The 144,179-nt window shown below is 40.5% G+C and overlaps 5 protein-coding genes across 21 annotated transcripts; 1 reads left to right on the top strand and 4 right to left on the bottom strand.

The window, feature by feature from the left end:
- Positions 1–13,090: 13,090 nt before the first annotated feature.
- LOC146984501 (somatostatin-1B-like) lies at positions 13,091–14,231 on the bottom strand. Its single transcript, XM_085783108.1, has 2 exons — positions 13,897–14,231; positions 13,091–13,558 (listed from the first exon to the last, which is right to left on the bottom strand). The coding sequence occupies exons 1-2, from the start codon at positions 13,999–14,001 to the stop codon at positions 13,331–13,333; spliced, it is 333 nt and encodes a 110-aa protein (XP_085639234.1). The 5' UTR covers positions 14,002–14,231; the 3' UTR covers positions 13,091–13,330.
- A 2,661-nt stretch (positions 14,232–16,892) lies between these two features.
- On the bottom strand, positions 16,893–20,230 carry srm (spermidine synthase). Its single transcript, XM_085781642.1, has 8 exons — positions 20,000–20,230; positions 19,252–19,372; positions 19,043–19,135; positions 18,769–18,922; positions 18,593–18,676; positions 18,332–18,477; positions 18,104–18,226; positions 16,893–17,979 (listed from the first exon to the last, which is right to left on the bottom strand). Exons 1-8 carry the CDS (start codon positions 20,128–20,130, stop codon positions 17,962–17,964), a joined length of 870 nt encoding a protein of 289 aa, XP_085637768.1. The 5' UTR covers positions 20,131–20,230; the 3' UTR covers positions 16,893–17,961.
- Positions 20,231–28,819: 8,589 nt separating this feature from the next.
- Positions 28,820–38,744, bottom strand: exosc10 (exosome component 10). Its single transcript, XM_085781663.1, has 25 exons — positions 38,600–38,744; positions 37,703–37,839; positions 37,115–37,238; positions 36,920–37,024; positions 36,283–36,442; positions 36,072–36,180; positions 35,921–35,996; positions 35,727–35,837; positions 35,452–35,595; positions 34,294–34,484; positions 33,973–34,129; positions 33,651–33,799; positions 33,418–33,468; positions 33,199–33,310; positions 33,043–33,090; positions 32,851–32,926; positions 32,654–32,766; positions 32,474–32,566; positions 32,315–32,383; positions 32,127–32,232; positions 31,973–32,046; positions 29,482–29,662; positions 29,296–29,360; positions 29,134–29,210; positions 28,820–29,049 (listed from the first exon to the last, which is right to left on the bottom strand). The coding sequence occupies exons 1-25, from the start codon at positions 38,720–38,722 to the stop codon at positions 29,019–29,021; spliced, it is 2,682 nt and encodes an 893-aa protein (XP_085637789.1). The 5' UTR covers positions 38,723–38,744; the 3' UTR covers positions 28,820–29,018.
- A 5,544-nt stretch (positions 38,745–44,288) lies between these two features.
- On the bottom strand, positions 44,289–76,017 carry cntn3a.2 (contactin 3a, tandem duplicate 2). Its single transcript, XM_085781641.1, has 23 exons — positions 75,589–76,017; positions 71,693–71,830; positions 70,806–70,941; positions 66,848–67,023; positions 65,124–65,219; positions 64,743–64,946; positions 63,791–63,893; positions 63,259–63,443; positions 62,268–62,404; positions 60,999–61,128; positions 60,346–60,496; positions 59,882–60,009; positions 58,419–58,588; positions 56,919–57,036; positions 52,602–52,760; positions 49,927–50,076; positions 49,678–49,748; positions 48,780–49,014; positions 48,158–48,267; positions 46,589–46,775; positions 46,172–46,284; positions 45,834–46,002; positions 44,289–44,597 (listed from the first exon to the last, which is right to left on the bottom strand). Exons 2-23 carry the CDS (start codon positions 71,745–71,747, stop codon positions 44,500–44,502), a joined length of 3,081 nt encoding a protein of 1,026 aa, XP_085637767.1. The 5' UTR covers positions 71,748–71,830; positions 75,589–76,017; the 3' UTR covers positions 44,289–44,499.
- A 15,689-nt stretch (positions 76,018–91,706) lies between these two features.
- chl1a (cell adhesion molecule L1-like a) lies at positions 91,707–141,264 on the top strand. Of its 17 annotated transcripts, none has more exons than XM_085781654.1 (31): positions 108,988–109,128; positions 111,425–111,577; positions 112,072–112,180; positions 112,345–112,532; positions 112,616–112,738; positions 114,751–114,921; positions 115,238–115,276; positions 115,451–115,565; positions 115,662–115,843; positions 115,973–116,107; positions 116,801–116,941; positions 117,800–117,911; positions 118,687–118,853; positions 119,607–119,772; positions 120,164–120,297; positions 120,395–120,502; positions 123,236–123,433; positions 123,862–123,932; positions 124,019–124,241; positions 125,146–125,261; positions 126,631–126,835; positions 127,308–127,430; positions 129,204–129,386; positions 133,815–133,853; positions 134,256–134,318; positions 134,763–134,876; positions 135,183–135,344; positions 135,721–135,852; positions 137,097–137,169; positions 137,365–137,434; positions 140,775–141,264. In XM_085781654.1, the coding sequence occupies exons 2-30, from the start codon at positions 111,496–111,498 to the stop codon at positions 137,432–137,434; spliced, it is 3,744 nt and encodes a 1,247-aa protein (XP_085637780.1). In that variant the 5' UTR covers positions 108,988–109,128; positions 111,425–111,495; the 3' UTR covers positions 140,775–141,264. The 17 variants fall into 17 exon arrangements, with proteins under 17 accessions (XP_085637785.1, XP_085637771.1, XP_085637777.1 ...); XM_085781652.1 differs by having other exon boundaries at positions 135,721–135,900; XM_085781645.1 differs by lacking the exons at positions 108,988–109,128; positions 137,365–137,434 and adding an exon at positions 91,716–92,084 and having other exon boundaries at positions 135,721–135,900.
- The last annotated feature ends 2,915 nt before the right edge of the window (positions 141,265–144,179 follow it).

Genomic DNA, 144,179 nt, shown 5'->3' with positions numbered 1-144,179 from the left:
GACCTGAATAAGTGGGGATGTGTCACTTGAGCGCAACATCGAGGAACAATGTACAGTTAATCCACTGTAATTTCCTCCTCCACTGCAGTTATGTAGAAATGATAAGAGTTTCAGCTTCCAGAGCACAGTACCTGCTGCAGAACAGAGTCTTTAAAAGCAGCAACAGGCCCAGATGTCTCCCAGTGATTATCATTCATTCATCAGTGTCAGACTGCAAGCCTCAATAAAGAAATGTAAAGTGTTGATGATGGGATGTTTATCTTAACAATTGAGAAAACAGGTTTTACGTGACGTTGCTTCTGGCTGTTCCGGGCTCTCGCTCTGTTGGGCCTCGAGGCCAGATGTTCAAGAGCTACATAAACAGAATTGATTGAATGCTGCCGATATATTAACTTCACTCTTTGTTCTGAGCAGAGCAGCAGGTTCAGTTTAATGTTTCCATTAACACTGCCATTGTTCTTGCTCATTGCGTGTGGGTACAGAGAATAAGAAGAGTACATTTTCTAAAATAGAAATACACCTGGAAATGTGTTGCAGTTGACTCATTCAAATTTTCTGCAGGTTGCCTGTCAACAAATTGCTCTCTCACAGGGTGATTAAGGAATGTATGAATTTAATGGAAAGAAATGAATGGAAAGGATTAATGTTATTTTTTGCTGTTATCTACAGTATGTGGATAGGTGATAACAGAAAAGAGAAGTTATCTTCAATTTGAGAAAGTCAGGAGGTTTTAGAAATATAAGATTTTTTTCCTTTTACAGATATTACATATAAGTCTGACTATCATGTGTGGCAATTTATCTATTAGATTTTATAAATTTTTTCCTCCTTTTTTTGCACTACAAATAGTTCAGCTCATCTACAGTACATCATCATCAGTACAACTAATTGATTGGAGACTACAACAAGACAATCTAAATTTTTTACACATAGTTTTTATATTGACCTAAGATTATATTCAAAATTTTCTATCAAAACTTTGTGTTTCAATGTCTACCTCATGTGCCCTATGAATTTTTTTTTTTTTTTTTTTTTACAAAGAAACCTTCTTGAATTGCACAGAATTCAATTAAATTCACTTCAATTCAATTCAGGAACATTATGATAACTGAATATCATAGCAAGGTCTTAGTGCACTTGCTAAAAAACGTCCCAAATGCTAATGCCACATACTGAATGTATGATTCATTATTTATGCCAGTAGCACCCTCTGATGCTAATGATCAAGAATGGCTGCTGATGAATTGATGTTGAGCCTTTTTGTGCTGGATTTTATTCCTGACGTCAAGCCCATTACTCTTTCAATTTAGCCTGGCTTGGCTCTTTTTCACAGATAACAAATATGGTCATTTCCTTGCTAATTCAAACAGGCCCTGGCTTTAGCGATTCAGTGGACTGCCATAAGGCAGTAAAGCAGTCAGTGACGTTGGCACGAGGAAGCAATGATGAGAAATGGCACACAGGTGCTGCTCTCGCCCAGGAATGCTTTCCTTCATTATAGTGCCTCGCCACCACTGTGCCTTTCCCTTCATTGTGTTTCAAACAGCTCTCTTGTACAGAACACTGAATAAAAATTCAATCCAAATAAGAATTTTTGGTAACACTTTACTTGACGCCTATCTCTGTAACGCATTATAAACATACTTATAATGAGTTATAATGCAGTTATAGCACTGTATAACTATAGTTATAAACACTCATGAATGATCATAATGCTTTATAACAATAGTCATAACACACTATAAAGCATTTTATAATGACTTATAAGGTCAGGTATGTTATAATTATATAGTTAGTAACTCGTAACTCGCTATCATTATAAACACTTGTAAATCACGCACCATAAGGCTTTATAACAATAAGCATAACACATATTATAATACTTGATCTTATAAGCCATTATGAAATGCTCTATAATGTGTTATGCTTATTGTTATAAAGCCTTATGGTAATTTATGGGTGTTTATAATGATAGTCATACACGTCTATAAGCCAATTATAACACATTATAACTATATTTATAATGCATTATCGATGTGGGCATTGTCAGCGAGTTACTAACAACAATAACGTATTATAATACCTGACCTTATAATTATAGTGTATTGATTATTGTTATAAAGCATTATGATAATTTATGAGTGTTTATAACAACAGTGAACTTAACACAGTAACATCATACGCTGATGAGTCAAACACTACAATCCCATCTGCATAACATATTGTTGCCCCTCTGCTGTGAAGGAGCTCAGAAGAGCTCTGGTGCACCAAGGTATTAACCCTACAACACCTGTGAATGTGCCCCATCTGACAGCAAGACATTCCAAGGGTTGTGAGGTGGAGCTGCCTCAGATCAGATGTGTTTTAGCACATCTACCATGACCCCCTGTCACCTGTTTGTGGTTTGTCCCTCCTCAGAATGCTGCAAGTCAGTCATCGGGCCCTTGCCAAAGATACATCCACTCATCATGAACACACCCATATCACTGAAATGAAATTATATAATAGTGCCGACAGGCCATGACTCAATAACTCCAGCAGGGATATTAATGAGGGGTTATTTCTTGTATAATTGATTGAACATTTTCAGGTCTGTTAGGCTTGAGAAAAATGACGGTCAGCCTGAACATTAAACATGGATTTCCAATATGAGTAATGGCACGACTCTGGTCGGCAGCAGAGAGGACTTCTCATGCCATTAATAAGCGAAAACCATCACTGTCATCCATAATGCTGTACTGACATTTAGGATCTTGGTGGCTGACACTGTGTGTGCGTGTGCGTGTGTCTGTCTGTGTGTGAGATTGTGTGGCTGTGCATGCCTGCATACATGCGTGTGGCAGGCAGACAATTTGACATAAAGGGATTTCATGTTGTTAGAGCAACTGCAATCAGTTGTATTGCCATCCCACAAGGGCCCAATTGTCCTGAAAATAGTCATAAGTAGCACTACAAACTGGGAGAAAATAACATTACTTGAGATCCTCATCTGGTGCTGTGGCAACAAGTCTATTACAGGTGCAAGCACTGGGCCAAACAAGGACGGCTAATCACGGGAGTGTGTCTCTTGTGATTAAAGACCTGTATTATCACACAGGACATTGCAGTGCTTAAACACAGCGATCAATATCATCTTGTGATGCTTTTTTCTTTCCACATAGTCCGATTCTTTGAGTGAAACCATCAACATGAGTGGCTCCTGTCCACGAATGTGACGCTTGGTGTAAAAGCCAAACTAATGACCTGTGATGGTAACTCCCACTGCCTGCTTTATCATGATGGATCACATTTACTCTCATGGAAGAATACCACTCAGCATTTGAAACCTAATGATAGTCTATGACTGTATATGACTTGAGTGCTTGACTTGCTTTTCTTTCTACAAGCACAATTTGTGTCGTACATCCAATCAGCTTCCTTCATCACAGGATCAATGCTGTAGAGATGCGGAATAAAACCGATATAATTTTCTAACTTTGATTTGGTTTTGCTACCACTATGACTCTAATGCCGGGATCAGACTACACAATTTTGTCCTGCACCATGTCAACAATTGTGGACTCGCAAAGAGGACATTATGGACTGTCTAATGTAACTTCACTGTGTGTAAACAATGTGTCAGAGCACTCTGTCATCCTATTGGTCAAGATTAACGTTGTAGAATCAAACTAGGCTGGGAAATGATAAACATTGCTAATATGATAGTCTACTCATCAGGGTGTTCTTCAGTTATTTTACACTACACATCTGTTCATTGTTGCTGATGTTCATAATTGGGCTCAGGGCTGGGAAAAAAACAACAAAATCATGTGAAAATTGGCCTTAATTCGCATAGTCCAATCCCAGCATATTGGTCTTGAGGTCCATAATCCACTGTAGGACTTGAAAATTATTCTTCACAACCATGAGACATGAAGGAATTTGCATATTCTCACAGGGGAAGTCAAAACAGTTCAATGGATGAGCTCACTTGACGGTGTAGAGAGTTACTCAGTTGATCAATGCAGGACAAAACAAACAATTTTATCTTTACATGGTTTGTCACCACAAATACAATCCCTGCACCTATCTGTTCTGCAGTGCCTCTGCTCCTCTGCTTACATCTGTCTGCTGAAATTTTCTAAAATTCAGTAGTTTGGTGTGAAATATTTGGATGCAACATTTTAAAGCTAAACCTTTATCAGCACCAGAGATAGGCTACAGCCTTTAGGTTCAATCCAAGGATATAATGGTTATAACCCTCTAGGCTAAAATTAGACCAGAAAGCTTTTTGCACAAGATGTGGAAGATATACATTGATATAACATTATGTCTCCTGCTGGAAAATGCATGAAGCTTCTAATGTACACTTCATACTGTATATTAATCAGATACACACTATACAGCAGGAAAGACTGGGGATGGTTGTAACAGTTACAGGATCACTTGTATCACCTGGTTCACTATCTCTTGTTCATGCTAAAAAGTCTTGAATTCTCCAGACTCCAAGGAAACACTTTCTGAAATATTTTTCTAATTTGTGTTCCAGTATTTTGTGGTTAGCAGAATCAAAGGCTGTGCTAAGATGTAGCAATACCAAGTACCAATCTATTCAGGAACATGTCATTTTGTGCCTTTATGAGGGTGGTTTCATGTCCTAGTGGTTTAAGATGCAGAGTGATTTCTTCAAGATTTTCACAATCAATGGTAATTCAGACAAAGACTATATTTGGGATTGGTATATAGATTTTGTAAGGCTGCTGCTTGAGATAATACTTGCTCTAGTATTTTCTATTCTTTGATTAAAAAGAGAAGCAACTACTGTAATTTCTGTCAAGTAATGAGTTTTTAACAGGACCCAAAATGCAGACAGATTTGGGAAACCAGTTTGTTGAAATGAAAAAAAAAAAAGATCTATTAGACTCACGGTGGTACACAAAAGAACACGCAGGCAGGAAATAAAAGGTGACAACGAGCTCCGAGAGAGGAACTAACAAAGGGCAATGGGAAAACACTGAGGTGAAAATAGGCTACATGATGAAACAAGACACAGGTGGGGCAATCAAACACAGGTGAGCCCCATAAGGTAATCATAGGAAGACAAGACATGGGAACCTCAAAATGAAACATGAACTAAACAGGGAACAAGAGAAAAACCATGACGATTTCACTTTTTAGCCAATGTAAACTCTTCCCATATTGTCTTTTGATTGGCTAATGTCCTGACAGGTGAAATAGTATGAAGGACTCTGTAAACACAGTAAACAGTAAAAACTAGTCAACCCCCGAATCCCATGACAACATATAGCATGATGTTTAAATTTTTACTTGTTTATTAATGGGTATATGACTACATACCAGCACAAGTAATGGACATTACCTGCTAATTACCAAGTGTTTGCTGATTTGCTTGTTGAACATTATACCTACTGCACATCAACACAAAACCGTGTGAATGATACTGACATTAGCATTTAGCTCAACTGTACCTACGTCCAGCATTTGAGTTTTTATTTTCAAACTTAGTCCTTATTACACTGAGAAAACAACCCTGCCCTGGGAGCTATTTGTTGTCAGAACGCACTAATGAGCCCTAAATTAAGACGTTTTATATTCAACTGATAAGGCTGCTACTTTTTCCCGCAAAAAGAATAAAGTGTGGTTTGAGTCCTCCGGGATTCATTCATGTTGACTAAATCTTTGAAAACCTGTGTTTTACTTTCACACCACAGACCTGCCCAGCTTCTCCACGTAGTGTCATCCAGTATGAACAGGGTCACTAATAGTGACCGGTGTGTTGCGTTCCTTCCTCACGCGGGTGACAGCTCATTTTCTGAGCCATGGCTTTTGCACTGAGAGAGCAGAAGGCCCTATAATGATGAGCTTTTAGCGCTGGCACTGGGAGGCTGAATAAGCCATCAGGCATCATTAGGCCCTGCTGGGGAAAACAATGTCTCCATTCCTATTGGTGCTCCCCAACCAGGAGAACTCTTTGGGAGAAATACATCAGAAACACTTTAGCCTGTGTGTTGTGTGCACTAAAATGCTTTGCTCTGGTTATACTGGGCATCATTCAGCAGTCAAGAGTGCATCCTGACGATGTCGTGCTTTATGATGCCTTTGAAAAGCATAATTTTTTTCACCTGTAACATCTGGCTGGCAGTTTATCACTCACAACCAGATTCTTACTTATGCAGTATTCTTTTTTTAAAAAAAAGGAAGCAGGAACTCATCAACGGCAGGAAGACATGAAATTGCGACACTTTCAGCTGAATAGAGGAGGGTCTGTTCTGAAAAGGCACTAATGATCTCTCAACAGAGTAATGCGAACCTGTCGCATACACAGCGAGACAGGTCCATTATTCCTACTGGGCATGTCCTTTACTGAGAACATTTTAAAAGATGGTTATTTATATATTTATTTTACTTCAAAATGCCTCAGCTAGTCAACCACACTGCATTTGTTCAGTGCACTGGATACAACCTATCTAAAATGTCACAACTAAACAAATTGAGCCCAGCTGACAGAGATGAATAAGGCTGCTGCAGGCGCTGTGTCCTGAGTCGCTGGGTTAATAAAGTGCAAGTGTACGTCTATGGACTCCATCCAACTTCCTTCTCTGTTTTTCAAACCAAACATGAACATTCACTGTACAAATACACCGAACAAGGTGCCTATATATTCTCCTTCTTCATGTTTTAGCTGGACTATAAAATTGACATGGTTGTATAGTTTACATTTTCAATTTATTCTGGTACACACTGAATTAGAGCATGCTTTGAGGACATGACACATTCTATTAAACAAACGTCAGCTGCAGTGGCCTGCATCTCTAATACATCTAATTTCAAAAGATAATTCCAACCCCTTTCATGTTTGTTCAGCATAAGTCTCTGTTGATAGTGTTTGTTTTGCACAAAGAGAGAGAGGACAACAGCCTTTATTTCAGTGGGGAATTGCCACACAACCTGCCTGTTAACACCTTTCCTCAGAAGCATCAGCCAAGCACTGGGTGTTAATTTGGCCTGTCTTGACTGATCGAGGCCAGGTTAGGGAACCGTTTGACATTAACCATTTCTACATTTTTTCAAAGGCAGGTTGAAAATGAATTCTGACATCTGTGAAGTTGAGAAGAGACAAACACAGTGGTCATGTGTCAGCGAAGTTCACACAGTACAATGATAAATACATATATTAAACATGAATAGAATATGTATTTGTAGGCAATATTTGTATAAGAAGTAAGATGTTGACTACATTTATGAAATGAATGGATTACATCCTTTTGTGATACAATAACATCAATCAACATCACACATCGATTTGGTATGCGTCATGACGGTGAAATCATCATGGATGAAATCTTTCTCGTTTATTTCGTAAAACACAGTGGTATCATGGTATGTTAATCTGTGTCTTTGAAATAACTGGTATAATAGACTTGGGGACGTGACTCTACTCGTGACACAAGCGTCTGTGTGTGGGAGTGTCTGTGGGTTCATCGCCATTGGACGCCCGTCTCAAAAGTGTCTGCCTCTTGTTGTCTGTTAATAATCACAGAGAGGGAAGAGATACAAAATCAGGACATAGAGGACAACGACTGCTTCTGCCCAGTTATTAACCTAATCCAGCCAGGGGCCGCCTGGCTCTCTCAGAGGGGTGGGGGCTTGGTGCAGCCTCCCAAACCCCAGTCATTGGCATCACCCACTGAGTATGTTGAGCCCTCACCTCCACCATTCTGTTATCTTACAGTACACTTTCTGATAATACTTACTAAACCAAAAATACTTTTCACACGATCTATCATTTTAGAAAGCAAGCTTTTCTTTTGCAAATATTGTTAATGTGGGCAACATACTAGCCATGAGTGGGATTGAAATTCCCAGCTTCCCAAAGTCAATGGCATTACCCACTGACATATCCAGCTGGATGTGTTGAGTCCTCATCTTCACCAACTATTATCTCACATTACATCTTTGTCTTGCTTTGAACCTGTGATGTGGAACAAGGTCAGCCATATAAATGAAATGTTCTACTACCGATTACAGCAAATAAGGCCGCTGGCGACAGGCAGCCTTGGGTTCGGCCATGCACATGGCTTGTGCCAGGCCCCTGTGCATGAGTGAGTGTCTCTGTGTATGTATGTGTTGGAGTTTGCTGCCTTGCCAATGAGCTCACATTTGGGCTTATTGTGACAGAAAAGTTGCTCCCAACGGAACCAGAGACAAACTGACAGACAGACAGTTAGACAGTACCGGTTCACCCAATACGCACACTACGCAAGTTGCGTAGGGCCCCGCAAAATAGCAGAGGCCCCGTTAAAAAACAAACAAACAAACAAAAAAAACTGACGACGTGACTGCCCGTCGCGCACGTGTAGCCTACCGGATTCCTAGCAAGACAGCGTTTAGCACGCCACGATGAAGCGGAGTTATCCCTCGGGGAGTTAGGGGGAAGAAACAGCTGACAATGACCTGCAGGAACAGCAGTCAGGTAACTCTCCTCTCCGGGTGGGAGGGAGGGAGGGAGGGAGGGACTAGTCCGTGTTTGACCTGCATTAACAGGGCGGTGGGCCCTGGGTGAACCCCGGTCTCCGTGTGCGTCTTGCTGGCTTCTATAACTTTAGTTGTAGTGTAGTTACATCTACATACAAAATGGAAAGCAATGGATAAATATTGACTAAGATTGAATTTTGTTTGCTTGGATAGCCTACATGCAAATATAGATACAGAATCAAACAAAACTTGTGAAATATTATGACAATGGTGCTAAAAATAATAATAATTATATAATAAATAATAGGCCTAATAAACATAATTACCTACATTTGAAGTGAAAGTAAAACAAGTGCAGCCAATTTGATGGAGCTGAATTAATAGTAGCTTTATCTAGAGATTTATTTAATGGTGAGTTTTTTCAAACATTAAAGGGACAACGAGGAGTTTCTATTCGGTTATAAAAAAGTCTCACGTTAATGTGGATGAATCTCCGCTACCCACACTTGTTAATGGGCCCATTTTCGATAAATATATCGTTTTGTCTCTATCGTTATTTTGTTATTATTAGTGGTGGCGGAGATGCTGGTCGAGCCGACCAGCGTTTCCTTAATGAGAATAACGCCGCTGAATGGCCGTTTATGGTCGGGACTACGACGGTAACTGAACGTCTTTGAACCTCTGACTTTAATTCTTGATGAATGAAAACATGCGTCCGTCTTGTGCCGGTCAAAGAATTTCACGGTGTGCGCGGAGGCTCATAAATGTAGTGTGAAAACGCTTCGCTTTTCCAAAACTCCTCGTTGTCCCTTTAACATGTTGATGATTGTTACATTTAGTTTGATTTGATTTGTTCTGAATTTATTCTTAGTTAGACCAACACTGCAATACGTTTAAAGGGGGGATGCGTGGAAACACTGGGTGTCAGGTGCGACTGTTGAAAATTTTTGGGGTTCAGTTAGGAGGGCCCCTTAGCAGAATTTTGCCTAGGGCTCCATGGAGGTCTGAACCGGCTCTGCAGTTAGAAAAAGTATATCTGTATCTATCTGCTATTATACCTATGTATTGTCAGAATGGTGAGAATCAACCTACACTTACACTATGTATATTTCACCATTTAATTAAAATAAAAAATCTGATCAGCATTAATTATATTCAGACATAGTTTCCTGGCAAATGTGTTTTCAGCTATTCTATACATTTGAAGAAGAGAGTGCTACCAGTGCTCTCTATTGTCGTATTCAAGTTCTTACAGTTCTTACACAGCGAGAGGGGATTTGATAAAAGACCACACTAGGGTATTTTGTTGTGATGATGATATTGTTAATTAGAAATCCAATACACATGTTCTCCATGATGACTCCCAACTGGACAGATTTGAAAGAGAGGAAAATCTGTATTTATGGATTTGGACTTCAGTCAATCAGAAAAGGATTTCAATCAGTTCTGGATCGTGTCACAAACATTAAACAGCTGCTCTGTTGTTTCTACATAAATGTGGGTCAGTAATGTTACAACAAAGAATTGCAAAAGGGTTTTCTCCTCTCCTTTTGTAGAGGCAAGTTCTGTACTTCCTGTGCTGGAGGAGATCAGATATGAAGGAGTGAAGCACTTTTCCTCATCAGTTAGAGAACTGCACCAGAACTTTTCATAGCTGCGGCTTACACATATAAATTCTCTTACTCTGAACTGTCATAAGCAAAATACAATTTTTATCCTCAGCCCCAGGCCTTGTCAACGTGACTTTCATGGGCACGCCCCCGATGACAGTGCTCATCCCTGGACATCATCTTTGAGAAAGAAATAAAACTAGAAAACATGGCAAACAAAAAATATCCTGGAAATTAAAATAATAGTAACAAATCAAAAACTAAAACAAAAGTAGAACCCAGCTTGAACTAATTAATACATTTAAGATAATCAGTATAAAAATCTTTAAACTTGATGAGTGCCTGACTGTGTGCATGTGTTTGGGAATGTGGGTGTTGAAACTGTGCACCTGTTTGTTAAAGAGCTTTTGCGGCTTCCTGTTACACAGCTGACAACATGCGGATATACCTATTGTCGAATTAATGGGTAAGATGTTAAAATTTTCCAGTCCTTTTGATAAAGTATATGTTTGTAGTGTTGATGTTAATAATTTGTAGGTGAGAGTATTTACATGTTTAATTTTTTTTCAGAAGTCCTTCCACACATTATTTATATCCACACTGAGGGATAAAATAATAATGAAATAGCCATAAATTAACCATATATCATGATGTACCACCGACCCAAGTTATAACAATATACAGTCCCACAAAGTTTACAGCTTTGCATTTATGTAACTATGGTTGTTTCACTTTGAAGTTGTTTTTCCTCCTATGAGGAGCACCAACAAAACCTAAGTCTTTGTTATTTTTAAACACCGGCACATATGAAGTCACATTTAAATTTGAATTACACAGTTAGGCCTGAGCACTCCCTTCCCTCCTCCTTCAGATCAAAAGGAAAGCCAATAAAATGCTTTGCTTGCAGGCATCAGCTTTGATGTTGCTCCTCTGCATGCTCATTAGAGCCCAGGAGCATAAAGTCAGGAGTGGACAGCACCTTTTACTGACATCAAATTGTTTTGCGCATCACAACACCAGAGATACTGAGTAATATTTGGTGCTGCATTAGTGGGAGTAAAAATATTTTTCATAATTTTTTTAATTCTTGAAAAAGATTGTTTTTTACTTCAGCACAGTGCAGTTAAGTTTTTCTCCCATAAATTGGAAATGCGTGATTTTGATGTGGCTCTTTTTAATCTCTCGAATGAAAGGTGGTGTGAGATGAACTGTAATCATGTAAGCCCATAGGAGCCTTTGTTTATCAAGCATCGTTCAAGGCGACGACAGTGCAGAGTTCCCAGCGGTTCTGAGAACCGTATAATTATATTGCTTTGAAATTTGTGGAACTGTAACTCACCATCAAGTGCGGTTTTCAGGGGATTTATAGTATTGTCTTTTTCAATAAAAACCAGGATGTATCATTACAGAGCTTTTCTCTCCAACTTGTCTCCAATACGTACTCAGTGACAGTAAAGTGAAGAAATGTCATCATGGCTTTTAATGCTCTACCTGTAATTGAATCAGTAATGTGAACTTATGTTAACTCTGCTTCATATCTTTTCAGCACCACGGAAACAAGTACATTTATGATTCATTACCAGCTATTCATCCTGTTCAGGCAGATGATGAGAATGTAACTCAGCTGAAGAGGGTGCATGGAAATTACTAGGTGCTTCGCCTTTGGCTATGTAGGATCTCTTTGGACTCTATGGTGGTACATTATTATTTAGTTATTCAAGAAATCACACATTCTTCACTTGATTATATAGCCCCAAACTGCTGCTGAGCAGTGGATTCAATTCTGCATTGTCCAGTTTCTCACACAACTTGACCAAATCACCAAAATGCCATTTTTTCATTTTCACATGAAAATCTTCTAAAGGTTTGTGCATGGGAAGGAATTGTCAAAAAAAATTGCAAAGCTGTAAATTTTTTGTAAGGTTTTGATGAGCTGTTGACCCACAGCTTTTATACAGCACTGCTGCTTTGCTCTGGCTCATTTGGTGATATACTGTATTTCACCTGTATGTAATTTACCACATGAAATCTATCAGTTGACTAATTGGGACTGTGGGCTCGCCTTGAAAGTCAATATTTGATTGCAGCCGGTGTAACCTTCTGTGCACTACCTCACTGAGAGGTTAAAAACCACACATATCACCGCGGCCGTTCCAGGAAGACTATGAGCCTGTGTAATTGTAGCACGACTCATTGAGAAGTGAGCCACCAGTAGTCAATGCTGGGTCTTGTTGGCTACAACTCGAGGATCGAAAACTGGGTTGATAGGGACACATGTGAGACCACATCATTATCTGAACATGGAGCCGCAGCTTCGTCTGAGCTTTCACTATCAAATAGTGAGGTCAGATTCACATCAACACACAGCAGCGCATTCTTTTTTTCTTTTTCTTTTTTTTTTGACCAGCACATATCTTTAAACCCGTCATTTAGGAAATATTCTATTTTACTGCACTTTTTTTATCTCTCAGACTTCTTATAGAACAGCTGTCAAAGGAAAGCGTCGAGTGAAGACGGGGAAGCTCCTAATTTATTTGCTTTCTTATCTTACTGACACGTTTAACAACCTGTGATAAGTCACTGAAGCATCTCCCCAAGCCTGTGACCAGGAATTAATAGGGACCACTGTCTGACTGAAAAAACATATACAAAGACAGGTACAATTATTTCATAGGGCAGATATTCACCACCGAGTTGTGTTAATAAGATATATAAATAATGTTTAATTATAAATATAAATAAATAAATATAATTTAGGCAGGATGCTCACATTATCAACTGTCTGAATTCTTAACTAGTACAACTTGGATTTTACTAGATATAGAAATATAGTTGTGTAATACTAAATAACCATGAAATAATTTTCTCAATTCTAGTGCAGTAAATGTTCTGAGCATAATAAAACTGCAACCAGAAGTTTTGCATGAAATGTTGCTTTTCATTTATATCGAAGCAAGTGGTAAATGTGACCTTTTCTTCCAAAGCAATTCACTGTTATTACCATGTCAAATATTATATCCATGCTTTATTGTTGATCCTGAAAGAAACGGTTACATACATAAATACATACATTGTATACATAAATAGATACATAAATAATTAATATTCAAACAGACACACTGTCTCAGTGAAGTCCATCAATGTTGCATGTCTGACAGGTGTGGATGATATGTACAGCTGAGGTCAACTACAGTTCATGTGGAGCTGGGAGGGAAGGAGGCAGAGCCGGGAGGTTTGGGGCTCTGTTAGCAGGAGGTGAAAGTTTTCCAGAAGAAGTTTTTACAGGGGGCTTTGCGGTCACGCTGAGGCAGTGATAGCCTGTTGTAGACGGCCCTCTCCTCCAGACGAGACTCCAGCGGCTCCTCAATCTCCACAGGTGCCGATTCCCCCGGCAGCATGTTGGTGTCCAGAGCTCCGTCCAGCAAGCCGGACACCAGCTTCAGGATCAGCTCCTTGCGCTCTTTGCTCAGCTCCTGGTGAAATATCAGAAAAGAGCAGACTGTGTTATTCAGAAGAGCAGACAATGGAAAATGTGAAAATTTTAAATCTTGTAGTTACTGGGGAGCTCAAAAAAATTTTTTTTTTAAATTTTATTACATAATTATTTCATGGTTAAAATCTTTCAAATGCAAATCAAACATTTTTGTTGATATCTATTTTTGATTTTAAGTTTAGATATTCTTTTTTTATTTTTTTATTTTATTTTTTTTAAATCTCAGCAATAAAAATAGTAATAATAAAAAATAAGTCTACGAATAATAAAAGCTGAAATTAAGATAAATTCTCCAGTGAAGAATAATAATCTCCTTACCCTGTTCACGTGGATGGTGCTTCTGTCCTCCACAGGAAGCACGGCGGCTGCTCTAACGCTGAACAGAACCCCCATGAGAGCTGCTAACACCACCAGGAGCTGCATGCTGTGACAAGAGTGCAGGTGACCGACCAGAGCTACAGTCACAGGAGCAAGAGCCTCACAGGAGTGTGTGAGTGTGTGAGTGTGTGAGTGTGTGTGTATGTGTGTGTGTGTTGGAGAGATAGGGTCTGAGCAGCTCAGACCAGCCAGAGATCCAGAGGTGGAGAAAGTGCAGTGCAGTTGGAGGCAGCTGCAAGTCACAAGATTTGGAAACCACTAATGTTTCTCCTGCTCTCCCTCCAAAGTCCCTCACTCTTTTATACGCCTCTCCCCCCCTGTCTGCCACTGACGTAGATGGTGGTGGGTGTATGACGGAAGGGTGGAGGGTGTATGTGTGAGAGCGTTTTGGGTGGGGGTGTACTTGAGTGTGGAAGAGGAGGGGGAGATGGAGGGGTCAGGAGAGAACAAATGGAACCACTGAACAGTTAACCTTTTTGACAAATTGTGTGCTGGTTGTGTTCATGTGATTCACAGAGTGAACATCTGCAGCAGAGACGTCACTGGGCTAAAACCAGGTTTTGACATCAACATGTAACTAATGTATTGCCAGACAGACTCGAACAAGACCTCTGCAGGCAGGTGGATGGGCAATTCTACAACTCATCAGATGTACTCAGACTCGTATGTACTCTAACACTTAAGATTTAATAGATCCCTGCAGCTGCAATCATAAAAAAACCTGAAAAAAAAAAACATCTAAAAGAAACACAGAGCACAAGCTGACTTATTGTTGATCCCTTACACATCCAAGTGTTTAGCACTCTCCTTCTGTCAACATCTGATTCCTGTCACAGTGCTTCTATGTGCATCTCTGACACCTGCAGATTACAATTGAACGGTCTGACACTTACCATGACTTCAGGACGTGTCTTTGGGAAATGCACATCACCAATCTAGTGGAGCAAACACAGTTGTTAAAAAAAAAAGAAAGGGAAAAGGAAGAAGGTTAACATTGGAGCAGTCATTTTGTAATTTGCTTTTGCACATTAAAAACAAAACAACAATAATTGTGAAAGTGCAGTATGTTCTAGTTTGTTATTTCATAGACTTTAAACTCTCACCACTGTTTACAGTCACCAGTCCCCACATTTTTCTCATGGGTTATGTAGACTCATATATTGCAGCTTACGTAAAGTCTCATTTATGTGTCATATTTGTAGATGTTGTGGCCTATGTATATGGATAAATAACATCAATAAATGTTGTTCCTGGTTTATATAACAAACGATTTGTGTGAGGTTCTTTTGAACTACTGCGAAGCCCAACTATTACTGGTCTGCATTATGTGAACTTCTTGCCAAAACTCATTAAGGAGAGCTGATTACAGCATAAAACATATTCCAGTCTGAGAGAAAATGGTTTCAAGAAGCTGACCACAACCTCCAGGATATATCACTGAAATAGCACAATTAACAGGGTTTACTGGGTTTGCTGTTCTGACGTCTTTAGAAAGTGCTACCAGCAGAGAACATACAGTACTTATATTTCAGTACGCCTTAGTTGATATGTTCAAATGGATTTGTTGTGCTTTCAAAACAGTTTTTAAGGTTTTCTTCATACACTGCTGAACTGAAGGAGGCCTGCAGGCCAATCCACAGATTAGCTGACTGTTGAAATGGCTATATTGGTAATTCAGTTGGTGTTTGAAGAATCCACAACAATGACCTTCCCAGCATGAGACTTCAAACAGTGAAAAACGTCAGCATGACGGCTGGAATGAAGGTGCTCCCATATGTTATTAACGTGCGTGGAAGTTTCACTACACGTCCTTCAAATACGGCCTCTGGCACTCGGAAAGAGATCACAAAGGAAAACTAACTCAAAAATTGTCTGAGGACTTTGTGCTGAGTGTTACATATCAAACCAGTGAATCTGGACAAGTGGGTAAATCTGTCTTTGTGACTGCAAGGGAAAATTTTTAATTTGACTCGCATGGTAATGTAAAAGACAAATGACACACTGTCTTTAAAGTTGCAGCATCTTTTTTAGTGTGAATCCTCAAAGCAGATGAAAGTCAAAGATTCACTTTCAGAGCTCTGCATGTAAGACAGTGGATGTTTTATTCCCCGTATTGAAGAATATGAACACTGTGACACCTGCCTAGCTGCTGTAACGCACTATGAGGCAGTATGACAATGATGTGCTGCATAGTTGCAGGCTAGTTGCATTCATTAGAAAACCCAGTGAGGACTCTGGTCTTGCAGAACAAGAACTAGAATTGATGCAACTGAAGGCAACAGTGACACTTCACATTGCAAAAACACCAATCTAATTAAGCCGAAGGGTATTAAGCGCAATTCAAAGGAAATCAAAATTAAAAAGTTGTGCCCTCTCAATATGCGTTAGGTGTATTTGGAAGAGGGCCAATTTGAATACCTTCCTTTGTACCTTGTCGGTTTGAAACTGGCTCATACATTAACAGATCAAAGGACGCCATCTTGTGCCTTGATGCTGAAACTGCACTTTAAACCTGACAAGAGCCTCAGGACAGTTCACAGCACCGTTACCTATAAGACTAGGTTCAGGGTTACGCAATTGAAATGAGGAGCAGCTGAAACAATATGCTGTGTATTTGCCTGCATGTGGTTGAAAGGTGAGGCTGCAATTTGTAAAGTTTAACTACTTCCTGTAAGATACAGTGAGAATTTAAACTATTGGGTAGAAGCCTTTGGCAAATCATGGCTTTCAGTGTTTCCACTGTCCTGCAGCCAAAGTGACAGGGACAGGAAATTCCTATGGTCCAAAGTACAATACCTTTAAAAGGTATCATACTTTCAGGCCAACACAAAGAGACCTAATATGCAGTCCTGTACCTTGTTGTCATTTTGGCAAGTAAAGGCACATATCGCTTAATACCAGATGAATGAATGAATGAACATAGACATCATATTACCATTTTAACAATTTATTACAGTTCATAATCCTTATAAAAACACAAATTCATTGCTTGGGCATGACATTATTTCTCAACAAGTATTCAATGTGGGTTTAAAAGTAATTGTTAGTAACTTGACGATTGACATTAGCTACACAAAACAAATAAACCACACTGAGACATGAGATTTCCATTGAGAGAGAAATTAACAGCATCCTGGTTGTAAGACTCAGCGTTCAGGCTTACTACAGTACAAGTTTACTACCAGTGGTCAATACCCAATACTGCAAGTTACAATTGCGTTATGAATTCACATCTTAAAAAGACATTTCTTGGATCGCAAAGCTTTAACACCATACTTTCATCTTCCAGTCTTGGCAACAATCTGATGGTAAAAGCTGAGCATTGATTACATTTACCGGATTAGTCATGATATTTTAAAAAAGGGACAATTTTCTGAATTCTTAACATGAGAGTTTTCATCTAGGACACTATATGCCTGGCACACTACAATAATAACAGAAAAAAAAAATCTTTTTCAACAACCAATTTCAGGCACTATAGGGATCATGTGTATACGACACATTAGTAATCTGAATATACAGTAATGACAGATGGCAACTGTGCATTTTCCTATGAGAACAAACTGATATCAAACATTACATGTACATACCCGCAGCAGTATGTAACATATTGCATAAATGTATAGGTGCAGTGAATCCAATAAACAATACTATGTTTCAGAGTGAGGTCAGGTTTGACGGCTTCCCTTTTCCAGCCCATCAAATTATTCTTCACAAAATGCTGATAATTACAGAGTAAAAATGAAAAACCAAATACAACGGAAAAATAAATAAACACCAAGAGAATGTAAGACTGGTAGGAAGGGGACAAACTAACACTTTCTCTGTGTAAATCAGCTTGTTTCCACCCGTTGATTATTAGTTACCACCACACATAAAATCTTTATGCGGCTATTACGGTGGTGTTGAAATATGTTGAGGGGGTGGAGAAGCAGTAGAAGAAGGTTGCTTATCTGTGGTCTGAGGGCCAGATAGAGGATGCACATGGTGATCTGCTGTTGCTGGTCATGCGTCACTCAGCACCTGTTGGTGGTCAAAAACACACAGATGTCAGACACAGCAAATACCTGAAGAGTTCTGAGTTGTACCTGTGCAATTATTGCATACTTGTCAAATACAAAAAAAAAAAGATATTTCAACAACATACCTTTCTTGCAAACTCGGGCAGGACGAATGATGCTTTGTGAATTTCAGGGTTGTAATATTTAAGGTTCATTTTTTCAATATCTTCTTTTGCCAGAGCTTTCACTGGTTCCTTGAAGTTTGTTTCCTGGTTAAAAAGGGAAGAGGAAACGTCAGTCATTTTATGCGGTTGAGTTATTGAGCAACAGATTTTGGTTTTACATGTCACATTGAGAATGACAAGCACACTTACAGGATTTTTTCCACAGAGCATGAATCCAATTTGGCCACTGGGATAGGTTGGGATGGTGCTGTAGGCATAGTCCACCACAGGGAATAGGGTCCTGCAGAAGGTCCACATCTCCTTTATCAGCTCCAAATGGAGCCACTGACACTCTCCTGTGAAATTGACAGAACATGTTTATTTAAACGTCTGAAGTTTTTTTCCAATTTGGCTCTCGGTGTAGCTGAAAGGCAGACCATATAAATGTGAAGAATAATATAATATAATTACCCTGGGAGCAGAGGATTCCTCCGTTTCGCAACGCTGCCTTCATCAGTTGGTAGTAAGACTCCTTGAACAAACTCTCAGCAGGTCCTGCAACAAAAACAGAAGTCATGATAAGGCTGTCTCCTATAACAGTTGATACTGAATGAGACTACAACATGTGTGAAGCGGACAGTACTCACCGACTGGGTCTGAGGAGTCAGTTATAATGACATCGAAAGCATCCTGGTTCTGCTTCATGAATTCAAAGCCATCTCCAACGTGGAGGGTGAGCTTGGGACTGAAAAACCCTTTGGCCATCCCTGGGAGGAACTTCTTTGACACATTGATGACATCCTGCAGAGGACAACGACATTAACACAAATATAAGCAGGTGTTACATAAGAAAAAAACTTAGCAAACAGTGCAAGTCCGTATAGGAGAGCTAAAATCCTCGTCAAAGTTGTTGCTACCCACCTCATCAATCTCACACAGGACCACCGATTCCACCAGGGGATTCTTCACCACTTCTCTCAGCACACCGCCGTCTCCACCGCCGATAATCAGCACCTACAGGAAGAGGAAATGTGCTGCTTAACTGACATGACAGGAGGAAACCCATCCAGAATGCTCCTGGATTAACAGCTTGGCCTTATGAATGTCCAAGCAATACATCCGAGTCATACCTTCTTGGGGCAGGGATGGCTGCAGAGGGGGAGGTTGGCGATCATCTCTTGATAGGCAAACTCGTCTCTCTCTGTGCACTGGATCACTCCATCCAGCACCAGGACATTTCCGTAGGTTTTACTGAAAAGACGCATCAGAGGAAGACATGATCATCACATTCAAAAGCTCACCTCACACATCCTGAAGCTATAATGACTAACCCTGAATGTTTACATAACTTGTGCAAAAGGCAGGGGAGCAGTTTTCTGGCACATGATCAGATAAGGGGCTAACTTTTGAGTCATTTACAAGAATGTGGTGTGAGGAGGCTTGAGACAACATGTGCAGAGGTGATGACAGAATGAATGAGACACACTTGTCTAATTTGAATAGCAGGTTCACCAGATGGGATAAAAAATATTAGGAATTATGTTGAGCGTGACAACTATTGAGTTATCTGTGGTAGCTATAAGAACAGGGAACAGCACTGATTACTACAATTCTCAAATTAGAAATCAATCATTTCATTCAAGTGTTTAACTGCTACTGTAAGTTGTTGTTGACCTGCACGTGACAGCTCATTTGCTAAAACGCTGGACTGTCCGTTCACTAAAACTTGAGGGAGAGTGTGGAAAGAAAACTCCCAGGTATCTATCTACCACCTGAAGAAACTACAGCACAACACCATGAGCCTCAGCCTGCTGCTCATCCCAGTAGAAGCTAACAGCTAGCGACGTTAGCCAAGTTATGAAGCTGCAAGTAACTCACCTCTTGAAGACCATAACATCTTGAAATTTGGACTTCTTGCTGTAGAGGACCTCTTCCACCTGGAGGCTCATTGCCTGCCCGGGCCACAGAGTGCCGACTTCAGTGAACCAACCATCCTTAATGAGGTCCATGACAGCTGCCGACAGCCACAAGTAGAAACTAACGTGTTGGTTGGAGTTGCAATGTGAGTACGCTGCTGCTGAGGCGAGGATGACGCTTTGCACTTGCTCTGACTGCTAAACGTGCTGCCTCGTCCATTTAACGAATGGGACGCCGCCTACGTAAGCAGCATGCCGCCACGTCAGCCAATGGCGTGGCGGCAAGAACCGGTTTCGCGTATAGTTTGTTTGACTTCTCACCAGCAGCGGCTCCGCCCGTGGCCCCGCCCTGCAGCGAGGCGCCCGGGGCGCCTCATGAGATCCACACAGAGGGAGAGGGAGAGCCCACGTGAAGACGAACAGCGTCGGCATGCCACAGCGCATGCGCGGACCTGAAAGGGTTGAGGTGGTGGGGGGTTCAGGGAGGGGTTGGTAACCATTATGTTTGTTTGTTACCAAATAGTGCAATACAAAGACAGTATTCAAATCTTTATTTTTATTTATTTTAAAGCAAGGTCTAATCTCGAAACTGGGTGGAAGGCAATTGTATTTTCTTTATCAAATGTATTAATTTTAAAGCAAGACTTTTTCATAGTAAGGCAAGGCAGACAAGGCATCTTTATTTATACATCTTTACATTTAACAGTAAGAACTGGAAACACAAAAAAAGCATAAAAACATTTTTAAAAATTAAACTAAAACCCAGAATAGTCAAAATTGTAAACATAAGCAAGAAAAGAAATAAAGAAAGTATATTAAAAACTAAACAGAGCATAAAATGAGTTTGCAGCATTAAATATTGATTTGAATTAAAACAATTAAGAGGAATTAGAGTGCAAATCCAAGATTATGATTTAAAGTTCTTTAAAAGAGCTCAGCCATAAGCACATGAAACGAGAAATATTTTTAATCTGGATTTAATTTAGTGCTTACAGTCAGGGCTGATTTCAGTTCTGCTGGTGATTGTTCCACTGTGCAGCGTAGCAGCTAAATGCTGCTTCACTGTCTGGTTTGAACTCTGTGCTCAACTATCTGACCTGAGTCAGTAGATTAGCCTGGGTTTATATTCTACTAAAATGTCATTCATTTATTCTGGACCTAAAGTATTCAGTGATTTGTAAACCAGTAGCAGAACTTTAAAATCTATTCTGTAGCTAACTGGGAGTAAGCTGCAGCTGTTTGATTCGGGGAGTCCAGTCAGAAGACCGTCACAGTAGACTTGACTGTGATACTGTCCACGGTGTCAAATGCAGTCAGTGTTCCTTATGTCATTTAACACTCTATAAGAGCTGTTTCTGTATTGTGAAGTCGAAAGGCTGACATTACGTTATAATAATAACATTATAATAATAACATTAGCTCTCTTTTTAAAGAGTGGCTTGATGGCAGCTAGGGGTTTAGGAAATGTGGCTGTTTGAAGTGAGCAATTTATTATTTTCTGCATATCTGTTTGGACAGTTTACAATAGTTTTAAAAGATGGCATTGTGTCAAGACAGTATGGTTTAAGTTGCTGAACTGTTTCTTCTACATATTTTTGGTCAACTATATTCAATTCTGACGTCACAGTTGATTTATTCCTAGCGGTTTAAGGGATTGCATCATTTTATTATTTTGTTGATTTGTGTTTAGATTAGATGTTTTCATTGAAAAAGCAAGCAAATGTATTGCATTGCATGGAAGATAGTTCTGAAACTATCTTGTTTGAGAGGTTGTAAGCTTATCAAGCATAGCAAACTACTCTGCTCATGCACCCACGGCTCCTTATTTTCAGTTGGAGATGAGACAAAAATCTTCTGAAACCTTTAAATTCAAGGCTGGTAGTTAGACTTATAGCTCACATTTTTGGACTGTGAAATAAACATAAACCACACCATCACAAGGCATTACATATCTTTTTTTCTGCAGAAGTAGTGCACTTTATGTGAAGTTTGAGGGAGTTTATAGTTGGTATTGCAAAATGTGTTTTGTAAAGGTCTATTGTTGGCCACTCTTCCCAAACTCCAAGCACTTGCCTGGTTTGCCAGAACCATAAGTAACGTCCCTATACTGGCTGCAGGTAAAGTCAAGTGATATTTATCAGGGTGAAAATGTAAAGATGATCAAATCAAAGAGTAAAAAAACATCAGAAATGATTTCTGACACCTAATGTCAGGCTATTTTCTAGTGGTTCTCAAATTTTATCACATCAAGGACCCTTAGGTAAAAACAAACTATACAAAAGACTCCACATTTAACAAGATTAGACACACACAAACCTATAAACAAAATCATAGTGAAAATTAATCTATATGCTTTTTCTTATTATTTTTTGCTAGGAACTGGAAACCATGTGATGTTTGTTCTGGACACAGGCAAGGCCTTGAGTTGTAAAACAATTAAACTAACATAGAAAAATGTTTGCTGTAGGCAAATGTATCTGTCTCTGCTATCATCACTTATTATGTCAAATCTTTTGTTCCCACTGGGATTCTGTAAGAATTATGATTAAGTTTCCCCAGCTTTTGTTCAGTTGTAGCTGTTTACAGGTTTTAATCTTTTAATCTCTAACCCTTGCTGAGTTAAACCTGAATTTACTTTAAGAATCTCACATGGTATTGCAGACTGCAGGCTTTCTCTTCAAAAACAACACCTTATACACATTTTAAACCCAAGACTACGGGAGCTGGGCTTGGCTCGCTATTCTAACAGTAAAATAATCATGTACTGCACTGGTGTTACATATCAGTAACTTTTTTTTTGCCTGGTTTGCCTCTCCTGATATGCTGCTTCTAAGTTCAGCTTTTTTCTGGTTAATAAACTCTAATGTGAAATATAATTGATGAAACTTTGTGGAAGCAATTAAAAGTGAGTTTTTAATCTTTTCAGTTGGGGGTGGGGGGTTGGAGGGAGGGATAAACACACATCCAATAAACAAATACAACAATAAAAAAGACATTAATTAAAACCAAGTCTTTTATTTTTGAGTCACATTTCAAAATCTGCCCAGATTTTTTTTTATTCAATACTTGTGATACTTGATATCACAAAAAATTGAGTAGAGGCACAAAAGATACATCAGTGTGCTCCATTATCAACATTATTGCAACAACAGTCTGAAAGCAACAGTTTATATCCACATTTTCACAGTATTTCACTGGCTGCTTGTACTCCAGCACCAATCTTGAACATCAGTGTTTCATAATTTAATAGTATGTTCAGGCGATGTTTATTCTGCAACTGTGCTCGACTTACACCTGTAGTGACCTGACTAAATTGTGCAAATATCACCACGCCTAACCACATAGGCCTATTTACACACTGAACTACTTTATTCTAATGTTTGGCATCTTGAGGATCTACAAAGGACTCAGGGGAAAGTCAGTACGTTTACATGACAAACACAGGGGCAACATGATGAGACACTTTTCTAATTATCCCATGTGGATTTTCAGTAGTAGGCTAGTTATGTTTATATTTATTTATTGATTTGTCCAAAGCGACATATAAATAAAGTGCAATCCTTCTAGAATAAATGCCTTGCTCAGTTTTTTGTTCCCCCCTAACCCACCACCCTTCATTAACATCAAGCAAATAGCTAGTATGCAAAGGAGGTGCTTGTCATTGCAAATGAGCCGTTATTCAGACTGTTTAGTTAGACTGTGAAAAGTTTGCTTTTGTTTGTCTATTTACACAAGCCTGGCCCCGGTCCTAACTGCAATTGTTATGTCCTGGGGATAAAATAAACCAAACATTAAGCAAATAGGTGGAAAGCTAAGCAACAAAAGAGAAAAACAGAAAGTCTGGAGGCTGACAGGACAGCTCTGCCAGATTCATGGTACTGTAGTCATGGCGAGGGATGACCAGTGCCTGTAGTCAACTGAGTTAAGCGACATACTCAGTCACATAATGCTACATTTTATGATGATTTAAGTGACAAAACATTATATAAGGTCAGAAACAACATACCCTATGGAATTTGGTTGGTTATCGACCATTACTGTATGATTATACTTTGTTTTAAGTGGTTCAACTTTTTATTTTTCAACAGAGTTTCAGATGTAGACTAATGAGTATTTTGTCAAGTATAAATGAAAAATGTGACTGGATCATCCTGATCTCTATAACAGTAAATCTGACTTTGGAAATTAATCAGGATTTGACAACAAATTTACTTTTACTTTATTTGTTTATTTGGATGGGACAGTGCACATCAATGTACATATAAAAACATGTAGCCTAAATGTGCCGGATTATAGCAGCAATGCTAATTTCCATCCGGAGTCCCAAAACATAAAAACAATACAGTGACAGGAGAACACAGTTATATTTGTGGTGGTGCCTTCCTGCATAGAAACTCACTTTTGATATCATCAGTGGTTTTTAACAGTTTTGATTTTAAAATGATAATGATGACTCACCATTAATTAGGTATTTGATTTAATCCATATGTTAGGACAACTACAAAAACAGCAGTACTGCTTGGAAACCCTGTTGGTACAAATCTAGCAATGGTTCTTGCAACTGAGCAGTAGCAGTTATTTTTGATTTTTTGATTAAACTGTGAAAAGTAACTTTTTTTGTTTACCTTTTTACGCAAGTCAGTAGCTACTGATATTACAGGGAATGATCCTGAGGATAAAATAAAGTTAAGGAAACTGGTCAAACTTATCAGGGCAAGCGGAGGAGTAACAGGCAAAGATCACAACCTTGCTGAGGATATTTAGCAGCGGTGTGCTGGTGCTGTCCTATATTGTGGCAGCTGAGCCTCAGCAATTTGACTGTAACGCATGCAGTGAAAAATGGAGTGATGAGCTGTTTTTGGTTGGCTGAAAACCAGACTTTATGACACCCTTCAATTTATATTTGGTTATAAAACATATAATGTGCTTCTATATGCTGCACATAAAACCACTGGCCTGTACTTGGGCTGACTGAACCAAACATTTAGTCGTTCTGGAAAACCTGTGCTATGAAGCTGTTCATCAATTAGTTTAAGTTAACACTGGGTTTAACATCACAAGAACCATGAACAAAGTTCTTAATTTGATATGAGAATAAATGCTGATACCTGCAGGTAAATTCAATTATAGCGCCAGCCAAAGTAACACTAATCAAATTGAAATGTAAAGATGAACAGAGCACTAGAGTAGAAAGAAACAGATATCATTTTTGAAACATACAGTTAGGCTTGGGATATACTGTAAATGAATCGTTATATATACAACATTTGATATAATTAGATCATAATTGAAAATGTATCATTACAACTGGGAACCATGTTTGTTCTGCAGACACTCAATGCCTAGAACTGTAAAACTATTCAACTAATGTTGGTTATAATATATCGACCCTGGCATCATCATGTATTGTTCTCTTTGGGATTCTGGGGGAATTATCATTCAGTTGGGAGCTTTAGGGCTGTTTGCAGGTTATAATGAATTATCTATTCCTTACTGAGTTGAACCTGCTACGTTGATTAGCTCACATTGCATAGCAGGCTACAGACCTCTGTCATTTTGTCATTGTAATTAACCTAAAGGCTGCCTCATTAAACTGTGAAAGTTGGGTCTTGTTTACGTTTACAGAAGGCTGGCCCTGATACTAGGACCGTTTTATCTCGAGGATAAAGAAAAAGAAATTCATGCAAATTGGACAAACCTCTGCAGTTTTATCTTAAGCCTAAAAAAAACATCTGAAACTCACTTCTGTGTCAGTTTTAGTTAAAGAAAAAACTCATGGGTCATGATTTAGTCAAACCAGAATTTAGACATTTCTCTTCTTATTGGAAAGTCACAGTTATCAATATCATCTAGGTTTATTGTAAATGCTGACACTTCATCATCTGTCAGGAATGGGCACAACAGGTTACTGCACATTCAGTAACTTTTCTGTCAAATTATATACATATAGAAAATGAGAGCTGTCAACATTTTTCACAGCTGTATGTTATTTCATCAAGAAACTGTTGGAATTAGAAAAACTGAAAGTACACCATTTAATTTATGCAATTATGTTTTACTAGAAGGCCTGTGTGCAACACTAGTGTGAATACACACATGCAGTGTCCTTGTCAGGGAGGAGCACAACAGTTTGCTACAAACTGAGTAACAATGTATAACAACGTCTTTATTTACAGTGTGATTTTGTCAATAAAGGCAGAGATGGTCTATACGCCTTCACAGCAGGACTTGTTAGAAAAGCAGCCCAGTGCCTGGCCCGTTAGCATCCACTTTGCATATGCCTCAGGGCCTGCGATGGTCTGGCAACTGATGGTCTGGTAGTGGCTGTCCACAGTCAAACAGCTACTACGCATGGCCATGGGAAAGAACACAAGCTTACACCATATATTCACCATAAGTCAGCCCACTGTCAGCAGCATTACACTGCATGTAGAATTAAATAGATAAAAATAGATATACGTAGAATAGATAGACTCATGGATTTTGGATTTTGATCTATTTTTTTCTGATTTTGATTGTGAGGGGTGGGGCATGGAACAGGGAAAAGTTGACATTTTGGTGAACACAGACAGTCTTGTGTGTGTATCCTAAAAATTCTTCCAACCTGATTTTTTTTTTCTACATTTGTCACTGATGTCAGATGGTTCATTAAAATATGAATAGTGATAAATAGTGTCATAGTGCTTTTTTTTTTTTACTTATAGTGCCCCAACTGTCAGGGGGCCTACATTGTGGTCTCAGTTAGTTAGTCTGTTGGTCTGGTGTTATACCAACACTGGACAGGAGAGGGGCCCACATGCTGGAGAGTCAGGACACAAATCACTGGTATTTAGATATGGTTCAGCAATGAGACATTTCTGGACAGAAATTCACAAAATATTGGCATGGATATTTAATACAGAAACACTTTTGCAGATTAACACCTTTATTTTAGGACATGTTTACAACTTGCTGTGGCTTGAAACTCACAGGACTGACCAACACAGTGACGCACGCTTCTGATAATTGTAGCTTAACCAAAAAAACAAATTTTAAAAAATGCACCTTTTCACCTGTTCACTGTGAATCAGTCCTAGCACCACAGCAGAGTGTGGAGGAGTGAAAATGGAAATTAAAGAAACTATTTCTGTGAACAAACCTGAGATAACACCTTCAGAATAATACTTGAAGTGTTGTGCACTTTCACCTAATAGCAGATTTAACATACGTACAGTTTGAAAAACTCACTTTCTAAATATAATTGATGTAACCCTCCAGAAATAAGGTTTCTTTTATTTTCTCTCCCAGATTCTTTCATAGAAAGTCAATAATATGTATACATTATACATTTTAGTTGTGTTGCGTTGTTGTTTAGAATCCGTTTTTTATTTTACTTAAGTAAGTTTTTGTTTATTTTATTATTCTGTGCAACATTTAAATTCATGCCCACTCATCAGTAAAACAATATAAATATGTAAAATATAATGTAATAAAGTTAAATTGAAAGAGGTTCATTTTATTTGACTATAGAGCTAAAGAGCAGGAGGCCAGATGTTTGATGGGGACAGCTGCTGTCCTCATCAAACATCCCTGCAGTGACAGACCACAATTGGTCAAACTATATTATTTTATTGTCCTGTAACTCAGAACTAGCTGCAGCAGGAGCCCTGCTCTAAGCTTCATTACCTTGTTTTCAGATGAACTCATGGGACACACAACCTGTCTTAATCTTTATTTTCATTTGGTGCAACTTAATGAAATCCCATTAATCCCAAGCATTTGATGGTCTGCACTTTGCATTTTACTCTGATCATTTATAGAATTAAAGGGGGTTGATTTATTTTTCTTTTACAGATGAGAAAAAGACTTGACTTTAAAATGGGAAGCCACATAATTTGAATCAGTCTTTATTTATACTGTATGAAAGATTAAAGAAACAAAACCACAGCTTGCATGGGTAACGTTTAATGCCAGTCATTAAGGTACGTGTGGTGGTGAATTAGTATCCTTGTATTTGTAATTGGATATGGAGGACTGGAGTAAATGCTCACACAGCAGGCACTGTGCTGATTATGTGCAGACTGGAGTCAGCAGAAGACATATGGTAAGTTGTTGGACAGTCATCATTGCACTTAGCCATCTAATCACCGCATGCAGCAGGGTGATAATTCAATTCTCTGCAAAGTTACAGCAAGTTTTACAAGACTCACTAATCCCTGATTTTATGCTGCATTTTTGTTTTAATGTGCTACAGTTTACATTTTAGTTATTTATAAGTTGTTTGCAATTTAATTAGCAAACTGTCACTTGACTCTCTTTTATTCCTCCCTATACATGAGGTGTTTTTGACCTGGATTTCATTAAATGTGACACACAAATAAAGTTACTGGTGTGAAACTGACTAAAGGTACTTATGGTAGCACCTCTAAATCGCATGTTTAACTGTGGCTGTTAGGTGAGTTGGGCTGCATCTCCCTTTCATGCAAATCCTAATGCTAATTCCTCATGGGAACGGTTTTGGGGGTGGCCCTCTGTGTACAATGATCCCTGGCACAAAATGATGTTCAGATGGTTCTCAGAGTGTGGAGCTAAAAACTTGGCTGGGTCTGCACACAGCTCTTTCTCTCTGAGACAAACTGGAGCACGGACTGAGTGGCATCAAATCCTTCTCCAGATGAGGTTGTTATAGCAGCAGGGACAGACAATTCATCACACATCACATGTGTGTGCAATGGTCACTCTTCAAACAGGGGTTAACCCTTCATATGCAGTCCCCTGTATGACTTGAAATTAAGACAAATGATTTTTCCTCTAAAATCGTCTTTAATGAAGAGGTCTGTGCTTGCACATATTTACAAACTGATGCACAGGGGAAAAAATACACTTTGAAATTCACAAAACACTGAAATACTGAATTTCATTTGTGGGAAGGCAAACGGGTAGTCGTTATTTCTGCAGGGAGAACGTTTTAAAACGAGACAGAAAGGAATATCAAAGAGAATTTATCTTTTGGGCCAGTTATGTCTGAATCCCCTGTAGAGAAAAAAGAGAGGGGGTAGTTAACATACTGAAAGGTGCAGAGGAAAAATACTCTTTGACTGTATTTTGTAAGTTTACCTTTCAGATTTTCCAGCCAGATAGGACATACTTCGTCCTCCAGCTCCAAAGTTTGATTTTTGTCCTTTGGGATTTTTCTAGGCAAAAGATTTAAAGTCGTCAGTCACTAACAAAATATATACTCATCAGTAAACAAATGAATGATAAAACCTTCACCAATACCTTTTTCCTAAAATCATGGCCTTGTCGGTTTGGGTCAAACTGTGTGTTGTCCTTAGTTTTGGTATCTGAAAATACAAAGAAGGTGAAAATGACTTGAATTCATTTAAATTCATTGTAAATGAGCAAAAAACTGTTTGTCAAATGAGATGAATGAAAAAAGAATGAAAAAAGATCACATATGCCTACCAGCAAAGACTTTGAGGTCTGACTGACTGTAGTCGAAGGGAGTGAAGCTGTCCTGGGAGGGTGGTTCTGTCTTCTGGGGCTTCTCTTCTGATTTCATCAGCTTCTTACTCGGTTTGGGAGTCGACTCTCCAACCTCACTAGCGACCCTCTCCCTTTTCTTTCCACCACCTTTCGCGGCGTCCTAATGAAATCGATCAACAACATTACATTCTGTGCTGAGAATAACATTTTAATGAAGATATTCTTCAGTGTTTAATGAACAGTGTTAGATGACTGTTCCAGTATTCAGGTCGGGCTCTCTCTTTTAGGATATTCTTTAATAATCTGGGGTTTAATTTTTCAAGCCGATTAAGCATTTATAGAGCTTGAAGGAGGTCTTCAAGGAAATTAAGGGAATTATAACAGTTTGACAATAACTAGCATCTATGCTCAATATAATTTGTTTTCTTGTGCTGCTACTTAGTCAGTATTTCTTCAGAGCTCCAGAATACACTTGGGTTTAAATCTTATTTCTTATGAGTTGAAATAAAAGATGCGTTTTCTTTTTTTAAATTTTGTTAATAAAAAAATGTGTTCCTATGAATGTTAGTGAGCACTAACATTCAATGCTGATTGTACAGTGTGATGCTTGGGTTGATCACAATAACAGGCTGGTCTAAAGCCCACATGATATTGAATCATAAATGTTTTAACAGTATGAGGTTCAATATAATACATGTCCAACACCTACAGGTTGAATTTGTTTTACTTTGCTCCACACTGACGTGTCATCAGATGTGCACAGACGTCGTACGATCAGTCTTCCAGATGAGACTGAGGTGAAAATCACCACAATGTATGATCCAAGTATGTGTAAGCTATGTGTAGGTAAAAGCCAGCAAAATTAAATTACATCCAATGAGAGTGAGGTTGAAACAGCTGAAAATATAACTACTTATCTTGTTTTTAAGTACCGGTAATACTCTCACATTTCACTATTCTGTCTTGCCATTGTCATTTACCTATGTTTTATTGTACCATTTGATTTTTTTTTTCTTATAAAGTGCTTTCAGCCACATCTCTTGTACTGTTGACCTCAGTGATTATAGCTCAGAAACCTGCAGATGAGCAGTTTGAAGTCTGATGCCAATGTCCCAGAATTTTTTATTGATTTTTTTTTTTACATTTATTTTAATAAATAAATGTAGGGTCTCATCTGACCATCTTGTTGTGACTGTTCTTAAGAGCGTCAGTTATTTAGTGTGTGAGGAACAGCTTTCTGCATGGCTTCACATTATATAACTACTGGACCATCACAGCAGGTGTAATTGACAACACCAGTGCAACCTCAGATGTTACACCTTTGTGACATTTTCTTCAATGGGAGTAGGAATTTTTCATCCTTATTTTTGAGTTTGAGAATGTCAGTGGTTTTCATTGACATGAAGAAGACCAATTAATATATCAAACAGATGATGGCGGCGGATCGCAGCACACGCCCTTCTTGTTATCAATCATAACATCAGTGCAGAATATACTTTGGAAAACCACAAAGCTTGTTCACAAACTCAACTCAGACAGGAGAACTTCAGTGCCAGCGTGCTGGCTGAAACTGACAGTAAGCCTGCGCAGCCAACATTTGCCCGCGGTTGGCAGGTTGACGAGTGTGACTTTCTAGTGCTTGTGCCAACGCTTGTGACTATGATACATGCCAACATGTTTATTTGAAGGAGCCGTTTCAGCAGGGAGCGCCCGAAAAAACCAATGCTCACTTAAGCCATCATCACACAATGGATTACTGTGGTGCATATCATGACTGTGTGCTCTGGCGATTGACGGCTCAAGGCTTACACAGTGAAAGGCTGAGGGAAAGTGGTGCCACCAGCAGGAGTAGAAACACGGATCAAATGGTGGTGACCAGTTCTCCAAAAAATAAAGTACTGGATTTTTGTGTAACTGAGCTTTTAAAACAGAGAGAGGACACACCACATGGCAACAAGAGTGTGTATGAGTGACCCAGCAGGAGGGAGCCAAGCAAATCCTCCAGAGAGATGGGGCTAACAAGAAGTGGGCTTTTGAGCAAAAAGCAGCTACTGTTGTTCCCCGGGAGGAAAGAAGAGCGTTTGATAAGTGGAGGACATTTCTCTAATGCTCCGGTCCCAAACTGCCTGCTCCTCTTCCCCAGACACATCATGGGACAGATATAAATACTAAAAAGCCACTAACATCCTAGGTGCTGCAGAGTGGCAGCAGTGGTTCACCAGCTAGTGAGTCACCATGTGTATACCATCTACGTCTTAAAGAAAATAGGGGGCATTGCAGAGGGTTAGATTGGCTATTAAAGCTCCATCTTTAATGTGCTGCGCCGGGCTCTTGTGTAAATGTAACTCGGGCTTCTCAAGGATTTGTACTTTCCCCAACAGGGACATCATCAACAGTGAAGTTGACAGAGTGCAAGGCCCATCTGAGGTGGAAAAAGGAAATGCAAAGATGAGAGAGTAAAATGACTCACCGCTGCTTGCTGGCGAACAGTAGCAACGTTCTGGAGAGACTCCTGGTAGCTCTGTTTAGTCTTGTTTCTTTCCTCTGTGGAAATCAGCATTCATATTTGGTGAGGAGCATGACTTTCTAAAAGTGCAAATTCAGATAAGGGTCAACTTCATTACCTGCCACTTTCTTTGCCTGTTCCTTTGCTTGCTCCTTGGCTTTCCTCTTTGCCTCCAACTCCTGCTGCTGCTGTTCAATACTCTGCAGTTTCCATCTTTTACTAATCTATAAATATAAGATGGCACATTGATCAACAACCAAACTAATAAATGTGGACCTGTATGAAAATATAATGCTGTTTGATTACCTCAAATATTTTTGAAGATGGGTCAAATTTGGCATTCTTGTTGATGTGCACATCAATGGGGGGTAGATACTAAAAATCCCAAAAGAAGATATTGAAATACTGTGTCTGGTTAAATAAAATACAAATAACACTGAAGATGAGTCACAGGTCTTCTCTTACCATTCTGAAAGGGTTTTCAAAGGACTCAATGATACGTCTGGCTTTCATGTGAGCAACAGAAAGGGACTCTTGGTTGTTCTTTGTTTCCAGCTCCTTTTCAAAGAAGCAGAATCCATGTTAGTCAGACACTAATGCACAGATCAACAGGCTGAATTAAATAAACTAAATGTTGATCTCTACCTCGAACAGTGTGATTTTGGGGAGCGCTGTGAGACCACTCAATTTCTGTGCATCAACATCCATTTTGTGCTCATCTTCAGCAGAGAACAGCACTCCTTGTTTGACAGGCAGTTCTGAAATTACATAATGGGTTATAAAATGTTTTAAATCAATCAGGATAATGCTCGACGTGTTGGCCTACATGTGTCCAACCTTACCATCAGGAGAAAAGTGGGGGAGATCGCTTACAGAGACCTTGGAGGTGTCATGAGGACCAAACAATGTGACCTCTGGCTGGAAAATGATATGAGATCACATTTATTTTAACACAGTGCACAATCAACAAAAACTGAACGCAAAAAAATAGAAGGAAAAAAAAAATCAATCTTTTTAATCAGTTTGTAACCAACCTTCTTTATGGGTGTGAGCCCCTTGTTCTTCTGAGTTGCAATCTCAGCCTGTGTAAAGTGCCGGCAAACAAGACGAATGAACAGATGCCTTCAGTGACAAGTAACTTAAAGACAATACACATCATATACCCACGGCTGACAGCCATCTTTACTCACCTTGAGGAGAGGCATTTCTCTTGCTTGCTGCACTAACAAATGGAGCTCATTGACCTGCTGCCTCACCAGTGGCGGTACGGGGTTACAGCAAGCAATGATGCCCTGAGGCTCTCTGAGTAAATAAAGACAAACTGTGCTGGGGGTTATGAATAAAAACACTGAAAGAACATTAGCATTAAAAATGAATGAAAAGTTAAGTGGAGAGTCTAATCATCTTACTTGGGCAGCTCTTCGGATATCTTGATCATCATATGAGTGGGCAGGGCATATCTAAACACAGAAATAAAACTACATCAGAACATGTTAAGGAAGATGTGGGAAGCCTATGAATTCTTCCAAAAGCTGGGAGGTGACATAAATTTATTTTCTGGCTGGTTGAATACTATAAATACAGGAAACCAGCTCGAGCAGGTGTCCAGAACAGCAAGTCCATCCATTTCCAAACAGCCTACCCGGTGCTTTCATCTTCCTGCCTGGCCAGCTTGTCCCTCCAGGCAAACAGCAGTCTGAAGGCAGTGAGCTGCTGGGTGTTAAAAGACCTTTTCTGCTTCCTCTGCAGCTCCAGATACGACTCCTCTGTGAATATAGGCTTCGAATATTTCTGTATGGAAGGGGCAAGGGGCACACGATGAATCATGACAAATGTCAGAAAATGTGGGATATTACAGTGTGGAAATTCAAAAATATGAAAGCAATAAAGAAACTGTGTGAGAATAGTGGCATAGGAGTTGTCAGTTTAATCTTGGTTGTGTAAGAAGTGAGATTAGTGGATACCTTTAGGGAAATATCCTTGCTCTTGTTCCAGACACACTGCAACAGGCCGGTCTGCCCGTGGTTCGTGTCAAAGAGCTGCGCCCTCACACAGTCGTAGATATAAAGGAGGTAGTGTGTGTCGGACCGGGCGTACTGCACCATCTCTTCTGGCAAGGGGCTACGAAGCCAACATACGGGACAATTTTTATTTCAACAAATAATATCGCTACTTATTTTAAGACAAATATCACACACAGCGGCGAATTTTCCTGTTAAAAAGGAACTCTCAGCCACAGATATGCAAATATGATTAAGCATCAAATAGTCTAGTCATATCTGTACCGAATCCTCCAGTCAGCCAGCTGGTAGCGTTTGTCTGAGTCCACGTTGCAGAAGTGTTTGAGCAGGTGGTCGAGGGAATGTCTGGCCAGGTTCAAAGCTCGGCTGGCCTGATGCGTGTCAAAAAGGTTGACGACGTACAAGCCGAAGTCTCTCTGGAGCCACTCGATGTCAGAGTCAGCGCCATGAAACACCTGAGCACGAAAAAAAGAGAGCACATTCTGCTGAAAGCTAAATCTAACGAGGCACTGGCTTATTAAAACATTTACTGCTCAGATGAAGAAAACGTTTCAAATAAAAAATATCAAAAACTGGGGACACCCCATGTGGCATTTTTTCATTTGGCTTATTTTCACAGCATCTTTCTGTAGTTCAATCCCACGCATAAACACTTTGTCACAGGTGCCCTACAGTGTGAGTCATGGTGGCTCCCACGCACCACAGGACACACGCCAACTTCATTAAACATGTTTGAAGACAATGAGACTCTGAGACGCCTCGAAGAAATTTAGACTCATAGTTGCCAAAATAAATCTTCACAAACTTGGGAGATTTTCTTCTCCAGGGTCTTGTCTAATGTTAAATGAAGACGCTGAGACTGCTATACAAACTCGTAGCATCTGAGCAGTCTGGGCCATCTTCAATTACAGCTGCTTAAAAAATAAATACGTTCCCTTGAGGGCATTTTAAAGCAGTTTTCATTGCTAAAATTTGAGGATATGATAACACAACTAGACGGGGCTTTATAAAGAGCCAGCGAACAGGTTTTCTTTAAACCAACTGTTCACTGCACTGTGAAACAACAATAACTGTATGTTCTGTTGGTCCAGTGGTTGCCCCTGTAGGTAACTCTGCAAGATCTATGGAGATTTTTTCATTTATTTCACATTTATTTTAGAGGTCAAGTGTGAATAGTCTTTGCATTCTGCTGTGAAGCTGTGTAGAGCAGAGACGCTACCTCATCCGATTTCACATCCACAGATGATGAAGCTGGTGAATAACTTTGCTCGCACAAGAAAAGAAATGCAGTGCAGCCACGCAGCCTTTCAGTTGTCCATTTTGCAAACAACTCTAATGAGCCATGTAACCCCATTTTTATTCTAGGTTGTTATAGTCATAAAAAATTATACAGGGACAAACAACTTATGCAGTGCTTCCTACCTTGATAATAGCTGGATCAGTGAACGCCTCGTTCAGGACGTACATCTCACCGCGGAGCTCCAAGGTGTCGATGATGAAGTCCTCCTCTCTGGTGGAAATCTGCATCAGGCAGGTGATGCCCAGAAAGCTCCTGTAGGAATGGTGCTGAGACAGAGAACAGACTGTCAACAAAATGTGTGCATATAACAAAACTGACCAGAATGCATGATACTTCCTGACATAAAATTTGAACTTATATCTTGTTTGGCACCTAATCACATATATGATCTTTGTACCTCGAGGTCCACAGCAAATTCAGACAATCTGCACAGCTTCTCATTCAGAGCCACCAGATCTTCCAGAGTATCAATGAAGGAGCAGGTGGTCTCAGCCAGTGGTTTGTACATCTAAAAATAATCCACACAAAACAATTTAGATAGAGGCCTTCTGAACCTTAAGGGGGTCAAAGTATGGCATCACTCTAACTTGCCTGTGGTTCTGGCTTTGACAGAAGGCTTTCTGGTGTTGTCAGATGGTCCAGTTCGTATTGGTATGGATGTGCAAACCTACATGGATCACAATTTTTATTTTAGATGAAGAACGAAAGATATGAAGACACAAGATGTAATCATTAGTCTTACATGTCTTCAACATGCTCCTGAGTTCTCTGCTGGTGAATGAAGTCAGCCAGGGCAGCTGGGACATCAAGGTCCTCAGGTCTTTCTTTACGGATTTGTTTGTTTGTGAAATCTATGGTTGGAAGGAAGAGAGGAAAATGTTACAGATGTTTAAGAGTTAAAATTTAAATAAATGTTAGAAGAAAAGCAGAGAGGAAAAAACATTATGTCTTACAAGAAGGAAGAGACTTCATTGCATTGGGCTTGATGAAGATCTTGGGGACAAATGGGGTGTTGCTGTTGTCAACTTTTTCCTTGAATTTCAGCTGAGGCCTCACAATGTTCTTGGCATGGAGCAGCCGGAACGTCTCAGCGCGACTGCCAGAGCCTGAACCCTGAACAACAAATGTTTAGTTTACCAGAAGGTCTGAAGCACCCAGAGATGTCACAAGACCAGAAGTTTGGGAGTTGGTCCCATCACATTGATATATACAAAATATGCTGTCGATATTATCCTGAGAGGCCTGTCTCTGAGCTGCTCATATTTTGTCTGTGATGCCTCCCCCTTTCATTGGTGGTCTATAACTTGTCCCCAATGTTCTGCCTCAAACACAAAATATCCCTTTACATCAACATGGCGTTGTTGCAGTGCCAAACAGAACATTATATTATGGTGACTTTGTCAGTGTCAAGGGAACAAAACAAAAAAATCACAACCAAAGTACAAGTTATTGTGACATTCCACTATGAATATCCAAGTGCTTCCAAAACATCATTAAAAATAAAAAATGCATGTCTCCGCTCCAACGCAGCTGAGAACACACACTGGGATCTGCAGTAGAGGAGCTACAGTACGAGGTTAATTTGCCAACCTTGCGATTCCAGCTGGAAACGACAATCTTGGGGGGCTGAAACCCTGCAGGCATGACAGGCTGTTGGCTCCTGTTCACCCCGTCGGCTTCATCAAGAAGAATCCCCTGGAAAGACAGACACAAGAGCTTGATTCCTTTGCAAAGACTTTCGCACGAAGAGACGCCCCCAGAAACCACCAGAGCCAGAGGTCGTACCGCTCTCTCAAGGATGACATCGTTGGAGTCAACGACCAGGTCAAATCTCTCCTCCAGCCCTGTCAGCTTGTTCCGGTCTCGCAATTGTGATCTGCAGCCGTGGTGCTGCATGATCTGACTCATGCTAACACAAGAAAACAGGGAAAAGAAAAGAATGGATTTATTTCACTGAAATAAATGGCTGCCAATGTGCGCCAAACGGCCCCTCCGACCACCACCATGATCATTCATACACATTCACACGAGGCAACAGTCCAAGGCTCAGTCAAGCCTCCTTCAGCTCAGTAAAACTACCTTCACACACGGCAATGAAACAGGATGTGATGCTTTTAGTGAAACAAGCAATCAGCCTCTGTAAATGCATCTAGAGAGAGTACAACTCAGAATTTCCTCAATGTTCAGACTCAGGATATTATACTACAGTATATTACATGCATGGCAAAGGCTTACAGCTATAACAAAACATGAGGGTGGAGAATAAGTGAATTCATGGGTTGCAGCAGTAGGTGGAGTAAATATTGGCTGAGAGATGAAAGTCTGACCTGAGCCTCAATTTAGAAGGAACGCTGCAGCACAACATGTACTCACCAGTGCAGGAGCTTATCTCCTTGACTTTCACAGAACTCCTGGAAGCCCGGGAAGCTCCGATAGAAATCATACTCATCTCCGGCTTGGGGCAAGCTGGCGGATGCTTTGGTGGCTGATAACACAGCACCGAGTCCATACTGCAGAGAAGGGACAGGCAGGGCAGTCAGTACCATTTGTAAATGTGTTTCTGTGATCACAAGTAGTGTGGTGGCAACACTGCATTCATAGGCAACATTATATAGGATATAGGTATGTGTTCTTATAATATTCTCAGTATAAGCAGGTATCACAGTGTGAATATCAGTATCCATGTCTCTGACAGTCACCTCTGACAAGTGCTGTTACACAACCAAAAATACAAGAAACATAAAATAAAAAAAATGTCATGTTGTGGTTTCAAAAACAAGATGTTTCTTCAAATGCAGTGCCACATGGACATGAATCCTGTACAAGCACCACATACCTGCTGTTGCCTACCTCTCATATTTGTATATTGCTCCATTTTTATAGCCATCACTTTAGCTAGCTAAGTTAATTTGCTTTGAGTTTTGTGACTGTTCTTTTTTTTTAAAAAGTGAACATTTTTAATTCAACACTAATTAAATGATAAACTTGACACTTCCGTCAAATATGCTAATGTGCTTCAAGTCCCACGTGAAATAAACATTGGCCCAAACAGGTGTGATTTCAAGCTAATTAGCCAACACACCGAGGTGAATTGGTGTTGGTGTAAAACACATGAATGTCGACAGGCTACAAATCTTTCCCATCAACACTGAACTTATAACGTGAGTCCAGCTCGTAGCCAACAAGCTCCTCCACGTTGCAGGGATGAGACTGACTTCAAGTCCGGACTCAACGAACACTTTTACGTCCAGCTGGGTTTAGTTGACTCACTTTGACGAAGGCGTCCACGTCTTTAAAACCTGGACACAGTTCGGGTTGCTCCTCTTCGTCGCTGCCTGCATTTTTGTCTTTAGAGCCGCTCTTTGAAGAGCCTTTACTCACTGAAGCAGCCATGGTTTCGGCTGGTGCTGTGTACATGTGAGCCACAGGAAGCAGCCGCTTTCCTCGACGTTTTCTCCCGACGCTGGGGCGGAGACAGCGCCGCCTAACGACCTGGAGGAGGCTACAGGCGCCTCCGCAGCAGCACTGTTCATTCTTTAATTTATTGAGGCCGTATCGAAAACATCGCTAAACTATAAAACATTATAAAATGTTATAATTTTTGTATTTGTATTTTTTTCTTTGGGGTGTCTGAGATATTCTACACTTGTGCTGTCTCCCTGTTGTGTTGACTATAACCAAGATCCAAGACTCCATAGTATATCTTGTCATTTTCCAGTACACCCATTCATTGCAGTGGCACTGCAGGCATACGAGAGACATACACAGAGTAGACTACCCCCACCACCACCAGCACCCCACCATCCCACGCATGGCCTCACCCACCCTGCACGACCTGCATGTTGCAATATAATGCTGGTACCAACAGGGGGCAGTATTGACATTTGCAATCTTGCAGCAGCAAAGATACAGTATTTGCACTGCCTTAGGGTGGGTATAAGGAGAAGCCACGTCTTAACCATATCTTTCTGTAAAAGCTATCTAAACCATCACGGAAACCCAAACCCTCTCGTTGTTTTCAACATATTAAGTCATACTGTGGGCATATCTAAAACGTGAACATCCCTATCCCTTGGTGTCTAGTGGAAAAGAAGTAAGCTGTGATCCAGTGGTCAATAACATGTTAAGAGGCATTGGCGAAGTATTGACACAGCAGCTCATTATGGATGATCTGTGGTGTGTAGGGAGAAACCTCTCTTTTCTTCACTTCCCTTTCCTATTGATCTCTTCACAGGGTCCTCTCCCTCTTATTATCTTAAAAGCATCTCTGCAACACTGGCTCAATCAATATTTCACAGTAGCTTTCCATGTCATTCTCTTGTTTTAGTGGGAAGTATCTGAAGTTCAGCAAATACATGCTCTAATAATCCGAGGAAATGAAATCTGTCGCTACTGTTTGCAAAGGCTGCAGCTCAAAGCCAACTGTTTGATGTGGTAGTATCAGACTATACATTCTTTAAGGTTCATGTGATGTTGGTGTTCAAATCATTTGAATCTCTGCAATAAGTCCTTATTATAAAGCAATTAGAATATGCAGCAAAAGCCTTTGCCAACATGTACTTGATCCACTGAATAGGACATTACCATTGCTGTTAACGCTCATTTATATGCTTTTTCAAAAATATCATGCATTTTATAGCTTTGATGGTGCCCCAAGGCACCACTCAAATTCCTCCTGCAATAGAAGGCACTAAAACTGCTGATGCTGAAAATGACACACATAATTAAAAAAAACGGATCCAAGACAAAATCCTCAGTGAATTGTTTTTATTAACTCCCTCATTTTAGAAAACACAAATGCACCAAACGATATCATACATGCACAGCTTCAGCATATCAAGATCAGCTGATGTCTTTTCAATGTGAAAACATTTACATCACGATCTCACAGAGATCACCTGGACATTAAAATACTGAGGAGTCACAACAGAAAGGCCAAGCAGAGCTGTAATTGTATCTTATTAATAACATTTATGGAATTACAAATTTTGGGAAACTTTTTTTTTTCTTTTTAATAATCAATTTTGTCTTTTCTGATCCTGAAAGTAGCAAGTAAATTGTAAAGTTGTACTGGTACAAAAAGATAAACTGTGCACAGGCTGACTACCTTGTAACAGGCAGCATTTGTGTCACTGCACCAAAAGGCTGTATGTGATAGCAGCTCCTGTTTTTTTCAGATTCTGGGTTTGACTGAGAATTGGAATTGGATGGAGGACACCACAGTTTGCTCTCCCAGTACGGAGGCTCTTCACTGTTTTTTAAAGCAACACTTGACCTTTGTGCAGAATTTTTGGAAGGAAAAAAAACGAATTAAACAATCAGGAACCATAGCAAACATTAAAAAAGAGAGAAAATCAAAGTTAAAACATCTCCACAGTACTGATACGTTACAAAACAAAGAGGTTGGCAATGCTTCCCAAGACACAAGTTCATAAACTGTGTAATGTCTTTTTTCAGTTTATATAATCAATAAATCAGCCGGAAGGATGCATTTCCTGTGTAAACACCTGTTAGCTCAACAATGACATTCTGTGATGAAAGAATGGATACAGATTAACCACACATAAAGCCACAAAAACAACATAACAGGATTCAAAGACTGCTTTCAGAAAGGTATTAACACTATCAGGGAAGAAAACCTTTTGTCTTCACATTTATTACAAATTTTTTATCTTGCACGGTACACCTGACCTTGGTTTCTGGAGCTTTTTTCCCCACTTGTTCTTTTGCACTGGCAATCCTTTGCAATATGATAGAAAAACAGACATTTCAACCTCCCCTACTGACCTCGTATTACTCTATTTGAATGTCTCCAAAGCTTCAGTTGCTCAAAGCCCTGAACCATGGCCAAGTATGTAAAAAAAAAAAGAGTATTTTTTGAACATGTCTGCTGAATCATGGCACACATCAGGCTTTCCATTTGTCAAGCCAGACTGTTAAATAGAGCTTTGTGCTCTGTGCTGACAGTTTTCTGATCTGTCCGCTCCAGCCATTTCAGAGCGATTGAAAGATAGAGTGAAGCAGGTCTGAATACCTGAGCAGTGGGGTTACACTGAAATACATAAATGAACAATGACGGCACATACCACATAAAAAAGCCCAATACAACTGACAACAAAGAACAGAATCACAAAGTATTAAAACACAGCTGACCATACATTTTGCCAAGTAACGCCTAAGCTGGTGGCTTGATTTCAATTGTCAGACTGGCACAATCGGCAGCACTATTAAAACTCTCGTCTCGACTGTAATGGCTGATGATGCACGTTGACTGGCACTAGCTGCGTGCTGCCCAGATGGATGCAGTCTAAGGCTGAAACTAATGATTATTTTCATCATTGATGGATCAGACGGTTTTATATCCTATTAATAGTTCAGTCTTTAAAATGTGACAAGAGTGAAAAATGTGTCACTATTTCCCAGTGCCCAAGGTGACGTTTTCAAGCTGCGTGTTTGGTTTGACCCAATGATGGTATATAGAGATGGACGACATGACAGCACCCCGACACCGAAGCCAAAAAACCTTGATTTCCCACTGGTGGCTGATATTAGCACATGTCTTTAAACCCTGCCCCCACTATATTAGTGAATAGGACATGGGTCAAAATAAAAAAAAAGAAAAGAAAAAAAGTACATGCTAAATAAGTTTTCCCAAGGTTTTTGTCATTTAAGGTCTTTCTAATCATGCTGTTGTATGTTCAGGCGGTCGTTTCTCTTAGGTTTTGTTTTAATTAGTTATTCATGCTATAAAAGAGGTATGACGTCATAATTGACAGCTGTGATTGAGATTGGGTGGGTGTCTGCGCTGAACCTCAATGCCACAGCCCCACCCTCTAATCACTGCTGCATAGACTGTGGCTATAAATGCCATTACCAGTGCAAGATGTACACAGTATGTGGGATATCCAAGCTCCATTTTCGTACAGTGGGAGAAAGTGGAGATGTGTTGTCCATCTTTATACACTGTCATTGTTTTGACCAAGGGCAAAACCCAAACACAGAATCCCCCATTTGACTATATACCATGACCACTGACGATTGTGTCTGAAAACCATTACCAGTCACATCATTTTTAACCAGCATCAATTTATGTACTAGTGTTGAATTGGTTTGACAAAATAATCATAATATTAAAGTCCATTCAGTGCTTTGTTTTTAACCATATCTCACAATTTTCATCAGCAAAATTGAGTTTAATGATGTCCAGCTGACATAACCACAGTCAGGTTACAACTGAGCAAACTTTGCTTTTGTAGTGTTTGGTTGAAAGCTCTGGAGAAAACTAGTAAGTGAATCTCGCGTAGAGATCAATTGTTAAAAAAAGATGTTAAAAATGAACTCACACAAAAACTGAACTGCTTTTCCTGATTGTTGTGTTTTAGAGAAATCTCCCCTTAAAGGAACAGTTCAACATTTTGGGAAATGTGGTTATTTGCTTTTTTTTTTGCAAAGAATGAGAAGAGAAAATCAATACCACTCTTATGTCTCATGCATTAACAGTGGCACTGACCATCCCATGAGCAGTACGCTAACGCTGGCCTCTTATTGATTCAACAAACAAAGATACAGCGTATTAATTAGTGAGCCTCGTAGCTGCTGGTAGGCGTATTTGTGACCACTGGACCAAGCCAAGCTAGCTGCCTCCAGTTTTTATGCTATGCTACGCTAAATTAATTGACTCCTTTCACCTCCATAGTTATCGGGCAGATGTGAGAGTGCTATTGATCTTCTCATCTAACTCTAAATGTGATTTAAGAGTTACTAAAGATATGAACTCTACTACAGGCTTAAATTGTATGATGATATATGAATGAGGATTCTGTTTCATTTCCTGCTACAGACAATCTGGAGCTAAAACACTTTGTGAAATGTCATCTTTACCTATATCATCAGCTGTGTGCTGCTTAGCTGCAGCAGCAATTCTAACATACAGGTCTTACTCTGTATTTCAGGGTATGACTATGGCACCAGAGAAGTGAGATCAAATGTTATATAAGTAATTGAATGACTGATGTTTTTATTTTGATGACATATAGCAGTTTTTTTCAGAGAGTGGCCATGGTATAAAGTGGGATAATACCCTCCAAGTCGGATTCTGTGGGGGCAATGGATTGTAATGGAACGTGCACCTTGCTGGGTTTTATAACCTATAGTTTAAAATGGAGAAAAGCAGCAAATGCTCAGATTTGAGAAGCCGGAGCCAGTGGATGTTTGGCATCTTTCCTTGATAAATGACTTCAATGATTGCCGCTGATTGTTTTCTGTTGATCGTTTCAGCACTTGAGTTGAAGGAAATACACTGACTGCTGTATACTTCCCCCACTACTGCTGTATACAGGCAAATGTAATCTTTGTAAATGCAGAGTAAAGTCCAATCCATCAATCAGAGGGCCATCACAATAACTGGTCTCAGGCTTTAAAACCTTCAGGAGCCCTCGTGGTACATTCAGCTTTCCACAATCAAATGATAGAGGGTAAATAGCTAACACTGGCACTGTGGGCTCTTTTATGAGTTTCATCTGGGGTACAACCAACTTTTAATGGATCACGTAAAGATGAGGATGGCTGCAGTATGTCCTGAAACACTAAGTATCATTGGCTAGAGTCAATAAGTGGCGCCATTACAAGAATCTCCAAAGGCACGGGCACGGGCGAATGAACATGTTCCTGCTTGCCAATTCAGATGTAGAAAGGAAAAACAAAAAATATTCAAAAATACAAAATGCAACTTCTCATCACAGCCCTCTGCGCGGAACACCGAGAGCTTTAGTAATAAGAAACTGCAAGGAGTAAAATGTTAAGGAAAGCATGTAGCTATCTTTGCAATAACAACAAGAAGGCTGAAACTACTTTGGCACATGAATGGAAGTAAGGCATCTGTATCATTCTAGTCCAAAAAAAACATCTGAAATGGAGCATTGTTCCCAACCAGCAAAAATGTCAAAACAGACCCAAAAAAGAGAGAAAAATAAAAAAAAGCATTTACTGTTAAGCAAGTATCTGACAGCACGCTCCATTCTTGTGCTGTGTCGTACCTGCAAACTAACACCGCTGAATTGTATGATGTCACCTCCAAAAAAGAGAGAGAAAAAAGTTGTCAACTTTCACAAATTAAAGAGAAATAAAATTTCAATACCGAGCGCTGACAAAGAGCAGAGTCTGTCACTGTGTCACGATGTCGACCTGAATGTTGATATTGCAATGACAAGCAGCAGGGAGACGGGGGAGATGTCCACACTCCAGGCTCTCGAGCCACGGGCACTCATACCTGCAACACACATACACACACAAACACACACACACACAAGGAAAAACATGATGAACTGATGTTAAAGCCTGCTGGAGGCAGCAGCACAAACACTTTGGTACATCAATCTGAAATGCTCTTATCTTTAAGTTTCAGATCCCTGTTACCTGTGGACACAACTGGAAACACATTTGCTGAATATTAGATTCTTGGCTTTCCAAAACATAAAACATGCACACTTATGTTTCACAGGGGTGCTTAAAAACTAATTTGAGCCCCGGCTTGTCTCAGTGATTTTAGGTAAAAAATGTATGAAGCGGCACTGGATGTAAAGGTGCAGTTTGCTCTGATCATTAGTTTCTCATGTATGATTTAAGCGAGTCAATTAGCGCTTCAGAGATCACTGACTGCTTTCCTTTAATTACATAATATCCATATTAAACCAATTTCTGCATAAAAAAAATATATTTCTGATGCAAAGGATACCTCCTAAACCACTTCTGATGTTTCCAAGCAACTAGTGTCTGTAAACAGAGCACACACTTTTGCCTGCTAAAGTGTTTTGCCCACATATTCTTGTTTGCAATATCCAAAGAATATCAAGGAAAAAAAAGGAGCCTATTTCGCAAATTAAATTTAAAAGAAGCCAGCGTTGGAATTCTATCGCTCTCAACTGCTGTTTTCAGGGATTCAACACAGAATATCAACAATGCAAATTAGCATTTAGAGCAGAAGAATACCCCCTTGCCCCACCCCGGCTGGTGTCCCACAGGACAGTAATAGCGTCTAGTAAAAGAGGAAGTCAACCTCTGCGACAGAGATGGATTGTGCTGCATATTTCAGCAAAATATAAGGCTGGAAGAGACCAACAGGAGGGAGGGGGGCTGAGGACAAGAGTAATGGGGAGTCAACAGAGGACAAAATGTCCCTGTCAGGTTTAAAAAGTGTTAAGTGACTTCATTCACAAGACTGGTCAAATAATAAAAATAACAGATGCTATGAAAGTTTGAGGTCTCTGAATCTTTATGTTAAATGTTGCCATTCTTCTCTGTCTCAGGAACATGGTGGCACCCACATATTTTACTGCCACAGCTGGAGACAGGAAACCTTGAAATAACTTCTATTGTATTCCATCTGAGCGGGGATTGAAACATGCAGTCATTGCAACTTTTTTTCACTCTCAGATGAGGCAGCCAAACTGGAAACACAACTTAACTTTCTAGTTGTAACTTGATAAAAACTCAACAAGGAGCTTACTTAATTGGTGGATTCGTATGGGATCCGAGGCCGGGCCCAGCCCTCCTTCGCTCAGCGTCCGTATGTGGATGATGTAGTCGTCATCGTCCTCGGGTAGGGTCAGCTCTGCTGTGGAATTGGCTGTAGTGAGTGTGTTTACCTCCTTGTGTCTCTGTCTCCTGTATGACAGCTGAGAAAGGGAGTAGGGGGGAAACAAGATGGTTGAAACACTGTAAATATGTATCTCTAGAGCCTGACAGCTTGGAGTGAGCCACCACACGAATACGGCCCATGCTTTCACTCAAGCATTACAGGAATAGCCATGCTACTCTGAAGCACACTGAGAGAGAACTACTCACTTGGTATCCTGTAACTTCAGACTCTGATTCCATTGCCACCACAGGTTCCCAGTAAAGAGACAGTTGAGAGCCAATTAGGGTCCATTCAATGTTGAGTGGAGGTTGGGCTGGAGCTGTGTGACATAAAAATAATCACAGAAACTTATTACTGTCACATTATTATACTAGAATTACCATATTCTCTTATGGGATAGCACCACTTCCAATCCTTTCTTATCCCTTCTTTCTTATCCTTTCTTGGGATTAGAAATAAATGTTGTCTCTACCATCCATCTGACTTCTGTGATGAGGATGCAAACTAACTTCAACACATCTTTACTTTCACTGGCAAAAGAAAAGACTTCATATTTACCACCTTTGAATTATAATCAATGTGGATATAAAATCAGACCCATGAGCAACACCTCTGCAACTTACGTGGCTTTCTTGTGGTAACATTGATTGCAGGGAGGAAGGGGCCGGTGCCCGCTGTGTTGAAGGCGCTCACTGTTAGGAAATACTGCGTGTTTCCAGCCAGGCCGCTCATCGTGACAGAGGTTTGGTTCCAAGGTACCCTCACCTTCCCCATGGTTTCCGGTTTAGTGTCATCTTCCCAGTAAACCACCTTTGAGAGAGATTTGAGAGAGAGTGAGAGAGAGACTGTGTCACAGAGACTTTGGTTTGGAGCAAAGTGTGCACGCTGGTAACATGCATTTTCTATCACATGCAGTTTTTGTGGGTGTTTTTGATGCTTTGAGAGAAATGTGGTGTTGTCAAATCATCGCCTCTGGGTGGATCATCTGAGGAGATATCATAGTTTTCTTTCAACTTTCCAGCAGGATATTGAATCTGACATTACAAAGACTGAATGTACTTTTACAACTCCTGTGAATATTTCACTAATATTCACATACAACTGCAAGAGAGGCACAACTGTGCAGGAGTCAAGGTAAAATCTTCCTTGAATCTTTTATTTATTCAATTATTTATCATAATAATAACAACATTTTCATAATTTCCCAGTGGAATCCTTGTCCAATCAACACTCAGGAACCTACATGCTTTAAAGTTACAGTGATATAAAACACAAAAGCCGTAAATGCTCAAATGAGAGGAGCTTGGGAGCAGTTTAGTCTTTTTGCTTGATGACTGAAGCAATTTATCAATTATCAAAATTAACAACCAAGATTTTTATGTCGCTCAACTAATGGACTTATTGTGTAATCGCCTCAGCACTATAATACATCAATCTAAGACGTGCAACATGGCATGTCATATTTATTTTCCTTTGATGAAAAATCCGACTAATTAAAATATGCATTCAAATAGTTGTTCCAGCATCTACTGTTTTGATGGCATCATTCAGTGTTTGCTGATGTTGACATTACTGAGGTAGTTCAGATATGAAATGGCACAAAGGCTTACTTTCCCAGACAGAAATACTGAAAGAACTTTGACTTTACTGAGCAAAAGAATAACAACAACGTCTTACATTAAAGCCCTTTGATCACCCTGATTATTCAGTGGGAGGCATGCAGACAAAGCAATCAGGCTGTCCCAGTTTTTGAAGGCAGGAGAGGATGCAATCAGCATCTGCGTTTAAAATGTAATAGTTTAATTCCTGTTTCATATTTTGAGAATGACAGAACTATAGATGGGTTCTCCATGGTGTTGCAAGGCTATCGAAGACGGTTTGCGGTGAGGCATTCAAGCACAGGTACTGCAGAATAGGCTATCATGAAACTCGGTACCATGATATCCCATGAAGTGACAGCATGTGAACGGCAATTTTCTTTTGTTCTCTTGAGAAACACTCTGACACGTTTTCTGACGTCGCCACAAAGAACTGTATAATTTTGGCTACCACATTCGCCCGTCTGAAATGTCCATTTCCATAGCAACACAATGTTTGGAAGTGATGGCTTCGTGGTACAACAAGGGGTGATGACAAGCATGTGAACTGTGTTGTGTGTGATTTCTATTTCCATTTAAAAGAGTAAAATGTACCTCATAGCCCAGAACCCTTTCAGGGGTGAAGGAGAGAGCCTGCCAATTCACCTCAATCTCAGAGGCTGAGACACTTCTGGCCCAAACTCCTGCTGGCATCCCACTTGGCTCTGAAAACAGACAACAGGAGACTGAGCTCTGCCGCCTTCCACCAACAGCACAGAGACAAGCAGAACAAATCTCTTCAAATTTTATATTTATAACTGTGCGGCATTCTTGTTGATCTCTGCTTGGGTGAATCATCACACACAGGTGGTGCTGGTAAATAGACCAACGCTACACTACAGGCTGACCTCCTCTCAGCATGTTGAGAGGCACCATAGATCTAAATGCCAACTGGGTTTCACTTAGGGGAAAGCCATTCAAAAGTGTGGTGATATTTGGAGGTAATCAGCATATCCTTATACAGTATAAAAGTGCTGCATCCTCCTCCCATCACACACACAGTTTTCTACCCTATTTTAAAGATGTATTTATCTTTTATTTTTCAGCACGAGTCTGTATTTACCACATGCTTTCAGCCCAGTGGAAGCACTGAAATCGCTTTCATGATCTTTGTCCTTTAAAGCGAAAGGAACACTTTGAAGCTGTGCACAAATCCAACTCATGTCCATTGCCTTACCGATCTCTGCAGAGTAGATGGTGACCACAGGGCTGAATGGACCCTGTCCTTTGCTGTTGTAAGTGCCAACCTTGACATGGAACGGAGAGAAGGGCGCAATGCTGTCGTTGCGGTACACGTAGCGTGACGCACCGGGAGCAGAGGTGGCCACGTGGGTCCAGCTAACTTCTCCGAAGGCACGGAAAGCAATGATGTAACCAAAGCTCTCACCATTCTGTAGTTCTTCGGGGACAGGCTGAGAGTGAAACACAAAACTATAGTGATATTAAAACATATACAAACCACTCACGTTCACCCCACCACTGGGCTGACACAATCACCACCCATTCTCACGGCGCCAAAGGAAGTGCGTGAACCACAAATTGCTTTTGTGACCCACCTGACGAAATGAAATGAGCAATAAAAAGATGTTTTTAAAAAGTCTAAGCTCATTACAGAGCGTCCGTGCAGCTTTTAAAGTGAAAAGTTATTTCTGCATTTAATGAAATGAGAAAACTCAAATAATGAGATAGCTCTCTGGCCACCTAATGACTTCTTCAATATCTACATTATTTTTCAGCTACCTCACTGGCTCATTTCATTGCTAGATTTGAGCACTAAAGATTTGCATGGACAACAGTAATTCACCACAGATCTAAGCCTTACAAGTGACAATAACTGTCAGCTTCAATGTTCTGCTTGTGTATACACCGCTGCTGCCTTACATGCAGACTCTTTAACTAAGAAATTACAACAACGGCAGCGCCAGACTTCATTTGACCCAAAATTTATGACACCCACAGGCCAAACAGAGCAGGAGCTTTGATTTAGTGAGAAATATTAAGCGCCTCTCTCACTCACAGTTGGCTAAGTGCGGCTACTTTCAATAACAGGCTGGAACATAAGACTGATCACTTACCTCCCATGTGATGACCAGTTCAGATCTGCTCCCGCCTCCTCCACCCACGTCACCTGGAGCCACATCAGGAACTACACAATACAGATGTTGTTCACACCTCCATAACACAAACAAGCTTCATAAAATCATACAAAGAAAACCAGTGGAATAATCTTAGATCTGTAATTTTGCAGATGATAGATCGAGTCTTTATTATTATATCTTATCATGATGAATGACTTTGATGACAGTGAATAGCATTTTCTGTACCTGCATCCTCTGTCCTGGTCTTGACAGACACCGGGCTGGGTTCCCCGACCCCAACACTGTTCTTGGCCAAAATTCGAAACTCATACTCCACCCAGGCATTGAGGTCGACAACAGTGGCCGTCAGTGTGTTCCCATCGATCATCTCAGGTACTACAAGATTTAAAAAAAAAAAAATTAAAAATGGAATAAGCCAAAAAGATTCTGCAGAAAGAGAACCAACCTCATATAGTATTACACAATTACACAAATTATTACACAAGGGTCATTGTGACTTGTAAACTTGGAGGGTTTTGAATCTAAAAACTGATATCTCTACGCTCACGGTTATGAGTCCTAAAAGAACCTGCTTTCCTCAGCTTGTGTTGTGCATCAAATCTTAAAATAAACTCTTAAACTGACAAGTAAATGTGGAGATACTACTTCAGTGCAGGGCACTGCAATGTGGCTACTCCCTGAGGGGTAAGGTCGGCTAGGGTAAGGACAGGGTAAGGTAATGTAAGCTAAAGTGAGGCAAGCAAAGAGCAGGCAAGGTAATGTAAGGTTAGGTTAGGTAGAGTAAGGTAAGGTTAGCATAGATGAGTAAGATAAGGTAAGCATTGACTAGGTAAAGCAAGGTAAGGCAAGCTAAGCTAAGGTGTGCAAAGCTAAAAGGGTTAACAGCAACCACTGAGTGTAAGCTATGCACCTTTTGAAAACAGCTGCTTGTGTGTGTGTGTGTGTTGCTAATGATGAGACGGTGAGACTGAACTTTAACAGTTTAACTGTGGTTGCAACAATGAGTTCAAAGACGAGACACAACTGCAGACTTTACGAGAGCTGCATGAACTGAACTGAATTGGGTGATCATTATCTGCGGGTTCATCATTGCAACTGACTTTCTTCTCATCACACACAGTTATATAATCATTTTTAACATTTATTGGTTAAGCCGGCTTTAATTAGGCTTTTCCTCGTGTTTTTCTTTTCTGTGAAATATGGATTTAAGCTACCGACTGTGCATTAGAGTATGTTATAACAGTATTTCTTTATTGGTTACGTTCTGCATAATTGTGTGCAGTATATACATTTTTCATGATGTGTCATTTGTTCTACTTCTTTCTGAGGCCTTTCAACATTTAAGGAGAGACAGCAGATAAATAGGTTTGCCTCTAAGGCTGATGAACAGTTTTGTTTTTCTTTAATCAAAAGCAGCACCGTGTCAAATAAGCTAATTTGATAAAATAAAAATACACTTCACGACTTGACATTCATTAGACAGATGCAGTTGCCTGAAGAAATTTGCAACACATGGATTCAACCTCCGTAGGAACAAGATGTCATCCCACTTGACTTGAGCAGATGGAAAGGGTTTTGGTTATGACTGAGCCCGGTTTAAAGGTTGTTTAAGTGGTTTGAATGAGATCATGTAGAAGCAGGAACATCGACCCCTAGTTCTCTTGGGTAAGACCCTAAATCCCCTCAGTCTCCACAGACTTTCATCTGTTGCTGTCCCTACACTCTGACCTCCCTGCTTAAGGGGAAGAGAATTATTATTCATGAATTATCTGAATAACATCACTTGTTAACCTTTCCAAGCAGCTGGATTTCTCACAAGAAGGAATCCAGGCTTCGAGCTATTCGCTTGCGGCCAAACCACAGTGGTTGGGACCAATCAGCATCCTGTAATGGAGGACCTGATAGGGAAGTGACTGTTGGTATTCAAAGCCTTTTATGCACAAATTGTCCCTTACAAATACATTAAGAATCATCTACTGTCAGGCTATCAAAGCTCCTTAGACTGCAGCTAGTGGTACTGAGGGGTATCCCCGACTAAGAATTTCCATAGTCACATCTGATTCTTCAGATTTTGCCTTTAGTCTACGAATTGTTGAATCATGTTGTTTCTTCCCCTCAATGATTCATAATCTCATTTGCGTCTTTTTCCGCTCCGGAGAAAAGAGCTAAAACACCCAAATAAACCAGTTTAAGCTCGCTCCCCGTCTCTCTTTTGGCGACAGAGTAGCAATGAGTCTATGAGTCTGTGCTGTGGTTTAATGAGTGTGTATGGAAAATGAACACTTGTAAGTCCCATCGCTGTGTGATGACACGAGATACACATCAGTGCTTGTACAGATCGAGTGTCACAGCACCATGGACAGCGCTGTTTTTTGTGTGTCGTGGGTACGTGTATACAGGTGCTGCACGACCAATAGACAGAGAATGAGTAACTTTAATCTTGTAAATAAAACTTTCTGCCTGAATTCAATTTTCTCTCCATTGAAGGGAAATGACATGAAGTGAGGACAAAGGGAGAGCTGGGTGCGACCACTGAAAGGTTGAGCGTCCACTGTGAAAATCAAATGTTCAGCAGCAGTGAGCACCCCCCTATAGTCAGAATGGTACAGACTTTTTTTCATAACCACATTTTGCGACGATTCGACAGCGAGATTCCTCCAAATCGAATCAACGAATCGTCTACTATTCGTGGTCACCCCTAGCTGTACTTCCTCGTCCGGACTCTCCTCCTTCATCATATGATAGACAGATGGGTGATCCAATCACCTGCCAAGTGTTTGCCCTTTTCCAAACAGTTTCCAATGAAGTCTTCCCAGATGGTTCTATGTAACAAACCATCTGTCGCATCAGGTTACTCACAAGTGCTATAAGATTAAATTTAATTTCCCGGCGCTGCCTACCCGTGTTAACCCTCTGCCAGCCCACAGTGAAGGGAGTTCTGGTCTGGATGAGGTAATTGGTGATGGGGCTGCCGTTGTCTCTGCCGGGGCTCCAGGTCAGCTGGGCTGTGCTGTCTGTCACCTCCTCCACCGTCACGGAGTCTGGCGGGCTGGGCGGACCTGGTTCAATCACAGGAACAGACAGTGTGAGGTACATGCGGAGGCACACTACAGACAGCTGACAATAATGTGTGTACCGCACATACAGTACTGGAACAAAAATGCCTAAAACCAAACAGCCCCATATAGCGGCAGAAAAAACACATCCAGCTAAACTGTACTGCCACTTCAGACTGCTGTGCTTCGTTCAAAGCCTTTATATTTTGACATCAACAAAAGTGAAAAAGAGACACATTTCTAAAAAGCTTTGAGTTTGAGGTGAAATAACGCCCTTCACACGGAATAAAAAGTAAATTCAAGATTTATCCTCCGACGTTCGCTCAACTTGTAATCCTTCCTTTTCATGGTCCTCCTGGTGCGTGATCGATGAAACAGCACACACACAGTAGATGCAGGGCGTCAAATTAAAAGGTAAAAGATGAAAAAGGACCTCATAGCCCTGAAGAAAAGCGGCGTTTTATCATTTATTTTCATTAGCCCACCAATTAAGCTGTGTGATGTTTTACTTTAGTCTCATCTACTGTTTCCTGTTCTAATGAACGTGTCAGCTCATCAGAAATAATAGACCACTAGAGAGCTGTGAGACAGGCTGCAGAATAATAACGCCCCCAGCTCTGCTGACACTCCTCCCTGGCTCTGAAGAGGTTTCTAATCTGAAGGAAAATGTTCAAATGATTAATAAACAACAAACAATCAATGCTCTGGAAACATATAAAAAATGATGTTGTATTTATGGTTAATTCAGTATGTACCTGTGTTAAGTGCATGTACTGTATAGATATTAGGTGCATCTGCGCTGAACAAGCAGCTGCTGAGCTAGAGTTTTTGTTTACAGGAGCCTTGAATGTGTTGCCCACATACATTTGCCCTTAAAGCCCTGGCTTTGGAGATATTGATCTTTGGAAAACTCATTAGTGGCTCTTGATAAGAAAAAAAAACCCTTTAATACACTGGCCTCATTAATACATATTAATGGAGCACACAATCAAGGATCAATTCCTTATCCTCTTAATATATTTCATTGGCTGAGGCAAGAGGGTGCTGTGAGTGTCTTGAGGGTGCTCAAATAATCTGTTATTAATATGGACAGACTGTCTGGTCTTTTATTGTGAACCTGGCACTGAGAAAATTAATATCTGGGTTGCATTATGTCTGTATACTTACAGACACAGTCATATTGTTTTGATCTGAACTCAATATTACCCAAATTGGTCAAATGTGCAGTCACAAATGTGCCAGAGGTGAGTCTATATCATAGTGTTATAAAAATGATGCAGTAATAACGATGAAACATGTAGTTGTAGAGTGTTGTGTTAGCAGCGTGAGGTTTATTTCCCTACCTACTGTCTCCCAGGTTGATGATGATGATGATGATGATGATGATAATGCAACTGTCAAACAAGCATGAGTGCTCATCAAGTGGTTTGAATGCTAATGACCATGATGTTATCTGTATAACATGACCTTCTCCATAACCACCAGCACCCGGCAGAGTGTTTGTGAGACATCACGGAGTGGCATCCAAAACATTTTCCACTGCTGTTGTAAAAAAAAACAAGAACGCAGATTGATCACTCAAGAGTCTTTGTGTCAGGAGCGATTATCATTGACCTTCAGTGCCGCAGGAGAGTGGAGCTTAACTGGATCGGAAATAGCACCCTGCAGAATTACTCAGCTACTATCAGTGGTTAATATTACATGATTGCAATAATGTGTGTATTGCCAATAACACCAATAATTGCTATTGCTGCGAGTGCGATCTTAAATTTGCTGCGATCACACCAGCTCCAGCTTGAAAGCATCACGCTCGCTGACGTCATCACTTTCACAGTTAAATGAGTCTTGAATTATTCACACTGTTGCCTTTGCATTAAAATTGCATTTCCGAGCACACGTGGATGCCGCCACTGAAGAAAGTTGGATTTTGTTGAAATGTTTTCCCGCAGCATACAGCCACACAGAACACCTTTGTTTTATTTGTCCAGGTTTTAAGCTATCAATCTCTGTGATTCCACCACCTCAAAAGAAATGTGGGTGGATGGGAAATTTTGTTTGTGGCGCTACCAGCTTTGAAAAATGACATTTTAAAATAATTCAACAGTAACATCTCTTTCCAGATACACTGTCACCATTTCTTTGGATAATCCACACAGGACGGGACAGCTGGCAGGGAGTAGTTCAGATGAAAACACCATGTTCTGTCAGTTATCCAGCCAGGGGACAGGGACACTCTTTCTGAAAAAACATGACACTGTCGGTGGCGCAGAGTACAATTTGTACTTTACGTATAGTATTTCAGTTGTACACTACTATGTTAACTCTATATTACTTATTAAAAGAAACACACTTTTACTCCACTGTATTTATCTGACAGTTGTGTCACAAGTTAGGTCTTGATGTTTTTACATTACTTTTACATTTATTCATCTAGCAGGTGCTATTATCCAAAGTGGCTTTAAAGTAAAAGATGTCAGTAAGCCTCAGTGCAGTACAAATAGTAGAAACATGGAGACATATCTAATAAAAGTTGCTTATATTGTAAACTATAAAAAGGAAAATCATGTGATGTAATCTAATTGACTGCTATTCTATTTTATCCTTGAATCATTTCATTACCTTATTGAGCGCGTACATACTTTATTTGCATTGACTGTTTTATTGTGAGTTCTTCTTGAGTAAAGGAATAGAGTACTTCCATGGGGAATGAAACTGTGAGGTTACACACCGACTGGAGGTAAGTGAGAAAAGAGATGGTATATTGGGTGATCAGTATGGTGCTGTACATTGTTTAAGACAGTTAACCTTGGTTCTTCATGGGTCACAGGTAAAAGAGCAGTGAAGGTAGAAACAGGATAATGACTGCCCGGCTGCTAGATTGGAAAATAATAAACTAATCGACATGTGGCCACTGTCTGGTGTTTAGAGGTCTGCAGCAGTGATCAAGCAAAGCCATTCTTTCCCCTCCATGGCTGGGTTTCTGTTCGGCTTCATGCTTTGCCGGCCAACATTTGAAGCCATTCGATCCAAGTAATGAGACATCCACGACAGCTGCCGTGAGCAGGCAGTGTAAATAATGCACAATCTGAGTCGCGGACAAGTTTCTCTACAGTCAATACTAGGGCAATCCATTTCCAGGGCCTTGATATTGCCGTATCTCGAGAAACAGTCTTACTTCCACTTAGTCCTCAGCCATTTGGAAAGGAGCACTTATTATTAATGCCATTTGCCTAGGAGATCTTCAACATGCCAAGCTGAATAACTGGTGGGGATCCTTACAAGACAAAGATATGGATCCAACCTTTTCAGATCTTGACACTGAAATCATCCCTCACCTTGTCTGACATTTAACATGTTTGCGTAGTGTCAATTTGCTGGGTTATTTGGCGCATTGATCAAAGCCAGAAACATCACTCTGCACACAATGTGAACCTTCCAAACCTTCAAATATAAAGCAAAAGTTGTTCTCTTTTGTTCTGCCCGATGTAGCTCTTAACAACCGTGTCTCTTCGGAGCTATACTGTACATACCGCATGGATGAGCACTGACAGGCATCTAAACATCCAACTGTCAAGTTCATTGCGGCAACAATGAAAATTGGACATCAAGAGAGAGAAAAAAAAACCCTAGCTGCTGATATTCTTATAATTTCCCACAGTCTTATCAAGTTCTTCACTCTTTCAAAGCAATATAAAAGACAGGCAAGCCTCCTCTACTGGATGTAATCAAGCGACTTCTACTAGAAATAAAAACGAGACATAAAAACTGCGGATTCGGATGATATCCAGAATGATTTTCATGAGGATATGGGCATTTTGGTTGCTGTGCAATCACCGGCTGAAACAAAAGCCATTTGAGCTGAAAAGCCTAAGTGAACATTATATGTGCCTGAAAGTCCACATTCCTTTCATTGTCTGCAAAGCATATCAATATGATGTCTCTGAGTACGCCTCTAACACAGCTTTGTTAGGTAACACTTCCAGGCTGCAGACAAAATTGATTTCCCTGTGTCTTGTTTTGTGGTGAAATGTATCACCCACTTTATAGTTAATACTGTATTTTTTAATTTCTCCTATTTTAATAAGGCAAGCCTTGACAACAATCCTGGCTGTAAACCCTGTTTTAATTAGTGACTGCAGAGCAGAAAGGGGGTTTTCTTACCTTTCACAATCAATACAGCCACAGCTGACAGGCTCTCCACATCCGTGTCCACCACACAGATATATTTGCCGGCATGGTAAAGCTGAATGTTCCTGATCATCAGATCTCCTGCTGTTCTCTACCAAGGAGAAAAGAAAGCTTTATGTAGCATGGAGGATAACAGACCTTGTGACAGCTTATTAAAGAATGTAGTGAAGCATACATAAGGTGCAGTAAATAGCGGTGCCAGAACTATTCGTTAGCCAGGACTTTGCAGAAGGAAAATCAGCCCTGTTTTTTTTTTTTAAAGATACTTAAAACACATCTCTTGACCCGCCCTGCAAACGCCTCTGTATGAGTCAAAGCCATAAAAGCAAACTGTGAAAAAAATACGTATGACTGTGGGTGAACGTCTTTGTCACATACAGCTGTTCAAAATGAGTGGAGATGAAAGGGAGCAAGGCCAGAATTCACCTAAACTGTATCCAGCAAATGGAGTCTGTGTTTAAAAAGGCATAGGTGATTTCACTTTCATTTCACAGAGGTCATCGCCATGACCTTCAACGTCCGTCACAGGGAACTACACACACACATGCTTTTACTACCGAGTTGAGAACGTAGTTTTTGCTTGATAGGAGAAGTTTAAAAAGATTCTCATCTGAGAGGACACCCATAAGCAGCAAATGGAAAATTAGTGGTGAAATCGTTCTCCTGGCATTGGCAGGGAAACGTGGCAGTAGAGCCAACATGGTTTAATTATGGAAATTAAATTCCTTGAAGCAGCAAAGTTAAGTTGATAATCTCTTTGGACTGGGGACATTCTAGCATTTCTGGGGAAGGAGTTTCTTTTCAGATAAGAACATTGTCAGTCAAACACACACAGGAAGAATGGTTAATCTCAAAGGGTGTGAGGGTGTTCTGAAAGTGTTTTGTTATTTGGGGCTCTGCCATGCTTTCATTCCTTTAAAAAGACACCTCTAATGATGTGTATCCCCTTTCTGTTACGAGGAGCAGTGCAGCAGGCTGTGTCAAAGCAGGATTTAAAGAGAATTCAAGACCAGACCAACTATTAGAAAAAAAGATTACTTCAGAAGGCTGAGCTTGAGCAAGAGAAGTGTACTCAGACGGATGACAACCTGTCACAATGGCAGAGCAAATAACACATTACCTACATCATGATTTTCATGTAGGAGGTATATTTTGACACAGCAGCCGCCATGTTTCCATTCAGAAAAGCACAATCGGAGGATTAGATGGACTGAATGACCCAATAGCACCTCCTTCCGCAGATTCCCACAGCTTATTATGCCTCTAAGGAGATGTTTTTGTATCATGAAAAAGGATGGTATCACACAAACTCTGGCAACACTAGCCACTGTAGATCTTTCCACAAAATGCCATGATGTCAAACCACAAGCTGTCCTTTTGAACTATTGGCGGGGATGAAATGAAGCAAGATGGGGAAGAGGTGCCAACTGCCCATTTGCACGTTCTGAAGAAGAATGACGGCGGGTCACTCACCCCGCCCACTAGCTCAAAGTGACCATCTCCCTTAGCGATGAGCTGTCCGTTGAAGGCCCAGGAGAAAGAAACGTCAAGGACAGGGTCACTGGTGACCTGACATGGCAACACGATGCTCTCGCCCACAATGATCTCCATGTCCACCGGCCCCTGGATGATTCTAGTTGGATCTGCCCCAGAAAAGAATAAAATAAAAAAACACACACACACACAGTGAGATGGAGTCATTTCTGACAGGGCGGCTGCCAGACTAAGAAAATGGCAGCAGTCATTTTCCGATTTTCTGAAATAGCAGCACAGAAGTGATGCGACACTTGCTGAAACACAAGAACGTGTTCTGTAACACACCAAGTCAAAGCTGTGTTATCTATATAAAGGAAAAGGTCTCAAGAAAGTCTTAGTGGAATAATGTGATAACATGAAGCCTGCCACCGCTAATATGGCCTAATACTCCAGGCTGACACAGCTAGAATAATCTTATGAAATCCTGATAGCAATTACAATACACTGTGGATCAGATAAAACTTCATGTAATGGGCTCCTCTGTGCATCCAGAAAAAAATGAGGGGCACTGCTTCAAAGCCTACTATAGCAATCATTTGACCAAGTCTGCTGTGCTTCAAAACGCAAGATAATGAATCCGCTGGAATCAAATAAAGAAGGTACAGCGCTAAGGAAGAGGATTTGTGCTCACACTTCTTACGTTTTATAGACTGTCAAGGAGTAAAAAAAAAAAACATGTGAGAAGTGTCATCTCAGGTCCTTAACAAGTGATAATCAATGCCTGGGTCAGGGCTTTGTGTCTCTGAATGCGCCACGACCTTGAAAAATACTCAAGTAATTAAATAAAATTACTGGCTTTAGCAGATATGGTAGGAAACAATGGCACTAAACGCATTAATAAAACCTACAGCAGAAGAATCCTGGAGAACACTCAGCCATCACTCCACTAGAAAACACACAGCTCAATACAATAACAGCATCTGTAACACCTCCTCACTAATGCTTTCATTGCTTCCACTCAGAACACTTTCATTTGTTGCAGTAAATTGGTTGTTTCAACTGCTTTGAGGAAAACAATGATCGAGTATTTTCTCAAACACTTTCCAAGTGCATTATTGTGGCTGCTGCAAAATGCAGCTGGACGAAACAACTCAATATAAAACTAAACTGAAAGACGTGAGTTTTTATTGTTGTTTTTTTTCCACATTACATGAGCCTTGGTAACCCATACATACCCTCAAGAAAGTGAAAAAAAGTAGTTACTTAATTATGCAAAGACTCTACGTCTGACACACTTATCGGAGAGAAACTTAGAGTTTATTTATGTTTTCTACCCACCAGCTATTGACTTCAGTCCTCACGGCATAGCAGCTCTCTCTGCTGTTATTCCATACTGAGCAATAAATTCAGCTTACTAAGTGGGACAAACAAACATTCTGCTATTTAATAGTGCAGCTTACCAGTAACAAGGAGCCTTCCTGTTGTACTCGACATGCCAAATCTATTCCTAGCGAAGCACGTGTAGCTGCCTGCGTCGGACTTGCTCACGTTGGCAAGCCTCAGCGTTCCATCTGGGGAAAGTGTGATCCTATAGGAGTGTACAAACAAAGACAGCAGTTTACAATCCAACGTCGGAAAACAAAGAAGCATTTTATCAGTAGTAAGACTCTGACTCAAGATTTGATCATGGTAATCGAGCAGTTAAGCAACATGTGTATGTGCGGTGAATATTCATCAATTAGACCAAATGAGGCCTGAAAAGAGCACAGTTAGGATGAATAACACTGATACGAACTACAAAGAAAGAATTAAAAAAAAAAAAAGGTTTGTTTACGTGCGCACATTAACATCAGTATTTTGAGCAGCGATCAGTCTTTTTGTAACTCCCAGGATACTTTCTGCTAGTTTTGAGTTCAGTCATTACCTGTCATTGGTGTGGACAGGCAGGTTTCCTTTCTTCCATAAAATGCTGGCGATGGGATAGGCCTGGGGTTTACACTCCAGAGTCACTGTGGTTCCTGCTTTGGCTTTGAGCAAAGCTCTGAGGACGTTCCCTGTGAAGTCTGGAGGAGAGGCTGATAGGAAACAGTAAACTCACTTTAATACAAGACTGCAGAGAATCTCACAGGGCATGCCTCAGTTTCATCAGGGACAATCAAATCGTAAAGTAATGGAGACAGACATTTTAAAACATCTGAACGGGGAACTAAATAGATATAAAATCAAGTCACTGCTGTGAGGATTTTCACTTCATTCTCTATGTATAAAAAAGATTTATGTGTAGGATGGAAACTATATAACTTTTAATTGGTTTTACTGTAAAAGACATTGTTTATTGTTCAACTGGGAATTCTATCTCGATCTATCAGCCCATCCTCACCATCACACCAAGTTAAATCACGATATCATGAAGGGAAAAATATTTTTTTTTAAATGTGTTTGACCCCACAAAACCATTCTTGCTGACCCCATTATCCGTTAATCCAGACAACCTTTAAGAATGACAGTAAGATGACCTTTAAGAGTCTTTGGCAACAATGATTTGAGGACTTAAGGGAGAGATAAATGCCATCCTACCTAAAACCATTAGTTCAGCAGCAAAATATATGACGCCGTGTTTATTCTCCGCCACACATTGGTACATGCCGGCATCAGATAGTGTCAGCGCTGACACCGACAGGACTCCATCCTCCACATGGACCCTGTCCTGTGAAGAAAAGGATGAAAGAAAGCAATTATTGCTTAAAGGTAGCTTTTGCTTTACTCAGCGTGCTTTGGCAAAGCTCAATAAGCATTGGATTGGGTTAGAGGCATTGTCAATAAGCGTAGATCAAATCAGGATTATGTTGCAGAGAATGAAACAGTCAGAGCACAAAATGCGTTTTTGTTTTCCAGATGCAGCCCACCTTGTCCTCCCCATCATGTAAACTAGTCTTTGTAGTTTTCTTTTTATGTGGCTCAGCTAAGGGTTGTGGAAAAAAAAACTTTATATAACCCCATATATCCATCCACGTTAGATACAAATATATAAAAGAAAAGATAATTCAATTCTCACATTAATTCTAATATGTCATTACTTTAAAATTGTGTTTAGGTGTATTATTATACAGCTATTTCTCATCATACCCTGTGTTGTATATCTGAAAATGACTTTATAATACTGTCTTTTGAATGGCAAAATTGTTAATCACATTCTGAACCTTGCAACAGTGAACATACTCTTAAAATCAAATTAAGGACTGACATTTAAAAATGCCTTTTATAACAATAATAAATTCATTCAGGTTATATTTGCATTCTAATTTAAAAGCAGTATGCCTCTCTCTTGAGCATTATTAAAATGCTGCTGGGAAAATAAATCCCCACAGCATGTTCCAGTGAGCCAGGTTTAAAGCTACGGATGTGAAAACACACCTGACTACATGTGTTTGTGGTGGTCCTGAGTAAGGTGCGCTGTGATATACAGTGTACTCCCCAGTAGATTAAACCCATTGTCCCTAAATCTGGAGGAGCTTAAACATGCACCATGAATAATGAAAAGCAACCACTGACTTCATTCAGATGAAATGGAGCAATCTCCTGGGGACTACACTGATCCACTCTCTAAAACTGTGTAATCTGCCAAGGTGGAGCAGGAATAAGACACAGTTACATCCATGTCTCATCACTGGCACACCTCAGCAAGATGTTTACACTCTCTCCTCATCTCATTCTGAAATGCACTTGGAAAAATAACAGCAATGTGTTTGACGGCAGGCACTCTAAAATGAAGGGATGAACCAAAGCTGAAGATTAAGTCTTTAAAATGAAACATTGGTAGGTGGCAGAAGACAGGCAGCAATTTACGTCTGAGAGGAGCTGCTGGCCGTTTTTCAGCCACGTGTAGGAGGGCTTGGGCTTGCCATTGGCTCGACACTCCCAGTACAGTCTCTCCTCTATGGCCAGGGCTGTGTCCTTCATGGTCTGGATCCACTGAGGCTTGGCTGAGGACACAGAAATATCCTCTGGTGAAATATCTGACAAGAACCAGGAGGGCAGATTCCAAGGGAGCGTAATTATCTCATTAAATTTTTGACAGCAAGAATCAGTGAAAATCATGATGCGTCGGAAGGATGGTTTTTGTCTTTAAAGAAGACAGAGAGAGAGGAGTGAATGTAGGGTATCACTCAGTGTTAAATGTGTCAGCAGCCTCTGGTAACTCAAGATTAGCATGAAACGCACAGCAGGAAGCTCTCGTGGCGAGGTGAGGCGCACCCGACGTCACCGCTGACTGCGAGCTGTCACCTTTACTCTCCTGTGTATTAACAAACATCGCTCCTGTCAATCCGGCAACACATCTCTTTGCATCTTCACCTCTTGCCTATTGACAGCTTTTCAGGAATGCTCACGGGTGAAGAGCTGTGCTCATAATAAGCGCTGCTCAGTTCGCACTTCGAACTTTACATACCATCAGTTCCAATTTCACAAGTGTCATTTTCCCTCTCACATAGATTCATGGGAAAACGCAGCAGCTGAAACAAGCCAAGAGCCGAAAATGTGATAACTGCAGGAAAATTAAAACCCACACAGCTCATTATGCGAGGAGAAGGTAATGACATTTTCCGGCTGTGTATATACTGTAACACATAGCTGTTAAAATGATATGAATTATCAAATTACCTAATTACAATTCTTAACCTTGCATCAATTTCACTAATTCTTGATGTCACAGCAGGAGCATGAAATCCAGAGGAGGAAGGATGGAAGTTTTGTCTAATGCAAATATAATGTCTAATACACAATTTGGAATCATTTCACAATTTGTAATCCGTCGTCTTGGAGGAAAAAATAAAAGTACCATAGAAGGCCAGTCGACCCGTGACCGTGTTCTTCCCCATCTTGTTCTCAGCCAGACACTCGTATCCTCCTGTGTCGTCCTGCTGGAAGCTGGGGATCTCCAGCACGGCTTTCGAGTACTTCATTTTGACTTTGCTGGGGAAGGGGACGCCGTTCGCCCGCTTCCACGTGATCTCTGGGACGGGGCTGAAAGGAGACAAGAGCGAGTAAACCTTAAAAAGCCGAGATTGTGATCCAAGATGCTTTTGAACTTCTAACACTGCAGTGCAGGTTGCAGGTGTCTGTAATAATCCTCCAATAAAGTGTCTTGAAGCCAATTCACTGTATTTTTTGCAGATGAATGGTTCGGAGTTAACCCAATCCAGCAACAAAAAGAGCCATCTCACATGGCTTTCAGACCAATCATCGCTCGGTGCCACACTCTAAGAAATATAATTGCCCTAGCAACTTTACTATATAGAAATCTGGGGGTTCCTTGTCTGGAATGAAAGACAGCAGAAGATTAAAAACATGCTTCAAGGAATCCAGCTTACTTCCCAAGGGCGAAACACTCCAGCGTAACTGTTGATCCTTTTGCGGCGGGTACATTGTCTGGGAAATTAACTTCTATTTTCGGCTCGTATTCACCCATCACTCCTATGTAGAGTAAAGCACAAGTACTTGCTCAGTCTTCCATTATGCATGACTTACAAGCAATATGGCTTGCATTATGGACCAAACAGTAGCACTGTAAAACTAACAGAGGAGAAATAAAAGACACATGAGCAAACATTCTCTCATGGGTAAACTCAAAGTAGTACATCACTTGAGTGTGCAGTCACCAGAATGTAGTGAAATACCAGCAAGGAGTTATTTAAATCTCTTCTTGGTGGAATAGACAGAGTATATGCATTTTTTTTCATGTAGTCTGGCTGTTTATCTATTGTTTCAAAGCTTGAGCGGGCAGTTTCCAACCTCTACTGTTTCATTGTTTATATCAGTATTCAGAGAAGACAGGATTAGAAAGTGATGCGATGGGATCTAAATTTATGCAGCTACATGTACAGTACACTGAGTGGAAACTAACTGGTTGAGCCACCGGAACACTCAATGTAATGGTCCAGTGACGTATGGCTTATGTTTAATTCATTCCACAGGCAATCTTTATTCACTCTTTCTATGAAAGGATAACAGAGAATAGAACAACGGGCTGCTGAGAACCGGTCTGAGAATTCATGTAAAAGCACAGGGAAAGCTTTTAAAGGGAATGCGAATTATGAGAAAGCAAAGTCAGCAAAGAAGAGATTTTGGTGCTTTGTTTGCTGGCCTACATTGAGGGGCAACTATTTACTTACAGGCATTAGCACTCGATGACTCAACTACACAAGCACGACAGGACAAAGAGTCCTCATGCTAGCCTGATGATTAAAGCCGCCTTTAAAGGAGGTCTTTAAATCACAGCTGAAAGGCGCACTTGTCACATCACAGCCAGACGCGGCGTCTTACCATCTGTCCTGAGGATCAAAGACGTAGGTGAGCTGTGAACTTTGCCCTTCGTGATGCTGTTCATCACCACGCAGGTGTAGTTACCCACATCAGAGGGCTCCACCTTGGCAATGTAGAGATTTCCTGTCTGCTGGGAGACGAAACGCCGATTGTCTTGTTGAACAAAGTACGGGTACTCGTTGAAGACCCATGCATAAGTAAGGTCTGGAAGACAGAGAATGACGAATAGAAGCATATCGCTGATGAAACATCATATAAAATGCAATTAAGGGAATGAAATGTGATTATAAAGAGATTATACTATAATCCTGTGAAAACACCTCACTAGAACATAAAAATAAAAGCAGCATTGAAGGTTAAGATGAAGGCCAGAGAGTTTACCTCCCGAGGAAGTAGGCGTTCCACAAAGTAACACCACTCCTTGTCCCTCTCGGACTGACACAGCGCTTCTGGTGTGGACTTTGAAATGATCTAAGTCTGCAAGAAATGAAAAGAGTGATCACCGCAGGATCTCACATATCAGAGTGAAGTGGAGCTGAGTAAAAGCTTTCAGCGAGACACTGACACGGGCCTATAAGGATACTGTCATGAGAATTGCACATCTGCAGTCTCTGGGAGAGAGAGAGAGACAGGGTGAGAGAAACGAGAGCTTGTTTCAAGGGCTTTTGTAGAGTATTAGACCACAAGACGGCGTTCCATGACATTGGAAGTAGGCTGATAAGAACAGATGTGTCTGTGAAAGCTGAGGAAGCACACGAGCATGGCACGGTGTGTTTAGCTGCAAACCCAAACCTGTACCCTCACACACAAAGAGTAAAAACACTAGAAAAGTACTTAGAATAGCGTTTAAAGATGACACAGTGCACACATATGGTCGCACTTTGGTGAAACTCGTGTGTCTGACATCCATGTGTCATATGGGCAAACTGTCTGTTCGATCTGCGACTTGCAAATAAAACAGTGTGGCACAGAGAGAGCAGCTGTCTTTATTATGTGTAATGTTCAACATTATTTAGAAAAAAAACACAAAATGATGGGTCCTTAAGATGTGTGTTTAAAAAAAGAGGTCATTTATTGATATGATCCAACAAAGTGAAAACTAAATAAACATTTCTTGCCCACACTGACACACTTAGGAGGAAACGTGTCCTTTCCGGTGCATGTTAATTGCAACAGGGTATTATCCACTTACCTACAATGCTATCTAGTCTCGCAGGTTATCTCCCTGTTCCTCTCTGTAATTTACAGAAGTCGCTGCACTCATTGTCCACTGGGGACTATTTTCATTTGAAGATGAAAATAGTCCAAAACTCTTATCAGCCAGGTCTGTAGATTGCTCCATGTAACCAGGACATTATTTCAGCAGAGACTCATTGTTGTTGAGTCTTCTTTGTTTTATTTTTTTTCAGTACAATTTGTCAGTAGTTTTGGGCCTGACACATCGTCAGCAGTGCATATCTTAAAAGGTGTGAAAAGATGTTTTGTTGTTATCTGCATGAAAAGAGCCCTTAATGAATAGGACATAAATAGAAAGCATTCAGTTCTTTATTCATATGAGATATTTACTGGTTTCAACACCAAAGATGTGTGATGTGAGAAAAAACATCAGTCTGACCTACCTTTTTTTTTCAGCAATGTACTTTTTATATAAAGAAATGCGCTGTAGCTTTTATTCATTTGCATTACTCTTATTTTCTGTTTCATTGCAGCGTCGGCATATTACGCTCCAGTCAAAGTAAATGTTTGCTCAGGCTTCACCCCTTATTAAGTTATTCTTCAAACACCGCTTACACAATTTGGCTGAGTACTTTACCCCAGAGTACACCCACTGAAACACCATTGACTTTTGATGGCGCTAAGCAACAGAAAGCGAAGCAGTCATTCTCAGGTTGCATGTATGAACATATGCAGTGAACAGTCATCACACTCCAAGTGCTCCCATGTTACTTTAACATTTAATGTAGCTTCACACCAGTGTTGCAGCACCATGATAAATATTGCAAATATCGCCCAGTTGGTTTGTTGTGCGTCTGCATTATTTGCTAAGTGCACTTACACTTTGGAAAAAAAAAAAAAAAAAGTGACAAACTCTGACTGTAACTTACAGGCAAACTGCAGACTTGCTCTCCTGCTGAGGATAGCTCCTACAGTGTTGTAGGCCATACACTGGTACAGCCCAACATCCTGCTGGCGGTCCAGACTGCTTATAATGAGGTTGCCCCCAGACAGACGCCGCCGGCGATCCAGGCCCAGATTTATGTGAGTCCCATTCAATGACCATCTGTGAGGGCAAAGACACCATCAGTCCCTGGCAAAACGCACCATCCCGTTCTCCACCGACCAAGGTGGTCTGACAGGAGGTGAGTGGAGAACACAACTCAGTGTAGTAACTCACTGGAAGAAAGTGGGAAAAAAAAAACATGTATCTGTGCTGGTGTTGGGGAATCTCACAGCTGTGCAGGATGAAGCATGAAGCTGTAACTTTACAGTTTTTCTGAAAGGACTTATATTCAATAAAGAGATTTCAATGTCTTCTTTTGATTATAAAGAAGGTTTGGTGTCTATGTTGCTGTGGAATTATTTCAGTGCTCATTCCACAGAGAACTTCACACAGTCGGTATGTGGAAACTGTGCATTAAACCATTTTGTTAGGACTTCTGTAAATTTACGACATCACAACCAAGAGGCAACCTCTTAGGTTAGAAAAATGAAGCCAACACCGTAGTATCAAGAACTGCACTTCTTTGTGACACTTGAGTCTGGCCATGTTAAAATATGTTTACACCCTGGTACAAAAAACGTTGTGATCTCTTTCCTACATCATGCCAATTTTATCTAAGCTCAAAGTCCTGCATAATTAAAGCTACAGCTGGTAAGCTGACGAAAGTGAAAGTAAAGTCCGCGACTTGGTCGGAAATTTCAAGACAATACGGCGTCAGGTCCCTCTATTAACCCCTTCACACCCCCTCCTTTTTGTATGTTCTTGAAGCAGCGATTAGTTGAGCAGAGTCAGGTTCTGGTAAGATGCTGGTAGTGGAGTGGTCCACTCTGAGTTTCTAAACCACTTTTCAGGAGTTCATCTCTATTTAAAGTCTACGTTCTCACCACAACCCAACCTCCACCCACCTGGACCCACCATCTATCCTTACTGAGGTTGGTTTCTCTGTTAACCTGAAATCTGCAATAATCTATTCAGTCAGTCAGAAAACCTCCCTGAGCCAGAGAGAAGCCCGAGAGGGGAGCTATTTTTAGATTCTTAAAACCACACATTTATCTTTTTATCGATATCAGCACATAAAATAAACCAGAGAATGTTATGGGACCTTTGAATCATACCCGGTAATTTGGCTGAGTAATAAGTGATAAATGTGAGTATGCTCTAAATTCTTGTCAACTGACATATTCATAAAGGCTATTGGTAATTTTATACTTCCACTCTTCATGCTTTTGCATGTTTATCATCCCTATATTCTAATAATCCTGTAATCCATAATGCTGCAGTGTTCACGTCATTTGTTTAACTCGCACGTTCTTATTGGTATTTCTATAACCCTTAAAATGCAAATGACTTCTTGATATTGTATTTTTCTGTTTTTATTATACTTTTCTTTATTTTACTCTATCACTATTTGCTGCAGCAGCTATCCCATTTTCCCCACAGGGATCATTAAAGTTTAATCTTAGAGTATCATACACAAAGCTGTCCTCTGCTATTTAAGGGAAGCAGAAGATAAAGGTTTTAGGAGCCATCCCGGATATTATCATCAGTCTAACCATAATCACCTCTTCTCTGTCACATTATATTTTCATAATGTGACATTATTCCACCTTTGACTTCTCATTAGGACAAAACATTAGCACTTGGCAAGAGGTAACATTGGGCTGATGTAACAAAGGATGCCTTTTACACTTCTTTTCACCTTCCATTACATCCTTCCCACACTTAGCAGGCGTGGGAATTTAAAAGAAGAAATAATACTTCGCACAGCAGGTCTAGAGTAGATTCTGCTATCAAATAAATGAAGCACCTAAAAGAACTCTTGAAAACATGAGGTTAATTCATTGATTAAAACAAGTCCCATTATTCAGCGAGAAAAGACTTTCATTCTCTGTCACCACAACACTCCATCTCTTTTTAAATGCTATTCACAAATGGAGCACTGATGGGTTCAAGGACAGAGCACTTTTCAAGAATGTTTCATCATTTTTTCTCAAAGCATAAAAAAATAACATTTTCTTTCCTTCAGCCACATTCTTCCTCTATTCTGCTTTCCTTAAGTGGAAATGAAAGACGTAGAGCCAATAATGGCCAACCTTCTAAAGGCTTTCAAGTCTAACCTTCAAAATAATTTCTTAAAGAACATATCCAAATCATTGAATGTTAGTGAGTGCTATGTGACTGCATGTGTTCAGATAAATCACACTACTTCTTAAGGTAATAAAGTTTGAAAGACTGCCTTTATGATAAATATCTAAAAGGCTGGATCTGCTAGTGATACATGTTATGGTGTCTGCGTACGCTCGCATACATTCACCTTTTTATCCACCATGTTCACCTCTTTCTGACCTGCTCTGAAGTACCTCTGCTGTTCAGCGGTTCCCTGAACGTTAGATAGATGATTGAATAGCAACTACGAAATTCAATTACTTTGCATCAGACTCATTTTGGGAACACATGTTGTCTGAACGAGAAATTCTAGTATTCCAGATGATCCTGCCATCCAGAGCCACAGGCTTCACATCTCAGGTCAAGTGAAGGTTAGAAAAGTCACCTTAGCTTTAAAAAAAAAAAAACCTGACTGCATTGCTTTTCTGGCCTGCTGTGAAGAAGATGCTTTTCCATATGAGATGCGGTTTTCTCCCATGAGTTATTATGCTGCTACAGTGTGTGTACTATGAAAGTCTCATATCTCTGTGAGTGACAGGACTGGCAGAGGAATGGGGAAAAAAAGAGGAAGGGGGTGGAAGCAGTGTGAGCCCATTTACACTTCAAGAGAGGAGCCAGAGAGGTGCTGAGGGCATGCGGAGCCTAGCACAGCCAGTTTGACAAGACACCACGTTAAACATGCTCATCTCACCTTTAATCAGTACATGGAAATACCTGGTCTTAGGCGGGGAATGTGAAAAGCCTGAAATAATGAGTGTAAGTGCTCCCCACCTCTATCATTCAGCTTCATCTGTGGTGTCTCTGCTGCAGTAATTCCACTGTTGAGCGCCAAAGACACTTGTAATCAATGCTTGTTGGTGCCAACTGGTGTCTAGCAACCTGCATTGGTCTCATGGCATCTTATAAAGAGGAGACGATCATTAAGATGCTACACGTGTGTCACTAAGATACTATCTGACAAGACAAAAGGCAGATTGGCAGCGTGTTAGTCGATATGAATTAGTGAAGCCATAATGGCACCACTGCTTCAACCATGTGCATGCAGACTTCAGTCTAATTTGGAGGAAATGAACAAGAGAGAAAGCGATTCTATGTGAAAAACATCATCTTGGAATCCTTTTTTTTTTTTTTTTGCAGTGCTGTAAATGTCTAATAGGCTTTGCATGAGTGGGAAGATGTATGGCTGACAGCAATGTAAAGAATACATTCATATTTCTCAATATATATTTTGGTTATACAAGATTTCCACCTAAAAATGTCCAAAAAAAAAGCAAAAGAACAAAACAAAACAAAAAAAACAGATTATTTTAAATTGGTTTTGATACATATTTTATGTCTCAGTGAATCCAAAAGTTACATTTCCAGCACTGATCACAGTACATTAAACTGGGTACTCGTGTGACATTAACAGCTCCACAAATGCTCTCAGTGATGAAAGCAAGCCGAAAAATAGGGAGAAGGTGCCATTGAGCCGCTGATTATGTGGCTCTAAGTTCATTCAACAGCCCTGAGATGGTGTCGCAGGTGGTGTTTCTATTATCTAGTTTTTACACCGATTTTTGAGAGTTTGGATTTGTAAATGAGATCTCTACTTGTTTCATTTAAATGAATCATTTTTACCTAAAACATGAAGTCACATTTTTATCTTAAAATGCCTTCACTGTCAGTGCTTTTACCTGTACTGTGGAGGTGGTGTCCCCTTGGCATCACAGGTCAGAGTCGCTTCTTCTTCAATGGCGTCAACAGGAATGAACAAGTCAGCTGGCTCCATCCTCCATCTTGGACCATGATATGATCCACTGTCCAGACAGTCTGTGATAGAAACAGTAACAGCCTGAGTATAATATAAAGACACAGGAAAGGTGCCACTTTGGCTCCAGATATGTTCCAGAGAAAACCAGGATATTTGGGCCCCACAAGTCATTACTGAACACGGGAAGTTATTACAGTAAATATATTTCATCTTAAGTGAGGCTGTTGTAAAGTACAAGTTCATCCAAAAGAATAAACTGAACATCAACAGATAAACCAGGATGCCATTTCTCTGAATATAAAGTATGAATTTGTTTTTGCAGTAATTAGAAAAAATAATTAAAATGTTATGTGACAGAGGAGACAAAAAGTATGATTTGTTAATTATTCACTGTTCAACTGCTGCACATTGTATGCAAACATTTTTTTAATGTGTTGTGTATTCAGGGGATCAGTCTTTCATTATGATGAAACTTCATAACAAATGCATATTTTAAAGTAACAGAAGTAATAGTCTGTGTTTTTGTGATGCTTTAATTTTCTAAGTGCTCAGAACAAAAAGAGTTTAGAAGATACGGAAACAAAAGCAAATGTTTCTCAATCAGGTTATAATCAGAGGGGAGTGAAGAAGACTGAGAGTAGTGTGTGTGTGTGTGTGTTGTGAATGGAAGTCAATACTGAGTTTTCCTTTAAACCCAGGCCATCCTATCATCTCTGGCACTGACATAATTTTCTGCTCTTCAGCCACCATCCCGTAAGTGTAAATGTCCAAACGTGAAAGAATCATTACTCATATGAAAAGGTGGTTTACCTGCCAGACGGTCGATGATTGATAACAGTAGAAGCTGTTTCCATAGCAACGTCATCTTTGGCAGCCAAGGGCAAATGAGACTTTCATCCAATAAGCTTTGAAATGGCACTCGTGTTCTCCAGGAGAGGGGAGCTTGACCTGTTGCAGCGAGAATTTTGTTGTAAAATACCAAACTCTGTGAACCCCAACGCTTTTATCCCACCTTCAATATTCTGCTTGTCAAATGTAGGAGGTGCTGACAGAGGAAGTGTGATTTAAAGTTAATACCCAGGGGGCAAAGCAAAAAAACGGACACGGAGCGTTGTAAAAGGTTTGACACCAGAAATTATATCTAGGAACTTCAAGGATTAAAACCTGGGTGGACAACCCGGTCAACTAGCTGCTGGAAAGCTACAGGGGGCTAAAACCCCTTTCTGGGGTCATTTTGCTGGCGAAATGATGTAAATGCAAATATTTAGGTACTACAATGGCATAAATAGTCATACAACTATAAAATTTGGCAGAGAGTATCTTGACACATAGGGGGAGGCATGAAAGAAAGATTCTGGGGTTTGTTGCAACTCAATTTTAAGATATCTCCCTCAACATCCCAAAAAAGACCAAAAAAAGTACTGTTCGCCTGACAAATTCTCATGAAAATTATTATTTTTCAGCACTTTATGCAGAATATCTATGCTTAACATGTATATAGAAAATTTCCTTAATTCATAAGCTTCCATTTGAGTCCAAGATAGCCTTTCTATCTCAAAAGCCCCACTTGCTGTGGCCAACGGTCTTCTCTATCTATCTGTTCACTTTGGGGAGACCAGAAATAGAATGGTTTCTGATCATATCAGTTAACATGTAGTTTTTCACAATAGGTGTTGCATTGTTTGGAGACAGCCTGTAGCTTTCCAGTAGCTAGTAGAAAGGCTATCTTGGACTCAAATGGAAGCTTATGAATTAAGGAAATTTTCTATATATATGTTAAGCATAGCTATTCTCCATAAAGTGCTGAAAAATAATAATTTTCATGAGAATTTGTCAGGCGAACAGTACTTTTTTTGGTCTTTTTTGGGATGTTGGGGGTGATATCTTAAAATTGAGTTGCAACAAACCCCAGAATCTTTTTTTCATGCCTCCCCCTATGTGTCAAGATACTCTCTGCCAAATTTCATAGTTGTATGACTATTTATGCCATTGTAGTACCTAAATATTTGCATTTACATCATTTCGCCATCAAAATGACCCCAGAAAGGGGTTTTGGCCCCCTGTAGCTTTCCAGCAGCTAGTTGACCGGGTTGTCCACCCAGGTTTTAATCCTTGAAGTTCCTAGATATCATTTCTGGTGTCAAACCTTTTACAACGCTCCGTGTCCGTTTTTCAAAAAACTGGGATTTTGCCCCCTGGGTATAAAGGGAATAATAAAAACAATGAAAACAAAAGGTGGAGTTGGGTGTGGGATGTGTCATCCCTTCTATTCGCTCTCACATTTCTAATCGGTGAAGATCCAGGCAGTGTCACGTTGTGCCCTGTGCTCTGGCCAGCTTACACCCAGAGATGTCTGAGGGTGATACCAGAAGCATATGGGAGGAAGCCCATGCCAATCTATTAGGGGAGCGACCAACGCCTAAGCTCATCCTTCACTTGGACGGATTCACTCTCTGGCTGCCTGAGGAGACTTGGACCTGGGAATTGGGTGCCATCCAATCAATTAGATTCATCCACAGCAGCATGTGTCTCCCCACATGCTGGGGTGAATCAAGACAGCCTGATGAGGAAGCCATTCCACCCAGGTCCATAATCAAGGGCAAGTGTGTGTCTGCTTGTAGCATGTGTTGCAAATTGCGATGCACCCGCTTCGTGCGGGAGGAGACTGAGCGCGTAATGATGCAATTATGAAATGTCAAACATACACACAATGGTGAACCAGCAATAACATGGCAGTTCAGTGAGCAATCACACACACACACACACGCATCTACACATGTGGCGTATAATGTGTACAAGTGGTTTCACATGCATGTTAGGTGATCCACAGACAAAATTTCCTCGAGAGGTGTTCAAGATATATTAAGAGCAGAGGCAGATAATACCAACCATCTGCAAAATGTCACACAACCCACACACACACCTCCACACCGGACTCACTTTCTCACAGTGTACGACACCTACAGCACCCTGCCGCCATACACACATACATTTACTTTCCATTTAGCAGACATAAGCCATGATGTGGGGCTCATTTGTGGTCTAATCCCGGGGCAAGCCAGCTTCAGAGCGCTACTTATAGAGGGTCTAATTGTTTGTCAGCTGCCTGGATGTCAAATCAGACACGTGGGGTCTCAGCCAGGATTTTCTTCCCTACCTTTCATGTTTGCTCAGGCCTTTTTCTTCCCCCAAAGTCTGCAAAATTGGATTGGTACGCTGCCTCTCAAAAAGAGTCCTGCACGCCATACCTCAGTGATAGGACCACAGTGTGCAAACTGCTGGCACCTCAGGACAGAGGATTGTTGTGTGGAAGGTATAGTGGGTATTACACTGCTGTCGACTTTGCATGTTATGGTTTACATATGTAATTGGGTTTTGTCGGGGATGGCACTGTGTAACAGCTGATGCCATGTGCTCTTTTCTCTCTTCTTTTATGCAGATCTAATAAATCATTTACGATTGCAAATTCAGTGTTACAGGATCCTGTCAGTGATATTACACAGAGCAGATCAGTCAGTGATTCACACGTACATACTGTGGAAGACAGTCAAGCACACGCGCATGCACATAGGCACCCACTGGCTTTCTCACACACATGCACACACAAACACACACACACACACACACACACACACATTCACAGCTTGCATGCATAATGGTGCTAACGATGATGGTGATAGAAGGTGGTGAGAAAGCCAGAAAGGTAGCCTCCTTGATTTAGAGTGATTCACCCAGTAAGGCTGCCTTACTGGGTGAATCAGTCTAAATCAAGGAGGCTACCTTTCTATACCAAAACCACTGGGTTAAATGACACACACACATACACACACACACACAAAAAAGATGTATTATCACTATATCTACCACCTTCATCACACTCTGCCTGCATCCAAGTAACACGCTGTTTGAACAAATAGCTCTGCTAGGAGAGTGGGAGTGTACTTACTTTTAAGGCCCCAGCTGCATTCATCACAGATATTTCAGCTGACATACCAGTATGCAATTATCAAGTGAATATTGAAGGGAAGGTTAGATATGTGGGGTGTGTGTGTGTGTGTGTGTGTGTCTGAGTGAGTATACTGTATGTCTGCACCCTCTAAGGATATATAGATTTTTGATGTTTGTGGTGTGCTGGATATGTTCGTGGTTTCTTGTTTATCAAGCACCATACATGCCAGTGATGATTTTAGCCATAAAACATGCTGTATGTATGATTTGTGTTTGCCTGTGGCTCTCAGAAGGGTGAGGTGAAGTGAAGCTCCGCATCACACCAGGTAGGAACCTAAAGGAGCAGTTACAGGCTAAAACACCACATGTGACTGCATCTCTGCATCACTTAAACAAAGAAGGGCATGGCTGAGCAACACCTTGTGTCAAAAGATTTTTAAAATATATTTTAAAAGTGTTTCTGAATGCATGCCCCTACAAAATAAAAAAAAATAAAAAATGTGTGGAGGAATTGGCTGCAGTTGGGAGAGCACGTCACGTTGCTCCCAGCCTAAAACATCAAATATATAATATTAGAAAATGGGCCAATTCGGGATAGTAGGCAAAGACGGGTCGAAATGTGAACATGTGAGAGTGAATAAATAATGTTGCAATGTTAAATATCACTGTGTAAATAATTGATAGCTATGTATCCATGCACGTTCACAAAATGCAAAGCGCGCGCATGGGCTATATATTTATATAATTTTTTATCTTACCTCTTATCTTGAGATATCTTCTGACCAACAGGAACCAAATTCAGCCCTCACGGAAAAAGCGCCACAATGATCCTCCATGGAAACCTCGTTAGGAAAATTTCGGTCACAATCGCAAGGTCGTTCATACAGGTGAAATTGAGCCGGTGGTCAGTCAGCGATAACGGGGAACGCAGGAGGTATAAACACACGCGTTTCATATCGCTGCTCTAGTCCTTTGCCTCCACTCCCCACCAAAAAAAAACAAAAAAAAAACATGCATACACACACGCAGTCTCACACATACATACACACACACACACACAGACGCACACACACACACAACACCCACGTTGTTTGCTGTGCTGAATCACATTTGAAACATCCCCGGTTAAAGAGGCTCGACTCTCGCCCGTGTTTACGATCTCATATCCAACAAACGCGGCTCTGAAATTGGGCTCGAGGAGGAATCTTGCGGAGATGATTTATTATGCGCATCAAGTCGGCTCTCCCCTGCGAAGACGAAGAAGGAGGAGGAGGAGGAGGAGGAGGAGGAGGAGAAGTGGGCTGAGGGCGGATGAGGAGGCAATGGAGCAGCCAGAGCCAGCAGCGCTGGGATGGGAAGGTGCAGCATGGAAGGAGGGCGCACCTGGCGGAGAACTGCGCCCCCCGCGTTACAGCAGAGCATTGCACACACAAAAAAAAACCCTGAGACACTAAACTGTTATCACCAACTATGGGAGCATGCGGTCATTTGTGTTTTACTTTTAAACAATTTCTCAAAAATGTAGAACGCAAGTCTGCAGAAAGCTCATTTCTTCACAGTGCACGTGCAGATACCACAGGCTGTGATTACCAGCCAAGCCAAATAGAGTGTGTCAAGCCATTACCAAGATAACTGTGGTGTGGAGCAAGAGGTGTGAGCTCAAACATGAGCTAAAAATAATACTGAATCACAGTAAGATTGTCTAAAACGGGCACGCCATATTTTCTATGATAGGCTAATACATCAACATGAGACTGGACTATGAAAGCTGCACTAATGATTGGCAACAAGTGGGCAACTCTCCAAACCAAACAGTCTCAAATATTTCGGGTGTCCTGAAGTAGCGGAGCAGTAAATGTTCTGCAAAGATAGTGTGTGTCGCCAAGGGCAGTTTCAACCATAAGTTTGATTTCTGTGTTTTACAGAAACGTGGTAACAACCTAAAGACTTTTCACAGCTAAAAGCACCTATTCCTCCTGGGTTTGTGCACACCTGCCAACCCAGCGTCTCTGGCAGAGGAAGCCTCATGATAATTTACCGCAGGCAAAATTTGATAATCACTGCAGTATATTTGTTTCTATAGATTACATATTTTCTTTACCAGCCATTAGGAAGCAAACTGTCTTTGCTGGCTGCTTCATGGGCACAAGTTGTGGGTTGTTAACTGTGGTCTCACTCTGAGCATTGTGATTGATTGTTAAACCTTAACCTTTTGTTAAATTTTGTGTCTTGACTTTTCCTGTGTTTGAATTTATGTTGGGCATTGCAGTGTTCAAGCACATGAGTTATCCGTTTCATACCGAAAAAACTTCAATTTGTTGAACTTACATGTGGCATCTGGATATTTTTCATGTTGCTTTGTTTGATGTTTATTGTCACGGTCCCATGGTCGTATTGAAGGCCCAAAGTCTGGGGCCACGGTTCGCCACTGAAAACAAAGCACATCCATCGAGCTGCAGCTCTGTTCATGGGAAAGGAGAGGTGAGAGGGGAATAGCCAGATCATTTGGAGCTGACATAAAGGCTGTAGTAACCACTTTTTGTAACTGTGGTGAGCAAAAACCCACCTCAGAGTAGGCTACACAGCGGGTAGACAGATTAAGAATTTGGCATCAGCATCATGAATCATTTTGAATGGGAGATGTTTTCTTGGCACGTTTTGGGCCCTTGATACCAAAGTCCACAGCTCCATTCATTGAGTTGTCAAACATTACTCCGATCCAAGTGAATATTGCTCAGTCAATTTTTGCTTGAGTTAAACTTCTGGAGTACTTAAAGGGATATTCCGGCGTAACTTTAACCCATGGTCCAACGCACCGTAACACCCCCCCCCCAGTCGGCCTCGGACGTGTGTTGTCAGTGCCTGGACTCTGTGCTGGACACGGAAAGTTGCTGCATAACGTATAACTGGAGGAGAGTGGGTGAGTTGTTTTCGTCTCTTTTCAATAGAAACTAAGCTAACAGATGTTTGATGCCTCGTATTATGGGCTGGGACCCTGTTTGTACTGTTGATGACGTTTGGTGCTGTTCTGAGCATTATTTGTGGCTGTAAGTGGCCTATCTGTGGCTAGTGGATCCGTATACTGCGCTGTTTGTTATGGTGCGGTTGCTACAACTAGAGAAGCTAGCGGTTAAAAAAAAAAGAGAGAAGCTAGCGGTTAGCAGACTTCATCTCTCAAGGGGGGTCTAACTCGGTGTTATGGTGCGTTGGACCATGGGTTAAACTTACGCCGGAATATCCCTTTAATTTTAAAAATATATAAGAATTGAAACACAAAATTAACACATTGTTCCACAACTATAGAAACAAAATGGCACTGAAACAACACTGTGGAACCTGTAGAATAAAAAAGCTGGTAGAATATGCAGGGTCTAAAGGACAAAAACACAATTGAATCCAGAGTCAGACAGACTGAATGTACACAGAGTGAACATTAGAAATCTTAATTTCTCAACATTTTCAAGTTCATATTAGATCATGGTCTTTAGTGGAATATTCTGCCTCAGCTTTATCTAATGGTTAGGACACTGACAGGTTCAAACATGGCTGACAGTGGAAGAGCAAGAGCTGACAGTGATTGTTTTTTTTCCTCCTCTGATGGAAACAACATAGTCTATCACTTTTCCAGAATAACCAAAAATTCACTGACTAAATGCTGTACTTCAATGAGTTCTTCAGAGAATTGTGATGAGTCAAATGTATTGCCAGCCACGTTATGTTTACAAAAAAATAGTTGTAATGTTTGAGTACAGTTACCAAAAGTTTGTTATTTACCTGCCCTAATACTTATCAATCATCCCTTGAATGCCTGAAGTGAGTATTGTTGCTGACCAAGTGCATCCTTTTATGGCCCCCTTTTATGGACCATCTTCTAATGACTACAGTACTTCCACTATGATAACTGCTCAGCAGATGTGAATCCAGTGGAACACCTTGTGGTCGAACAGATGATGTTCCAACGTCATGTGGAATCCATGCACAAAGAATTGAGCCGGTATTAGTCATACATCTCAGAACAAAATATCAATCACAGAGCTTAAAAGTTCCCAGAGAGTCTGAGTAAAAGCTAAAGAGCTTTATAGAAGTCAGATAAAACATTAAGCAGTTGAAATCAATTTAGTTTGGATTCTGAGTTAATACTTGATGAATTCAGCAAGAACGGTGCTGTCCTTTGCTTCTAGTTGCAATGATGACGTTTATCACAACTCTGATTCACACCTCTGGCTGACTGTTTCTCCATAGCAACAGTGGCTGAGGCCCATGTGTGTAGTATTTACAATAATCTGCAATAAGTGACGGTATAAAGGCATTATCAACAGGCCTGTTGTGTTTCTGTAAATGAACATTGAGGGTTCCAAAAGCCTTTAATTTATTAAATGATTCTGCCAAATTAAACCATTCAACTGTAATTTTACCTAGATAAAAGAAGTTAGAAGTATAGACAGGAATTATCTTGGTTGTTTGCCAGAAAGCGATTGTTCATGGTGAGAGCACCAGTCAAATACTGTAGGTTCATACTATTACTGTATGACATGACAGCAAGGACACTTTTAGTTTAGTAAAGGTATGCGTCCAAAGGTAACCAAATCTACCTACCAGGACCTAATATAAACATCTTATGTCTCTTTTTTTGGTCACTTAAAAGATACCAGTTCTCCAACAAGTTTGAGTTTTACAGTCGGTGCCAAAACATGGCATTTGTGGGACAGATGCTGCATCTGTCTTATCGTCACCATGAGGTTGCCATGATACTGCAACTTGTTTTTACAGTTTTATGTTTTAGTACAAATTTATTATAGGCGCTAAGAAATTCTTAATTAGCGAGCTTTACAGATAGTGGTTGACAGATTTTGTTTTCTCCTTTGGTCAGATTGAGCCAGACAAGCTTTTCCCCCTCTGCTTTCAGTTTTCATGCGAAGCTTAGCTAACAGGCTGCTTCTGGCCCTGGCTTCATGTAACGGGAAGATGTGAGAGTGGTATCAATCCTCTCATCTATCTCTGGCCAAGAAAGCCAATAAGCATGTTTCTCAAAATGCCAATTCTCGCCTCTTCCTCTTTCCTCCTACAATGACCAAAAGCTATGAAGACCTGCAAAGTACAGCCTTTGTTCATTGTTTTTCACACTTGCTTTTTGTCATGTTCTATGAGCGTTTGCATGGGTCTGTTCAATAAAATTAACAAATTGCTGCATTTAGTTTAGTTTTGCCACATATCAATGGACTAGAGCCGCATCGTTAATGTTATTAGTTCCACCTGTGCTTGTTCTGTCATTGATTGAATGTGAATGTAAACTATGGCTTAATGCATCTCAGCAGTGGATTAAGCTGCAGTTCTCTGTCTTATTCTCAGCACACTCAAAACAAACAAACAGGTCTGTTGGCCACCCATTGTAACACCTACTTCTCTAATCCTTTGTCTTAACCGTCACTATTTAGTGCAAAGTGTTACTTGGCTTTTCCTGCCGGTTGCTTTGGCTCGACCTTCTTCACCAGTCACTTGTTTACTTCAGAAAGCCTTCATTTCACACTAGACAGGCAGCATAAAATCATCTTGTGCGAGCTTATGAGCTAGGAGTGGCTGCCAGTTATAACATGTGGGGTCAGTGAGAGCCATTGGGACTCAAGCATACATGTACTGTAGCAGGAAAGCAATATAATGAGCTGCAAGTGGCTGAAAACATGGAGCTGCAGAGTGGGGTGTTAAAATTACTCAAAAATGTGTGAGTGTGGCTTCTTCTTTGTGTGTGAGTGGGGTATTGCATGGGGGCTGAATGGCATCGCTAAAGCTACTCTCTGATTGGAGCGGACTGAAGTGTTGTGGGTACAACTGAACCAGTTTTCCAGTGTCACTCAGTGCACAAACAATGTGACTGGCTCGTTATGGAAATGTAATGGAGCAGGGACCCGCTCTCAAACACAAAACTGGGTGATAATGATGATATTGAAGTTAGGGACATTTCTCCCTTTGTAATTAACCGACTGAAATTTTGACATGTGCACAACTGAGGAAAACCCAGGTGCAAGTTAAAGTCTAATGACAGCGGGATTCAGCTCCAGTATCAGGATTGTGAGATAGAATGTCATGCCCTCAAAGTTACACCATAAGTCACTACACTAAGAGTGGTATACAGTACCACTGTACCACTGATATTCATTGTCATGGCAACAACAATATGACCCACGGGAGCATGACTCAGTTCATTCATATTGTAATTCTAAAAGTCCGGCTCTTGCTCTTCCTCTATATACATCAGTAGGTCTGTCCAGCCTGAGGTTCATCTTCCTCCTGCAGTTTCTCTTTTTTCCATGCTTATTGAAGAGTTTTTTTCCCCCCTGACTTGTCCAAGTTGAGGGTCTAGGATAGATAGAGGGTGTTGTATGTTTAGACTGTAAAGCCCTCTGAGACTAATTTGTGATTTTGGGCTGTGTAAAGAAAATTTACTTTAGCTGACTTGACTATAATTGAAAACTGCATTTGCCAACTGAAAGAAATTGGGTTGCTGTACGTCCAGAGCTGCAGAAGGCTGACGTTTCACGGTTTTTGATAAGCATCCGCTGACAGCATTGGTTCATGTTGAAAAGATGTATTTCCCATGACATGACTGGAAAGAAAGTGCTCTCTCCTCCAACTCCCTTCCTCTCTATCCATACACTCCCAATCTTGGATAAACAACAGCCCTTCATTACTCTGTCTGTCTCTTTCTCTCATACACAAACACTGAATCCGTCTTCTTTACTACCAGCAATCTAACACTCTTGTATATTACCCCTCTCCCTCCCAAACACAACAATCACAAGTCACAATATCTCTGCTGGGCCTCATTGAGGCCTAACTGTATTATCTCAGTCTACTAGGAACCCCATTAAACCTACATCGATCATCCTCATTTCAGGCCCAGGTTCCTTTAACATGGCCAGGGCATCGTTAATAACGCTCCATACAGCAGCCATTTGACATTTCCTTTAATTATGCCTGTAATTTATTCATGCACTTGATCCTAGGAGCTTGTTGTGAAAAGCTTCCTCCAGGAATATTTTATCCTACTCCTCTCGAGGCCTAGGGATTAACCATCTTAATAGCAAACCCCTGAAGGTATTACTTCCTTTATTGTGTGTGAGTGTGTCTGCATGCGTGTGTGTGCACTTGCAGTATGTGTGTGTATGATAGGAATGAGCATTGTGCCTTGAATGTGTGTGTTAAGCTGCAAAAGTCATTAGGTTTTACTTCTCAACCATTACGAAGGCTCGATGTAAATTCTCCTGTATTACTAGCACGTCTAATTTTGGGAGAGCACAAAGCAAAGTGCAAATGGTTGCAAGATCTGTGCTTATCGCACAATGCAGCGACCCCCATGTTTAACCCAGTTTTGTAGAGGAAAACATCACAGCTTAATTTGCTCACTCTGCAGGTCGGTTTAACAGACGGCAAAACACAGCAATTTCCCACAAAGTGGTGGAGGAAATCTCAAATGCACAGACTTCAAATAGGATTTAAGATGTTAATTATGATGTTTCTTGATCACAGAACATTGCTCAACTCCAAACTGCACACCTGACAGGAATTCTTCAGGCTGTATGGGGAAAACGCATGAATTTGAAGAAAATGGAGGTTCTTGTTTGAAAAGCACACACACACACACACACACACACACACACACACACACACACACACACACACACACACACACACACACACACACACACACACAGGTAGAAATGGGAGGCAATTTGTCACTTCTAAATAGAAAGTAATTTGACAATTTGTCAATTTGGCAGGAGGAAACACAGTAGCTTGCTTTATTATTTCATGAAAAATTTCACAGCCATTGCTGCAAATATGTAAACTTACATCACAACTGTTTTTCACTAAACCATAAATATTCTTCCCTTTGTGCTTTTGTATTATACATGTGAACATAAAAAACATCTCTCACCTATGCGATTGCCAATCTAAAATGATTTGGGTGTTTTCTTCAGTTCACCTAAATATATCACACAGACCATCCTGAGGGGGTTCTCACTCTTTCTCTCTCTCATACTGCTTCAGTCAGTTTTCCTTGTTGTTTTCTTGTTCTTTTTTTTCAGTGTTTCTGTTAGCCTTAGTTCATTAGCCGGACCCTTTTCAACAGCCTTGAATAGAAGACTAATGGGCCAGCATGCCTTTTATTGCATACTGCAGTTCCAAGACTGTGGAGGTCCATTACTTTAGGAGATCAAGAATTTACTCTCCACTATAGGGAGGCCTTGCTAGGGGCTAATGAAGGGAAAGATCCACTTTGAGATAAATCCTCCTCCTGTAGGTCAATAAAAAATTTGCTTGGCTACAGAGGAGACCTGCAATTAAAAACCAGCTGGTGAAGTCTGACCTGGGGTGAGTCCAGTAAATTCAGCAGAGGGAGGCACTATCTGTCTGTGTGTCCGTCTGTCTGTTCATGAATATGCATAGGGCAGCAATACATTTTATAGATATATAGGTGGCAATTTAAAAACTTACATTAATTTACTGATGTTAGTAAGCATATAATATCTTGAAATAAATCTGTGTTTTCCATAAGTTTATTATAGCCTAAAGGAAATAAACTTGTTATCTCCCAAAAATGAAAGTGCTGCTGGTGGCATTTTACCACCAATTAATTATCATATAAGATATTTAAAGACATTGATTATACATGAGCCAAACAAAGGTTAACTGAAAGCCTCTGCCTCTATTTAAATTTTGAGTCACCAGGCAGTGGGCACAGGAATCCTGTATTGCTAAAGAGGTTGCTTCACAGCACAGAGGATGAATACAGCAATATTCATATAGCAGGATGTGAGCTACAGCTTCCCGGCAACAACAAATGATGGTGTGAATGAAAGACTGTTGGGAAAATGACTCTATCCATTATCAGTTCGGATCCCTCTTGCCCTATTTAACAAACTTGTGCAGGGTGACACCCAAGGGAGTAAACATAAGCAACAAGAAGCAAAACTATCTATTGGAGATGTGGTCATAATATGGATCACAATTTATAAGCACTTAGAAAACCTTTTCTGTGAATCAGGGACTGCCAATACTTATCTTAATCAGTTTAATTAAATCAATTTAACACCAGGCAATTGACTTTAATATTGATATACAGGATATTGATTACAGTAAAAATGCTAACTCATGTTTATTTAAGTGCCTCACTTACTGTATTGTAGCCCTTCTATATAACATTTTCCTTCCTATTTACATGTAATGGACAAAATAACAACATAAGGTGGATGAAGCTTGTAATGGTCAGTTGTGCTGTTAGAGGTGTTGATTCAGCTCAATGGTCATTCAGAGGCTGTAGTTTGTAGTGTTATTAAGCAAATGTCCTGTTAAGTGTTTTTTAGTCGGCGTTGGTAAGGGGCTACTTGTGACCACTGGTGCTCTTTGCTAAAGCAGTTTATCCGGAATGTGTGGAATATGTTTATTGAGAAGTTCCCTTTGCTGTATTCAATAGTTTCACAGTGTTTGAAGCTGTTGCACCTGCGATTTCAGCAGAAACTGTTACAACAAAGCTTCACACAAGTGGGTCACCTCTAATCTGAAATATCAACCAAGCGAAATGTACCAGCTTTACAGAAAGCAGAGTTGTTAAGATACATTTTTAAATCAACATCAGACACAAAGCCTCAAAAGTCTTACTCTTAGTGGCATCGCATCACCCTTGGCAGTCATTTTAAGTTTAGTGTCTCACTCGAGGGCTCTGAAGTAGTGTTTGTGGCCTGTGACAACAGCCACCTTAGAGCAGATAGTGTGCAAATTTGATGACTTCAACTCACCAACTGCCAGGAATCAGTACAACAAAGTTTCTGCAGTAGTTTGTTGATATTCAGTATCATTACCTTTAGGCCAACCTTGAAGTTTTGACAAGATTAAATTGCCCTGACATAATCATCTCTAGATGTCTTTACGGCCCTGGTAAAAGGTCCCTAAATCGTAAAGTCGCAGTGCAGACAGAATTAGACTCACTGCCAGTAGCCTTGCACTGCTGAGCGGAAAACATTGAAAAAGGAGCAGGTGGCAGCAGACATTGCTGCCCACGTCCTCATGCCAGTCTGAACAGGCATTTCCAGAGCAGCTCATTTGGATATAAAATCTGCCAAAGGCAACACATAAAGTGATAACCAAATCGAAATTGCTTTAATGCTTTAGTTTCACTCAGGACAGGGGGAGGGGAGGTGTTAAGTGCAGTAAAGGGTGGGAAGAGGAGATTGTTAAATGGAACAACTTGCCATGTGCTATGAATTTTCCGACAGGAAGTCTATCCTGCTATCCAGAGATGCTTTACCTTACTGCCTGATAGAGACACAAAGATTTAAATGATGCTTTTAGACTACTGAAACACTTTATATCCATAGAGACTGAAAAGCTACGTGTCTATACTCACCTAGACATCCCCAATGTTTAGGCTGTGGGGCTCTTCCATTTATTTAAGCAGCTATAAATATTTAAACTGTAAAACTGTTATGGGAGATGATGCAAAAGTACTCTCAACTAAATATTCATTACTTATAAATATTTCAGCTCTCATTTCACTGGTTTTTCATTGACTCATCATTGTGTTAGCATACACGTGAGTATGTTGTGCTCAGGGTTCAATATGTGCTGGCCATTCAGTTGTCCAACATCTGCAATCAATAGAACTACTGAACCTACAAGGTCAACCTGCTTCACATGAGACGGTTAAATTTTCCTCTCAAATACCCTGCTTGAATCTTCAACAATCGCACAGTCTTTGGTGGCTGCAGGGTCACATTTCTCCCTTTACGTAATATCTCTAGAGACCGGACAGAAAAGAGAGAAAGTTAATGTTTTTGTTTTCTTTGCAAATTTAAGAGTGAATAGAACTGAGCAAGTTGTTTTTTATTTATAATTTAATTATTTAATAGGAACTCATATGCATGTTATCTATTTTAATATCTGACAACATCTTTTGAATGCACTGACATGGGTCAGTGCTTATTTAAATGACACAGTGCCCCAGTAGTTATAAAAACCCATCCACAAGTTAATAAATCGAATCTACAGCATAACTAGCAAAGAAAATGTGTTTGGGAAATTCTCCAGCTTCACCAAGCTAGCTTAACCTGACAAGCGCTGCCTGGCCTTGTAGTGTTCCTCCTTAAATAAAATGCTTGCCTCTCTCATGAGAAAACAAGTCAGTTGGGAGTTGTGTTTACCTTCATTTTGAGAGCATTAGAGGCTTATACACAAACAATGGGGATGCCACCCACCAAAGTGAGCTCTATACTTTTTTCTCCTGGGCTCCTGCCGCCCAGTGCTGCACACTAGCTGTTGCCACACACAAAGTATTCAATAAAAAGATCTATCACAGGTGATTGGGATTTAGATATGTATAGGTCTAAGGTGCAGACTGCTGTATGGATTTTCAATAGTCACTTCCTAATGAATGTTTTCACTCTTTGCCTGTCAATGGCAAACAACGATTCTCCTTCACTTAGCATACATTAGAGACCACAAGCGTATTAGCCTGTGTGTAAAAACAAAAATGATCACTGTTGATTTTTAGAGGTGTGCTTTCGTAGCAATTAGACACCAGCATCACAACACACAACACATAGTATATTCCCATCATCACACCCGAGTAAATGCTAAAAGCAGGAGTCAGCTTCAAAAAGCTGGTCATGAGTGACTACTCTGCACTTCTTGAATGTTAACTTGCACATTTTTTGGTGGCAAATGATGCAGAAATAGTGCAAAGTTTTCTCATTACGTTCACTATTAACAGCACTGCATATGCTTGGCTCTCACATTTTCTGAGGCGATCATTAGCTGGTTAAGAGTGAACACATCTGTTTCCCGATGCTTTGTATAGCTTAGCATTCAGGTTGTCAAATACATGAATTATTCAAACATCTTAATTAACATAAAGCATCCTTTCATGGCCAACATGTTGACTTATGGGGTGTACATGAAATGGAAAATCTATCAAATACTATGCATTATATATAAATCCTTGCTTTGAAAGTGCTCGTATGTGTGTACTATTACTGTAGGAAAAGCTGTTTGTGTGTGTGTGTGTGTGTGTGTGTGTGTGTGTGTGTGTAACAAAAGCAAACTGTTTTATATCTCTAAAGGTTACTATTATTAAGTAGTGCATTAAGCTCCGGCTTTAACCATTTTGAACTAAATAATATGAAATCAATACCGGTGGCCTTTGATTTAGCTGTAGATAAATTAATTTATTTTAGATGGGTATATGAAATTAAAATGTGTTATGTACTAGTAAAGACAAATCAAATAGTTTTTTGTTGTTTAGACAGATTACAAAGAACCATTTGAGCCACACAAAATATTAATGTCGTGATGTTCTTATTTGTGTGGCAGCTATTCAATGTACGACTGTGTTTTCCTCCACGCCATGTAAAGGAAAACACATGTACACACAGACAATCTCATTCTATCCATCTGTCACACATACACACGCACAGAGAGACAGAGAGAGAGAGATGTAGAGAGATGTAGAGAGATTTATATACAAGCAGAGCAGAGAACAATATAACAGAGCATAAATGCAACCCTTAGTCACATATTCCCAATATGCACGTGTATTAAAATCATTTAACATTTCAATTTCAATTTTTCCCTTGGGCACCAATAGTTTAGCGAGCTGCTTGTAATATGGTTAAGTGGTGATGATGTAACTTCTCTTATTCCACTGCAACACTGATATTACACACATTCTCACACACATTCACACCCCTGGGTCTTGAGTCAATAAGTGAAGGCAGCTGGCTTTGATTGCACTTATCAGTCACCATTTATTCCCAATCTATCTCTATTTACGGCCTATTGCAATGCTCTAAGCTTGTTGGGCAGCAAATATGATATAATTTATTGCCATTATTACTGAAGTTTTACATGATGCATTTGTTGTCACCAATGACATCCACACAACATCAGCCATTAAAAAACGTGCAAGCGTTTTCTTAAGCTTTTTCCTCAGATGCCGTTATTCTTTGACGCATTCATCCTCAAAAAGAGCATTGTTCTGCACACACTGCACCTCCGTTCGTGGCCGGCTCTTTCTTCCATTCTGTCACTCTTTTATGAAGCTGACACTCAGAGGACAGGTTGTTGGAATCACACGCTGCAAAGAACACCTGAGTTCTGCATGTTCCGCATGACAGGCCGATATTGAATATTACACTGAAATGAATAGATGCAGGGGGAGATCCCGACCATCTTAAGGTCAGTGTGCCCACATGCTGGGTTTCAGTACAAAGAAATTCATAATTGGATGATTTCATACATTAAGCAGTGGTTCAGCCTTGTGCTATGGATAATCCTTGAAGCGTTGCTTAAATTCACAGTCTGAATGATCGCTTTGTAATGACAAAATGACTATCAGTCAAAAGCAGAAAAGATGGTGCAATGAATTTTGGGTTATATGACCAAAGAAATTTGATATGAATTATGTGGTCTTTAAATTTCTTCTGAGCAAAAAATGCACTTGGTTATCTCCATCATCAGGAGCCCACATCAACCATATCTTACTTTGGTAACAATTGTAACATCCTCCTCACATTCAACCTCACTGGCCATGATTGTTCTGATTGTTTGTAATAGATAATATATTTATCGTAGGGTGCCATTAAATTAAGACATCTTTACATGTTGCAGGGCCATGGTGAAGACTTATTTTTGGATATGATGTGAAATATTTTTTTCATACTGAATATAATATTTTATTTTGTCAGACAGCGATATGCACAGGTGTGGAAACCACAAGGAGATAAATTCAGAAGCGCCCTCTAGAGTTTTAACTTCAAAAAAATAAAAACGGTATCTCCACATCAGATACAGCGCATCGAGCAGTTGAAGCACCTAAAGAACATTTCTTACTTAGCGAATTAACTGAAAAAAATCCACGAATACATTTCACTTTCAAGCAGGCAGCAAACATTGCAGGTGGGTGATATTATGTTTCAAGCTCAAATGCACCTTAGAAAAAATGGTCACACTCCATCCACAGCATGAGATCGACCCCTTTGATACAGAGTGCACACATGTCATCTTCTGTAATATCAGAATTCAACATAAGCTCTCAAATGTACATATTTGGCTTCATGAGTCATCTCACACCTCCTGGCTTCTCTGGGAAGTGTGTAAACAGATGATATCAAAAAGTAATGTTTTAATACTTCCTGCTGAAATTGAGAGAAAAGCCTGGTCACTGTAAATCATTTCAAGCTTCCTCAGCTTGCTGGATTGAGGCTGGGGGGAAATGACTGTGTCTAGCTCATGTTGCTGCTTCCCTGGTGTGCGAGGCCATCTGAGATGTCACTAGGGGGCATTGTTACACCACAGGAGGAAAGACCTGCGTGCCAATAAAATATACATCTATTACCATGGCAACTAGATTTACTATACTCCTTCCCCTGTGGAAGAAGTCTTGCACTTTTTCTCTGGAGCTCAAAAAACGAAGGGCAGAGATCAGTGTGAGCTACTGAGCATTAACAGAAATAAACTGCTCTCATGGTTGGGAGACTTAACGCTGGAGTATAAGGGTCTCACTTATTGCAATACATTGTTGTTCCTGATACTTTAGAAGTGCTTCTGTTTATACACAGTGAGAGTCAAACGTGATGAAGAATCCACACATTTCACTTATCAGTGGTGGTGTGCTGTGAGCCAGAGAGAAACACAACTCAAGGTCAAGATTACAGGTCAGCGCCGCACAATGGGCTGATAATGGGTGAAAATGTGTGATCTCCAAGCTGTGCTCCAGTGTCTCTCTTTCTATGGAAGGTAATGTCAGGGTTCAGGACGTAGTGTTCACTGCTGGTTCAAGTGGTAATTGGAATGTACGCCTGCTATCTACAGCCTTACAATCAAACTTGGACGTTGTGGGAACAGATCACGCCATGAACTAACTTCAAAGAAAATAACTTTGTTTTATTATATTCATGTTGAATATATTATCAAAGGTTTTCACTGTATTAAAAAAAAACAAAAAAAAAAAAAACGCATTCAATCATCATCAAGAATTGTGAGAGTTTTGGAAAAATAACTAATGAGCTGCATTTAGATTCCTTTGGTGTCCTAAGGTCTTTAAATTGAGCTACAGCTGATTTTAGTGTGTGTCCAAGTTGTGGCGTATTCTTCTTTTAAAGCAACACAACACGCCTTTTGGTGAAGGTATCTTTGACTTTGATTGCCAACATATACCTAAATCTTGGATAATTAGTTTAGTTTAGTAAATTACATATAATTAGACATCTTATGTAATGTGCTTTGTGTGTGCTTTAAATTCCATTAAGTGTATCGAACACGAATTCACAGTAAGACTTGTCAGTGTAATATAGTCCCTGCTTGTTTGAGGGATTGACTGGCTTTGATTGACTCTTCACAACCTGCCCCCTGACTATATCTCTGGCCTTTTAACCCCTTACAAACTGTTAAGTTCTTTGCGATCCTCATGTAGACGTCACCTGTTCGTTCAAGAGACCAGGATGAAAACTAAAGGGGACAGAGCTAATGGGGCCCCTTGGCTCTGGAACAATCTGCCTGAGTCAGTGTCCATTTTTAAGTCTCGCCTCAAAACCTATTTTTATCGAAAGGCATTTCCTGATTAACATTTATTGTGTTGTTCAATCTTTTTTGTTCTTCTAAATAACTTTCGTTCTATGTGTTCAGAAAAGTGCTACATAAATAAAGTTTATTATCACACAGGAAGAAGAAATAAAAACCCAGTTATAAGCTTATTTTTAGTGTTAGCCTACAATTTGTAACTGATCATGGATTCATTTGACAATGACTTTCTTGATTTATTGATTAATCACCTATTAAGAAAAAAGTCAGTAGGCTAGTCTTTATCATGGGAAACTACCTTACACATGTTTCCTTAAATCCCACATATTCAAAAGTTGTTCAAAGTTACTCTGTTATCAAAGTTCACTTCCACAGGAGACTAATAAATCCAGTCATTATGAGAGGCTGGAACCACTTATTTATATTTCTTCTTTTTTAATGATTAATGATTCATTGGTTATCAAAATTAACTTAGTAGCCTAATTGTTTCGGCTCTAGGCTAACTCTATATCCAAAGCCTTTCTACTGATAATTAAAGCTGATGAGGTGTTAAAATGCAGTGGATTTGTATAATGGAATGGAAATGTAATGTTCACTATCTGACCACACTGAAATTGTGTGTGTGTGTGTGTCAAACTCAGCTTGTTTGTGTTCATCTTCATCTTCAACGATGCTCTCTGCATGTACCTGCACTTCACATTCCTCCAGACACGTGAAAGAGGGCTTAAGGTGACAGGATGTTTCAGCCCTCAGACCGGAGGCTAACATACACAACACATTCTTCATTCTTGGTGAGTGCTAATTGCGTTTGTCCCGGCGTGGAGCTGATATGACTCTGCCACAGCTGGGGTGTGAAGTGAACTCTGAGGGGTGTGACCGTACAAACAGATTCAAGGTTTTATTTTTTTTCTCCTACACCCCTGTCTGTGCTTCAGAGTAGTGCGTTTCCATTTAGCCTAAATTATAGGTGTGCCACCTTTGAACTGGAGCAGGCAAATTGCAGATCCACAGCTCACAATCATCCTCTTTAAATGTGCGGAATGTGCGGCATTTAGCTCTACGACTCAACTTCGTCCTATGAAATAACCAAGAACAAAAGCAACCGATGCATTAGTAGCCTACCGCGTGTTTTGCATATCAGAAATAACAGCCCAGACTGTGTCGGTAAGTTTAATGAATGAGTGCGAGGCTGTTTACGCCGCTCTCGCTCCTTATTTGACTTTGTTGATTGACAGTTGACACTCTCTCTCTCGCGCGCGCGCACCACCACCACACGCGGAGAGAAGTATTTCCCCACGGTTTGTGCACGCGCTGTGGGAGCATGCCGCTTATAGTATATGACAGCAGTCATTCCACACACACCGTCTTCTGAGTGACTGCGTGTCCTTTGACCTGTGTTGCTTCTAAAATAGAGGGACGACCTTGGTGAGACTTGAGTCATAGTTGCACTTTTGTCCGTCAGTCAAATAGTTTAAGAAGAAGAAAAAGAAAAAGAAGAAGCGCGCACTTGCCGCAAAGTTTTCCTGGACCAGATATGATGCCAGACATGCCGTCAGTTATCTTGTGGATAAAAAGTCGCCCTCACTTTTGAATGTTACCAGTGTTTTTAATTTGATGTTCAGGGGAAAGTGGAGGAACCTCGACACCCACAGCACTGTTTTCATCTCCAGCTGCTCGTCTCATGGTGAGTTGTACAGTCAGATAAGTTTACCTTTAAACAGCTGTGTGTTTGCGCGGAGATGCACAGTGATAAAATGGGATGCTGGCACGAGTCTAATCAGACCCTCACACCTCAAGTTTGGTCTATCAGTTTAAATCACGAGCAGTTCCCGGGTAAACACGTTAAGCCCTTGTGTCTGGAGCTCAGCGTGAAATACAAACAAAGCACCTGGATCCATGTTGGAGTAAGAATGTAAACACCTGTGAATCAGTGAACCCTAAACCCTGTAACAATTTTTTGATGAGATTTTGTTTTAACCCATCTGTGGAGATCAGACATGAAGACACTGGCAGGTCGTTTAAGTTCTATATATTACACGCTGATTTGTGAAGTAATAGGATTTATAAACATGTGTTTTATAATGAACTATGAAAAACAATTACTAAAATGTCATATTAATGTCACATCCCCAGTCTATATGCTTTACATTTACATCAACCAGAATAATGTAGTCGTTCCTTATGCTTCAGACCAGACTGAACTCCAGCATAAATCATTCAGATTTAATCACATTTTCACTTCAACACTCAAATGTTCTCAGGATTTCTGACTCATGGTGGCTTGTGAAAGTTATCGGAAAGTGAAGCAGGAGGAACATTGAGGAGTTTACCAATTTTCAGTCTTGTAGGTTGTGTTGGTTTCAATTGAGATGTTTTATTCTTATATGATGTGCTGAAGTAGTACAGTTACTGACAGCATCATGGATTTGTGTGGATGCGTTTGTTCACTCACAGCTGATGTTATTATAATCTTTATTTATACTCTAATTATTCTATTCTTCTTTTGAACTGCATTTTCTGCAGATTGTTCCATGTGTGAGGTGCATTGTGAGAGAAGGACATTTTAAGCTCAGTTCTGACAAATGGAATATGAAGCAACAACCAGTTCTGTGAGCGGGTATCACTGTTTTGTGATTTCAGAGTTAAAGGGTTAGGGTTAGGCAATAACTGTGACAGGGCTTTGGAAATTAATAAAGCCAGCTGACATTTTGATAAAGAGTGCATGGGTATTATATGAATCATTGGTTATGAATTGTGAGGCAGAGTGGTAAACAGCATCCAGTGGAATCAAAGTGGAACTAGCAGCTGTTCCATATGACATCTTCATAGTGTAAAACAGATTAAAAAAAAATAGTGCCTCCACAATTCTTTTCCTGTGGTGACTAGGGAAACAGTGCTTATTTCAATGAGCAATGAGAGTGTAAAGTCAAGACAACTTTATTTCTAGAGCACATTTTAACAACAGATGTTGACCAAAGTGCTTCACATTCAAGATTAGAGAGAGATAGAGAGGCAAAGAAAAACACAAGTGAGTGGAAATGGTGGGGTGGGGAGTTCTCAAGGAAACTGAATTAAAAGCCAAAGAGAAGATATATGTTTAAAGTATTTTTATTTTTTTTTGGGGGGGGGGGGGGGGCATTTATGCCTTTATGGATAGTACAGTTGAGATGGACAGGAAACAGGGAGGCCGAGAGAGGGGGAATGACATGCAGTAAATGGCGCCCGATGCTGGACTCGAACCAGGGCCGACTGCAGCGAGGACTGTGCCTCTATACATGGGGCGCCCGCTCTAACCACTACGCCACGCGACGCCCCAAGAAGGTATATGTTTTAGCGGAGTTTTAAAGATGTCTATGGAGGGTGAAGATTGTTTGTGGGAGACTATTCCATGGGACCAGTAACTGAAAAAGCTCTGTCACCTCTTGTTTTTAGTTTTGTAAGTCGAATGAAAAGCAATGACTTGTCGGTGGATCTGAGCGGACCAGAGGTGTATTAGGGGTTAAGGACTGGAGGTCTGAATTATAATCTGGTGCTAGTCCATGCAGTGCGACCTAAAACAGTCAGTTGGGAAGGAGCTAGTTCTTGAGACTGATTGACAGCTTTCCAAAATTTGCTTGGGTGGTGACTAGATCTGGTGATGGACTGTATAGTGTCAGATTTAGCTTTTCTTAGTGCAGCAGTACAGCGTTTTCTAAGCTGTCTGAACAGAAGCCAAGGAGATGACGTTTTGAACTGTTTAGCTTGCGCCAAAGCTCTGTTTCTGGAGTTAAAAAAGCTCAGCTAAATCAGCTGTAAGCCATGGGCTAGATCTAGCTTTAACTCTTAACTTTTTTAGATGGAGCATGTTTATCAACAACTGAATTAAATACATTTGTGAATTGTCTAGGGCAAGTTCTGCATCGGGGATCTTAACAACATCAGATAAAGAACTTCGATGCAGATCATGTAAGAAAGCTTGCTCATTAAGGTCTTTCAGTTGCCTTTTAGTTTTTATCTGAGAGGATGCTTTCATAATACTCACATTTCTGATGCAGGCAATAAGACAGTGGTCACTTATCCCTGGATCAAATACTCCACTGAAACTGAACTTTTCAGGTTTGTTACAAAGAATGACGTCAATTAAACTAGATTTAGTAATATCTTTTGTATTTTGCCGTGTGGGCTCAGAAATTAGCTGTGTCAAATTCATATCATTGCAGATATCCTTTAACTTATTTGACGCAGGGGGATAGCCAGTCAAGACTTAAATCCAATAAAGCCAACAGCTCAGACAACTTAATCAAGGCCTCAGCTGAGACTAATGGTTGTCTATAGACTCCTATGACTATAATGGGGATATTGCGACTGAGTACCACTTTAAAGGTGATAAAATCAAAGAATGTAGATAGTGAAGTCTTTTTTAAAACTGAAGCAATCTGCATTTCACATAGACAGCCACACCACCACCTCTACCCACTTTGTCGATTCTAAATAAATTGTAGTCATTAATAGCCACATCAGAGTCACAACACTTTTCTTAAGCCAGGATTCAGTCAGAACAAGAATATCTGGCTCAGTTTGAGAGACCAAGATGTGTTCCAGTTTCTTGGTGTAACCCTCACAGGGGGATTTTGCTGTAAACTCATGCTGAACTCACCTGCTCATTGGATTTTTACCCTTAAAAGTCAGAATGCCTTGCATGGTTAGATTATATCTCTTTGTACCTGCTCCTCTGTCTGAGAGTGAAGGGGAACGGTGGTGGATGAGTTGCCCGGGCCCCGGAGCATTGGCCACGCTCACGCCTGTGACGCTGGCCTATTCAGCCTCTTCAGCTTTGTGTTGTGGTAGCGAAATGGGTCGAGCCTCTTTCTTTGTGCTACACAACTTGACTGAAATGTGGTAATTGGGGGAATCCTGGGGTCTTCGCTGCCCGTGGTGATGCCAAGTTTTCAATCAATCCATTTACACTACAACAAGTTGGTACATGAGAAACAGGTCAGATCTTAATTTAAACTCTGACAAACATCCAGTTTAATGTTCATTCAAGCATGGTGTCCTCTCAGATTCTCTTCCCGTTGCATAAGCTGTGTTCATGTGCCCTCGTGAATTTGATTACTTTTCATGTACTGCAATCAACGGCCCTACGTCTAACGAGAGGATGTCCTTAAATCTTAACAACAGAATTCTCAACAGCCTAAACAGCCTCAAAATGTACCTGCAGTTTTTCAATCTTCATTACTTCATAATGACAAGCACAAGTGATAAAACTTTCAGTTGACTGACAGCAAATCACGTAAATAAACCATTACTTTTTAAAGCAAAATTGTTATATTTTGAACTTGTTAAATAAGAAGATATTCCAGGTTTATTTGCTGTTTATTTTGGACAAACACATTTTATTCAGCAAATCTCCCAAGAGAAATCTCTCCTGTTTAAAAAATTTGATTAAAAAAAAAAGATTGGCAAAATCACTCTAGTAAACCCACAGTATTCATTCTTGGATTTATCACTGCCCTTAAATAAACAAACACACAAGTGAGGTGCTCCCTTCCTCAGCATTGGGTTTAAACTTTTTTTTCTCTCTCAGTATTGAGCAAGTTGTTTTGACTCAAGGGTCTCCACAAGTACAAACTCAACCTTCCACTTCTACAACTCATCATCATTTTCTAGTTTATTGGAGGCAAAGAAAGGATGATAAATTCTAAATGTCACATGGTGAATGGTTTGCCTGAGTGCACTTCTTATGAAGCAAGTGCTCAAATGCAAACTGGATTTACACCGGAAATGTCATAATGCTTTGACACCGTGAAATGGAAATCAAAACTCTCCTGGATAGCAACGACAAAGCATGAAAGTGTCCCAGTAAATCACTTCCTGATACTTTTGTATAGGTTGTAAACAACATTGTGCTGCAACAATTATATCTAACATGTGTTCCCACATTCCAGACAGACAGTCTGCACAGTTCACGTCTTCCAGAGTGAAGGAAGACATAATTACCTCTCAGCAACCTGTGTAATTGCATAATTAGATCCTGTTGGGGTTTTACAATATTTTCTCAGTGATGCACTTCTTGGTTGCAGCCTGACGTTACTGGTAAACTGACAAAATCACCTGTATAATTCTATATATCTTTATTATGTAACAATGGGTACCATATCTGTGCAACATGCTGATATTGTTTAATGCACCGGGGGGATTTGAAATGCTGGAAAACATGTTGTGACAGAACAGAGTATATTTAGTTGCTGTCAGCATCTGAGCAGCTCATTGTTATCCATTAGGAGCAGCTAGTGCAGTGTAAGAGCCTTACCAGGCAGGGGGTGAGTTTGTGATGTGCTGGGGAGCGTTAAACTCCTTGTCAGTCACTTATAGTAAAGAACATTATGCTATTAACTTGCAGCCACAACATGAAGGAATGTAACATAACCTAATAATATAGTTAAGTGGTTGAGTAAACTGCACCTGTCACTATAGAGGATTTCAGATATTATATTGTCAAGACAGACAGCTGCGGCTTCCCTTGAGTCGAAAATATGGGGAGGGAGGCGAAAACACATACAGTAATCACAACATTAATGTCACAAAGACTAACATCTATCATAACATGAGACCTGCAGGTACCTGCTTAGTGTGAAGCAAATAAAATGTTTGTCTTCACCGCAGAGGATAAAAGTCGTTACACAGACATAAGAGGCTAGATCTCTAGTTTCAGGTGGAATTTAGAGTAAAATTACACCTGAATCATACACAATTACACATAGCTACATATCACCACAAATTGATTGAACTGTCTGTGGGAGACAAAATGCTAAGACCACAAATATCTCAATCCTGCAGAAGAGAATGGATCTGAAAAAATGATTGTGATTGTGTTTCCTTTTCAACAGAGAAGCACAATAATCACTTATTTTACATGTCAATATTCTCTGAGAAAGCATTCGTGTGGATTAAGTGTTAACTCTTTAAGAAGATAATCTGAGAGTGCTTCATGCCTGAAGAAATAAGCAATCTGTGTGTTAGTGAATCTGATCCTGAGAACGTAACTCAACAGTTGTCAGAAACATGGTGTCACTGATCTGTGCTTAGGCCAAATTATGTCTTGTTGCAAACACAGTCTTTTTTATATTAGATCAGTCTTCAGTCATCTGTCCCAGCTCTGTCCATCTTAACGAAGGCTGGAGTCCAAGAATTTTTTCATTTGATAAAACCTGGCAGGTGGCCCCGCTGTGTTGTCCCCATGGTCTTTCCTGCTGTGTGTATTAGTTTGTGGAGTAACCCGTTGACTCCATGCCATAAAAGGACATACAGGAATCCTTTCCCCACTTTAAGGCCAATAATTTAATGATGCGTGGTTGGTCAGAGGATGACCATGAAAGAGAGACTGAGGGGGTTCAGCACTGATGTGTGTATTTGGTGAGGAAATTTACTGCTCTGCTCTGAGGACAGCCAGTCCACATTTGGAATGCTTGTGAAATATTTACAGCAACTGAGACAGGATCTCACCGCAGTCTACACTGCGGTTTAAAATAGAGGGATCACTGTCAGAAACTGATTGTGTCTTCACCCTGTCTATACCCAGTCTGTCTTCCTAAACAATCGTTGATATATTTGTTAGTATCAAACTTTAATCCGCCAGCGTATCAAACTTGTATCTGTTAAAATTCAGTAAATCTTTCCGGCGTGGATACCAGTGCTCTCGTTACCATGGTGTCTGGCGTTCTGCCTCTGAGCTCCGGCTGTTCCTAACAACCAAGAGCAAAGGTCATGACCGCTCTAGCCTACAACTGCTTGGTGAAATCAACGCCTCACACAGGGGGCACAAATAACTTTGCACCCTGTCTGAATTAGAGCAACTGAAGTTTCTTTAGTGAGAACCAGAAGAAGAGCAAGATGATCTGGCTTTGAGGGCGGCCATGTCCTCAGTTGGCACCCACCCCCCCCTGTGCTGCACTTTCAGGAGCCTTTGCACGAGCTCAATTAACAAAAGGCTGCATTCCTCCTAGCAAGTGAGTAACATGGTCTGTTGGCACTCGAAATCCTCTTCGTGGCATTCATCTGGACTCTTGCTTTTGAACAGTGCCCTCACTGTTAAGTCCCCTCTTTGGGACGCTCACTTTGAGACAAAAATTCGGAAATAAATTGTGACATATACATCACGTCTTGTTGACAGTGACATCATGTCCCAGTTGCCAGACTATGAAGTAAACACCCTCTCTGTGTGTGGCTACCTCTTCCAGATCATTGCAAACTCTTGTTTTGTTTTGTCTAAAGAGAGGAAGCAACTTCAGATAGGTGAGTTCAAAGTGAGGGCAAACAACATTCTCCCCATGCTCTGCAAAGGGCAATAGTGCACAATGCATTGCTTTAAAGGCTAATAGTAGTAGTTTGGTAGTTGGAACTCCACTGAACTCAGTTTGTCAATTGAGCAGGACACTTAAAGCATATCACTGGATGTTAGATTAGATCATTTACTTGGTCTGATCAGATTGATCAGATTGTTTAGATGATGGTAGGGATATTGAAATTTCAAGAGTATGCTATGGGTGTGTTCGATCAATTGTTTTCTTACTCCTAGAGTTGCCCAGTTCATCACACAATCAAACAGAATAGAGCAGCCACATTGTGCCAAATTGCCATTTGTGGTGTGCCAAGACCACCATCAAACTGGATGTTGAGAAGTTTTCTTTATGGAGTTTATGATGTTTGGATCATCAACCGACATCATCAAACAAGTTAACAGGAGATGTTTAAATGTTCTTTTTTCCTGTCTTTGTAATTTGGTGTTTTCTTTTTGTTCAGTGTATTTCACCTAGAATTTCACCTGTTTTGCATGTTCGTGCAGGTTAGCATAGCCTCAGATTAAATGACTTAACAATAGTTATAGATAAGACTGTTCATGTTTGTCTTTTGTGTCATCATCACTACAGCGTGTCATGTAGAGAGTCAAAGTTGTCCTATTGAGGTTGATCAATTTTACAAATGTTAAACATGTACTAAGTAAGAAAACATTCCTCCTTAAAGTGTCAGGTACAGTAACTGCTGGTAGCCTCTGAGCTGCAATAGTTAAAGATAGGGTTGGAGATCCTGGAAAAATGGTTCTAGCAGCCACATTTTGAAAATACACACGTTAAAAGTCCAAGCACCTTCCTTCAGACTTCTTTCTGAAGCCATGCCTCAAGAGAGCAGGAACACGCAACGCGTTGGGTTCACATCAAGGTGAAGCCATGAAGGTATCGCCCTAGCAGCGCGACCCAATGTGAGCGACGCTGCTTTCTACGATACTGTCGCGTGTCACTGCGCAGCATCGCTAACTGTCCGCCAGCTGTTTCTCATGGCTCATTCATGTGAAAGAAAACACCTAACATCATAATAAACTACCTAGCATCAAGCTTAGAGGTACATTTCCAACTACCAGACTGGAGTGTGGTACACTGGATCACTGGCGTCGTCTTCCGGAGTCGTAACTCATTGAAGACTCTGATTGCGCACGCGTTTAGTGCGGTAGAGCGGTACACGCAGAAGAGGGAGGGAAGGACAGAGACGGCAGCTTGATTGACACATCACAATCCAATTGACTTGAACGTCGCATTCACAATGATTGGATGCTGTTTGTACAGGATTGTCTGTCCCACAGGTGCCTGACATTTTTAATTTTTGTGAAAAAGTATTTGATTAATTGGTTGCAATCAGAGTGTGAAGAGGAGAAAGAGTGACCACCTGAAGGAAGCTGATGGAGAATCAAAAAAATAAGGAAAACAAATAGGGAAAAGCACACGTCAAAACATAGTGGCAGACAGATGTCCTCCATGTTTGACAGGTGTAAAGAATTTTGCTGTGACGCACAGTTTCCATGTTCGTACATGTTATCCTGCTTTAAAAATTGGATCATCTGTATGAGCCACAACAGGTCCCCACCACTTAGGAGAAACTAATAGCAGGCTCAAAGCACGTCTCTCCCAGAGCTGCTGCTGCTGCTGACGTGTAGCGTTTCCAGCTTTCCTTGATTTTCAGTTACATGTACATTATAGTGGACAGTTATGGTGAATCTTTCCCATGAGCAACAATATCATAGTTAAAGAAGACTTTATTAAACGAAAATATCCTGAACATATTTAAATAAAAGTGGATAAATGTGATAAAAGTAATTAAAGCAGAAGTAAGCGATCCGGTCGTTTTCGCTAATGCTGCGTTCCAGGCAGGCTTTTGAAACCGTAAGTCACAGCTTCAAGTCACAACTTACGACTTTGTAGCGTTCCAGGCAACCCACTCGTGTTTTTCCGACCTGTTTTTACCTGTGAAAGTCACTATAACGGCCACTCGCAACTTCCGACCCGTGAACTCGTACCAGATCGAACTGGTACGACTTCACAGGTCGGAAAAACACGAGTTACGAGTTGCCTTGAACGCACCATAACGTCTTGTCAGCCCATGGATTTAGCAGCCCCCGCCCTCGTCATGGATCTATTGGTCCTCGTCCCTACGTCACCACATTCAGGCGCATCCCTTGGCTGCACCGGGCTGCACACACACAGCCCTTCATGCCGTTCTCTCTCCTCATTGGATAAAACTTGTAGGATACGAGAAAAGTTTTCTCCTCGGCTCAGAGCAGAGCAGAGTGACTGACAGACCCGTGTTTCAGACCAAACACTCTATGTAAGTGATTGCTGTCGGAAGATATAACTATTTAAGACTTATATTAACACAAAAATATCACTTACTTCTGCTTTACGGTAAGCTGCAGCATTCTCCTTAAATATCAGTTTCACCCCTATGGTGTTAACACAAGGCTGTTTAAATTCCTATACTGTGTCGTAGTTATACAAGTTGTTGTATCTTTAACACGTTTTTGTTGGGCCTCTAAAATCCTTAGGTCTTCTTTTGTCGCACAACATGGAAGGATTAACGTTGACCCATGTATGCTCTGCGCAATGATGTTGCTCATCTACTGCTGGACCTCCTAACAACGGGCTCTGAAATGAATGTCTGTCTTTTGCTGCTGCTGGAATTTGATTCATATGCTAATGAGTTGAATTCCCATGGATTTCTCTCTCCTGTGCTATAGATATTACCCTCAAAACTCTCTGCCTCCCCCTTCTCACTCTCTGCATGGTTTTGTCCCCCTTGTGCTCCCTAACTTTCATTCCCCCTCAGGGTCACAGCCTCCCTCACAGTGCTCTTATGCAACATACTTCATGTGATTGTACACAGTTTTGGCCTTAATGCAGGTGTTGGTATGTATGTATCTGCATTTGCCATCAGGCCACCTACAGGAAAACCATCTTGCCTCTGCTTGCTTGTCTGAAATGTTTCTTTCCAAAGACTGGATACATATTTCTGAGCTTTCTTATCACTTTTCACTTGTTTTGTCTCTTTGTGTTGTCTTTTTCTTTCTTGTAGGAAAACTTGCTACATCAAGAGATTGTGTCCCTTGATATGAAAATGAGGGTTTGGTATCTTCTAAAAAAAATCTACAAAATATAGCATCTTAGTCAACATTATGACCACAGTTGTCAAAGGGAAACTGCATTGCAGGGTTAGGGTTAACTTTATAACTTCTATTGTAGTGCTGTGCATTGCAAATCCAGTGTACCTAACAAAGTATCCACAAAGGCTAAACATGACCCTTGTTCTTTTACATGAAGAAAAACTTGCTGAAACTACTTTATTTTACCTTGATGTAGATAGAGAAGGTTTAACATGTTCACTCTTGTTCTCCTTCAAGGTGTGTGGTCTTTTCATGTTTCATTGATAGACTTTATTAAGATTTTGTAGTTTTTGGTAATAACCCTCTAATTCAAAGCAGCACGTGTGTGTGAAAAAAAGCTGACATATTTGATGGTCATTAGCCAGCAGAGTTGCCATAGGGGATCTTGCAACCACTGACTTTAGGACTTATGGTATAGAAATTTCCAGCAATACTTGGCACAGACTGTGAGACCAGCCAGCCACCCTCCACTTAATGACAGCCTGAGAAACATATTCACTGTTGGTGTTGAAACACTTATTAGCGTTTTTGATGTTATCACTTGTTATGTTGCCCTGACATGCTTCCACACCAAAAACTGTCAAGCAGTTTATCATCTGCATACAGATTCATTCTGGCCACCATGTGCCAAAGATTTTTTTTTTCCCACTCTGGCACTTTCCTCCGTACACCAGCTCCCAAACTTCCGACGCAACACAGTGGAACCCCTAAAACACTCCTTAATGGACCCTTTCAATTGGGCGTACAGACCAGAACAAACACTTTCATTCATAGTGTTCCAAAAATGCAAATGAAGCAAGTCCCTGACACTTTTACAGGGGTACCCCTGTCATGGGCCTGTGTTAGATAGTATCGAGGCTATCACTCACATGGGGTGATTTGAGGTACAGCTTCTGTGGTCGCTGTCCCAAGTGTAATTTAGACCTACCAAGCTGATGGGTCTCCTCCAGTGCCACTGGCTCTGAGCCATAGCAGGGCAAATCAGGTTAGAAAAGCAGGAAATAAGGAATTGGAGTCAGTGGCCAGAAGCAGCTCATGAATTGCCTTGGCTGCCTCTAGCAGTGTCAAAGTACCACATTTTATCTACCACGAGTCAAAATCACTCTCCAATGAGGACGGACCTGATGTGTTAACTTTTCTTGCTGATTGATTAACTATGATAAATCTCACAAATTATCTTTAAATTGTCTCTTTTATTGATCAGGATTTTGTCCTATCTAGAAACAAAAAAGATTGTCTGTGGCATATTTATCATACGGGTTGCGAGCCCCTGTCAGAACTTGCTGCAGACGTAACGATACGAAGAAGAAGCTTTGAGGGTGCAAAATGAAGTGACTCATGAGCCTTATTCTCTTGACATGTCGCAGCAGATGCTTCAAAACTCACTGATTGCAAACTCATCATGAGTAGGCGGATAAGTAATTTATTTTCTGATGAGTTTCTCACAATTGTGATGGTTTTGTAAATGCAGTGGATGCCAGATAAATTGCTTTTTCTGTCTTAATTTTTTTTTCTTCGACAAAGTATGAGTTTAATGAAGAGAATTTCTGCAATTAATTGACAAGACTTAACAACATTATTCCTCGTCATTACTCCCAAAATTGCTGAAAATATTTCACTTTTGTAGCTTACTGCGATGCTTTCATTGTTCCCATTTATACTTATTGCCTCATATTTCTATGATTAAAAGGTGTCATAGATATTTTTTAATTTGCAATAGGTTATGCATAATACCTCTTAATGTCACACACATTATATTGAGGTTCTGGCTCAGACTCCGTTCACCCGGACAAACAGATGTTTAAAGTGGAAAGATTACACATCATCCTTTTCTGGGTTGTTTGTGAAGAAACTAGGCTGCAGGTGTGAGTCCTTTTAAGATAGACCTGAATGTGTTTTTCAAAGTGATGGGAAAATCTCTCTTTTTCCCCTCTCTTTTTTCAGTCACTTGAAGATTGAAGAATGACAGCCACAAAATGTGTTTTTAGTGTTGGAGGGAGGGGAGAGGACATGTGAGTGAGTGAGCGTTTATAATGGTGTGTGCATGCTACAAGATCAGGCAGGTCTTGCACTTAAGTGAGGCTTTATGACTTTCTGTGACTGAGCCCCTTGGAAACCAGTGTTAATCCCCTGGATTGAACAACAGCTGTTATTTCTAAACATCATAAAATGGCATTTATCGTAACTTGTCACCAAGGACCTGGGCGTCTCCGTAACCCCATGGGTGGTTTTACTGTCAGCTCTTTCTTTCCCTCCCACCTATGAGAAGAATAGTGAGATGAAAGGAGTTTCATCGGGGTATTGGTTATAGGTTTTCTTATTGTCTGTATTAGAGATTTTAACGTTGTCACAGTCTTCATAGGAGTCAGTCAACAATTCAAATGTTGAATGCTAAATGTTGTTGGTGGATCATTGATATTTTATTTTATTTAGCAGTTTATTTAGTGAATATATTGTGATGAGTCTGTCATTCCATAAGACTTTCTTCAAAAATACATGCATTTCAGTACTCCTGGGGAAATCCCTTTTATGAAGCTGGATTCATACAGCGAGTGTCTTGCCCTTTTGTAGCTGTTCCTGCACGCAAACAGGTACATGTACACACACTATGACAGTGTTATATTTATAGATCCTCTACACTGACCAGCCCACTAGATGGTAATCAGTGATTTTAAAAACACTGAAGATGTAATCCAGGATGGAAATATAAACAGAACGGTTTTACCACATCCATGCACTTCAAAACACAGCAGTGCAACTGACTTGTGAGTCGAATATCGAGACATTTGAGCAGCAAACAGTCAAACACACAACGTTTCCAACTATACTTCATCATTTTATTTTTATGTTTTTGAAAAAGACCTCACCAACACAACCAAATACCACTTTAGGCCTTCAAGATTATCCTGTAAACTCATTACCAGCTTAGTTTAGAGCACAGAGCGCAGCGCTGCTTGCTTATCTGCTGCTCTGCAACAGCAGTGAACAATGTGCCAGGGTGAAGGAAGGTGTGAAGAGGTCTTCTCGAGGCCTCGCAGTTTGAAGGGAGGAAGTTGAGTGTGACTGCTTGTCTCCACACTGTCTCCCTATGTGCTGCTAGCTGTGTCAAACTGATTAAGCTCCTGAATGCCACTCTTTGTCACCCTTCACTCCTACAAGGCACATGTCTCTGTAGTGATTCATGTTGCTGTCTTGCCTGTGTCACTCTACAGACTTTGACTTCTTTTGTATGGAGATTAGGTTTCTGTAATGATTTATTATCATAATTGCATTTGCTCTGAGACAGGGAAAAGGGAATATTTCCAAATAAGCTAAAGGAGTGGTGGAGGATAGGAACTTTGTTTACGAAACACCCAGCCTTCAGGTCTTTGTTTTGATAACAGGAATTTAAAGTTATAATAGCATACCAACAGTTTGCGTGCCGGGCAAGCTCCTGTTTAGAGAGGCAACCCTTCACACATCATTCCACAAAGCACTGTGTGCCAGAGCAGGAGCCACTAAACCCCAACCGAGTGAGCTGGGCTGCACTTAGATGAGAAGTGCGCTACCACAAACTTTTATATGTAAGGAGGACGGATTAGTTTTACTGTAGGTCATATAAACCGCACAACACTGCAGTGGTTTCTGAGATAAAACACATTTAGATAAGCATTCAAACACCAATCTCTTTCTTACTTTCCACATGTATACACTTGGCATGCTACTGTAAAAAGTTTTTTGAGGTATGAGCTGCAACATGCTTTTGTTTTTAAACCTGTTGTGCTTGTAGACTACTACTAAGAGTTTAGAGCTCCGGCCTCTTTACATAATACTTGAAGCACAGGTTTGATGTGTGTCAGCAAGCTGTTTGTGTGAATTCCAGACTTACATGATTACAAGTTTGCTGAAGGGCTTAGGAGACTGAAGCAGAGACAAAACCCAAATAACACCACACATGAGTAATGACAACAAGACCTTTAAGGTAATGGGAGTTGTTATTTTATGACCTTAAGAATGAAAAATTGAATGTCTTATCCAGACCACGGATAACAATCAGCAGGCTATGGTATCTGACACTTAATAGTAAGGATAAAATCACTGAGGTTCAGATAAGGCTACAGGAACTCTCCTGATGTTGGCACAACTTCATAGCATCTGTTGTTTTACTGAGAAGCCGGGCAGTCATGCAGTTCAGTAGAATACGGTGACAATGAAGTTACGGTATGTACCAAACAAAAACCAATATGTCAACATTTACTGTGTAGGGCGGTAATGATTTATGTCATGCACATGCCAACAGTTAGACAAGATTAACACATATGTTCTTTACATTAACTGCACGCAAGCATAAGAAAACTGCGTAAAACAATAGTTGTGCGGGGCGGCGTTTAGCTCACTGGGTTGAGGCTCAGTCCTCGGTGCAGGCAGCCCCGATTCGAGTCCCGCATCGGACGGCCCTTTCCTGCGTGTCATTCCCCCACTCTCTGCCTCCCCATTTCCTGTCTCTCTCTCGACTGCACTATCAATTAAAGGCAATAAAAGCCCCCCCAAAAATATACTTAAAAAAAACAAAAAAAAAACAATAGTTGTGCCTAAGGTATTCAAGTTGTCCTCTTTTGTCCCCAACGCTGTAGATCAATTTAATACCATTATGAAATTTGTGATGTCTGCATTAGAAACAAATTTGTGTATATATATATGTTAAAGAATTAGACATTTGAATAGCCTAACTTGTCGAGTTTAAACTGGTTTGTGTACTTTGCGAGAACAAAGTAGCCAGACGTTTTTTACTCTAGTATTTGTTCATGAATGGAGTTTGTCTGGCTTCTTTTCTGTCAGCCCCCACCTCCATCGTTGCTGTCACTGTCTATGTTGACAGCAAAGCTTGTCATGATTCGCTTCTTTTGTGTGCTAGTCATGTGTTCTATGTTTTTAGAAAGTGTGTACACATAGTTCACATAGTTAGTGATTTCAAGCAACGAGTGAGATCGTTATAGCAACAACAAAGGCTGTAACCTCTGCTGTTGTTGTGATAGAGTTATGATCTTAGGTGTGTCTTCGTGACATGTCATCTGGTCTTTGAATATTCTTAACATACCAATGCCCATATGTTTTTGTTTGTTTGTTTATTTTATTTTACAGTTGTTTCATCTTGGTCAGTCATCCTAGCTGCAGTAATGAAGACTTTGGTAAGTTTGTTTGGACAACGACTTGTGATTTAAAGTGTATTTAGGAGCTGAGTTCAATGACCTATGATTATAAGAAAGCACCAGAAGGAACGACTGTTGAGGAGGAAGTGCTGCAGGGCACCACAGGCGATTGAGATGGGAGTGGAGTGGAGACGCAAATTAGGGATTCACAAACAATGTTAATTGAACAAGTACAATGAGACTGGTCATGAGCAGAGACCCTGAAAATCCTGTGCTCTCTCTTCCGTTGCATTTTTGTTTATTTAACTGCGTGAGTAAGTAGGTGTAACTAGTAAGCTGTGAGTCACGATGACAGTTCGAGTGCATATTTTTATGTGTTTATTTTACTACATGATTTATTGGTTAGCACGATCAAACAGGAAAAAAAAAAAAAGGTTTCAACTTAGTCTGACCATGTTAGTATATCAGTCTCCTGCTCATATTGAGTAGGCTAGTGTAAGTTTTTGGATTTGTTTCAGTACAACATGATGAGATAAGATAAACAATATCTACAAAACTTGAACAAATTGAAGTAGTACTTTTTAATTCACACCCATAGGCAGAGGAGTTTGATCTGTCATGCCAGGAAAATATGTTATCCTAATGTAATAGTGATTGTTACGGTATGTTATATTTTCAGTCTGGCTTCACCTGTGCCTGTCCCAGTTCTCACAACAGACCTGGGCCTGAAAATGCATGTTTGGTCATGTTACAGCAGTTGTTTTCTGATGTGCATTAATCTTTTGAGCACATTGTCCCGTGTCCACATGGCATGTCAAGCTCTGAGTGAATATGCAAGTCGGTTAGGCTTCACCTCGAAGGTTTATTTCTCTGTTTACTGAAACCCTACTCTCTTAAACACGGAAAAGATCCATTTGAAGACAACAGTCTTAAATGGGCTGTGTAATTATGTCCAGCCATTTGGTGCTCACTTTAGGCTCAATTACAGACAAGTCTGAATGAGCCACTGATTTAAATGTTACAACGGACAACGTTGTTTTGCAAATATGTAAATGAGTAAATACAAATACATTATACAGTTATTGAAAGACACAGTGAATTTAAGATTGTTTTCACTCCAGAACTTCTAATTGAAGCTATTTTTATATTTTCACATTCATTCTTCATTTTACAGATCTCACAGAACAAATTGTCTTAGTATTGTAATACTAACAAGAAGCCTGCATTGGTTAATTTCAGGCTCTGATACACTGAGCTTTGAATGCCAACTCATTTTCCTGCTCACTGGATGACCCTGCAGGGCACTGTGAGCATTGCTTACTCTGTTGGTGCGGTCATTATGTCTCCATTAGGCTTAGCAAATAATACCGTAGATAGAATCTCCTTCATTCCCAATACAATGCAGATCTGAAAAGAAATTGGACAACACCATCAAAAATCAAAAGGGAAAATCCAAATCATGTATCATAGCCTTCTATCAACAAAATCATTTCAATGTGAGGGATGTTCTCCCAAACCTCCATTTATCAATACCCTGCAGCACTTCATGGAAATGAAAGCACACATCAACAAAAGCTCTGCTCCTCTCAGATGAGATGACTCCCTTCCCTTTTCAATGGAGCTAAGACACATTGCATTAAAATCATTGAGATGGAGTCGGGTGTAAATGGGCGTGTATAGTTTGTGGAAGGCAGGATGGAGGGATCAAGGAAAAATGGAAAAGGGAGCGAGTGAGTAAGAGAGGGAGAGGCATGCCTGTACTTCCTCTCCGCCCATTCTTTAATGCTCACTGAGTTGCCCCGCAGTGCAGGCTTTGTCCCACTCATTGTCACAGGCTTAGGGAGCCTCTTTGCCAAGTGAGAGGCTTTGGCGACATATGTCACTTCAGTGAGTCTCCTGTCGCTCCTTTAGCCGCTTGAGTGGAGGGGCGGGCAGGGAGGCGTGTCTGTGCGCCAGGAGGGGAGAAACGTGAGGTGGCAGAGGAAGGATATGTCAGAGATGTTGGTTCAGAGAGAGTTGTTGGAATGACCCCTTGATGGTTCTGTCCCGTACTTCTTTCTATGGATTTGTAGTGGAGCTGCCCTGGGCCTCTGCTAGAGGTGGATTTAAGATGTAGAATGACTCAAAAAAGAGTAAGTATTGGTCACTTTGACACAAAAAGTTTGATGTTGTTACTCCCTGGGACGTGGTTCCTTCCTACTTACTGTATGCGTATTGAGTAGAGTTCACAGATTATGTCTGCATTATTTAACATTAGCATTATTTACTTGGCACAGTCTGGCTGGTCTGAGGGGGGTTGTGCTGAGTTTGAGTTTAAAGAAAGGGAGGGGGTGATTGTATACACTACATTGTGTGCTGTCAAGGATTAGTCGTGTAGTAGACACACTCTTCGTGCCCGGGCCAACCATTGGCTTAGGAAACACAATCTCTGCAGATTTGTGGCTATGATCTGCCATGTGTTCAGGTAATAGATCCCTTGCTTCCCAAAACAAATGCTTTGTTACCTGTTTACACAAAGACTCCACCCTGTTTTACGCATATTTAGCCCTTTGAACCGACCCTGTCAGCTTTGTTTGTTCTCGTTGAAGTGGCAGGTTTACAGTCCTCCGTGTGTGTAGACGGTTAAGTAATTTTCCCAACCCACGAGGGTTGTTGGGTGTGCACCAGGCAGTGGATTTGCTGCACGTGAATGAAAGTCGTCCATTTGCCTGTTGCTGTGTTGTCAGGATCAACACAAATCTGGATAAAAGGTCCCACTTCATAGTGTCACAGGAGGAGTGTGGGCCTCCCACCTAACAGTGACTCTGCTGGTCTGATGTTCTTTTTGTGATTTAAATCGCATCACTGCCACTTATGTTTTTACATCTGTCAGGGCTGTTGGTGGTCCCACAATTGCAAAACTGTACGTTTGTGCAGGCATGTGTGTGCGTGAAATATACTACACAATAGCACCAGACTGAGAGCCAGCGAGGCTTACAGCTTTATTACAGCATGAAAATGTATGTTTACTCCACTGGAACAAACATCTAACCAGCTTTGTGTACAATTCAATCCTATTCACAAAAAGTCCTTATTGCAAACAATACCATACTATGATCTCTCAATTTGTTTAATTGATTCTTAAGTCAAGCAGCTTAATCCTGAATCTAGTCTACAACAATTACCACATTAACCTTTCTCACTAAGAAGACACAACACATGCAGCCTTGTGTCCTGAGAAGAACCCTGAGTAGCACTCAGTCATTGTTAAGCAGCACACTGTATGACTGCTGGATCTCGCTGCCTTCATTCTCTTGATAGCAGGATTAGCTAGAGGGTGAACCCATTTGGCATTGCCTGCGCTGCCGCCACAGTCTCAGCACTGTGAGAACTAAGCCGTGAAATACTGACGGGCTTAGACCAATTTATAGTCTGCCATCTAGGATCTAGCGATCGTAGCAGACAGAAGCTTATGCTTTGTGCCAGTTGAGTTTACTGTAAGCACGCCATACGATGCCACCACCCAGACTTCACAGTTCAAAGGCTAATCTCTGCACAAGTGCTTCACAACATCACAACAATGAGCCACAACTGTTGATGGATAATACTATATGTAAAAATGAGAAGCAATTTGAATATATGATTCATTTCTTATTGCCAACATGTGGATAGATTGCAATGCAATGAGTGTCTGGTAGCCCCTAGAGCTCAACACACTGCAACTTAAGACAACACATTCAAATAGACAAACATGCTGTGAATTCACAGAGTGCATATCCTATTTAACCAATGGGTGCTGGACAGGAAAATGACAACTGTGTCAGTCTGACAGTTGGCACAGGGTATAATGTAGTCCCTAATATGCAGAGGCTGAAATTTAACTACTATAATTTAATTCTATTAAAGGGATAATTAAGAATTTTAAATATTAATTTCAATTCTTTTTGTCCTATTCCTCTATGACAGCTCTGCATTTAAGTGCAAGGCTTCAGATTCATTCAGCATATGATATTCTGAGGCAGAGAGAGTATGTTTGAAAGGAAATCATCAAAGCAGAACGGAAAAGATTGTCAATACTATCTAAGTATACAGTACAGATTTGATTGGACTGTATGTTGTTATCTCATGTCTATTTGTCGAATGTTTGATCCTATAAGTAGATTATGTATCTGCTTACTGGTTTACATTCATATAATTTGGCACTCAACCATGTTGAAATAAGTGAAAGGTTTTGAACATTGCAAATTTTCATGTGAACTTTTGCAGCCCATTTAGAGCAAAGCAACTAGCCCTCTGGGCTGTTCTTTCAGCACTGCATTTCTCTGATTAGAGGAGATGCTTGTAAGGCTCTTATCTGACCACTTGTAGAAACTGAACAGCCAATGTTTTTTTGTTTTTTCTACGTTGAGTTATTAAACCTGTTTCCCGATCTCATTCTGTCTCTTCCAGGTCCTCTGTGCCTTACGTGACGCCAGCTGATCAACACGTTTTGTACTGTCTCCAGTAACCAGTGGAGAGTAATGAGGTTGGCAGGGAGCCTGCAGCTCGCTCTGCTTTTGGCCTTGACCCTCAGGGCAGCAGGACTCGAGATTCCTCTGGAAGGTATGAGTGTCATGATGTGTCATGCTACTTAATCAGTACTTCCCCAATAACTATGAGGAGCTGATTTATTAGTTTTGATTGACATGGAGGTTAGAAACAAATTTCCTCTCTCTTTGCCCTGAGTGATATAATTGTCAAAAACCACCCTCATAAATGTAAGCCTTCAAAATGATAACTAAAAAAATAACAACCTAGAGTAAATTGTTGCTGCAGAGATTTATTTGTTGAGAGCTAAGAATGTTTTGCAATCACACCCTGGTGTGCTATTTTAGTTCACTGTCTATCTAAGCACCTTATTTGTACAGATTATGCAGCATTGTTGGCACACAATTTGCCAAGTTGCTGACTTCTCTTCTTCAAACAGAGCAGCAGGAAAGAACAAGAACAAAAGTTTAGAAACTGTAGTTTCTTTTTTTTCTGTGTTTTAACCGTTAAGAACTTGATGTTAAGATTTATTGTGTCTGTGATCATCTTGTGTGTGTGTTTCTTCACAGTTGAGCAGCCTCCAACCATAATAAATTACACATCAGGGCCCATTATTGCCCTTCCCTTTGACAACTTTGTTACTGTCAGGTGTGAAGCCAAGGCCAACCCACCACCAGAGTAAGTAACATTAAACATGATCTTTGTTATTTAGAAAATAAAATAAATCTAACACACCATTACTGATCAAACATCGGCTCCTTTCATCAGTTGCAAAGAAATGAACATTGTTCACTGATCAAACATTCATTTGAGGAAATCTACTGTGTGTTTTCCTTCAACAGATACAGATGGAAAAAAGACGGCAAAGACTTTGTCCCTCCCTTCATCCCAACAAGCAAAACAACCCACACAGGTGGCACTTTTGTGCTTCCTAATAAGTACCTTATTCGGTTCCAGGGTAAATACAGATGTTACGCCTCCAACAAGATGGGAGTTGCCATAACAGAGGAGATTGAACTCATAGTTCCCAGTAAGTATCCTCTACATAGGAAGCTTGAGTTTCTGACAAATTCTTTTACGAGGCATTTCGTCTAATGTCTGTCTCTTGATTAGGTATCCCCAAATTTCCAAAGGAGGACATTGATCCCATTGTTGTGAAGGAGGGAGAGCCAGTCATTCTGGAATGTAACCCTCCATCAGGCGTAGCTCCACGTCAGATATACTGGATGTCTCTTGGTAAGCCAAGAAGCAACGATCTACCTGTTGGTTGTGGATATGATGAGACATTCATGGTTTTGCACAGATAATCTGAGATCAAAATTCAGCTCCTGACCTCTTTCACTTGCACATATTGCTTGTTGAATGCAGAAAAGAGCGTTTCAGATGCTGTGAGATGATTAGACGATCCAACAAGTATTTTGTGTGGAGGATACTGATGCCTTCACTGTTAAAGAGTGAGAAGCTGGCAGGAAATCACATCCTTGTCACGGAGGTATCTGCAGAGGTCTAAGATGGTGTGTAGATAATGTGAACAGAAAGTTACAGGCATGTTACAGTGTTGCCACTAGAATTTCTTTTCAGTAGCAGTGCTGTTGTGACTGTGTCCATGTGGGGAAGACAGAAGACTCAGAATAGCTTCAAATTAAATGACTTAGACTGACTCATTAATTATTCATATCAGTCTTTTGACATTTATCTGCGAAAATTAAAATCAAAAAATGAAATGCCACAACACAGAAAAATATTCACACCTTTTATTGAAAATTAAAAGATAACAGTGGCTTCTGCACTGAGATAAATAATTTCTGAACCAAAAATAATAATAATAAAATAAATAAAGAATAAAATTAGCTCCTGGTAAGTCAGGCTGCAGCTTTATTAACTGGCAGCCCAGACTGTACATTTATTGCCATATTGATAGATTGCTGTAACCCTTATTCACCACGTGACCTGCTGCTTAAAGAGGCTTGACTACTCTAATGTCATGTTTTCTGTCAATGCCTTTTGAAGAATGGGGAATGGGAGAGGGTCTTGGAGGATTTGATGCACTAGCCAAAGACTCAAAATAATTTCAAGATAATGTTAGGTGTTGTCATGCTCGTATTGTGTGGGAGAGAAAATCATTGTTGGTGTTGATATTAATGATCATGTGAAACTTGAGCTCATAATCTTGCAGCAACGGTGCACCACTGCTAAGTGAATATAGAGGAAACACAGTGTTGCTGTCACCATCCATTGGGCTCCAGTGAAAATCACTACAAGAATCATAACTAAAAAGGAAAGGTGCACACAAGTTTACCTCACAGCAGATTCCCTTTTTTTCCCCCCACTACTGCCAAAGGAAGTGATTTACTGTGTAAAAGGTCACCTCACTTCTTTCTAAAGTGCTTTATAAGTAGGGGTTGAGTTTTCTGCCCAGCCCCTTGGGAGGTTCTCATCCGCCTCCAACAAAACTGGCCGATATGAGAAAGAAAAGCTTAAGAAGCTGCCCACAGGCGTGGGGCAGAATGAGTGAAAACACCCGTGCCATGTTTGCTTTCAAAGTTTTTGTTTTCAGTGTTAGTTTACAACTGTGATGATTCACTCACAGCAGAACATCAAGGTCTCTGCAATCAGTCCATGTCCAAATTATATTATTACATTAGGAGCCCATCTTTCCCCTGAGTGCCAAGTGACATAAATCAGAACCAAATATGTTTTTTAGTTAGCTTGACATTGAAACAACCAATGTCTTCAGGCTATATTTTAAATGGAACTGTTAAATACTGTGAGGGGGCTGACCAAGGAGTGACACAGAGCATCACTGACCCGTTACTTTAGATAATAGCTCTATCTAAACCAAACATCCTGTCACGGTGCACTTATGAGTTCCCTGGCGCTATACAAGAAAAGTCTTTAGGGCATTTCCATTAATGTTGAGTGAATATGAGACTCTGCTTTGCTGCAGCTTCTTTTCACATGAGTTTGATGATGGTGTTGTTGAAGTAATTTTCACCTTTACATTTGGTCCCTCTGGTGCATGCAGTGAATATATTTGAAAAGTGAGTCCAAGTCCAGTTCATGTCATCTTTATGACCACATCTGAAAACATTGGTTAATAATAATACCAATAATAACAATACATAAGATTTGTATAGTGCTTTTCTAAGGCTCCTAAAGATGCCTAAGGTCTGGTTGATTAGATTGGTTAAATACAGGCATTGTTGACACCGATATCATAACATTAATACAAACATTTTCTTTTCCAGGTCTAGAGCACATTGAGCAGGATGCGAGAGTTTACATGGGCACTGATGGCAACCTGTACTTCTCCAATGCCTTACACAGTGACAGTCGTCAGGATTACTGTTGCTTTGCTGCCTTCTCCAGAATACGCACCATCGTCCAGAAAACTGCCATGGCTGTTGTGGTCAAGAGTTGTAAGTCTGAAAAGTCATCTGAATGGCTTAACCCACAATATAACTGTAACAGCTATAACTCATGTGTTTGGCATGGCATCAGCAGACAGATCCCTGGGAAAGCAGGTTATCTTATTTTAGCTTTTGTTCTCCCATGTACTTTTTTTTTTTTTTGGAATATATTTCAGATATTCCCGTACTGCATACCAAGAAGCAGGGCATGCCATGGCATGTCAGTGTTCTGAGTAACTGATGTTGGATTGAGCAAGAGATGTTGGGGATGCATCAGCGTCATTCCCAGAATTATTCCCACAGCCTTTTGTTTGTCTTTTTACAGTGAAACCTGACAATGGATCTGCTGACAGTGGCGATACCAGTGAGTGATATTCATGTCAAATGCTTTCAGAGTAAAACAATCCTCATCTCATGTGAGCAGGCAACAAAGTTATTTTGCATCTTGCAGAAAATAGACTGACTATAAATTATATATTTTAGTTTTAATGACCACTGATTCAAGATATACATGAGTGACTGCTGTCTTTGGTCAAAGCTGCTGAAGCCCCCCCAGTGAGAATGCCTGGCCTGCTGCTGCCCTCTGGTGTTCAATCAGAGAAAGTGTTGTTGAAGGGACAGGACCTTCAGCTCGAGTGTATACCAGAGGGATTGTATGTATATATGCTCAACCATATTATGATAATATAAACCATTTTCATTTTTATATTTAATTATAGCTCATTACATGTCATGGTTTCATTCTGCAGCCCCACCCCTACAGTACAGTGGATAAAAATGGGAGTCAAGCTGCCGTCACGGACAAAATTGAGCAACTTTGGAAAGCTGTTGACCATCACTTCTGTAGATGAGACGGATGAGGGGAAATACATGTGCAAAGCGAGCAACTCTGCTGGACACGCTGTCCACTACTTTGATGTAATAGTGGAAGGTAGGTCAACATCAGGGACTAATTATGTAGATATGCGTGGGTGCATTTGTTTTTGCTTCAGAGGCTGTTGGCACAGCGATGACAGTTGTTTTGACTCAGACCAACACAGTTCTCCTTAACGTCTCCCAGAGCCACCAAAGTGGTTGACAGAGCCTCCTCAGAGCCAGCTGACTGTGATTGGGTCTGATGTTCACATCAAGTGCTCGGTCAGTGGAAAACCGCCGCCAGACATAACATGGAGGAGGAATGGAGAATTTCTCCAAGGTGAGTGGTAATAATTCGCTCTGTGGTTTTATACATCTTTTGCCACTGGGCAGGGGAACAGTGCGTTGAACAGCGCAACCAAACTTCAAGTCAACAAGCAGCTGTTCTGCTTAGTATTCTTCAAGACTCATGAGACAGGCCTGACAGGAGCCTCTCGTGTGGATTTTTTCAGAATTTAAATTACAATACGCACTGAATTGGAGTATATACTGGTACCATAACACTTTACTTGAAGGTCTCATCATAAGAGTGACATGACACTGTCAAAAGAGTGACATGTCACAGTCATGAACATGTCATAAACATTATGTCAATGTCATAACACCCAGGTTTGTAGGGTTAGGATTAGGGTTAACTGAATGACACTTAATAACAATGTTATGACATTGGCATAATGTTTATGACATGTTCATGACTGTGACATGTCACTCTTATTTCACTCTTATGACAGTCATGTCACTCTTATGATGAGACCTTCAAGTAAAGTGTTACCCATTTAATCAAACAATGAACTCCACTGGTTCTAACAAACTGTTATGTTAAATATCAGTTAATTTGTTCAGAGTTAAGATTGTTATCTCCAAATTTTCCACTTGGCACACAAACACATTTGAGCAGGTGAGAATCTACCCTCTGCAAATGCAGGCTGTGCTTAAGGAGTGTTTGTGGTGTTGTGTTTTATCTTGTTTTCAGATAATCCAGGGAGCAACAGACGAGTGCTTGATGACACTGTGGTGCTTCATAATGCCAGGCCAGAGGACAGTGCAGTCTACCAGTGCGAAGCCTCCAACAGTCATGGCAGTATTCTTGCCAATGTTAACATCATGGTCATGAGTGAGTACAGTGGCAACACTTTAGTCTCATAGTTACTGGCGAGTGAACACAGCTGTTACTTTGTTACACTGGGATAGGTTGTGTAGTTTGTGTGGGCTCAACAGCATTTCACCGTTCCTTCTGACTTTGAGTTGGCTCATTCTCTTTACAATCTCTGGTTAATCTGATCCCAGTTCTATTATTATTCAGGAAGCATTGGCCTAAACATCTATTATCAGACAGTCCCTGAGCAGCCACAGTCTTTAAGTAATGGCTTGAAGGATTTATGTCGGGCGCAGCAAGCGATTTTCAATCATTAATTTTGTGCTCACATTGCAGCTCCTTATTGACTGATTACAGTTGAGACAGATCTTCTGTTACTGTACATGATTGTTAGAACGAACAAGGAGTTTTTTTCTCTCAGCACACACACACACACACACACACACACACACACATGCTCTAGTTGACATACCTCCATACGATAGTTTGTTTAGTCGGATCATAGCCGCAAAACAAAGATACAAGACTTCCTTGAAGACAATTTTGCTCAACAATTATTGGAATGATGATGATTATCAAAGCTGCTGCCAAACAATTATCACTCAATAAAACTCCACTAACTGCTGAAACAGTAATATTAAACTGTGTTTTTGTAGAGGTATACAATTCTTTTGAAGACACTGACTGAGTTGGTCTGAATGAGATCTTCTTACTTCAGCATTTTGATTCTCTGAGATTCTCGTTCCTGCATATGAATTATATCTATATTTCCAGTCATCCGATCGCCTGCCTCTATTTTTTGTGAAAAGAAAATCTCATGGGTAATAACTTGACATTTGAACAGATGTTATCTCTCCTCTTTCCATTTAACTTTAGATACGGCTCCTCAGATATTGACAAGGGACTACCATGAGTACGCTGTAATACTAGGAGGGGACATCATCCTGAACTGCACTGTTTTTAGCTCTCCAGCGTCTAAGATCTTTTGGTAAGTGATTAACGGGTAAATTAGCAATCAGTCTTGGTGACATCTCTCAGTGAGAAGTGCCGAGAAAAGGAATATAGACACCCTCTAGACAGCTTTATTCAGTTTTATCTGTTCTTTTTCTACTATGGATCATAGTGCATGAATGCATCAGTGTGTGCAGTGCAGGCTTTGTGCAGTTTGCAAGTGTCTGTGCTGTATCTTAAAGAAAGAGCCAGAGCACAGAATATCACTGCAGTGAGTCATGCTGTGAGTTCCACGCTGCTGCAGGTGTCTGCATGAAATAGTCTGATCTTGACACTTATGTCTGTTTAATGAGATAATCCTCTTCCGCTCCTTGAAACTGGTCTAATTAAATCCTGTTAACTACCACTGTGTCTCTGCTACAGTTCCACAAAGGAGAAACAGGATCTCAGACAGTCCGTGACAAAACACGTTTGACCCAACAAAACCCCTCAAAATCTGAGGATGGCTCCTCTGATTCTATTAGGCAATACTCCACTTGAATCTAATCAACACGCCTGACATTATTTTGCTTCAACTGAGATTATGCTTCAACTCAAACCTGCCTGAGAAGGTTTGCGTTGCAGTTGTTTTTGTCAGAATTTGACTCGGTTGCTCACTCATTTTTTAAGGGAGAAAATATATTATACATTGAATTATATACGACATACTGAAAATGACTCACTGTGCAACAAAGAAACAGCCAAAAATGACACTCAAAATGAAATAGGCACAGATAACTTAACTCAAAGGTGTGGAAACTTTTCTCCTCTAGGGCCAGAGATGACACACGAGAAGCTATGGAGGGGGAGCGTTTTATTTCTCTCCAGAATGGATCGTTGCAAATCATCAGTGCAGAAAAAGATGACAGTGGGAAATATGTGTGTTCTGCCTTTAACACAGAGGGGGCGGCAGCTGTCACTGCTGTGCTGGATGTGAAAGGTATCTCAGCAGAATGATTATTGCTTTTTTGAGCAAGTGCAGTTCTAGTCCCTGCATGTGTTCGTTCATTAAATGGCCAGTTCACCCAAATGATGAACGGTTTTAAATATTTCAAGCTGTGTAGCTAAGCAGGTGAACTGACCCTTTAAAAGGAAACTCAATAACTGTAGATGTGTTATAACCATACCTGCCCCAGTTGTCTGAGACAAAGACAAAGGTTTTTGCAGATCATCTGTTCAATAGAAGACTTAAGCTTGCCATGCAAAATCAGACAACAAAGATTGTGGTTTTACCATCAACCGGCAGGTCTAAGATACACAATGTAGAAAGCTTTTATTTTCCCAACACTCTCCACTGTGATTGATCAAGTGGTTAAAACTAGGTGTTTGGTTCCTTGGAACATGGTTGTGCTGAAAAGTCAATCAATATTTTCCAAATCGAGTTGAAATTCCTGTTTTATTCATGTGATAAGATGCAGTATATGTAAGAATATGATGGAACATAACTACAAACATGTTTTTTTCATTATTTGTACCAGTTACCAAGTAAATACATATATCAATATCAAGAGATTTTACACTTTGAGCACTCATTTCACTAATCATTTATCAAGAAAATTATTTGGAACCATTATTTGCATCATTTTAGAAGAATGCAGGAATCATCCATGATTATTTGTCTGGCTCCAGCCTAACAAAACAAACATCATAATCCTGTCTGTTAAATTTGTCCTTGGCTTTGTGTTATCTTTAGACCCTACAAAAATAGTGCACCCACCCCAGGATGTGCAGATCATCAGTGGGACCACAGCCCAGCTACTGTGCCAGGCAGAGCATGATAAAAGCCTGCGGAGCACCTTTGAGGTGGTATGGACAAAGGATGGGGAGGAAATCCCACTTTCCTTTGAGCAAAATTCCAGGTAGGTGACTGTTTGATTAGTGCTTCCATTAGTTTTCAGGTATGTTTGTCTTCTCTGTGGCTTTGTTCAGTGTCTTCGCCTGCATGCTAATGCTAGACAAGAAAAAAAAACTCATGAAATATCCCAAACAATTATGTAGTTTCTTATCTTATCGGGTGCAGACAGGCCAAGAAGGTCAGATGTTTGGAACTATGACCGAAGGAACAGATTTTTATGTAAATCTCATAATTTAGTCTGATCTGCACTTAATTGAAAACATCATTGGCCATAAACCATGGTTTTCTATCTTTATTCGGAGTATTATGCAACCTTGTTGTGAATTTAAGCTTTCTAAATGACACATTTGTCCATTATAATAACCATTGTCATCATGTCTGTATCCTCATGCAAGCACTCAGAAGTTCTTTGTGGACGATGGCATGCTGCAGATCATGAATGTGAACCTGAGTGATCAAGGAATATACGCATGCATTGCCAGGACCAGTCTTGATGAAGACAATGCCACTGCACTACTCACGGTGCTGGGTAAGATCATTTGTGTGTTATGTAAATTAAATTAGTTGATTCATTAATTATTGATTACATGTTAATCTCATGTTGCTGTTTGCATTTTGTGTTGCAGATGTTCCTGATGCTCCAATGAATTTAGGGATTTCTGAATTTCCAGTGAATCCAAGGAATCTCACCCTGTCTTGGGTCCCTGGGAGTGATCACAACAGCTCTGTAACAGGTACGAGAAGAATAACCATATCTTAATTCTGCACACTCTGTAGCTTCTATAATGTTTTGTGCAAAAGAGAAACATCACCAACAGCTGTTTGTACACTGTGTGCTGTTGTGTTGGTTGATTGGTTGTTACCCTTGGGTTTACAGCTCATATAATAATGTGATCACTGTGTAAATATTGATGTCATTACAAAATAATCAGAGAATACTGTGCAGTTGCAGAAGAACCAAGCTGTCTGTGAGTAATTTAATTTATGGGGCTATTTCATGAGGTGTGATTTGGTGCCGACTGTCAGCATCATCAAGATACTGCTGAAAGAGACTCCAACCTTGATTCCAGCATGAGATGGAAATGTTTCTGCAGGCAGATTATAGTGACAATAACATAATAGAATATAGACAATACAGCATACACAAAAATATAGGTGCCGTTTTAGCTGATAATAGATCCCCTCACAGCGACATACTCACACCTTGACTGCTGTTAAAACAGACAAGAGTTGCTCTTTGATTCGTCTTCCAAATGAGCAACTGCACATCACTAAATATCATGTCTCTTCTGTTGTGTTGTGTGTTGTGAAAAGGGCTGCTAACAGATTCTGCTGCTGTGATCACTGCTGAGTGATAACGAGTGTTTTTCTCTAAAAAGCGATGGCTGCAAATAGCTGTAAAGTGCTGAGGAACCTGGCAGGAAACCTTGTGTCTCATTTAAAGCCTCAATAAGGGTTTTCATTTATTTTTGGAATTATCAGCTGATTGTGTCCTTGTCTTGTAATGTTTTTTTAATAGCTTTGCTATGTATTGTCTATGATCTGAAGTTAAAACAAAAATATCTGAAGATCCTTTGTAAACTCAAATGTGTCATAATTTGGGGTTATAATTAATCATTTTACATGAGTTGTGAGGGCAGGTGTTTTCGTAGTAATATCTGTGGATTACACAGTTTGCAAGAATTAAGTAATTGGGGGTTTTAAGGTAAATTTAGTTTTATTTCAAAGTCATTTTGAGGATGAACGCAGTGCAGATGTTGGAGGAAGTTTTGAGAAAATCATAAAATCAACACTGCTTATGTCTGTACATTAAATCCATGAGTCAGATGTTAAAGGGATAGTTCAACATTTTGGCAAATTGGCCCATTGCCATAATTGCTATAGTCATAGCAGTAGGTTCATTACCTTTAATTGTCGGTGTAAGCTATTTTCAGTACGGCGGAGCGCAGCAGCTGGCTGCTCAGAGCTACGCTATGGAGGCTAACGGAATTTCTTGGTTTCCCTCATTAAACTCATCAAATACAACATCCCAAAACTCCACAGCGCTTTTGTAGACAAGTTGTGAGCTGCACAACCACCACGCTATGAGATAATGACGGAACGATACGAAACGGAGCTGTTTTCGAGGTAAATACATACAAAACCGCTGATGCGCGTTGCGTTCAGGGACAGTTTTTTCAGCAAGCAGTCTCCGTATTTACCCTGTATTTACCTCGAAAACGGCTCTGTTTCGTATCGTTCCGTCATTATCTCATAGCGTGGTGGTTGTGCAGGTCACAACTTGTCTACAAAAGCGCTGTGGAGTTTTGGGATGTTGAATTTGATGAGTTTAATGAGGGAAACCAAGAAATTCCGTTAGCCTCCATAGCGTAGCTCTGAGCAGCCAGCTGCTGCGCTCCGCCGTACTGAAAATAGCTTACACCTACAATTAAAGGTAACGAACCTACTGCTATGACTATAGCGATTATGGCAATGGGCCAATTTGCCAAAATGTTGAACTATCCCTTTAAGTAACATTAAGACAGGAAGCAGGGGGAAACAGCCTTTCTATTTCTCCCCAAAATTTAAAAAAAAAAAAAAAAAGAGAAAGAAAAAGTCTACCAGCATCTCTTAAGCCTATTAATGAATTTGTTATATCCAATTTTTTATAGTCTGTACAAAAACCAAAAATATTAACTTGGTTTTAGGGGATGTATATGCTTCAACTAGTGTATCTTCCTGTTCTTAGTAACTTTTAACTTAAGCTAATTGCTTCCTCACTCCAACTTGTACGTGTATTGACAATAGACTAAAACTTGTATGTATGTGTACAGTATGTATGTAGCCTCCATGAAGTCCCCCATAGTCTTCTGAAGAGGGGTTTCAAGTGTTTTAAGTGGCTTGTTCTGATGTCGCCATCTAGCAAGTGACAGTGAAAGCAAACAGATTTGCGGAGCCAAGACTTTGGTTCATGCCAGCTTGATCCACTCACCCTCTTTTCACTGAAAGCAACATGCCCTCAATCATGAAGAACTTTAACCCTTAAAATTGAAACGAGGGAATTATACTGTATAAACCCCCCCCCCACACACAGTTGTCACGAAGGAGGAAATTAGCTGTAGAGACAAAAAGTCTTCTTGCATCAGCATGTAAACATGTTTATTCCTGCTGCAAAGTTGGTCATTATAACACAGGAGTCTATGGGGACTGACTCACTGTTGGAGTCTGACTCAAGCAGCTCTTCAAAGAAGCGCAGTTTTTTTGTACCTCTGTGTTGGCTTCATTTTCAGCCTCAGGTTACTGTTTGGTATTGACTTCTCATTTTTTCATCATATTTATGAAGATCCTGAACTTTTCTCTAATTAGTTGAGTGAAACTGTCAAACCTGTACTTAGGATAATAAATAAATGACTGTAAGTGAAACAAACAGAGCTAGTGTAATGCATTGATTGTGTGATTATGTTATGTCTCCCTTTCCACGAGTACAGAATTTATAGTGGAGTATGAGGAGAGCCAATGGGAGCCTGGCAGGTGGAAGGAGCTACTGAAAGTCCCCGGTAACCAGGCAACAGCTGAGCTGGCACTACATGGACACCTTAACTACCAGTTCAGAGTGTATGCTGTTAATGCCGTTGGGCCTGGACCCCCTAGTGAGCCCACTGAGAGATACAAGACACCCCCTGCTGGTATGACTGGCTCCCTTTAATTAACATTTTCTGCTCTGGTTATCCGTTGATTGTGAAAGCATGAAAATGTGTAATGTTTCTCTTGAAACATGCGGGGAGGTGCCATATGGAAAGGCCAGCCTTTGGCCACAGGACTTTGTAGCAGTCGGGGGTGTGGATATTTTGGGGTGTTAGAGGCCATTAAAGTCCTAAAGTATCTGCTCGAACATATGTTGCTTCTTAACCTTGGCTCTCGTATACAGTATGTTCATGAAATCTGAACACTTTTGCTACAGTTACCAAACCAAGTCTCTTTTAGCTTAATTGTATAGATAGATATTTGCATTTTGAAAATGTGTTTTTGAAAAAGACAACAGTAAAAGCTGTATTTTAAATGGTAAGATACATTTTTCATTTGTAGTAATACAATAATACAAATCTCTCCAAAGCTCCTGATAGGAACCCAGAGAACATCAAAATTCAAGGTCATCTCCCTCATCAAATGGATATTAGCTGGGAGGTAAGAGAAAAATGTTATTAAAAAAAAAACTTGTACACTAGGTACCATTATGATTGCTAAGTCATCAGTACCATGTCCTGTTGTAGCCACTGCTGCCTATCGAACATAATGGCCCAGGCCTTGAGTACAAGGTGAGCTATCGGAAAGTGGGGATGGAGGATCCATGGAAAGATCATCTGGTGAAGAGACACTCCTTTGTTGTGAAAAACGCGGGAACTTTTGTCCCCTACGAGATCAAAATCCAGAGCAAGAACAGCGATGGTTGGGGACCAGAACCCAGAGTTGTCACAGGTTATTCTGGAGAAGATGGTGAGTTGTACACTTAATACTTTCTCTACTGCATATATTAGTTTTAATATTTCATTAAAACACACACTGAAGCTGAACTATCACATGTAGCTTTTGCTTTGCCTGTAACTTACTGTGGACTTCTTGTCTTAACATACTCCTCCCTGTCTTCAGTTGTCTTTTGGCATTGTCTGCAGGAAAATGTGTCAGGTTAAGTTCTTGCTTTTTTCTCCCTTTTGACCGTGGTTTTAACCCCGTGCAGGTGTGCAGTAGTGACTCTCCCTCCCCTGTGAAAAAAAAAAAAAAAGTAAAACCCCTTTTCAAATCCAGCAGGTGGCAGGTAACCTTTGTAGAGCAGAGGGATGTCAAATTTCCACTTCTGTCTCAGAAGCTGTCGGAGATTTGACAGATCACGACACACTTTGCACTGTAGGCCTACTGAGGCATAATGGCTGCTTCCCTAGTAGTGTCTGCTGTGCTTCTGTACTCTGTCAGAGCAGTAACATGTAGAGAGGAAAATATTTAGTGTTTTTATTTCATGTTTTCTTTTGAATTTCGTCTCGCTGAATAAAAAAAATAAATACCTATGAACAACTGAGCTGCTTTATTTGGTGTCTAGCAGTGTATGTATGTGTGCACTTTTATGCTGCCCTAGCACTGGTCTGTGTTTACCACCTTTACCAGAAACATGTCACTTTTACACATCCTAAACCAAAAGAATGACATCTTCTGCCACAGACCATCTAAATACTCAGTTTCTGCCAAATGTTTTTATGTGTTTATTATTCTTTTATTTATTGTATCTGTGAGCAGTTTACAGTTAATTTTCTTTCTTTGTTTATGTTTTATAGAAGTGTTAAAAAGTCTCTGCAAAGATGACCTGTTGTTTGCAGTTGTTTCTGACCTTTCGCCATGTGTTCTGCAGTTCCTACCGCAGCACCACAGGACATAGCGGTGGAGGTGATCAACACCACTGTTCTGCGAGTTAGCTGGACCCCGGTTCCTGCTTCCACAGTGAGAGGTCATCTTGGGGGCTACAATGTAAGTTTGGTCCTGAGGCCTGATATTTTTTTCAGCCGGTGTTGTGTAAATGAAGGCAACAGAGAAATTCTAAAAAAGCAGCAATTTACAATACAGTAACTTCCTGGCTTTTTCATGAGATATGTAGAAAGAGACAATTACTGCTAATATCCTGAGATAATGTTATAGGCTAACGTGTGTTGTGACTACCGAGTAATTGATTGACCTAGTAATTATGTTCATACAGTAGGGCTAATTACTGGAACAAAGGTTACCTAACATTAGTTAGTTGATACAGCTGGTGCATAATGATAATGAGCTGCAGCCACCACTATTGTGTGAAAAAATAGAATAGCTAACTTTCACTTATTAAAGACTATAATTAAAGGGCAAAAAGGCAAACAAGTATAAATTAAATGCAAAGTCCTATGACATCATATTTACTTAATACTTAAAAAGTTATTGCTTTAATCGAACATAGAGTTCTGTCAATGTGTTTTTTCAAGTTACAGTATACCCACTGCTTTCCTGTTTCTGGAAGGTCAGCAGGGTAGAGAGAGCTGCTGGCTAATAGCATTAGCTTTGAATTGGAAAGGCAATTGATGGGTGAGAACGCTTTAGCTGTTTTACCTTTAAATTAGAGTTTTATTAATTGTTTTTCTAGGTCTCATTATATTCACAGTTTTTTCTCTTACCCTTTTTCACTCACCTGTCTGCAGTGAGTCATAACCACAGGCAGATCCCAAGGAAAGAGACACCACTCACTTCCACTGTGTCTTCAGTTTTATGTGCCCATTTCTACTAAAACTGTTTAAAAGAGGCAAAACATTGTGAGACCAAGATGTGCAAGATTAGGCTTGCACAACCTTTTCCTTATTCTGTATGTCAGACACCACTAATGCCCATTTTCTGAATGTGTACCCTTTCCATTGAACTGGTTTTGTCATGAGTTGACTCAGAAGCAGCAGTGCTGCACATGATCACGGAATTCAGGTGTCTCAGGCAGAATGTTTTTCTGAGCGTGCTGCCAAGGAGAAAATGATGAGCTGCACAAAGCCAGCGTGTGCATCAGACTTGTGCCACACACATTTCTGAAGACATCCAGTGTGTTCATATCTAACCAATGCCACGTGTCTATTGCCTTTTGTTCTTCTTCACTCATACTTGTCTGGAACTGGATTTGGATAGTCTCCTCAAATTTATGCCTCTCCCCACATTCTTATCAATAAATGGCTCCATCTGGGCACAAGCAGCCATAGTGGAAGCTAAACACTGAACCATTGTCTAAAAATGTGAGGTTGTCACGATCTGGACTCTTGCGGTGTGGGTGAGGTCCACATACTGGGAAAAGAAGCTAGAAAGAAGAAAATTCTTTACCTCTCTCTAACAGGTCCAGTGGTTGAAGAAACGGAGTCTCCTGAATCCCAACAAGATTTTAGATGACCGCCAGTCCCTGTCCTTCCCTGGGAAGCGGAGTCATGCTATAGTGCCAGGCCTCGCACCTTTTTCTGAGTACATACTCAATGTCAGTGTTTTCAACAAGAAGGGCAATGGGCCCAACAGTGACCCTGTCACCTTCACCACTCCAGAAGGAGGTAAGATGTTGTGAGCAACACATGGCAGAAGGCACTCAATATATGAGTGCTCTTCAAACACTTATTATCACTTGGAAAAAGTACACACACTACAAACTCAAAGTGGAGAGATTTCTCTCAAAACGTGTCTGCAGGAATCTTACAATAACGTTGCTACACCACAGTATGTAAGACATGAAGACACAGAAAAAGAAGTCATGACAAATAGACAAAATGTTTCATGAAAGTACATAGAGGAGTCTCACTGTCGCAGGCTTGTAAAATGACAAAGCTGCTTAAGAGCATCACACTAGACCTATAATATTTGTGACAAGGTAAAGAAACGTTCAAAATAAAGTGCACAGAAAACATCAAGCATGAGAAGACAATAATAAAAAAACATTTAAAAAAAACTACATGACTAGCTGTCAGCATTCCAAAATATTTTTTCCACCACCATGTTTAACAATATTCAATACTGTCATATGCGTAGTTCCTGAACAAGTGCCGATCCTGACCGCCTCCAATGCCCAGGAAGACTCCATTTTGCTGGTGTGGGGACCCCCCCTGCAGGCAAACGGAGTCCTGACTGGTTACCTCCTGCTGTACCACCTCAGTAAGTACACACAGTGCTGTTTGACTAAGTACTCTTTCTCACACACACAGTGAGGACCTTTGGCCTTGCAAGGTTTTTCAGTAAGATTTCTCTGTACTGTTGCCTTAGTGTTTTTTTCGCTGTGGTGTGAGGTGTTGTGGGTGGTGTATAAGCAGGAGTGTAGGTGCAGCATTAGTGGTGGGAGATGAGAAAAGATCAGGTCAGAAGGGAGGAAGTGTGTGTGTGCGTGTGGGGGGGGGGGGTCATGACACACAAATCACAAATAGAAAAAGACAATATAATCAAAATACATGGTCAAAGTCATAGGAATAGAAATAGAAAAGTGCTTCTACATAGAAAAGTGCTTAGTGTGATTTGATTCCCATTTGAAAGAAACCCCTCAAAAACATGCTACATAAACCCTCATCTGCTCCCGTCCCTTTCTTCTTCCCACATGTGTTATCACAGCAGACGCTAGGTGGCAGTGTTTAACACTGAACATTCCACAATGGTTGTGAAGGTTACTATTGTGCTCTGTCAATTTCCTTAGTGTTTCTCATCTTGTATCCTGGACCGCAGGCTCTCCTCCAGATAGGATCATTTAAATCAGTGCTGTTTGTGCCGCTTCTTCAGATAAATTTGCCATTCTTTGTATAGGAGCATTTTCTCTTGGAAAAAAAACACCTTCAGTTAGGACGGATACATGAGTAAAGGGCTTTCATTATGCTCTCCCTGTTTTCAAAGCCTACACTCCCATTGGCTGACATTTCTGAAGTCTTTTGTGTGTAAAATGTGAAGGCAGACAGCCCTTTGCCGCCTCCACCAACTCCCTCAGAGTCTGACCAGCTCGTCAATACACTCTGTCCTTCTCGCCTTTCTGCCTTTTTTCCCATACCGACAATCAGACCTTATATTCTAACACGTTGTGCTCTGTGGAGTGCTCCAGGTTTTTTCATTTGAACTGATTCACCACGCAACATCTGAGCATATTTCAAAATTTTGTTTTCTGTTAATTCCATGAATAAAATATTACATGCCATGCTATGTGCGTACATCTGCTTGAAACTGTTGAATCTATTGAATCTGTTGTGGAATAACCTGACGGTGCTCACAAACGCATTAAATATCCAGTGGTCTGTGCTGCAAACACACATCAGGTACAACAGGCTTGGCACATACTCTTGGCACAGCAGTGACATCAACGAAGGGGGTTTCAGGAGAAGTGTGTTGCTTTCGACATTCTGCACACATACTGTACTTTGATCTATAATGCATGTTTGGTGATACGTTATGCTGCTTGTGATTGCTACTCTTCTGATTTCCTTTTACTGCCTCGTTTTTTTTTTCTGTCTCTGTCTTCCTGCTGCATTTCCACCCGTTTTCATATTTGTCTCTTTTTACATTGTTGGGTCGGTGTTTTCAGCTTTTCCTTCATTCATTCCAGTTTTTGCTCCTCTCTTCTTCCTCATTTTTTCATCCGTTGCCACTTGTTTACACCCCCCACCACCACTTCTTGAGCTCTCTATCTGCTCATTTCATCTTCTCTCGCCTTTCTTCATAATGTATTCCTCCTCAGCTCACCTGTCAGGATATGTATCTGCTACGTTCACTTTCTGCATGAACTAGCATGACATCTCCTCATCCTTCCTCTCTCTCAACCAATGACCCTCATTATAGTTGTGTTCCGTTAACATACAACATGAGCCAAACAGTGATGACTTTTTCCGTGTCTATCCATCGCTGGATCACTCACGCCACCTGAACTGACCTGACATCTTTCTCCTTCGTCTATAGTTAATGAGACCACACTTGAGGTGGTTGACTCCCAGGAGATGAACATCACTGGGGCTGACATCACTCAGTGGCAGCTTCGGGGCTTAGTGGAGGGCAGCCTCTACCGCTTCCACCTCAGTGCCTGCACTCGAGCAGGTTGTGGACCTCCGCTGGCCCAGGAGAGCAACACTGTCACTCCACAAAGTGAGTAAATGAAATCAGTGTACCTGTGCTGGGAGTGTACCAAATCAGATTTGCAGTTCTTTTTTTTTAAAGCCCCCCAGCAATAGAAGCATAATGTGCTGTAGACACAGTAGTTACATTATAATAATTCACACAAATGAAAGATATTTATACCAATCAAACACTGCACTGTGCCTCAAATGAAACTATTTTTCATAGTTGTAGTGAGCATCAGCCTTTGAAAACATTTTGCCAAGTCTAAAAAAAATAAGCTCTGATGATGATGAGAGTTATCTTTGCCAGGAAACTACATATTTTTATGTAAAGCTTGAGCTGCAAGCTTGAGCCATGGAGTTTGAAAAAAAAAAAGTGGGTGTTTACAAGGCATGGATGATCTAATCCAAAGACTCCACTGAGCTGAGGGAATTGTAGGATCCAGTGTTTTAGGAGCTCAGCCCACACTGAATAAAAGTCAGGACGGTTTATCATCAGCTCTCTTACATATTCCTGCCTCTCTGTATTTTCACATGTCAAAACTGTTTTTGCGAAGTGAAAATAAACTTTATTACAGTCGTGCCCTTCACACAGGAATAGATTAAAGGTTTACAATGAGGAGAGACAATGGGTATAGGGAGAAGAAGGTTGAGCAATACGAAGTACAAAGTAACATCAGCAAGGTAATAGAGGGATATACAGTACACAACATACTGCACTAGCTATAACAAAGGAAGAAACTACATGTAATTGAAACAGGTAATCTACGTATGTGTCATTGAGATCGCCTCTCTCTCTCTCTGAGATCCTTGTGAATGCTTTTTCACACTTTGGATGAAAATGACGTGTTTACATGCAGTTTACACACAATAGTGGTTGTGAATGTCTAACAAACCTGCAGCAGAGGATCCAAGTGAACCTGAAGATGTAAGGAAGTCGGCAGTTAAGATCAGTCCTTTTAGAGCTTCATAAAACAGCTAAAAGACGTTTTTAAAACTTCTAAAGGACATAGAGAGAGAGTGTAGCTCATCTAAAACTGGAGTGCTGTGCTTTATCTGTTTAGTTTGTTTTGAAGTCTGGCAGCACAATCATGAGTAATTTTTATCCCCTAAATACCCTTTTTAAAGAAGGCCAGTGGGAAGTTATAATAGTCTTATTGAGATGAAAGCATGAATTGGCTTTGTGGCATCGTGTTAGCTTAGGAGTGCCTGTACTCTGCCAGTATTTCTCACATTGTCTGAGATGCTGGCATATACATAAACTTTGTTAGATGAAAGAATGCTATTTTGGTCACTCAGCTGATATGCGATTTAAAGCTTAGCTTGGATTCAAAGACACAGGCTTAAAGTATAACTTCTGATTTGATCTGCAGAGGCAGAGATCCAAGATTATTTGATAGTGCATCTCTTTGGCCTTGAGGCCTTGTAGTTTTTTTTCTGTGTGCTGTAGAAAGATAGTAATATTATGATTTTTAAAGGCAAGAAGATGGAGGGCATCTTGTTCATTTGACACTCCAGACATGTAAAATTACGTGTCATCGGCATATTGTCTTAGACATTTTGTCTTTTCTCTATGCCTATGCATTAAAGGTATATTGTGTAAGAATTACTCCCATCTAGCGGTGCGGTTGTAGATCGCAAGCAACTCAGTCGTATTTTTCATGCTGCATTCACGTGAAATCGGTTAGATGGCAGACGGACAACAGCCGCTGCACGTAACGGCTTAAACAAGCCTTTATGTAAACAAGTGGTCCGTCAGCACGAGGCGAAACAATACACGTGACAATATGTTGTCATGGTGATGTCGTATTGTTTACCTGACCCACGTTTTACCGGCTTTCTCACAACTTCTGTGACTAAAATGACATCCGGTTTGTTACCGACAGCCATTTTTCCGACTGCACCTGAATGCAGCATTCACGTGCAGTCCTCACAGTCCTCACTGCACCGCTGTGACTTTTCACAGATGCCACCTCGACCTGAGCCGACAGCTCCGGTGTCTCCGCTGAGTTTCCGTGGTTTCCTACCGTCACGCTGCCACTGAACGTAAAAACATGGCGAAACGACATGTCAGCCACCACCGAGCTTGCCCGCTCGATGTATAGATGAATGATATGAACGGCAAATTCAGAGCTTACCGGAACACTTCAGTTTGTTGATGGGGGTAGTTATTGATGAATGAAAAACGTACTTTTGAACGAAATAATCGATTTTCGTGAATAGATAACAGGAGAACTTACACAATGTACCTTTAAATCACTAGGAGATGCCAAAGTCAAAAATATTTATATTTCACACGACAACTTTAATCTGATACTCCATTTCACAAATTTGACAGTATTACCTGCCAAATTTTAATTTCAGTGATTGCCAGAATTTCATGACAGTTGAAAGTTTCTGAAAAACTCCCCCGTACTTAGCAATGGAAAAAAAATGTTCCTCCACTATCTCTGAATGCTTTAATAAAAGTTATTCATTCCTCCCTGGCTTTTATATTTCCTTTGAGAGTGTGCATCTTGTAGGTGGATGTCCAGCCTGAGAGCCATTAGACGCATTATTTGTAAATATGGTTGAGTAGATGCTCGGTGGGGAGATAAAATGGTTGTGTGTCACAGCGCTGTCCTCGGGGCATGTTAGTCACAATACGGGAGAGTAGATTTATGGATGCCAATAGCGCAGAGTAGGGGCATCGTGAATTTAGAGACACTAATGGAGAGGATGGAGTGACGGTGAAAGAAAATGAACACATGTGCAATAGTATTCCCAGGATCTGAACTGTTCCTTTTAAATTTCACCTTTGTGACTGTGTGAGCTTTTAATGCTTATCATCATTGAGTTTGGATAAACAATTGTCTAGCTTAAAAAAAATAAAATAGAGGAAAACACTGTCTATCATAACTTACTTAAACAGCAGTACGTGTGTGTGTGTGCGCCTGGCCTTGTGTGTGTTTATTTGAAAGGCTTGTAATGCAAAGAAAGAACTATAGATAAAAAATAAAACACAGAAAGATGGTGTGAAACATCTGTACAGTAAGGAGAGGGAAAGAGAGAGAGAAAAGTCAACAGCCATAGCAGGGAAGTGTGGCAGACACAGAAAAAAAATCTGTTTTTCTCCATCAAGTCTCATGAGATAACAAAGCAGCAGAGATAAATCGGGTTACAAACTTGACAAAAAACACAGAGGAGTAGATACCTCTATAGCCACACAAAGATAACCAGCTCCGCCAGAGATTAAATTATTTGCTTCCTGGCACTGGCATTTGAAAACCGAATTTGCTAATGGCTTGAACGTCATGTTTGAAAAAGTCTAGTTAGAAACATAACAATCAACGGCTGGCTTTACATTGACTCTAATCAGCTCAGGATTCAGCAATCAGAGCAGAACAGGCTGTTTCAGTAAACAGCAGTGTTACACTGTAAGTTCAGGAACGAGCACACAGTATTCACAGCAGACAATGAGAGAGCTAATACAAAAATATGTGCAAATTAAATGATATGTACCACAGTTAATGTAGCATTTCTCCTGTCAAATCACCAACACTGGAAAATGACTACACAGTTTTTCAGACCAAAACCAATGAAAAATAATCATGAAAGAAGAAAATGATAAGAAAGAAAAAATGATATTATGTGTCCAACACAAACTTACGTAAAAGGTACCAAACATTTTGTGTCGTAATGAATATAAGTACAAATTCTCATAAAACACACTATGACTGTCATTACTGGCCACAAAATTAATTCTGACAGAGATCACATTTTTTTCATATTGTGGTTTTCCATTTTCTTTTTTAAGAAATGTAGTTTCAAATAATATCATGATGAGAAACTGGAGCCAAACCACAAGGGAACACTATTCGTACATACAGTATGTGGTATAAATCTTACTGTTCTGTTTGGTTAGAATGAAAGAAATGACTTTTAGAAATGATAAGGGTATGCGTGCCAGTGGATGTCAGTCAAACTGTGAAACTACCAACTATAAACATGGAAAGTTATTGAAGTAAAAACAAAAAGGAGAAGATTATGTAACTCACTGATTCTTTGCTTCAGTTTCAAGTTGCTCCTCCACTTATTGTGCATTATATTGTGGGATAATATGGTCAATTAAATCACCATCAACTGTCATTCAAGTGCACTTTACCCTCAATCAAGTAAATACGTAAGTGGGATGTGATTCAGAAGCCAAAGTGTGTGATCTTTTTGCTCACCAGCTCCCTCTGTTGGTACTGTACTCCACCAGTCAAAAAGTCTAAAGCAACAGTAACAAAGAGGTGGCATATGCAGCTGTGTTGCCCACATATTTGTGGCATGTACGTGTAATCGCGCATCCCTACGAATCTGTGAGTGTGTGAGCGTGTGTTTGTGTTTGTGCCCGTCCTATAAACCTTGAAGCTGGCGCTCCATATATTTGTAATCTTCTTCTGTATTTCATTTTCTTTTCACCCCTCTGAAGATTTGTCCCTGACGCCAGCTGTGGCCCCTGTTCAGAACAGTATGTATCACCACCTGCAGCAGCTGCAGCGTGCTAACACAGTAGTGTTGGTAGAGATAGACAAGGTCGTAGGTGTGTTGCTGTCGTGCGTAGCTGCCCGTAGCCTGAGCGAACGTCTGTCCTTTAAAGCTGTACAGATATACTTTGGGTGATTTTCCTATTCACCTTCAGTAAAGACAATATATTTCTTTGTAAAAATACACAGTCCTTGCCATAGTAACAGTGTTTACTATCACCTGCACTGTACTCTCACTGTTGCTGCTATTAATCCATTTTCCCGGCTGTTCTGACAATGTTGCCTTCGTGTAGTCTATAGAGCTTGCTTGCTGCACAATATAGAGCATTAGACCTGACAGTGGTGTAGCAGGAATCTTAACATCTGAGGCTTATCTTTCATTTCAGGGCACAACTGCTCTCGCTCCTCTCCCAGCTCTATCCCAGACATTTCTGCTCATCTTTCTCTAGGTATATAGCTCGCACTCTCACATGCACAGCCAATAATATCCCTGTGATCTCATGTTGATGTACCTGAACTTTCAACTAACAATGGATCCGAGAGGTGGAGTAGTTTCAAACTCTTCTGATATCCTCCACTCCTGGTGGAGGAGTCAGGAAATGCCAGCTTTGTTTAAGAGAGAGTGCAGACTAGATGTCACTCCCGCCCACAATCTCTATATCTACCCTTTATGAGTCGAAATCCAGCTCCACTCAATTAAGTCTGTGGCCCAGGGTTGGCTTTTGAACTGTCGTCTTGAAGTGTTTCTGCTAGCTCCACTGTTCTCAAGCTGCGGGGGGATCCTATTTGCCTCTGCTAATCCTCTTTTCCTGCTTTCTTTTTCCTTTTCTCTGTGCCTGTCTGTGTTTTCCTTTCCTCCTGATTTTCCTCCTACCATTTCTTCTCTCTATCAGTTCCAGCCCTGTTGAACATAAGCTCTTATGTGAGTGACACCTTTGCCAAAATCAGCTGGACTGCCAGAGAAGAGCAGCAGGAGTCACAGCTTTATGTGGCTTATATGAATAACCGTAAGCTACTTTTCCTGTCTCCGCCTTGCTAAGCATTGATAGAAAAAAGAAAATGTTTTTAAGTGCCATCATGTTTAAGTGCAACTGGGGATGTTTTCTATAAACATCTAAAAGTACATTGCAACCCCAATGTTTGCAGCTTCTATGTCCATGATATGAAATGTACTTAAAGTTATATATAGTACAACCAATACAATCATTTTGAAACAATTATTAATCAATCAGCTTGTCCTATCTTTTATTTGGATAGCATGAATGCTAATACAGACTTGCTGCTTGTGCACTTCTTGTGCTTGGCTTGTGTAGGTGATGGTAACTGGCGGATTTCAGAGGCTGTAAACACTTCTCAAAGTTTCCACGTAATTGATGGGCTCAAACCGGGAACGCTGTACACTGTACGCCTCATGACCAAGAGGCTCCTCGATAATGCTAGCATTTTTGAGGACGTTATCCAGACTCAAGTTAAAGGTGAGAGGTCAGAAAGTTGTCGCAGTCAACAGAATTCAGTCATTTCACTTCTAACCTGCCATAAACATGCCATTGACAAATTGACAGCGAGTGTGGTGTATGTGTGAGTTTATTTCTTTCTTTCGTATCTGTGTGTTTGTTTTGTTTCCTTCCTATCTAATATTCTTTCAGAGGAGATAAGAGTGTTGTAGCTGAGGGGAATGTGAGAGAAATAAGATGAGAGAACATCTTCAAACTTGAATCCATCATGTATTTTATGTTTTTGGTCAAAGATAAAGTTGTTTGAGGAGTGCTTGAGGGGGCTGTCATACTCAAACACACTGGAGTGTTTAATGGTTCTTTGAGCTCTATGTCTCTTTCCTGTTTTTGTTCTCAGCTGTGGAAGGTAAGCAGAGTGAATTTTCGACCCGGGGGTGGGTCATTGGAACCATGTGTGCTGTGGCGCTCCTCACCCTTGTTGCACTCATGGCCTGCTTTGTGAGGAGAAACAAAGGTGGCAAGTATGCAGGTACGCCGCCGCCGCACCAGCGACAAGACATAATCTCCATGGAAAAAGGTCAGTTAGTCTTTCACCAGGGTTGAGACTGCTTGTCTTTTCACTTCAAGAGGTGAACCAAAATTCTGCTCATGAAAAATACAGCACATAGAGGAGATCTGTCCAATTTGGTAACAATAAGTGGAATTATGTTTGACGTTTCTAAACACCACATTTTTTTCAGGATTATGCTTTGATTTGGCTTTTTGTGTTATTTTGGTTGACCTATTGAAGGAATGAAAATGTGCAGTGAGCCTCAACCCTGACTTTGACCCTGTTTGGAAATGCAGTGTGCATGCAATCCTTCCACCAAGCCCAGGCTCGTCTACCCCTGAATGTGCTTGCAACATACTGTTTTTTTTTTTTTTTTTAACCGCATTGTGGAATAATTTGTGTGACCCTGTTAGATTTGCTTGATGCCTGTGATTACATACCTTGTCAAGTGAGATGAGTAAGAATCAGCTGGCTTTGTTCCACTCCTCCCCGCCTCTCGTCAGATCTTCCTGTACCACTGCGCCTTTGTGCCACCTTGTGTCAGGGCCAAATTCACTTTCACAATGATACCTACCTGCAAAGTGTCTCCTCGCTCGCTTTCTCCTCCACTTCTTCCTCCACTTCTTTCCCTGCAGCAGCTTTTGACATGAAGCACTGAATATTTCATCAGCTTCTTTGGATTCCCCCTTTTGCCCATCCAGCTCGTTTCATGAAATCCCTCTTTTGTCTCTCTCAAAAAGCAACTGGTATTTTTAAAGCATATTTACACAAAGAGCTGATGTGCAGCACTTTGTGCCGACGCACAGAAAGAGGCTTTCAGTGTCCTGACTTGATACCAAGTTTACACAGTCATATTTAGTTCAGTAAAGCTTTTCAGATTTGACTTTTTAATTTAAATTCCTGTGCACATACAGGTGATGTAAAAGTTCATATCATTCATATCTGTGCACCTGTATAGTGTAAATCCTCAGTGTTGGTTTTGCTCTAGTTTCCAAGCATCATCTGACAGAAAATCACTGAGATGATAAAAGCTTACAAATGACAGATAGTGCAGAGTTATTTCCCCTTTGGAAAATGTTAAGTACAGGAACCTTTATAGTAATCTGAATTAGGAGCGTTGCAAATGACTTTGTGTCCCAGCAGTGCAAATAAGATGTATTACATCTGTGGATGAAAGTGCTGCTCTTTTACAATGGTGCTGAAATGTCCCCCCTCCCCTGCAGTGAAAGAGAAGGAGGACCTTCACCCTGACGTGGAGTCACAAGGAATGAATGATGACACGTTCTGTGAATACAGGTGAGCCGCACTTCTTCTCTGCAGGGGAAAACTGCAGTGCAACAGTATGCTGAGGAAATTACATTTTTTATCTCCTTGAAATGCATTGTGTTATAGCAATATTCACCTAACAACCATATGTTAAATATTTTCTGGCTGAGAAACTCATTTGTCATGTGTCACAGTGATGTTTTTTTTTCTCTCCCATCCCAAAAGCAAACCTTGCATTCATGAGATTTACCAGGATCAGCCTAGAAGCCAGTGTTCTCGTCATTTTACGGGCTAGGTAATCACACAGAGTAGCTAAGAGTAGAAGGTGGCACTCAACTTAAGATTTGTTCCCTTGTAGCTTGATTTTGCAGTCTGTGCTTTCACTTTGTTGTTAGTTTCTGATTGTGTGCATGTGTGCACTCAGTAGAGAGAGTGTGAGTCAGCTTGTTTCTGTAGGGATCAGTTAACTTAATTTATGTGTTAGAATGTGTGTGTTTGTGCATATTGTAGGCTGCTTGTTTCTCAGTGTGTGTTTTTTAAATCAAGCAGAGTTTCTCTAGTTGAACTTGTCTGCCTGAAAGTAACTGTTGTCGTCTCTGTGTGTTTTATATTTAATAGCCGATTTACAGTACGCAGGACAAAAGAGAAAAACATACACTCACACATCCACCTCATACGCCTCAGAGGCAGCAATCCTAACAGTCCTCATATATAATGCATAAACATGAGCCCCATTTTCATTTCCAACATGCATCCTCTTGTATTCAGTGATATTGTGCCAAGCATGTTATCTGCCCACCATGCATATTTAAACAACTGAATGTGGCTGAACTTTGACCGGGTGTCTTGGACCAAGACAGGACGCTCGTTCTTCGACAGCCGTGTAGTATTCACTCAAAGTGAATGTCAGGCAACAACAGCTGCGAGCTCTTAGATCTGCTTATGCAGAGGTAGATATTGTTAAAACATTAAATGCTGCTGTCTGCTGCTCCAGTGCTTGAGCTTACCTGGCAACTTGACAGATGTAGATTTACCAGTAAATACCGATGCACATTGTGAATTAGGATGTGTTTTGTAGACTACCCTCAACAGAGACCCCATTGTTAATTGCAGAAGGGGAAGCTCGCGTTGCAGAGATGCAGATTGATTTTAGATGTTCAGTAATTGCTGGAAACAGGCAAAGACTAAGCATGGCAAATGGGCGGAAAAACTGGGCCTTTAAGCCCGCGGCAGACAGCTGTTGTGTTTTATAATAGCTGTTGAATTTTCTATTGTTTGCATTGTTTAGCTGCTATAGTGACAACAGTTAAGGGAAATCGACTGAATCCCATTTTTCTCCACAGCGCTGCACAGACTGTGACAGTGGCCTGCCTGGTTGTTTATGCACGCACAACAGAAATCACCTAAAACAGCCTCTTCTGTTTGTCATATTATTCAGAGCATAGCCACTGAAAATTTGCCTGTTTGCTGCTAATTATGTTCCTTTGATTCTTGCCAAAACTATAATTCTATTTAAAAAGGTGAATGCATTGCCCAGTTACTACAGTACAAATCCATTTATAAAGTATACAACAAATTATAACAACTAAGTTTTTACTGCTTCAAAGCTCCAAATGTGTGGTTGAAGATGGAAGTGAGTTGTTGCTGAACACTGATATTTTGTCGGCCTCCACACTTGGGCAGGAGAAGCCATATTAATATGTGTTTGTGAGCTGTGTGGCCGGGCTGCAGCTCTCTGTTTAGAATGCCTCTCATGTTTGGGTTCATGATGCCGCTCTGACTACTGTCCCCCCAGAGTGCCCTTAGCCTCACTATGATGTTGTTTTTCTGGCTTTAGAGTGGGATTCAGTGCTCTCTTGTGCCCTTTGAATCTCTGAAGGCAGTGGGCCACCCACTGGTATGCCACGTGTCTGGAGAGCTGACAAGTGGTAATTATGGTCCAGACGATTTCTCTTCGGAGACAGCCCTCTGTTGCCTTGCCCCGCTGTCCACTGTGGGAACAGCAGGTGTCATAGTATCTGGATCAACGGGCTTTTCCTTTTTTTGTTGTTTTTTTGTTGTTTTTTTCCACTCCATTCATCTTAGCTCTCATCTTCTCACACGTTTATATGCAATTCAGGAGATGGCAGCAGATGTGAGCAGTTCTCCCTCAGACAGCTTTAAGCTAAAACAAACACAACTTAAGGTGGCACAGGCGGGGTAAAAAATCCATCTCGCACCTGAAGTCTCCCCGTTGCACCCAAACCGAGTCAGCATGGGTCAATGGCAAGACAAATTTAATTACCTTTTGCCTGGTGATGTGCCTCCATCTCGCACCTATTTGCGAGGCTGAAGGAAAAGCCTTTTCACGGCAACAGCTGAGACGGAGCTGGATCCCGACCAAGGTCTTGAATGAGCTGCGGCTCACAGGCACTCAGCCCCATTTTATCACTGTATTCAAAGTCACTGTGGGGGGGCTGCAGCGGCTGTGGCATTCCGCTGCTCTTAGATAACAGCCACTTATCTCCAGCGCTCTAGAGTCGTCAGAGAAAGGAGGTTTGATAAGAGTTGAAATGCGGACCTTATGTGGCTTGCATGGTAAACGGCATCGTTAAATAGGACAGATAAGATTGGTTATTAAAAATCCCTGTGAAGGAGACCCGATTTTGTAATCGTAGCTTGAACCCCATTTCCGCGCAAGAAAATGCCGTTCAAAATGTCTCGCTTGTATTTGACACAAGTGTCAACTACAGCGTGCCTCAATGGTGATATCATACACCAGCCACCTGAGCGCTGTTTCTGAACACAGGCGCTCTGTGGAATGAATACTAAGCCGGGGGAAAAAAGGTGTTTCCGAACATGGATGGTTTTTCGGGAATTAGAAAAGAGGTCAGGGAGGAGAAATATCCTCAGTGTTTTGAGGTGACCCTGCATCTTGTAGTGAGACACCTGCAACTTGGCCAGCTGCCCAGCCTTAAATTGGTATCTAATCTCCTCTGCCCGCGTGAGGGCCCTTTGGGAATACTAGGAATGACAGGCTGTTTGTCTGGGATTGCATATGCCCTCTCCTGCCTTCCTTTTCCCTTTCTCAATCTTGCCCCCCCACCCCCACCCCCCCCCCACACACACACACACACACATATAGTATATACACAGGCGTCGTCTTTCTCACTGCACTCTGGCAATTTCCATCGTTGGCTCTAAAGAGATTTGAAATTGCCTTTGGTCCTGAAGCCTTGGCAATTAGCAATTAGTGAAGTGATTGTAGCAAGCTCTCCCCACCTCCCTTGTGCGGCTCGCTTTCCCGCTGTGCAGCCACTGCATCCCCCCTGCTTACTGCCCGTAGTGATGTGTTGAAACCATAAGAACTTAGTGGGAGCCTGTGTATCTGTTAGCGCAGCAGAGCATTTTATAGTCTATATGTTCTGTACACGCTCTATGCACTGGTGTTTTTCTGTGTGTCTGTGTGGAGCTTCTGATTGTATGTGAAACCGTGTGTGTGTGTGTGTGTGTGTGTGTGCACTGTGTGTCAAAGACAGCCGCTTAAGGCCATGTGTGTTGCTCGCAAACATCTGCCTGACGTGCTCTACAATATGTTTGCTTTATGCACTGCACCACTGACCCAGGTCATCCTTCTCTGTTGTTGTTGATGGCAGTGACAGTGAAGAGAAGCCACTGAAGGGCAGTAGCTCGCGTTCCCTGAATGACAATGGAGACGGCGTGAGCAGAGACAGCTTGGTTGACTACGCTGACGGCGGAGAAGAATTTGATGAAGACGGTTCGTTTATCGGAGAATATTCTTCTGGACAAAAACACAGAGGTTCTGTATGCGAGCACAGAGGACCCAACCCAGTCACTACATAAAGCCCATTCCACTGGAAACAATCAACATCAGCTCCTAACGTTTTATATTCATCTTCCATGGCATTAAATATAACTTAAACAGCCAAATATGGAACAATAGAAATGACTCAAATATGCAGACGTTGGCCGAGATATTTCCTAAAGACTGGAAAAGAAAGAATATCCTCGCCATACAAAATGAATTGAAAACCATGTGGCTTTTTGTACATACTGTAAGACAATTAAATGTATCTGTGACATGTGTCATGGTTTTATTAATGATAATAAAGTGTTTTTTACCTATTAAGCAAAATCATCAGTGGTGTGCATTGATTATTTTCTGTAACAAAAAGCAGGGGATCAAACATATATTTTATACAATGTATATCTACAATATTAACATATCACACACCATGAAGCTTGAAGGAAATTTATTTTGACATCTTATCACAAATACCTAGTCATTGATGCTTATATGTTTCCATTACTGCAAATTCAATGTATAAATTTTAAATTTTATGGGTGAAATGTGATTTAAAAAAAGATAGATTTGCCAAAATGCTCATTATGTGCATTTATGGTGGCCCTGAGTGCACTACACTCACAAAACATTTCAGGTAACACAAACAACATTAATGGAAGTGTTTCCCGGCTAGAGTGCAAGTGTAAGTAATGAACCTGGTTGGGACACACTTATTGTTATAGTTTTAACCTCAAAAGTCACAAATTTGTATTTGTATTGTGAGTATTTGCAACTGAATTCTTGTCAAATGGATGACTGTCTGTCTCTTAGTATACTCACACACTATTACACTCTCTCACATAGTGGTGTTTGTGTATGAGTATAGTAGTGTGTGTACAAGAGTATAGTAGTGTGGGTGTATGAGTATAGTGATGTGTGTGAGAGCAAATATGAATTATTTCCCAAACGGCCTCCCATATCTTAGGGCCACCATACCTTTACGACGCCTGTATGCCTGTTTAGCAACAAGGGATAGATTTCTGCTCTTTAGAAATTGGTTAAAGTAATAATATGTTTGTGCTTGTGTTTTTGTGTCTACAAATACATTTATTTAATAGAATTATTAAACACTACTTGGTGAATAAAGCTTTCACCTTAGTGTAGTACTGAAGAGGAAGTTTTTAAACCAAAGCAAATTGTCCAACTCCCACTCTTATTTTTAATCATGTGCCTTTATTCTGGCAGATATCACAGAGTGAATCACTCTACATCCCTTTAAGATTATCTGGCAGCCGGGCTATTTATTATCTTGAAATTTTAAATGTCAAGTCCTTTCTTCCCGTTTCATTTTTTGTTAAAACTTGGCACAGTGATTCATCAGTTTCTATTTGTTGCCCCCTGTCTGTCATTTAAAAAGCACCCACACTTTATGGTAAGCTCGCTTTCAAGTTGAGATGTCCTTCTACTGAACATGGAATGGGAAAACATAATAACAAGAATTCCTTCTTGGGTACTTAGCTATTTCTAAAGATTATACAGCACATTTTGTTCACAGACTGAGCACAAAGTGATAAAAACAGGGCTGAATTAAGTTAGATTTTCTATTAAAGGTCAAACAGAAATATTTTGCCCGTTATCTCTGTACTACATACCGAGAATCTGCACATACATAATGCATGTCGCTAAAATATTCATCAAGGATATAAGTCAAATAAAGTTGAGATTTGACCTATTCAACAGTCTTACTTAAACAGATGTAATAAAACAGTGGGGCTTCCTTCAAAGTGCTAAATGTTTCATTGGCTAATTTTTTATGTTTACGATTCAACAGTGAATTCTTTGTAAACATGTGTTTCATCTTGAAGAAAGGTAATGTGGACCCGTTTGAAATGCAAACCCAGAGAAACTTTAATGGCCACAGCATGTTGTATCAATTTCTTTCATTCGTTAAAGACAAAAACAAATTCTCCCACACAGTCAGCAACATGAGTAAACAATAGTTGACAATAAAGTGTATTTTCACTTCAAACCAAACAGAACAGTGGTTATCAAATAAAAGTTTAGCTATGAAATATAGTCAACATTGTAGTCAATTTCTTTCTCATTACTGTACCAGGTCCCATGGCTCCAATTATCTGAACCATAGCAGTGCTCGCTCTCCCCTTCAATTTCTGAAGGGGAAATATAGCACCTTTGATGAGGCACAAATCCTAACTAACGAAGATGGGAGGCGATTGACTCATCTGTCATTTTATGGGAACCTTTTAAAATCCCTCTTAAACAACTATCTCTCTGATTCATTCCGTTATTTTGAAGCCTTTGAATAATAACAATTTTTTTTTTTTAAAAGCTCAGGAGGCTCAGGGAATTTTTTTTTCTTCTTGTCTTTTACAGTATGTACCATATTTATTCATCCCAAAATGAGCCCAATTTCACCAGTCTGAGCAGTTATTGAAGGAGGCTAATATAAGACTACAATGTTTGTTTTACTTTATGCAAGCTTTTCTTCATTCAAATCCTCCCACCTCTGTCACTGGACCTCTTGCATATCTCTACAATACCCTGGAGGCACTTATCTTCTATTTTGAATACACAGCCTCCTTACAGCCATTCTGTCTATAGACTGGTGATTAAAAATAGGCATTCGAGCCGTAATCAAACCAGACTTGGGATAGTAAGCGCTCCATGCCTCATGGCAAGATAAAGGTCATTTAAAGAGATAATCCCTGTATTGTCAGGGATTACGCCCTCATCCGTTTTAAAATTGCTTTCTCCATGGAATGTTAAAACCTCTAAACAACAACAAAAGATTACTCTGGTCAAAGCCTCCCTGAGTGTCACCACCAGCTTTTTCTTTTTGCTGCACTAAATCTATTCCGAGGACATGCAGGTGACCCTTTCTTAAGTCATAATGCCCTATTTTGGAAGGAGCATGGGTCAGGATCACTTCAACATGCTGAATGGAGTGGCCTGGCTGCTGTTTTGCTTATGGGATCGCCGGTGGATGCTACACACTCACTTACAGATCCCAGCTCAAAACAGATCTCTCCCTCTCAGTCGATTTGATCGGCGCTGATATTTAGGCTAAGTGCCCTGGAAATTGCCTGGTGGGAGGAAATCGATAGTATGCTCGCACATGCTGTGAGTTCAGCCCCGTAACCGCAGGCTGTAACCACTCAGTGTTGTATCAACCTTAAACCAACTGAAGATGCTGCAAGGACAAGAAACTGACAAAAAAAAAAAAAAAAGTAGCACG

Source organism: Trachurus japonicus, chromosome 7, assembly GCF_045865225.1.
Source record: "Trachurus japonicus isolate A0001 chromosome 7, Traja_1.0".
Lineage (NCBI taxonomy): Eukaryota > Metazoa > Chordata > Actinopteri > Carangiformes > Carangidae > Trachurus > Trachurus japonicus.
The sequence above is the reverse complement of the archived record's forward strand: the minus strand, read 5'-3'. Positions and strand labels throughout refer to the sequence as shown.

Excerpts from the sequence above, each read along its gene's own strand:
- srm (XM_085781642.1), bottom strand. The coding sequence starts at position 20,130 with ATGGACCTCATTAAGGATGGTTGGTTCACTGAAGTCGGCACTCTGTGG. Across the intron at positions 19,373-19,999 it reads GATGTTATGGTCTTCAAGAG|TAAAACCTACGGAAATGTCC; the intron begins GTGAGTTACTTG and ends GCGTCTTTTCAG. Across the intron at positions 18,227-18,331 it reads TGCTCTGTGGAAAAAATCCT|GAAACAAACTTCAAGGAACC; the intron begins GTAAGTGTGCTT and ends CTTTTTAACCAG.
- chl1a (XM_085781645.1), top strand. The coding sequence starts at position 111,496 with ATGAGGTTGGCAGGGAGCCTGCAGCTCGCTCTGCTTTTGGCCTTGACC. Across the intron at positions 115,277-115,450 it reads TGCTGACAGTGGCGATACCA|CTGCTGAAGCCCCCCCAGTG; the intron begins GTGAGTGATATT and ends CTTTGGTCAAAG. Across the intron at positions 127,431-129,203 it reads CCTCCTGCTGTACCACCTCA|TTAATGAGACCACACTTGAG; the intron begins GTAAGTACACAC and ends CTTCGTCTATAG.
- cntn3a.2 (XM_085781641.1), bottom strand. The coding sequence starts at position 71,747 with ATGACGTTGCTATGGAAACAGCTTCTACTGTTATCAATCATCGACCGT. Across the intron at positions 67,024-70,805 it reads ACACCACCTCCACAGTACAG|ATGGTCATTGAATGGGACTC; the intron begins GTAAAAGCACTG and ends TTGCCCTCACAG. Across the intron at positions 60,010-60,345 it reads CCTGTCCACACCAATGACAG|GATCACACTTTCCCCAGATG; the intron begins GTAATGACTGAA and ends ACACTCCTATAG.
- exosc10 (XM_085781663.1), bottom strand. The coding sequence starts at position 38,722 with ATGGCTGCTTCAGTGAGTAAAGGCTCTTCAAAGAGCGGCTCTAAAGAC. Across the intron at positions 33,800-33,972 it reads GCAAGGATATTTCCCTAAAG|AAATATTCGAAGCCTATATT; the intron begins GTATCCACTAAT and ends CCTTCCATACAG. Across the intron at positions 32,567-32,653 it reads CCAAAATCACACTGTTCGAG|GAGCTGGAAACAAAGAACAA; the intron begins GTAGAGATCAAC and ends TTCTTTGAAAAG.
- LOC146984501 (XM_085783108.1), bottom strand. The coding sequence starts at position 14,001 with ATGCAGCTCCTGGTGGTGTTAGCAGCTCTCATGGGGGTTCTGTTCAGC. Across the intron at positions 13,559-13,896 it reads GCACCATCCACGTGAACAGG|GAGCTGAGCAAAGAGCGCAA; the intron begins GTAAGGAGATTA and ends ATATTTCACCAG.